Raw genomic sequence first — 136,357 nt, forward strand, 5'->3', positions numbered from 1 at the left:
GTCCTGTGCACCCGTGTCAGCTCCAAGGGACAGATGTGACCGCTTGCAACCTAGAAAGGCTTGGCGGTGCGGGGTGGAGAGAAGAAAATAGGGAGGTAGTTACCCTTTAAGAAGCAACTCTTATAATGGTTTGGGCAAGGACTTCTTGGGCATACTGAACCCCAGATAGCAGCCAAAAAGGGGCACCCCCCACCTTTGTTTATTGAGGCCCACTACAAACACATCAACTGTTAATTCTGTCCTTTGGGTCTGGGACCAGGATTACATACCCAGCTATGGAAGCTTGGGGTCTCAGGGATAATCACTCAGAGGGTGTCTCTCTGTTCCTGCATTCCCAGCAGGCTGTGTGGCCAAGACCCCAGACCCTAATCCCACCCCGCCAACCTGTGTCACTGAACTATGAACCTCCATTCGAGCCTCAGCAGAACTTGGTTTGAAGCTTGTATGACTATGGGTTGGGTCTGGCTGTCTTAAAACTGTAGACCTTGGCAAAAATCCTAAGTCTGAGTCACTTCTCTCAAGACTGGTGGTTGTTGATCAGTTTCAAGATCCTTTATCTACCTGCCTGCCTGCCTGCCTGCCTGCCTGCCTGCCTGCCTGCATGGAGTTTCCAGATCCTTCATCTACATACCTGCCTGCCTGCCCGCCCGCCCGCCCGCCCGCCCGCCCGCCCGCCTGCCTGCCTGCCTGCCTGCATGGAGTTTCCAAATCCTTCATCTACATACCTACCTGCATGGAGTTTCCAGATCCTTTATCTATCTATCTATCTATCTATCTATCTATCTATCTATCTATCTATCTATCTATCTATCTATCTATCTATCTATCTATCTATCTATCTATCTATCTATCTATCTATCTATCTATCTATCTACCTACCTACCTACCTACCTACCTACCTACCTACCTACCTACCTACCTACCTACCTACCTACCTACCTACCTACCTACCTACCTACACCTACACTACCTACCTCACCTGTACCTACTTACTCTCTACTATATACTTTACAGGGAGCAGCAGTGGTGGGAGGTTAAGAGCCTAGTGGTTATCTTAATCTGGAGGAACCGGGTTTGATTCCCAGCTCTGCCGCCTGAGCTGTGGAGGCTTCTCTGGGGAATTCAGATTAGCCTGTGCACTCCCACACACGCCAGCTGGGTGACCTTGGGCTAGTCACAGCTTCTCGGAGCTCTCTCAGCCCCACCCACCTCACAGGGTGTTTGTTGTGAGGGGGGAAGGGCAAGGAGATTGTCAGCCCCTTTGAGTCTCCTGCAGGAGAGAAAGGGGGGATATAAATCCAAACTCTTCTTCTTCTTCTTCTACCTACCTACCTACCTACCTACCTACCTACCTACCTACCTACCTACCTACCTACCTACCTACCTACCTACCTACCTACCTACCTACCTACCTACCTACCTACCTGCATGGAGTTTCCAGATCCTTTATCTACCTACCTACCGACCGACCGACCGACCTACCGACCGACCGACCTACCTACCTACCTACCTACCTGCATGGAGTTTCCAGATCCTTCATCTACATACCTACCTACATGCCATTGTCTTAACATAAATTTAGCATCTGCTGTCAGGTTAACTAACTTTGTATTTTGTATTTTTTTTTAATTTTTGGTGAGGATACAGTATAATCATAGAACTGTAGAGCTGGAAGAGACCCCAAGGGCCATCAAGTCCAACACCCTGCAATGCAGGAACGCACCATCAAAGCACTTCTGACAGAACCATACACTGTCATCCTGGTAACCCTTGGATGCAAATTTTGTAATTAGCCGATTAATGAATAATAAACTTCCCTATGTGGTATAGCTCAGGAAGAAAGCTGACGAAAACTCATTGGTCCTTAAGATGGCAGAAGACTCCTGTTTCTTTGGGTTGTTGTGGACTTTCCCAGCTGCTTTTGGGAATTATTATTATTAGATCACCAGGGAGCTGTTCATGGTGCTGGAATTGGGACACATTTTCTTGTTGCTTCTTGTCCCCGCTCCTCTGGGGGGTTGACACCTGTAAACCCAAACACACAAAGAGTGAGTGACCATTGTGGGCTATGATTCACCTGCTCTGGACTATGTCCCCCCGGCCTTACTGATGTCCTCATCCCCGTGACAATACTCCTGCCGGCCATAACTCCAACCCATCCTGCAGAAAACTTTGTGGATGCTCCAGATTGGCACACGCTTTCCTCCGGAAGGTAAATACATAATTGCACAAATTGTAAACATGCAGATTGATTTTTATTGATATTCAAATTTATATCCCGCCCTAGCCCCACAGGGCTCGGGGCGGGTCACAATTCATTAAAACATTTGAAATAGAACCATACAAAAATTGAAACAACAGTACTATAAAAGCCCAATAATAATTATACAATACTGAGTTACAAAAGTTGTTATGAGATGTTATCCGAGATGGTGGGGGTCTGACCCTTTTAGAGTTGGGGGGTTAGCAAGGGCAGACCCACAGGTTGGCAGGAAGGCAGAGTTGGAAAACGGGGCTCCCCCAACTCTCCGTGGGTCGGTCTGGTTACAGAGTGACCCAAGGCCGTGGGTTTATAAAGAACAAGCGGGGGTGGTCAACCTATGGGGCCCCAGAAGTTCATGGACTACAATTCCCATCAGCCCCTGCCAGCATTGCCAATTGGCCGTGCTGGCAGGGGCTGATGGAAATTGTAGTCCATGAATATCTGGAGGGCCATAGGTTGGCCACCCCTTGTTATCCCCAGGTTAGCTAACTTTGCATGTTTTAGTTTTGGTGAGGATACAGTGAGGTAACCATACACGGCCATCTTGGTCGCCCTTGTAAGGGAAGAAAAGCAGGATGCAAATTTTGTAACCGATTGATTGATTGATTGATTGATAATAAACTTCCTGATATGGTAAAGCTCAGGAAGAACTGAGGTAAAGTATAAGAAGGCGGGGCATAACTGAGGTAAAAGAAAAGAAGGCGGGGCATAACTGAGGTAAACTCAACAAAGGCGGAGGTTTAACTGAGGTATAAGAAAAGAAGGCGGGGCATAGCTGAGGTAAAATAAAAGAAGGTGGGGCATAACTGAGGTAAAGTATAAGAAGGCGGGGCATAACTGAGGTAAAGTATAAGAAGGCGGGGCATAACTGAGGTAAAGTATAAGAAGGCGGGGCATATCTGAAATAAAATATAAGAAGGTGGGGCATAACAGGTAAAATCAATGAAGGCAGAAGTTTGACTGAAGTAAAATATATGAAGGTGGGGCATAGCTGAGGTAAAATATAAGGAGGTGGGGCATAGCTGAGGTAAAGTCAACGAAGGCAGAGGTTCAACTGAGGTAAAATAAAGGCGGGGCGTAATTAAGGTAAAGTCAACACAGGTGGGGCATAAGTGAGGTAAAAGAAAATAGGTGAGGCCTAACAGGTAAAAGAAAAGCAGTTGGGGAGGATATAACTGAGGTAAAGTCAAGGAGGGCGGAGGTTCCACTGAGGTATAAGAAAAGAAGGCGGGCCATAGCTGAGGTAAAAGAAAAGGAGGCGGGGCGTAATTAAGGTAAAGTCAACACAGGTGGGGCCTAAGTGAGGTAAAAGAAAAGCAGTGAGTGTGTGTGTGTGTGGGGGGGGGAGGGGGGTAAAACTGAGGTCAAGTCAGCCAAGATCGCTCCACGAGTCTCCCAGCCGGGCCAACCTCGCAGGGCCGCTGTGAGGACAACGTTTCCCGGGGGGGGGGCGGGGAAAGAGGAGAGGGGCAGCCAATCCGCGCCTCGCGAGCCGAGCGGGGGAGGGGCGCCCCCCGCCGCCCCCCCCCCCCCGCAGCCGCCCGGCCCCGGCGGCACGTCCTTGGCGGAGGAGGAGGCGGCGGCGAAGGAGGAGCCGAGCCGGTCGGAGCGGAGAGCAGCGAGCCCGGCGCCGCCATCGCCCTCCTCCTCCTCCTCCTGGGAGCCAATGCGGCGCCTCCAATGGGGGCGGCCAGGTGAGCCCCCCGCCCCGGAAACCCCTCCCCGCTCGGGGGCAGGTGCGCGACCCCCCCCCAGCCCCCGCCCCCTCCCCCTCTCTCCCTCGCCCCCCGTTTGCAATTCGCCTCCCCCCCCCCCGCGTGGCCCCCTTTTGCAATCGCTTCCCCCCCCCCCCGCCCTTGCAGGCGGAGAGGCTGCATTGCAGAAGCGCTCCTCTCCATCCATCCATCCATCCCTTGCCTTGCCTTGCCTTGCTTGCTCCCCCCCCCATATCTCCCTTTCCAGCCCCCCCCTCCAATTCATTCATTCCTTCCTTCCTTCCTTCATTCATTCATCCCTACCTGGGCCAGGGGGGGGGGGCAATTCCTCAGCCTCGACTTTGCTAGGAGCCAGGTAAGGGCTGCTGCTGGACCTGGTGTGTTGTTGTTGTGTTGTTGCTGTGTTGTTGTTGTTCTTGTTGTGTGCATGGGGGAGTGGGGAGTTCAGGCCTCCCCGCGTTGCATGGGGGAAGGGACGCCAGCCCCCCACCCCGCCAAGCTGCTTGGCCTCCTCCTTCCTGGTTGCATGCCCACCTAGGTGATACTCAGTATATATGGGATGCACATACATCCATAGGGGGGCAATGCACATGCATGCATATGGGGGTGGGGGGATGCCCGTAAGCCTATCGGTCCCATCAGTCCCCTGTTCTTCCGCCCCCCTCCTCTCTGGAGTGAATAAGCATCCTTTGGGGTTGTGGGGGGCAGCCATAGCTCAGTGCAGCGAGCTTTTGCCATGCCCAACGTTGAACATGATGCGGCAGCTCGGGGAGAAAAGGGTTTTCTGCGTCCATTGGGTGTGTGTGTGTGTGGGGGGGGGGAATGCCGCTTGACAATGGCATGGATGTCACGGCTGTCTACGTTTCTATGGAGACCCCGGGAGGGTGACCCACCAGGGCCGGGCCACAGCATCCTGTAAGTGGGATGAGAACTAGATAAAGTGGACGGGTGGGGAAATGAGATCATGGTTGCTGGCTTTGGCATGTGGCAGGCAACGGAACAGGGTGTGTGTGTGTGTGTGTGTTTGTTTGTGTGGATGTCCGGTGACCCTTCAGGTTTGGGCCGCGCCGATGATGTCATCCTGTCACAAACTCACAGCCTTGGTCAGCCTGTCCTCTCTCCCCACCCCGGGGAAGAAAAGTAAATTGTGTTGCATGAACGGCAACACACCGACGACGACCGCTTGCGAAATGTGTGCAAAATAAAACACAGGGCGCAGATTAAAAAGGCTGTGCACATTGGAAAGGGTCAAGGTGGATGTGTTGTGTGTGTTTATTGTCTCGTGAGACGAAATGTCTCGTTTCAATCGAACCGTACCGGCATAATCCGCGGCCGACTAAAGTGAGCTGGGCCTATTCCTCTGAGGGTGGTTTTTTTTTTTTGCTGTCACGTCTAGAGACCTATTTACATTTTAATCAATTGCTGTTTTTGCTTTTAAAAAAAACACCCCTTCTAAATCTGGAACCGTCTATGTGATGCTTTAAGTCGTTTTTAAATATGTGCCGTCTCTAGAAAGCGTTCGACAAGCAGGGCTTCAAATTCTGCAGTTGTCATTTATTAAGGTAGGCACGGTGGACATACGCGCTCCATAACGGGCCCCTTTTACCGCTTATGGACATAGCAATGAGTGGATGTAATTGGGATAAATATTCTGACGAGGAACCCGGTGGGAAAAAAATAACCCTTGTCATCCAGAATCTATAAATGCAGCATCTCTGCTGGTTCTTTGCACCCATTTGTGTCATTCTCGGTGCAAGTGGATGAGACGGTTTCTTTATTTTTACTAACCAAAACGTGTCTTCCAGGTTTGTATAATTAGTCCGCAGTACGTTCGAACGTTGTGTTACCCGAATGAGATGTCTGTGCTGAATGGAACATCGTCGCGCGCTGCTGTTTACTGAGTTGAGACAGGAGCTGAGATGAGGGTGAATCTGGAGCACATAGTTTCTATTCAGCTTCATGCTCTAGTTAGCTGTAGGCCAGACTCTCATTAATGCGTCTTGTAATAGAAAGGATGGTTTCTCTCCCCCCCCCCCTTTGTTTTCTTTTAATCTGGTGGCGTGAAATAAACTTCTGGGCTACAAGGCCCAGAAGTTTATTTCACACCACCAGATTAAAAAGAAAACAAAGCGGGGGAAATACCCATCCTTTCACTGTGTTTTGAGATGTTTTGAGATGTTACTTCAGTGGTGGCGAACCTATGGCACGGGTGCCAGAGGTGGCACTCAGAGCCCTCTCTGTGGGCACGCGTGAACAGAGTGCCCCCCCATCTAGGCTGGCCTGGGCCGCTGGGCTCGATTATTAGCATTAAACCTAAGACCTAGTTTGGGGCATGGGCAAACAGAGTGCCCCCCCCCCACACATCTAGGTTGGCCTGGGCCGCTGAGCTCGATTATTAGCATTAAACCAAAGACCTATTAGCATTATCTACACCTAGCAGTGTAGGTAACTTGTTAAGCACTGTTAAACCCCACTGATTTTCATGCGAAGAACTAAAGCACGATCCTTTATCTGGAAGTATGCTTGGTTGCTGGCAATGGGGCTTGCTTCTGAGTAAGCCCTCCTAGGGTCGTGATCCATTGGAAGAGTTGCACAGTTGCTTCAAAGCAAAGCCACCGACTACCACCAAGCTTACTCCCAAGTAACGCACGCCTCGGAGCCAACCCTTTTTTTTAAAAACTAAAACCTCAGTATTCGGGTTCAATTGCCGTGTTGGCACTTGGCAATAAATAAGTGGGGTTTGGGTTGCAGTTTGGGCACTCGGTCTCGAAAAGGTTCGCCATCACTGTGTTACTTGTTGCCAGTTTTGCATGCTGGGGTGTGCTTTCTTTACTGAGTGGGGTGGGGAGTAGTGTCAGTCTTTGTTAGGGTTTGACATAACTCTGCAGTGATTATTTAAGGGTTTCCCAAAGAGGGTGTTGGAGACGGAGAGGGCGTTTTATCGGCAGGCCCCGTGGTGGCCTTCTGACCCCTCTGTGCAGCAACTGTTTTATTCCCTCACAACCCTAATTCGCTGGTGTTTGTTTTTCTCTCCCATGTAAACCTACCCGTTGCTTGTTTCCGGAGTCCACACTTTGCTTGCCCTACCATCTAAGGTAGACATATCAGTCCTGGCACCAAAAACTTTGGCATTCTCTCCTTAGGAAGATCCCTCTGTCTTCCTCTGTTGGTGTCTTCTGCCAGTGGGTGAAACCTTTCTTTGCTTATTTATTTCATTTGATTTCCTAAGCCAGACTCAGGGCCGCTAACATAAATGGTTAAGCAGCAGTGGCGTAGGAGGTTAAGAGCTCGTGTATCTAATCTGGAGGAACTGGGTTTGATTCCCAGCTCTGCTGCCTGAGCTGTGGAGGCTTATCTGGGGAATTCAGATTAGCCTGTGCACTCCCACACACGCCAGCTGGGTGACCTTGGGCTAGACACAGCTTCTCAGAGCTTTCTCAGCCCCACCTACCTCACAGGGTGTTTGTTGTGAGGGGGGAAGGGCAAGGAGATTGTAAGCCCCTTTGAGTCTCCTGCAGGAGAGAAAGGGGGGATATAAATCCAAACTCCTCCTCCTCCTCCTCCTCTTCTTCTTCTTCTTCTTCGAGCAGTCGTCATCAGACGTACCCCTAGTAATGGTCACTGGCCCTATTACTTGAGACTGGTGTTGTTTATCAAGTTGTTTTATAACTGTAGAAGTTTTTAATTGTTCAAATGTTTTAATTTTCATATGCGCTGCCTGGGGTAGCATAAAATGTTTAAAAATAAGCATTAAAAATGTGGTTCTGGTGGGTTTTCCGGGCTGCGTGGCCGTGGTCTGGTGGATCTTGTTCCTAACATTTCGCCTGCATCTGTGGCTGGCATCTTCAGAGGTGTATCACAGAGGGAAGTCTGGTACACACTGTGTCCAGAGGATGCCGGCCACAGATGCAGGCGAAACGTTAGGCACAAGATCCACCAGACCACGGCCACGCAGCCCGGAAAACCCACCAGGACCAGTTGAATCCGCGCCGTGAAAGCCTTCGACAATACATTAAAAATGTGAATCGTGAGAATCACACCTCTGTTGGGTGGTTCTGAGCAGAGTCACAGCCTTCAAAGTACACTGAAGTCGGTGGGCTTAGAGGGGGTGGTTGCCAACTCTGGTTTAGGAAATTCCAGGAGGTGGAGGGGAAGGGGAGCCTCAAAAGAGGATTCTGAAGAGGTTCATCCACCGGGCGTAAGGCCATAGAGACCCCCTTCAAAGCAGCCTTTTTCTCCAGAATTAAGTTCTGTTTGAAGATCAGTTGCAAGTCTGGGAGATCTCCAGACATTGGGAGGAGGAGGAGTTTGGATTTATATACACCCTTTAAGGAGACTCAAAGGGGCTTACAAGCTCCTTTCCCTTCCTGCCCCCATCACAAACACGCTGTGAGGTGGGTGGGGCTGAGAGAGCTCCGAAGAACTGTGACTAGGCCAAGGTCACCTAGCCGGCATGCGTTGGGAGTGCACAATCTAATCTAGTTCCCCAGATAAGCCTCCGCAGCTCAAGTGACAAAGCAGGGAATCAAACCCGGTTCTCCAGATTAGAGTGCCCCTGCTCTTAACCACTGCACCATGTTTGCATGCCAGGGTTAGCTACCCAGGTACCTCTCTTCCCATCTCCCCAGCAGCCTCTCAAAGGACATCTGCTTTTGTGGACTTGTGACATAGGAAACCAGAGGTCACCCTCCATTCCTTCCATAAATTCACTTGGGTACCACTGGTCCAAACATCTTAACATGAAGTTATGAAAATGCTCTCAGCAGGAGCTTGGTGTGTGCATGGTGGATGCCCCCCCACCCCCCCGGCATTTTATCTCTGCAACAACCCTGTTAGGTAGATAATGTTGACAGAAGTTGACTAGCCAGAGGTCACTCTGAGGCCCCTTCCGCACATGCAAAATAATGCGTTTTCAAACCACTTTCACAACTGTTTGCAAGTGGATTTTGCTATTCCGCACAGCTTCAAAGAGCACTGAAAGCAGCTTGAAAGTGCATTATTCTGCATGTGCGGAATGAGCCAGAGCTTCGTGGCAGGGTGGGTATTTGATTTGGACTTCCTTGTCCTAGTCCAGGGGTAGGGAACCTGCGGCTCTCCAGATGTTCAGGAACTGCAATTCCCATCAACCCCTGCCAGCATGGCCAATAGGGCCTGATGGGAATTGTAGTTCATGAACATCTGAAGTGCCATAGGTCTGCCACCACTGTCTTAGAGTGTAACTTAGCTTGTGATTTTGCTATAATAAATGCCACGTCCATCTCCATATGGTCATTCGCGGTGAAGGGAAACGATCGCACAGGCTATTGGAACGCTTTGAGAGGCTGACCCACCTCGTTTATGCGTGCGTAAAAAAGTAGCACAAAGTGCGCCTCTTTGTAGAGAGCATATTAATGACTAAGCCGGCAGCATCACAAAACACAAAGTCACAAAGTTGTTGACAGCTTAAGGCAGTGAGAATGGGTGGTACCGGGGCGCCAAAGTGCGGCGTTATTTTTGAAAATACATTGCTTTGTCTGAACGATGTCACCAAAATTTCCGACCGGGGCTCTGTATCAGAATGGCACCTGGTAAATTTAACTTCCTTAAAATGTTGTTGCTCCCTTTTAACGAGTCCTTTTGTTTTGTGTTCTTAACCTTAATGTTTGTGAATCGGTGCTTTTAAAATGGAAAACCCGTGCTTTGAAAATGGGTTCTTCAGAAGAGCTGTCAGCATAGATGCCAAGTTTGTTTTGTTCTCAAAAGATAATGGTCTTGTGTTGGGTTTCTCCTTTGCTTGCAGGAATCTTCAAATAGCAGAAGCAGCAAGCTGTAGTCCTGGATCACAAGTTTTCTCTGAGGATGACATTAAGAGTATAGTCGAAGGCATTCGTGGCTGGAACCAGCTGGCTGTTGTGAGATTTCCAAGCTGTGTGATCATGGCCTGGTACTTCCAGCTTCTAAAGTGTTGCCTGCATCTACGGCTGACATCTTATTTATTGATTGATTACATCACACTTTTAACCCGCCCTCCCCCGAAGGGCTCAGGGTGGCGTACAACAACAAGATAAAACAACACCGACATAACATCAATTCAATAAAAACAATTCCAACAACTTAGATAAAAATCAGATGGCAACAAGATCCACCCCCTTCCCTCCATACCCATGGACAGCCGAGGCAATAGTTGGCATACATAGGACCTCTCCAGCTAACCGGGTGGGAAGGCTCATTAAACAAGGCTGATGTCTATGTCTTACCATGATGTGCCTCTGAAGTTGCCAGCCATAGATGTGGGTGAAACGTTAAGAGCAAAAACTACCAGACAACGGCCACACACAGTCTGGAAAACTTACAACAGTTAGATTAGGGGTCTGAAACCTGCGGCTCTCCAGATGTTCGTGGACCACAAAGCCCATCTGCCCCTGCCAGCATGGCCATGCTGGCAGGGGCTGGGGATTTGTAGTCCACGAACATCTGGAGAGCCGCAGGTTGCAGACCCCTGGGTTTGATCGTGTAAGACGGTTGTCACTTGAAATTACCCTAAGCAAGTTGACTCAGAATGCTGCTTGGGTCTGTTGAATGGGGCTGACTCGGCCTCTTGAAAACTCATGCCTGTGAAATGTTTTTGGACCTGATTTAAGTTTGTTGTGTCTCTCTTTCATAATTTTTATTTCATTTATTTTAAATATTTTTATACCACCTTTCTACCACATCAGGGTCCCTGACGCAGTGAAAACGGTAACGTGGTTGAACAATCAAAATACCATTTAGAATTATAAAATGATTTTAAAAAACACATCAAGATACAACATAAGTATTTAGGAGGAAGAGAAATGATCGTTATTTGGGGTACGCCAAAACGAAGCAAAAAAGGTAGAGAGCAGATCTTGGCTTCCCCTCATTTTTACGGAATTGTCTTTGGGATGCAACTTTAGAACCGACTTTTTATTCGAAGGCATGATATATTTTAATATTCTGAAGTGAAAACAAAGGACAGCCAATTTATCAAATCATTCTGTCTAAAGACTTCTGGAAAAACAAATACAAAAGTCACTTAAACAAGAAAAAAACAAAAACATTCACAATCTTATTGAGCAAATCTTATTGAGCAAAGATATGAGAGCAGCAGTGGCGTAGGAGGTTAAGAGCTCGTGTGTCTAATCTGGAGGAACCGGGTTTGAGTCCCAGCTCTGCCGCCTGAGCTGTGGAGGCTTATCTGGGGAATTCAGATTAGCCTGTGCACTCCCACACACGCCACCTGGGTGACCTTGGGCTAGTCACAGCTCTACGGAGCTCTCTCAGCCCCACCTACCTCACAGGGTGTTTGTTGTGAGGGGGAAGGGCAAGGAGATTGTAAGCCCCTTTGAGTTTCCTGCAGGAGAGAAAGGGGGGATATACATCTATCCTTCTCTTCTTCTTCTTCTTCTTCTTCTTCTTCTTCTTCTTCTTCTTCTTCTTCTTCTTCTTCTTCTTCTTCTTCTTCTTCTTCTTCTTCTTCTTCTTGCTTTCAGTTTTGTTCGTTCAGACACAGGAATGCAGTTCCTAAATTTTAAACATTTGGGAAGACCCCAGGTATAAAAATTGTAACGTGGGAAGTATTAAGGGGGAAAAAACCAGGGCAGAGAAGGAGGTGGGTAGAAAGGGGGGACATAAACCTTGTAAATAAAATGAATGTGTTAGCAATAAGTTTGAGATGCTGTTTGCCTGCCGTGGAAACTATGAGAGATTGCAAAACAGTGTGGGGTCTTCAGGAGAGAGTTTTGTGTTTGTGGGGTTGATAACTCATATGCATCCTCTTATTGTTGCAGTCTTATAAGTAGTCTTTGGCCTGCGGACACAGCTTCCAGGGAAATGGGCAATTAAGCCTTAGTCAATTGGTGGTCCTTTTTCCTTTCTGGCAGTTGAGCCAGACTTGCATTTGTATGTCAAAATTCAAACTGTCCATACAGTTAAGAGATTCAGCTGATGTCCAAATGCAGTTTTCCCTGCCTTGTTTAGAAGGGTTTCTCCATTTGTTTGTGGAGCTGTGAAGCAATCTGTGTTCAGTAGTCTAAATGGTGAAGTCGTTGTGAATGATGTGTGTGTGTGTTTATTTGTACTAAAGCTTCCAAATCCCTTACAGTACTGGATATATCCCATGTATGCCCTCTCTGAAGGAAACTCCGTTAATACATGCCTGCAAGAAACTGTTAGAGGTTGGCGTGTGTGTATAAAAATATTTTTATTCATATACTATCCTACAAGCGCTGTATGGGTTACATCATGTTGTTCAAAGCCAAGGCAAAGTAATACAGACAAACTAGTCAATTACAATTCCCTGCTAAACTTGCTAAAGCCAAACTGGTCAATTACAATTCTCTGCTAAACTTGCTAAAGTTTATATTAAATTATTAAATTTAAATATTAAATTCAATAAAAGCAAGCAAGCAAGCAAGCAAGCCAACTGGTCAATTACAATTCCTTGCTAAAACTGCTGAAGCCAAACCAGTCAATTACAATTCTCTAAGAAACTTGCTAAAGCCAGGCCTTAAAAGATAATCCCCCACAAAAGGGGGTTTGTATGGCACACGCAGATGTTTCTGATGAAGGAGGATTCAAAACTTGGGAGTGGCTATCAAGAAATACCCGAACTATTTGAACTTGGGCCGTGAGAAACACTGTTAAAAAGCAGGCGCTGTGAATGAGTCATGGGATTGTGGTGTTTTGGAAGGAAAGGGGCAATGTTGGTTATCTGAGGAGAAGGAAATTCCCAAATCATGTGTTGAATGTGTGCATGCTGTCAAGTTGCAACCAACTTATGGAAACCCTGTAGGGTTTTCAAGGCAAGAGATATTCAGAGGTGGTTTGCCACTGCCTCCCTATGCCTGGACTGAGAGAGTTCTGAGGTGGCTTAAAAGGTGGCTTACAAGCTCCTTTCCCTTCCTCTCCCCACAACAGGCACCTTGTGAGGTAGGTGGGGCTGAGAGAGTTCTGAGAGAACTGTGACTAACCCAAGGTCACCCAGCAGGTATGTAGGAGTGTGGAAACACATCCGGTTCACCAGATAAGCCTGCGCCACTCAGGTGGAGGAGTGGGGAATCAAACCCGGTTCTCCAGGTTAGAACCCACCTGCTCTTAACCACCACACCACGCTGTAGAGCACCGTAGTAACCAACAGGTGCGTTTTTGAATGTGAATTAATTGAGAATTTGCTTCTGAATGCTCCTTCAGTGGTTCCGAATAGCTATTGGGATTTCAGTTTGGCCTCGCACCTTTTGTAACAAAGGCAGAAAAATCAGCACAAACTCGTTACAGGGAAGTAAAAGTCCAATTGTGTAAATCTCTGTGTCAGAATATAAGTGGTTTGTCGAGCAGTGGAAGCCCAGGGAGGGGGCAGGAGTAGAGATGACTCAGCGTGTCCTTTTGGCCATCGGAGATCCAGCTATTTCAGAGCCAGCCCCGAATACCTGCTGTTGTCGGAAAGTCCTGGCATTCATTTGTGTGCGACAGATGGCGTTTTGTCTCTACTTGTCTTGCAAAGGAGCCGCCCTTCTTAAGTTGTCACACATGTTTCTCTCTGGGCATACATCTATTTTGTGTATATGCGTAGTAGACTCGGGAGAGGAGGGAGGTTTCGTTGGCTGAGGTTGCAGCAGAAATCATCATTTCTTCCTTACATATGAATAGCAGCACGTAGAGAAGAAAAGCAAAGTTCTAGCAAACGATGGTTTGTGGAGACTTGCGGTCGAATGGGGAGCCCTTTGTTATTATTGGGGAGGTCTGGTGAAATAAGAGAAATTGTGACAAACAAAACTCTGGGCACAGTCGTCTCTAAAAGTAGACGCTGTTCCTCAGCCTTGATAAGGTAAAGTCGCGCACCATTTGTTCAGTTGTGTGCCTGTTTACAGGTGCCGCTTGGGAACTTCTTACTCAGTGTGTTGATGGAAGACGAACTCTGGAAAAAATCCTACCAGATCTTCTCTGTCCCAAGTTAATGTAAATAGTTGTGCGAGATTCCAAATGTTCTTGTGAGCAACTCATCCCTATACGCCCTGGATAAAAATGATTCCCAAACAGAAAGGTAGCATGAAAATCAGTTTCTTTCTTTCTTTCTTTCTTTCTTTCTTTCTTTCTTTCTTTCTTTCTTTCTTTCTTTCTTTCTTTCTTTCTTTCTTTCTTTCTTTCTTTCTTTCTTTCTTTCTTTCTTTCTTTCTTTCTTTCTCTCTCTCTCTCTCTCTCTCTCTCTCTCTCTCTCTCACACACACACACATACATATACATACACACATATACATATACACACATATACATATACACATACATATACATATATACACATACACACACACATATATATACACACACACATACACATATATACATATATACATATACACACATATATACATACATACATATATACACACACATACACACATATACACACACATATACACATATACACATACACACACATACACACATACACATACATATACACATACATACATACACATACACATACACATACACATACACATATATATATACATATATACATACATACATACATATATACATGTATTTATGTATGTATGCATGTATGCATGTATGTATGTATGTATGTATGTATGTACACAGATATATAATAAATAAATAAATGAGATACCTGTATATGAGATATATAAATGAGATACCTGTACCCAAATGGTAAAGCTGTCCATATCTACATATTGCTGTCTTGCTAGTTCTGAAAGGCAGTAGTTCAGTACTGGTGAAAAGAAAGTATATAACCCTGCCCAGACATGCAGTTTCTTGGCAAGACATCCTGCTCAGAAGGGGGGGGAAAAGGCTGCTAAAGCATTATGTAAGACTTCCAACACTGAGTTTTTTCCCCAAATGTATTTAAATATTAACAAATTGTTACTGAATCAGAGTTTGTTTTTCTTTCCAGCTTTGAAATTTTGCCACGTGTATTTAGTCAGAAGAGTTGGGGAGCTCGGTATGGCAGTGATAACAATTTTGTCAAAGGTTTAATAAAATCTGAAGAAGCTGCAAAGAGTTTAGGATTAGATTAAATATGGCCGTTGACATACAAAACCCTGCAGGCTGAGAAGTAAGTCCACCTTCTAAATTTTGAGTCAGTTGCCAAGGCCTGACTTTGCCTGTGTTTTTCTAGCTCAACTATCGGGCATTTGTGCTGTTGAATTCCTCATTTAATGCTGCCACCATTTTTGGCTTTGCAAATAATTCCCAGGCAGCTGTGACTCCAACAAAATCTTTTCCACCCAAAAGGCCCTGAGGAGGACAGTTTGCCAAACTGTTTTGTTTCACGCTTTTTGGTTGGGACATTGCAACTAAAGGATGAACTTTTTAGCTGGTTCTTTATGGTCTCTATTAATGGCTTGGTACTAGTTTCAAAACTAGTATTGGTATTTTGAGGGATGCGGCTCCATTTTACGCTGCTCAGCTCCCTCTGAGCAAGGCACCTAAAAGTTTTGGACTCTGAAGACCAAAGGAGTCAAAGTCGTGGCCCTCCAGATGTTATGGACTACACTTCCCATCATCCCCTGCCAGCATCATGCTGGCAGGGGATGATGGGAACTGTAGTCCATAACATCTGGAGGGGCGCAACTTTGACACCTATGCTCAAGACAGAGGCCAGTTGTTCGTGGAGTATTTTGGAGAGCAAGAATGCTTGATTGTACAATACATAACAAACAGGAAAGGCACATAGGACAGAACTTCAGTCGCTTGAACAACAGCTGCTCAGGGTGAGCTTATATGATTCTTTTTTAAAGAAAAAAACTTTCCAGAAATTGAGTCCGTCTGTCTTGGGTGTTGGGTGTTAAGACGTTTCCAGTTGGTGCCGTGAAGTAGGAATGCAGTCTCCAGTTTTAGCATCTTTCTTCCTTAGCTATGCACATTTAAATTAAGCATTGGTGCCAAACTCACGGCCCTCCAGATGTTATGGACTACAGTTCCCATCATGCTGGCAGGGGATAATGGGAACTGTGGTCCATAATGTCTGGAGGGCCGCGAGTTTGACACCTTAACACATATTATTTATTTATTTATTAAATTTATGGGCCGCCTCATCCCCAAAGGGCTCGAGGCGGCTCACAACACGGCTGTTTCAACAGCAGATTGATACAACATAAAAGCTAACCTATTAAAACTCAGCAGCAATTAATAACAATAAATAATTAAAACAACAAGATTGTGTAGAACACATGAACACATGTACACATATACACAGGCGCCCGATCTAAAGGCCAAAGAAGAAAGTAGAAGAAAAAAGAAAAAAGGGGAGGAGATAGGCAGGGCCCAAGATGGAATTAGGGTTGCTTGTTAACTAAGGAGCGCTCTATGGCCATGTAGAGGAGGAAGAAGTTTATGGCGATCCCGTGGGATTTTCAAGGCAAGAGATGGTGGTTTGCCGTTGCCTGCCTCCGCATAGCAACACTGAACTTGGTGCAAACTAACAGTGCTTTCCACCACATTATGTGAATTGACGTTAAGAAGAAGAAGAGAAGATGAGTTTGGGTTTACATCCCATCTTTCTCTCCTGTCAGGAGACCCAAGGTGGCTTACACACTCCTTCCCTTCCCCACAACAGACCGCTTGTGAGGCAGGTGGGGATGAGAGAGTTCGGAGAGAACTGTGACTAGCCCAAGATCACCCAGCAGGAATATAGGAGTGGGGGAAACAAATCCAGTTTACCAATTAAGAGTCTGCTGCTCATGTGGAGAAGCGGGGAATCGAACTCGGTTCTCCAGATCGGAGTCCACTGCTCTTAACTATTATTCAATACTGGTTTTAGGCTTTGCCACTCAAAAGAGCAGGCGATCACTAATTGTCGCAGCCCCAAGAATACAGAAAAATGTATCTTTGTTTAACCAGTGCCTAGGTTTTATCCTTCATACCAGTGTTTCCCAACCTTTTCGAGGTCAGGGTACCCTTGACCTCACTCTTCACATCTCACGGTACCCCTGCCGCCACCCTCCACCTTCCCCTCCCATTGCCCCTGCTTGCTACACCCCCCCCTCCCAGGGTGAAGGGAAGCACTGGGGGTGGTGGTGGCTGCTGACCTTGTGGCAGGCCCTGCCCCATGGGCCAGCTCCATGTCCTTGCTGGCGCCGGTGGGAGACACCACAAAAATGAGGGTGTGTGTGTGTGTGTGGTAGTGTTGCCCCGGTACCCCTGGGTACCACGGAACCCTGGTTGAGAATGGTTGCTTCATACCTTTTGAATGGAAGGCTCTTTTCTTCTGAGTGCCAGCGGGAACAGTTTATGTATTTATTTTAGAAAATTTATATGCTGCATTTCCAGAGACCTGGTCAGGGCGGGTCGCAACGCATATGTGACCCAACATATATGTCTCCAACATATAGCCGCTTAAAACGTAGACAATAGCCTCAAACTACCTGAGGGCCATAGAAATATTTTTAAAGGTTGATTTCGTGGTTATTAGTCTTGATTTAGCATGAGTAACTATTGTGTGCGTGTAAAGTGTAAGCACGGGCGCCTGTGGGTTTATCTCATTTAATGCTTACACCATCTCAGTGGGGTAGCAGTGAACTTGAGGGCTGGCCAGAGATTTACACCTCCCCCCCCCCCTCCCAACCTATTCTGCCTTCTATCATTTATACCCCAGTAACTTTCAGACTGATTTCCTTGGCCCAATAATTATTTTGCAAAATAAAACCATTGTGTATAATGGGGCTGGGTTGCTATAAATTTGGTGTGCCTACAGATATATCAGGTGCTTACAATTATTCATTGCCGGTTTTATAAATGACAAATTCTCTGGCAACCGGACAAATTTGCTTTTACCTGTGAACAATAGAGGACCATTGAAATAGGGGTTTTTAAAAATTGTTTGAAAAAAAATGCTGGGATTTTCAAAGGCATGCTGGCGAAAGAATTAATAAGTACATGGCAGAGATATTTCTGCATTAGCAGTTCGGGGAGATACTTTCAAGGTCTCTCTAATGCAGGGGTAGGGAACCTGCGGCTCGAGAGCCGCATGCGGCTCTTCTGCCCTTGCACTGCGGCTCCATGAGCCGAGCTGCCGGCTTCATCCTTGCCCGCCCTGCAGGCAGCAGGGCGGGCGCACCGGCTGGGTTGCGCGCTTCCCCTCTCGCCCGCCCCGTTGGAGCGGGGTGGGCGTTTTCCCCGCGGCCGGCGAGGCCGAGCCGCCAGCTTCATTCTTGCCCGCCCTGCAGGCAGCAGAGTGGGCGCACCAATTGCCCACGGTCGGCTGGGCAGCGTCGCGAGCTTCCCCTCTCGCCTGCCTTGTTCGAGTGGGGTGGGCGCTTTCCCAGCGGCCGGCAAGGCCGAGCCGCTGGCCCCATCCTGCAGGGCATCCATACGCTTCTCAGAATGAGTAGAGTAAAAGGTAAAAAAGCCCAATATATACAGTGTTATCTTTATTTTAAATGTCAAAAATTATTTGCGGCTCCAAGTGTTTTCTTTTCCCGTGGAAAACGGGTCCAAATGGCTCTTTGAGTGTTAAAGGTTCACTCATAGCGATGAATGGGTGTTTTATATTTTCGTCGTTTGTTGACTGGAAAGGGGTTTCATTGTGTTGGTACCTGGAACCACTCCATCTGAGAATCATAGATTCTTCTGCGGCCTGGAGAAACCCCCATGACCTCCCGAGGCTTGTGGAAATATTTCAGAAAGGGCATAAGTTATGCATGAACCGTACAGATAAGTGCTTTTGACATCTAATCATGATTCACCAGCTCTTAACCTCGTGTCTGTGTTGCTAATGCACAATAATTAGTGATTTTTTGTCATAACAGCGGTGGTGTCGTAGTGGGAGCGAAGTTATTCCTCCCTTCCCTCCTACAAAGAACACTCAGGTAAAAACCTGAATAGTTATTAATCATGAATATTGAAAGGGAGGGTATCATTTAAGCTTTGTAGCTAAATATTCAATATTTTTACTTTTCAGTCCTATAGAATACTTCACTTGAAAAAAAATATATCATGCAAAGTGAACCAGCACAATGAATTAAAATGCCTAATTGGCAATAAGGGTAGGCCTGAAGTAAATACCAAGTTTGGGAGGAGGTTTCATTCATATGGAAATGCTTGCTTTACTGAAGGATTGTGAGCCTTTAAGGATCCAAGCATGCTTTAAAGCACTAGGTATGGAGAAAATGTAGCTTCTCTGTTTTCCCTTTTTGTATTATTTTAAAACTGCTTTCAGAGCCAACATACAGGGTATAAATATTGTCAGTAATAAATCAACCCATTTCTTTCTGTTACTTCAAGGCTAGCAGTGGCGTAGGAGGTTAAGAGCTCGTGTATCTAATCTGGAGGAACCGGGTTTGATTCCCCGCTCTGCCGCCTGAGCTGTGGAGGCTTATCTGGGGAATTCAGATTAGCCTGTGCGCTCCCACACCTGCGCCCAGCTGGGTGACCTTGGGCCGTCACGGCTTCCTCGGAGCTCTCTCAGCCCCACCTACCTCACAGGGTGTTTGTTGTGAGGGGGGAAGGGCAAGGAGATTGTCAGCCCCTTTGAGTCTCCTGCAGGAGAGAAAGCGGGGATATAAATCCAAACTCTTCTTCTTGTTGTTGAATGCGGTCTAATTGTACTCTTGTGTTTCACTGTTCTGATAATCATCTCTTGCTGCCAGAATTGTTAGGGAATGTAGAGATTATGCTACCTGAAATGATGAAATAAATGACTGTGTTGAAGCAATTAGCAGAGATGATCGTTGGCTTATTGCTGCCAGGGGATTTTGTCCTGGTATCCCATGTAAGGTGAAAGTTACCCCAATTGTGTCATTTATTTTGTAACTTGGAAACTTCTAACCAAAAAAATAATCGTAGAGGTTTAGTTAAAAGGAAGTTAACACAACCCTGAAGACTCATGACCTTATAAAAGGCAAATGGGCTTGATTTGAAAGTTTCAAGTCTTACCCAAAATGAGTAAAACTAAAAGGAGCATAGTCTCTGACCATGTGAGTTTTAGATAGAAGGGAAGAACGGACCTTATTTTGCACTGTAGGGCATAACGATCTCCTTTCTTCCGTCCATAAATGCGTGGTGTCTGAATTTAAAGTTCTGTCATTAGGAGTATTTGCCCCAAATAGGTGAGAGAATTCCTATCAGGGACTGGATAAAACCAACTGGACAAATAGCAGGAGTATTTGGGTTAGCCATATCGAGAGGTGGGATCCAGCAGGTTCTCACAGGTTCCCGAGAGTAGGTTACTAATTATTAGTGTGTGCCGAGAGGGGGTTACTCATTGGTGATTTTGCCACGTGATTTTTGCCTTTCTTACGCTCCTCCTCTCAGCAGTAGCGCACAGAACTGTCTAGCAGGAGGTGCACCGGCGTGCGTGGCCGCCTGCGCCTGCGTGCATTCGTTTCCCGCCCAAGGACCGGCGCAGCGGCTGCATCCTTGCCACAGCCCCACCCAGGAATGCCCCGCCCCCGGAATGCCCAGCCACACCCCGATCGTGCCCTGCCCAGCCCCATTGGCGCTACGCCACAGTTTGAATCCCACCACCATGGGAACCTGTTACTAAAATTTTTGGATCCCACCACTGGCCTTTTTCTCTCTTCCATAAAAGGATATAAAAATAGAATTGTCCGTGCCTTCGGTTGCTGTGTTTGGAAATATAACTTCCCATAAAAAAAAAAACTGCATAAAAAGTAAGCACATATCCTCAACGTTGTCTTACAGGAATGGATTTTGACTTTTTCAGGTTCTGTGACCACCATGTGAAAGTCGGACTTTTCTAATGCCGATCCCAAATGGATAACTGTTGCATTTTGTGATCTTCCCACCGCAGGTTTTCCTGTACATGGTGAGTTTATTTATGAACGTTTTGCTTATTTTGTATAGTGATTGATGTGCTGTACATAGATGCGACATTGTGGATTAAGTTGCTGATTTGTGGATAAGGAATAGACGTATCTAAAGTCTTTTAATTGCTTTCCTGTCGTGTGTAAAACCATTTGAAGAAGAAGAGTTTGGATTTATATCCCCCCTTTCTCTCCTGTAAGGAGACTCAAAGGGGCTGACAATCTCCTTGCCCTTCCCCCCTCACAACAAACACCCTGTGAGGTGGGTGGAAGGACTGAAACTCAGCTGTGACTAGCCCAAAGTCACCCAGCTGGTGTGTGTGGGAGTGTACAGGCTAATCTGAATTCCTCAGATAAGCCTCCACAACTCAAGTGGCAGAGCTGGGAATCAAACCTGGTTCCTCCAGATCAGAGTGCACCTGCTCTTAGCCACTGCTCTTAGCCACTACGCCACTGCTGCGTAGTGCTTTGTCAACATACAACAGGTGAAATTTGGTCCTTAATTTTGCCTTAGGTAATATCAAAAGCCGAATTCTTTGGGGAGAAATGTATTGTGCCACCTAGGGGTATTTTTACACTAAGCCTTATATAATCCTTTCGGCCTGAACTCTGACTTCCTTCTTTGACTCTGCACATTCTCTCGTCAAAGAACGTAATGCTGTACATTTAGTTGCTGTCTCCAGTGGAGACTTTAGTCCAATGGTGGCGAACCTATGGCACTCCAGATGTTCATGGACTACAATTCCCATCAGCCCCTGCCAGCATGGCCAATTGGCTTTAGTCCAATGTCCTGTTTTACACAGCGGCCAACCAGATGCCCCGGAAAGTCTACGTTTTGGCCGGTTTCCGAAAGTTTTTGCTGTTTAACAGGGGAGGGCATCAGGTTTTGGGACTGTAGTCCATAAGGAGCTCTGGATTATTGATCCGTTTAGTTATTGATCCATTCATTTATCATGGCTAATAGCCACTGATGGGCTGATCCTCCACTCATTTGTTGGATGCTCTTTTAAATCCAGCTAAACTAGTGGTCATCACTACATCCTGTTGCATTGAATTGCACAAGGCGGCGGTTCTTTGAGTGGAATCATGCTGAAGTTTAAATAATAAACCATTTGTTGGCCTTTAAGATTCAGCGAGAGTTTCTGTTTGTTTTTTCATTGTCTTGGCTTCCTTAATTGTAAATTGAGAGTCAGATTGATTCAAGCGTTGGGAATTGTGTTGCAAACCCCAGCCAGTTAAAGATGAGAAGTGCGTGTGATGATGTTGTGATGCTTCAAATAAAAATGGTCAAAGGTCTGGAATCCATGCCCGATGAAGATAGACTTAGGGAGCTGGGGATGTTTAGTTTGGTGAAGAGAAGGTTCAGAGGTGACATGATAGCCATGTTTAGAAATCTGAAGGGATGTCATGTTGGTGAGGGAGCAAGCTTGCTTCCTGCTGCTCCAGAGACTAGGATGTGATGGGTTCAAGGTGAAGGAAAAGAGATTCCAGCTAAACATCAGGAATAACTTCCTGAAAGTAAGGGGTATTTGACAGTGGAATGCACTACCTCGGAGTGTGGTGGAGTCTCCTTCTTTGGGGGTTTTCAAATGGAGACTGGATGAACATATGTGTGTTCCTGCAGTGCAGGAGGTAGAACTTGATGGTCCTTGGGCTCTCTTCCAACTCTGTGATTCTATGATTCACTTGCATCGTTTCACCTGAACAACTCTGGCTGTGTATATTTTGGCTTTCGTCAGGTCTCTTGCAGAACGCCTTGATAACTAAACAGACACCGTCTCTAAACAAGCATAGTGAGGGTTGTATGCATTAAAGATACCATCGTTCTGCTGCGCATTTTGCAAAGATTCCCTTGAACTACATAGCAAACAAGGTCTCTGTCTGCCTCTTCCTCCCCCCCCATCCCAAGCTACATATTATATAACAGCCTGTCATACATCCCCAGTCAACTATCTAGGCCTCCGTAGGAAACTCACATCACACTTCCAGATGTGGAGAACCCAAGCACCAACATCTGGGAGATGCTGGATGAAGGTTCATTGCTTGTCCCTCGCTGTCTCCTCTGCCTTTAAGCCATGATCCTTGTGAAGAAGCCGTCTATTATAAAACCAAGAACAAACTGCTTCCTTGCGTGCTCTTGTTGCGTTCCCATGAATTGTAGACTCTGTATTGAACTTGATAATGTGGCAATTTAGAAGATAGTGTTTTATTAGCATTCCTCTTTCCCTCCTTGCCTCTTCCACCGTGGCTTGTACCTTTATCGAACTCCCAGGATATATGCCGTATAGTTGAACACCGTAATTATCTGGTGTGGGATAGATTCTAGCGAACGGCTCGTAAATGGTCCTTTGTATACATTGATTTTCTTTTGATGACTAAGCGAATGGCATATTCACTTCAGGTTGCTGTCTGTTGTTCCTCTAAGCCTGTGCTTTTTGATTGATCGTCCAAAGTTGCTTTTCTTCCTTATGTACTAAAGCAAATTATTATTGATGCAGTATTCCAGAAACTGTTATCCTCTTGGAGAGAAAGAGGGAGCAGTTCTATAGATGGTTCCAGAAGTTTATCTCCAGGGCTTCGAATTGTTCAGGGACTGTCTTCTTTTTTCTCTGCTTTACAAAAAAAAGTTTTGCTGGTTTCTGTTTCTAGGTAGAAACCTTTAAGTTTGCTCTTTCCTACCTGATGTCAGCTGTTGCACGTGAAAAGTGTTCCTTAGATAGGAGCGCAAAGCCGAGTTCAGGATGTGCAAAGAGTGGGTTTTAAGAGAGAAAATTAAAATGTAACATATTCAAATAAACGGCTTAATCCTAGCATAACCTCTGTCTGTGGGTTCTGTGGGGCAGAACTTGGAATGAAGAAGAAGAAGAAGAGTTTGGATTTATATCCCCCCTTTCTCTCCTGTAGGAGACTCAAAGGGGCTGACAATCTCCTTGCCCTTCCCCCCTCACAACAAACACCCTGTGGGGTAGGTGGGGCTGAGAGAGCTCCGAGAAGCTGTGACTAGCACAAGGTCACCCAGCTGGCGTGTGTGGGAGTGCACAGGCTAATCTGAATTCCCCAGATAAGCCTCCGCAGCTCAGGCGGCAGAGCGGAGAATCAAACCCGGTTCCTCCAGATTAGATACACAAGCTCTTAACCTCCTATGCCACTTCTGCTCCTATGAGTTTGCAACAACAAATTTAAAAAGCAAAATGGTTTACTTTCTTAACATATAACATCAAACATCAACATTTAACATCACACTTCAAGGCCCTGTTCAGGCTTCATTTCAAGTCCTTCTAGTTACAGTCTTCTGATATTGCCAAGTCCAATTCTTCTTTGCAAGTGGGTTGGCTCCTGAAGACTCCAAGGGCTTCATGAACAGGATCCAACATGATGAAGGTTTCCCGGAGAACTCTCACCCATTACAACCACAAAGAAACCCTGAAACAATAAACTCCAACGTTTACAACATAGCAAAAATAAACAACTACCTTCCCACTAGTTCCCAACAACATTGCAGTTATTTTAACAAGGTGTTCAGGGCTTATACAAACCAAGGTCTGAGTCTGGTAGCCTCGTCTCCTCCAAACTACATGAGCTCTGCAGCCTCCTGCTGCTTTGAGTCTCCACCCCTTTCTGGGTCAACCCATTCTGAGCATGGGGGTTACACTAGCACCCAGCAACCAACCAACACAGAAACACCTTGTAGTATTTTGTGTGCCGTAGGTTTCCATTGAAATTAAGAAGCCAAGAGACTATTTAGATAACACGTGTACTGCCTCTCCAGATTTTCCCCACGTTGCTCATAACAAAAACAATCAACCAAAACCAAGCACAGAAGACAATAAAAGCACATCTGTAAAAAACAAATCGTGCCAGTCCACCTCGAGTCTTGGCGAGAAAGGCGAGCTAGAATTGAAAGTAAATAAAAAACAAATCAGTAAAACAAGTCGATAAGATAAAGGTTAGCTTCCAGTTAGTTGTCCTGACCTGGTATGGCCCGGGGGAACCTGATCATATCTTGGAAACTAAGTTGGAGCTCTGGTTAGTCTTGAACGGGAGATCACTGAGTAAGTCCAGAGTTGTTATGCAGAGGTAGGGAATGGTGAACCATCTCTGAACATTGCTTGCCTTGGAAGCTGTATGGGATTGCCATATAATGACCCTTCATATAAGAACATCTGAAAGAGCCTGCTGGATCAGACCAGAGTCCATCTAGTCCAGCATTCTGCTACTCGCAGTGGCCCACCAGGTGCCTTTAGGAGATCACGTGCAGGATGTGAAAGCAATGGCCTGCTGCTGCTGCTGCTCCAGAGCACCTGGTCTGCTAAGGCCTTTGCAATCTCAGATCAAGGAGGATCAAGATTGGTAGCCACAGATCAACTTCTCCTCCATAAATCTGTCCAAGCCCCTTTTAAAGCTATCCAGGTTAGCGGCCATCACCACCTCCTGTGGTAGCATATTCCAAACACTGATCACACGTTGCGTGAAGAAGTGTTTCCTTTTATTAGTCCTAATTCTTCCCCCCAGCATTTTCAATGAATGCCCCCTGGTTCTAGTATTGTGAGAAAGAGAGAAAAATTTCTCTCTGTCAACATTTTCTACCCCATGCATAATTTTATAGACTTCAATCATATCCCCCCTCAGCCGTCTCCTCTCCAAACTAAAGAGTCCCAAACACTGCAGCCTCTTCTCATAAGGAAGGTGCTCCAATCCCTCAATCATCTTCGTAAACAGCTATTATGACAGCTACTAGTACATTTGTCTACACGTCCTTGAGCAGAAGACGCAATGCGTGCCACTAAGGACTTACAGCCTATACAGCACAGGTGTCAAACTCACGGCCATCCAGATATTATGGACTACAGTTCCCATCATCCCCCGCCAGCATGATTCTGGCAGGGGATGATGGGAACTGTAGTCCATAACATCTGGAGGGTCGTGAGTTTGACACCTATGCTATACAGGATGAACAAGGAAGGTAGAAATAACATGCTGACCATTAATAGTCACATGATGTCGGGGGAGATCAGGTGGGGGAAGAAGCAGGAAACAGGTGAGTGGACAGCAGTAAATAAATCTAGCCGCTCTTCATACTCCCGCCCATGAAAGTGTTGGAGATGAACACTAGAAGCGTTGGAGGCCAAGGATGGCTACTTCTTTTCCTTTAAGAAAAGAAGAAGTTAGTAATGTGTTCCTGGGGCTCTTAAGGAGAGCTCAGGTATAATGAGGTATTGAACAAAATGTCACTGTGAAGCTAAGTTATGTGGTCATATTTTCCAGCGGCTCCATTGACCCTCCTGGATCTTTGCAGTTCTGAGGCAATTTTCAGGTGGGATTTTTAAGCAGTAAACGATTCAGACGGTGGCCGTAATTCTGCTGTAGAGATAAACTAATGGCTACAAGCCATCCCCTGTCTCTTGGGTGCTTTCAGAATTCCCTCTGCACTATTCTACCCAGGAATGTCTAAATAGTAAACGCATCCGTGTGTGTGTGTGGGGGGGGTGGGGGTGGCGGTGGTAAGAATTATTATTATTTTAATTGTCACATTTTAATCAAGCCCGTATATATTTTCTTTGTGTCACAATACAAACAGTTGAGGAGATAAAGCGATCTTGTTTATTTCCCCATGTTTTAAAAGTTGAATCTGTGTTTTAATGAGGGTTTTTAATTGTTTAAGAAGAAGAAGAAGAGTTTGGATTTATATCCCCCCTTTCTCTCCTGCAGGAGACTCAAAGGGGCTGACAATCTCCTTGCCCTTCCCCCCTCACAACAAACACCCTGTGAGGTAGGTGGGGCTGAGAGAGCTCCGAGAAGCTGTGACCAGCCCAAGGTCACCCAGCTGGCGTGTGTGGGAGTGTACAGGCTAATCTGAATTCCCCAGATAAACCTCTACAGCTCAGGCAGCAGAGCTGGGAATCAAACCCGGTTCCTCCAGATTAGATACACAAGCTCTTAACCTCCTACGCCACTGCTGCTCCAAATACAGCCATATATATGTTATTTCAGTTGTATTTTGTTATGTCTTAAACTGTGCTCTACTATATATATCAATATGCTGTGCACCGCCGAGAGCCCTTCAGGGGAGGGCGGTATACAAAACTAATAATAATCTCCGGTCAGAACGTTTGCCTGGTTTTCTTAAACATGGTTACTTCAATTGTAAATGGCACGAAATCCTTCCCCCTGTTTTTTTTTAAGAGTGCGTATTTACAGCATACATTCCAAAAAAGAAATTGTATTTTCTACTTCAGTTTGCCTGTTACATTTAATTTCAATAGTAGGCACTATTTTATGGTAAGATTTAGTGCGTGCACCTTAAATCTTGAATGTAGATAGCTAAAAGGCCCAGTGCAGCTGTGTATAGGGGAAATAACTGCAAAGGTAAGCATAATGTCATGCATTGCTATATATCTTTTTCGTTTGCTCTGTTCTTTGTGCTGACTTAGTACGGACAAAAAAGCAGAAAAAGGGAAGAGAGCAGCTTCTTAGATATAGTTTGCTAAAGACTGAAATTCTATGCAAGCCCAGTGAGAAGCCCAGGGTGTAACTTGGGTGTGAAATTCCGCTTCCTATATATTTCATTTCCCTTTCTTCTTCTCCTGGAAATCTCTAACCCGTAAAGATGCTTGAAAATGTGTGGATGAGCCTCAGAAGTTAAAAGGTTTACTTAATAAGATTCCAGTCGGGTGGGACTGCTGTAGAGTCGACGCTGTTAGAAAGGATTTCGAAGTAGAAGGGGCCAAACAACCAATTCATTAGGTCAGTGAGCACCACGTCTATTCCTCTTTACGCTTACCTAAAAAGTGAAAAAGTTTAGCAAGGGGAAAAGAGGCTGATTCCAGTTGAAGCTCTCTTCCTTCCAGCTACCAGCCAGAGGGGGAAGAAGGGCCAGCCAGGTATCCTGTTAGCCTGAAATGGCACTTCATTGAGAGACAGCGTGGTGTAGTGGTTAAGAGCAGGCGGATTCTGATCTGGAGAACCGGGTTTGACTCCACACTCCTCCACCTGAGCGGCGGAGGCTTATCTGGTGAACCAGATGTGTTTCCCCACTCCTAAATTCCTGCTGGGCAACCACAGCAGGCATTAGAATTAGGTTTTGAGACCTACGGCTTTCGGGTTGCCCATCAAATGATTACTAAACAGGATTGTCTCTGAATTGTCGAAGGACTCTCTCTGTCTCTCTCTGTCTCTCTCAGCTGTCAACATGCCCTGCAGATCTTCATTGAGATGTAGGAAATGTCATCTTAACATCTGCAACTCAATTCTGTCATCCATCATCTCTCTTCCCAAGTGCAGTTAGACTGTTTGAGGCCAAAGCCTTAGCCCAATTGACCTATGGTGCTCCGTTGGCAATGATTTCAGATTTTGTGCCATTGGAGAGAGTCCTATCGATTTTTCTGAGATACTTGTTTAATACACTGAAATGTACAGCCAATGTGTTTTATTAAGGCAAGAAGCAGGGATGGCCAAAGTTGAGACCATCTTTTGGAAATTAACCATCAAATACTGGCTTAAAGTGCTTTCCTGTCCCCAGGGATTAATGCCTTCATTATTGGCAGCAACACCCTACCCTGGATGGCTAGAAAAGATCATATCAAAACTTAGACAGTGTGGTCTTGATCCCATGCAACTTTTGGAGATTGGAAGTAGCAGAGCAATGGGTATGGTCCACCAACGTCTTACTGACATTGAGATGCAAACAGATTTCCCCTGGCTACTCTGTTCTATAGTAAACCACTAAAATCATGGAGGTAGGTATTTCAGCTGCACCTTATCTATCCGTAGCATTAACATCAGCAAGTACCGATGGAAAACTTTTTTCTAGGGCTCGCTTCGATGCCTTCCCGTCAGCTACTAATCTGATGGGACGATTCCAAAATATTTTCCTGAAGGCACAGGAGAACCTGTATTAATGGCTTGGCTCAGGGGAAGTAGACTCAATGTCACATATCTTACTGCATTGTAAGTTACATGAAGGTGAAAGGAAGCTGTTGATCCAACCATTGTTTACACGTCATGTATATCCATTCATAGATAACTCAGATACGAATTCTGTAAGAATATTATTAGAAGATCGTGTTTCTGCCATCTCACAGAAGGTAGCTAAATTTTGTATACTGGTGCACAACAAGCGTAGTTCCTTATTAAAACAAAGAGCCGCACTGTGTGATGAGGACTGTAATAATGCCTGAAGCTAATGTTATTTATTAATAGATTTTATAATGGATTTTAATTTATATTATATTTTTGTATAAGTGGAGTGCTATGTATTCACATGTACTCTGATTTTAAACTATTGGCTGGCCAAAAGGCCGTAATAATAAATATCTATCTATCTATCTATCTATCATCTCTCTCCAGCACATAGGTTGACGATGTAGGTTTGTGGTGACAAAAAGAGTTCTGGATTTTTTTTGTTCTGCCTTCTTGCTGTCCTTGTCTCTCTTTTCATTCCTGATACGATTTCTTGTTTTTTTGTTTTTTTTTTAAAACTGGACTGTGAGTTGAATCCTGATGAGCAATAAATTATTTTGCCCAGGTTTCCTGAGGACAAGGTGTTACGATCTCGGCAGCGTCTTGAGCGAGGCGACCAATCTTAAGTACTGATGAAATAGTCTGGCTTCCCTCCTCTGGAGTCGTGCTAGGGAGTGACCTACAAATAACAGTACACACAACAGAGAACAAATGGATTGAGGGTACAAACTCGTAGCCAGAATGCCACGTTCTTTCGGTGACAGCGAAAGGTGTTTCTCCCCTCTCCCCAGCCCCCACCCCAGATCACTACTCTCCGCCATTCATCATCTCTGACTGGCTCCAGGCATCACAGAGATTCAAAACCACAAGCAATTTCAGGTCCTGAACCCAATATCCTCTGCTTTACTAGTGCCCAAATAAATAAAATAACCACATTAGGAAACAGAAATGTCAACCTTCTGTGTATTAGGAACCGCAGCATTTTCTTCCTCGATGCGGTCTTTTGTTTCAGGTGTGTGTGTGGGGTTTTCTCTCCCCTTCAGTGGTCTTAAAGCACTGAACTCTTGCACCAAGGAAGAGGTTTATTTTCCAGTTGCAGACTGATTTATCGCAAACCCAGCCAGCCCAGCTAAAATTAATACCAGGGTAACATGTCCATTTCCCATGGCAACACACAGAACTTACGAACAATGTGGGGATGCGGATGCTTGACAAATGAATCATTATTCGATAGAATTCGAGAAGCGGCTGCTTAAAATAAAGTTAGAACGATCTCCCTCTCGGCTGCCACGTTTAATTGCTCCGGCAGTTCTGACGCTGGGTGGCCGTGTGTCTTGGCGCCGCCACCTTGATGCTTCCACGGCCTTTGGCCGGTTCACTTCGTGACATTTGACAACTCTCCCCGGGGGGGCAGAAAGGGCAACAGAAGAATGGATTCTCCATAGTGACAGAACTGGAGTAGTCTCCTAATTACGGTACTGTTCAGCCCCTAGTACTAGCTGTCTGAGCCTCTTTCCAACATGTTCAGACAGCATCCCTTGGTGTGTGTTTTCTTCCTTCCTTTCTCAGTCTGTAGCTTCTTGTTTACTGTAGGGGTCAGATTTTCTTTGCCTGGAATGGACATTCTTTGTACCTCTCAATTCTGCCCTGGTTAGACCTCACCTGGAATATTGTGTACAGTTCTGGGCACCGCAGTTCAGGAGGGATATTGACAAGCTGGAACTGGTCCAGAGGAGGGCAACCAAAATGATAAAGGGTCTGGAGTCCATGCCCTACGAAGAGAGACTTAGGGAGCTGGGGATGTTTAGTCTGGAGAAGAGTAGGTTGGGGGGGGGGGGGACATGATAGCCATGTTTAAATATTTGCCAGCAACCGAGCTAACTCCCAGGTAAGGATTGTTCTTTAGTTCTTTGCATGAAAATCAGTGGGGTTTAACAGTGCTTAACAGGGTTACCTGCACTGCTTCCCCAAAACTAGGTCTTAGGTTTAATGGTAATAATAATGCCCAGTGGCCCAGGCCAGCCTAGATTGGGGGGGGGCACTCTGTTCGTGCGTGCCCACAGAGAGGGCTCTGAGTGCCACCTCTGGCACCCGTGCCATAGGTTCACCACCACTGCCCTACGAGGAGAGACTTAGGGAGCTGGGGATGTTTAGTCTAGAGAAGCGTAGGTTAAGGGGGGACATGATAGCCATGTTTAAATATTTGTAGGGATGTCATGTCGAAGAAGGAGCAAGCTTGTTTTCTGCTGCCTCAGAGACTAGGACACGGAGTAATGGATTCAAGGTGCAGGAAAAGAGATTCCACCTAAACATCAGGAAGAACTTCCTGACCGTCAGGGCTGTTCGACAGTGGAATTCACTGCCTCGGAGAGTGGTGGAGTCTCCTTCTTTGGAGGTTTTTAAACAGAGGCTGGATGAACATATGTCGGGAGTGCTTTGATTGTGTGTTCCTGCATGGCAGGGGGTTGGACTTGATGGCCCCTGGGGGTCTCTTCCAACTCTGTGATTCTAATACAACCTGTACCAGGTTTCTAGTGGTTTAAAAAAAAAACGGACATGATCTCCAATAGAACTCCATGTCCTCAAAAGCTTTTCTGGACTGTGGTTCCTTCAACTTGTTTATAGGTTGCTTTGCTTTCAGACATCTTTGAAATCCTTGTGGGAATAAATGAGTGGGTATGCGCCATTAACACGTTGCATTTGGGGAGGGCAGATTCATGGAACAGGCACTAGGGGTGCCAACTCCAGGTAGGGAATTTCCTGGAGATTTGTGAGTGGAGCCCAGGATGGGGAGGTTTTGGAGAAGGGAGAAACCTCAAAGTCCGCCCTTAATTTCTTATTTTCTGTCTGTCTTGACATCTGTCACAGAATTCCAATCCTCAATATGAAAACGCTCACTTACTGATTCTTTTGTTTTAGTTTAATGTTTTGCTAACAGTATTACCATGTTGTGGAAAAAAAGAGGCATTATAAAATACAGAACAAAGTATTTCCTCTCCAAGAAGAGTGTATGGTACCCATCCTTCTTCAGGAGGAAAACAGATTATTAAATATGGTTAAATAAAGTTCTTTCCTACCAGCTGTCTTTCTTTTGGGTAGAGTGTCTATCAAGCAAACCCAGAAGGGGAATCACTTGATGTTAAGTTAACCTTTTACATTATTAGAACTATACATGTTTATTTCTTTTGGCAGAAGAAGGGTCTTTGTGAACCTCCTTATTTTTACTATTTTGAAATTATAGCGATAGGAGTTCTTTGATCTCTGATTGCAAATGATTCTCCTTGATCTGAGATTGCAAATGCCTTAGCAGACCAGGTGCTCAGGAGCAGCAGCAGAAGGCCATTGCTTTCACATCCTGCACATGAGCTCCCAAAGGCACCTGGTTGGCCACTGTGAGTAGCAGAGTGTTGGACTAGATGGACTCTGGTCTGATCCAGCAGGCTAGTTCTTATGTTCTTATGTTCTTTGTGATGAAAGTTATTATGCAGGTCAGACCAGATAAATGGCAAGATGGCGGAAGATAAAGTGTGAGATTTAATGAACACTTCTTAAGAATCTAGATCAGAAGTTTTAATCTGAATTTCCCCCTTAATGCTGTGAACTTCAGCTCTGCTGTTTCCTGCCTCTCCGTCGCTCTGACGATATGATAGTTATCTTCTTCTGAGACTGGAGATACCGGAAGAGGCGTTTGGCTTATTTGAGAGCTGTTTGTCACTCCTAGCAATTTGCTAGATCCCTGTGCAGCAACAATTCCTTTTTAGTATATTTCTACACTTTAATGTTTTATAGCGGAACAAATTTTAATGTTTTTATCAGGGAAGAGAGCAATGGTGGGATTCAAATAATGTAACAACCGGTTCCGGGGGTAGGAATTCAAATAATTTAACAACTGATTGTTTACAAGCACCATTTTAGCAACCGGTTCTGCCGAAGTGGTGCGAACCGGCTGAATCCCACCACTGGGTGAGACGGGGATAATAATAATATTATTATTAATGAAATTATGTAAATTGTGTATTTATGGTTCCTTATTTTAGTGGGGATTGACTTTTTTAATGGATTTTAAATGTTTGTACCGTGTTTCCCCGAAAATAAGACAGTGTCTTATATTAATTTTTGCTCCCAAAGACGCGCTATGTCTTATTTTCAGGGGACTTCTTATTTTTCTGTGTTCTGTTCGTCGGGCATGCTTCCAAACAAAGACTTCACTACGTCTTACTTTCGGGGGATGCCTTATATTTTGCACATCAGCAAAACCTCTACTACGTCTTATTTTCAGGGGATGTCTTATATTTGGGGAAACAGGGTATATGATTGTTGGACACCGCCCTGAGCCCTCAGGGGGAGAGCGGCATACAAATTCAATTGATTGATTGATTGAATGAATGAATGAATGAATGAATGAATGAATGAATGAATGAATGAATGAATGAATGAATGAATGAATGAATGAATGATACTGGCTAAGTCTCTGAACCATCTACTTGACATTTACAGATGTAGTCTGGGAATGGAATCAGGAAACATTAAACCAATGTGATTGTTCCACTGTTTTCAATGAGAAGTTACTGCGTACAATGCTTAGCAGTACCTTTTAGAAGAGCATTTTCAAACCCAGAGAGTTACCCGTTTCACTCTGCAATATGTAGGGTTGTGTGTTTGTAGACGAACGTGCCGTTTCCAGGTTCTATTAATCAGGTTTCTGAGCCGGATGAAGAGGCTGTGTGCGTCTTGTCAAGCTAGCATTTTAAAATTTTGACACTTAAATTACATACTCTGGAAACTCTGTAAAATGTACTGATAAGGAAGTCAGTTGTGTGCCAATTTCCGTCTATTGAATTCTGAACTGGAGAGAGGAATTCCAGTGAAGGAAGCGTTCACCGTTAAGTCTGTAAACCCGTGGTGGCGAACTTTTGGCACTCCAGATGTTATGGACTACAATTCCCATCAGCCCCTGCCGGCACGGTCAATTGGCAGGGGATGATGGGAATTGTAGTCCATAACATCTGGAGTGCCAAAGGTTCGCCACCACTGCTATAAACTGAAAATGGTGTTGGTTTCTGTTGCAAATCTAGCCATTCTTCTAGAAAATTTGCATGACTGTTTTTTATATGTTATCTTCGGAATAGTTGCGGTTGGGGACGAATTGAACACAGGCTTGCTTGTTTCTTTCATACTAATCTCAACTGCAGTGTTCTTCTGTTTAATTCATCCTAGTCAGAATGACTTGCATAAGTTGCTATGCTTCTAATGTTTCCAGACTGAAATTTGACTGACAGGTTGTGGAGTGTGGCCTCATCAAAGGCTGAGCAGAGATTTTTAAAAACCTTTTATAGCAGCCGGGATGACTGCAAAATGCACATAACCCGACTTAATTTAGGCTAGCCTCTCCCTTCTATGCCTGTCATAATTGGTTTCATTTGCATGAAATCTTTGACAACCTAAATTCCCCGCTGAGTGAGTTCTTTATTAAGCGTGCTTTTTTGACACGAGGGATAAGAGTTTGCTCTGTACGGTGGCTGAGAGGCTTTCCGCCGGCTTTCCGAGGTCTGCTTGTTTTAGGAAGCACTCGGAAGTTGCATGTCTTAAATCGGTTAGCGTCTCTTCATCTCCAAGTCTCCCGGTTCGGTTTGTTCATCGTGTGGAATTAGGTTTCGGTGTTCTGGAAATGTCAGATAATGACAGTTGCCAACAGGGCAAGATGCTCTTCTGTGCAGAGGCGTAGCTCCAAGGGGACCAGGGTGTGCGACGCACTAAGCGCGTGCCCATGTGGCGGCGTGGTGGGGGTGTGGCGTGGTGTTCCAGGGCGGGAGGGGCCCAAGGACGCACAAGCGCTCTAGTTGCTTTCCCCCCTTGCTATGCCTCTGCTTCTGTGTTCCCTTTATATGTTTACATGAGAAGTATATGTTAAAAGTGTATGTAATGTGTGTAACGAAAACAAGACTGCAGTCACATGCACACTTGTTTGGAAGTGTTGTTGGACTCAGGGAGATATATGCAGAATTGTGCTACCTGTCAGTAAGATGCATTAAACTGAAGTTCAACTTGTGTGTAGATTTAAGCATAGTCACTGAAAGGCATTCCAGATTTTTTATCAAGTGCTCGAACGTGCACAGGATTCGATAAGGCCTCACCACGAGAGCCAGCGAGGTGTAGTGGTTAACAGCAGGTGGATTCCAATCTGGAGAACGCGGTTTGATTCCCCACTCCACCTGAGTGGCAGAGGCTTATCTGGTGAACCAGATGTGTTTCTGCACTCCTACGTTCCTGCTGGGTGACCTTGGGCTAGTCACAGTTCTCTCAGAACTCACTCAGCCCCACCTACCTCACAAGGTGTCTGTTGCGGGGAGAGGAAGGGAAAGGAGTCTCCTTACAGGAGAGAAGGGGGGTATAAATCCAAACAACAACTCTTCTTCTTCTTCTCCTTCTTCTTCTTCTTCCTCCTCCTCCTCCTCCTCCTCCTCCTCCTCCTCCTCCTCCTCCTTCTTCTTCTTCTTCTTCTTCTTCTTCTTCTTCTTCTTCTTCTTCTTCTTCTTCTTCTTCTAGCCTCTGAGGATGCTTTTTTAAAAACCTTCCTTTGCAATTCGAATGCCCCATGTGTGCAGAAACTTTTTCTGGTGGTGGCAAAGCATCACTGCTAAGCTTCACTCTTTGCAGAGATAACCAGAAGCCAAAAATCTTGTAGCTGATCTTAAAATAGATGTGTCACCTGCAGCTCCTGACGGTGCTCTGTTTAGGTGGCAAATGAGTAGGAGTTACCAGAGATGTTGCAAAGCGCAGTGCGTGACCATTCGAGTTTGTGGTGTGTGCAGTCACAATTCCCATCCCACACACGCAAGGTGTTGGGGGGAAGTCAGCTGATAAGAGTGTACGAAGGCTTTGTTCCATCTTGGGAGTTGGTCAGTGGCTGCTCAAGTGAGTTGTCCACTGAGGTGTGGTTTGTCTCTGGGCTGCTGCAGAACCTTCCTGTTGGTCCATTGTGTGCTAAAGATAGAGAAAATCTCACAGCAGCTGGTCTGAGTGCAGGCTACTGCTGCTAACTGTGATTCTGAACAGGTTTGGCACAACATCTGATTTGAATGCAGTGGGCTGTATCTGTTCCTCGTGAAACCAATAGCACAGGTGTCTGCAACCTGCGGCTCTCCAGATGTTCATGGACTACAATTCCCATCAGTCCCTGCCAGCATGGCCCGTCAGCCCCTGCCAGCATGGTCATGCGATTGGGTCTGCAACCTGCGGCTCTCCAGATGTTCATGGACTACAATTCCCATCAGCCCTTGCCAGCATGGCCCGTCAGCTCCTGCCAGCATGGTCACGCGATTGGGTCTGCAACCTGCGGCTCTCCAGATGTTCATGGACTACAATTCCCATCAGTCCCTGCCAGCACGGCCCGTCAGCCCCTGCCAGCATGGTCATGCGATTGGGTCTGCAACCTGCGGCTCTCCAGATGTTCATGGACTACAATTCCCATCAGCCCTTGCCAGCATGGCCCGTCAGCCCCTGCCAGCATGGTCATGCGATTGGGTCTGCAACCTGCGGCTCTCCAGATGTTCATGGACTACAATTCCCATCAGCCCCTGCCAGCATGGCCCCTGCCAGTTGGCCATACTGGCAGGGGCTGATGGGAATAATAGTCCATGAACATCTGGAGAGCCGCAGGTTGCAGGCTCAATAGCGTGACTGTGCGTTACACTGAGGGGCTCCAACTACACATTGGCTTCAGGGAGGAGTTGCTCAACATAGTGCCCATCAACTGCTTTTAGAATTGGGTGGGGCCAAACAGGACCCTTGCACAGTAAGGCTTTTGATCGGCCATTGACAATATGATTGGCTGTACAGCTAAAAATAACCATAGTGCTGGTTTTATTCCCTCACTGTTTCCCAGTGTATTTTTTTACAAATTAGTCCTCTTCTCTCCTGCACCTTCTATGTTTGTGTGTGTGGTTGGCTCCGTCTCCCATGGTGGCCATGTTGTGGTTGGCTCCGCCTCCCGTGGTGACCATGTTGTGGTTGGCTCCGCCTCCCGTGGTGGCCATTTTGTGGCTCCACCCCCCCCGTGTCAAAATTCCAGTGGTGGTTCACACATCAAGGAGAGGCAGAAGAGAAGAAAAAAGAACAAATGAAGTGGTTTGTGTGATATTGAAATACTCGGAGTTCAGTTCCACTTGGGCTAAAAGACAGTGGGGATGCTAGACAAGGAATGAGAGCCAGGAACACAAAGGACAGACCAAACGCTGTCAGGCTAAGGAACCGGAGGATTCAGTCCATTCCTGTCAACAGCAGAGCAGCTAATCGAGTCTGATGCTCAACTGAACCCTTATATCCCTGAACTGAGCTTAGATTGCCAAGCCCCCATCACCTCCAGTGAAGAGGCAAGAGATTTACAAAGAAACACAGTGAAGAGGCAAGAGATTTACAAAGAAACAGTGAAGAGGCAAGAGATTTACAAAGAAACACAGTGAAGAGGCAAGAGACTTACAAAGAAACCCATTAGTTCAGTTCCACGGAATGATTTTGAATTATGCCTCTTCCTTTTTCAGCACTTAGCTTGAAGAGAACGCACGACCTCTGGTGACTGGTGCTACCCCTCTCGACTCCTGGCTAGCCCCTGTTCCCCGCTTTGAGTTGGCAAGCCTCTCTGATACCTATACGGGTACCAGACTGACATGTGGAGAAAGGGGAAGGACGAACAGAATCAGAGGAAAAAAAACACACCATTCCTTGAGAAAGCTAGTTAGATTTTCCAGGGCCAGAATTAGACTGGATGCAAGCAAATGGACATGGGTTTCCACAGTGTCAAATGGAAACAAAAGTTAATGCAGATCTCAGGTCTGACGAGTTCGCCATTTGGGTGGATGGCGTTCTAAGACGGATGTGTGTTTAATCATCTCGGTTAAAATCATTGGGGAAGGTACTTTATCAGAACACCCACCCACGTTTACTGCGGGCAAAAGATAATGCAGCATTTGAATAATTCCACTGAAGTAACTGTGTTAAGACTGTTACAGCAAAAAAATAACACAGGAGTTGTGGCGCTTTTTCATGTTCATATGAGTACATCCTCACCAGTGGTGGGATCCAAAAATTTTAGTCACAGGTTCCCATGGTGGTGGGATTCAAACAGTGGCGTAGCGCCAATGGGGCTGGGCGGGGCACGACGGGGGCGTGGCCGGGAATTCCGAGGGCAGGGCATTAATAATTTCTCTGTTACTGTAAAAAACTCTTACTGTAAAAAAAGGTGCTAATTTCCAGCTGGTATCTTTCTGTCCATAATTTAAACTCATTCTAGCAAGTCCTATCGTCTACTGCCAACAGAAACAACTACTACACCTCTAATTGACTGCCTGACAAATACTTAATACTTTCAAATACTTAATTTTGTTTCTAGAAATCAAAAGTAGGATGCTTTCCTTAAACAAGGAACTTTACCATATTTCTAAAACATGATTTTAAAACAGCCCAACAAGGAGAATTATCCCGTTTTCTACCTTAGCTAACCAGCCACATAGGAAACAACAGGATTTTTGGACCTAATGGAATTTCTAACGGAAAAGCAGACCCAATTAGTAACCCCCTCTCGGCACACACAAATAATTAGTAACCCACTCTCAGGAACGGGTGAGAACCTGCTGGATCCCACCTCTGATCCTCACATATAAGATGGCTGCACTGTAAAGAAAGCTCACAGCTTCTGGGAAGCTCTGGTGATTGGATTACAAATATTGCTGCTGCTTTAAACATGTTTTGACATATAGTGTACTTAATATTTTGAGATGTTTTCATTATTTTTTTGGAAGTCACCTTTACTGAGAAAGTAACAGGCCAAGGGTACCAAATAAGCTTCATGTGTGGATAGGTTTTTGTACCATGTCTCCACCCAAGCTTCGTCCACTAGTATGCTGTGTGCCATTGCACCTGCGTGCCCCTTTCCTGGCACCTGCCAAATGTTTTTAGAAAGTGGGCGGGCCTTTTGCAGAGTAGGGCTTTTGATTGGCGGTGCATCACGTCAAACAGAGCATCTGCCTGAAATGACAAAGAGTTACTATCAGAATTATGTATAACTGTGCTCCCCATTTGCGATTGGCTCCATCAACCGCGGCAGCCGTTTTGTGGTTGATTCCACTTCTTGAAGCGGCCATTTTGTGGTTGCCCCGTCTTCCTATGTCAGAATTCCAAACATACCCACAAGTTCAAAAAGGTTGGGGGCGACCGCTCTAGGCCACAACAACTTATGCTGAAATAACCTTTTGTGACATCTATAAAATGCCACAACTCCCGTTTATTTTTTGCTAAAAAGGTTGGCGAGTTATGCTTCTATCTACCAATACATCAACGGGTTGAATATTTACAGAGAATACGTCATCTACAGCAAAACAGAGAGTCGAACAGAATGGGGTTTTGCTCTGAATCAGTCTGGAAACAGCGTTTGCAAACACGGCTAGAAGCAAATCAGAATTGTAGTGGGAGCAAAGCACAGCTTATATTGATACTGGTACGGACAGGTCTGTGTGAAACACCCGTACATACTAATGGGGAATTAGTATGGTAGGAATTACCTCGATCATGATCATCGCTGACTCGTCGAACAAACAAACATTGTACAATAAAACCTTGTTTACCCCTGGGCTAGTTGTCAGCAACGGATGAGGCATGAACAGTTGATCTTGAATAAGGTCCAGTGTTATCCTCAACAAAGTTACCTGCTTCTAAGTAATTTGAAGTCTATGGACTTAGACATGTGCAACTCTGAGCCCTTCGGGGATAGGGCGGTATACTAAATTTAATAAATAATTAATAATAATAATAATAATAATAATAATAATAATAATAATAATAATAATAATAATAATAATAATAATAATAATAATAATAATAATACCAAGAATGGCATGTTGGTTGCTTGTGTAGTAACAAGGATTCTTGTTCCCACATAACGAGAGTTCTTTAATACAGTTTTCGCAGCACAAAACAGCCATACTTGGAAGATATGAAGAAGAAGAGTTTGGATTCATATCCCCCCTTTCTCTCCTGCAGGAGACTCAAAGGGGCTTACAATCTCCTTGCCCTTCCCCCCCCCCCCCAACAAAAACCCTGTGAGGTGGGTGGGGCTGAGAGAGCTCTGAGAAGCTGTGACTAGCCCAAGGTCACCCAGCTGGCGTGTGTGGGAGTGCACAGGCTAATCTGAATTCCCCAGAGAAGCCTCCACAGCTCAGGTGGCAGAGCTGGGAATCAAACCCGGTTCCTCTTAACCTCCTACGCCACTGCTGCTCCTTTTTGTTCCTTTTTGCATTATGGGTAGTTAAACACCGTTCACTCCCGTCATCCGCCAAGTTCATGTTGTGACGTTCCTGTTCTTCAAACATTGCTAGTGTTGCTTTAACTGAGGAAAAAGTCAAATGCTATCATCTGCAACCTTTCTAGTTCATTAATTCCACCACCAAGCTGATTATGTACTAACCATAGCCGTGTGATCACCGATCGTTTTAACAGGGGATTGTACTGTCTGTCGAACACTTTACTGAGCTCGGGAGGTGCCTTTTTGTCCGCAGCCTCTATTCAGTCTGAAGAACTTTCAGGTTTTTCACCACTGTTTCCCTAATGTGGTAAAATACAGAAAATATGGTCACATCTGGCCAGTAGTTTTGGAATAGCTGTCGCAGTGAATGCCGTTTCTAAATCTTAGTGGCTGAGGAGCAGCTGAAATTCGCAGTCAAGTTCGACACCCTGTCATTTAAAAAAAAAACACAGATTTTTTAACTGGTTCTGGTGGGTTTTCCGGGCTGTGTGGCCGTGGTCTGGTGGATCTTGTTCCTAACGTTTCGCCTGCATCTGTGGCAGGCATCTTCAGAGGTGCATCACTGAGAGAAGTGAGATGAGTCTTTGAAAAAGAAGAGACTTTGAAAATTAGCAAAGCTTGGCTTCCAGTACTTAAAAACACCAGAAGCAAACCCCAAGGACATGCTGAGTTCATGAACAATGGACTCCACCCAAACACAGGATCTGCATTCACCAATACTGCTTCTGCTGCAGGGCATGAAAAGGTGAATCACTCACTGGACTGATAAGCCCCACCCGCAATACAATACTACCAACCACATCTTTGCATAACAAGTTCCACCCAAACACCTACTGATTGGTTCCCCACCCTGGGACATGGACAATATATACCCCAAACATTTCCTTCTCTCTCACAGGTTGCGAGGGTGGAGGGGCAAGGAGATTGTAAGCCCCTTTGAGTCTCCTACAGGTGAGAAAGGGGGGATATGAATCCAAACTCCTCCTCCTCCTCTTCTTCTTCTTCTTCCTCTTCTTCTTCTTCCTCTTCTTCTTCCTCTTCTTCTTCCTCTTCTTCCTCTTCTTCCTCTTCCTCTTCTTCTTCTTCTTCCTCTTCCTCTTCTTCCTCCTCTTCTTCTTCCTCTTCTTCCTCTTCCTCTTTCTCTTCCTCTTCTTCCTCTTCTTCCTCTTCCTCCTCTTCTTCCTCCTCTTCTTCTTCTTCCTCCTCTTCCTCTTCCTCTTTCTCTTCCTCTTCCTCTTCTTCTTCTTCTAACTCCAAACTCTTCTTCTTCTTTTATTCCCATCAGAAGGTGGATGGAAAGCGTCCCCATATTCACTCTGGCAACACAATAAACAGACCCAACACCTCCAGACGCAACATCTCAGGTTTACTCGCTGGTTCATCTTCGAGTACTGTATATGGCATCAAACATCAACAATGCCTTTCCATGCTCTAAGTCAGACCGCTCAATCCCTACGCAGAAGAATAAATGGACAAACATTCAACATTTTAGCCCTTGTTATAGACCACCCGAAGGCTGAACAAGGACACGGGTTTTTTTTAATCTCACTACAGATGCTAATTTTCCGCCTCTTCGCGTTTCCAGTCTGCTCAATCAAGCTGATTACAACATGCAATTGTACCTTTGCATCCTTGATAAGCATTCTTTGCTTCCCTCCCATGGGGGAAGAATTCGGACTAATAAAAGGAAACACTTCTTCACACGACGTGTGATTGGTGTTTGGAATATGCTGCCACAGGAGGGGGTGATGACCACTAACCTGGATAGCTTTAAAAAGGGCTTGGACAGATTGATGGAGGAGAAGTCGATCTATGGCTACCAATCTTGATCCTCCTTGATCTGAGGTTGCAAATGCCTTAGCAGACCAGGTGCTCGGGAGCAGCAGAAGGCCCTTGCTTTCACCTCCTGCAGGTGAGCTCCCAAAGGCACCTGGTGGGCCACTGCGAGTAGCAGAGTGCTGGACTAGATGGACTCTGGTCTGATCCAGCAGGCTAGTTCTTATGTTCATGTTCTTACTGGATTAAAGGGAGAGATCTCCATTTCCACTCTACTCCAGACTATGGGAATGTTACCTTTCGAAAATTTATACCCTGAAACTTGTGTTGGTCTCTAAGTTGCTACAGGATGCTAGTCTAATGGCCAGGGCCTGTGAAATCCTCAGTGTGTCTTATTGTAACTTGTTTGTTACAAGGGCGTTGTGGGTTTTCTGACTTGTATGGCCGTGCTCCAGTAGTATTTTCTCCTGACGTTTCGCCTGCATCCGTGGCTGGCATCTTCAGAGGATCTGATGGTAGTAAAGCAAGTGGAGTATATATATATACCTTATAGATTCAGATGTGTTACTTTACTACCACCAGATCCTCTGAAGATGCCAGCCACAGATGCAGGCGAAATGTCAGGGAAAAATGCTACTGGAACACGGCCATACAACCCGGAAAACCCACAACACCCTAGTGATTCCCGGCCGTGAAAGCCTTCGACAATGCATTTGTTACAGTTACAGCCTGTTTTCCCTAATTCTTATGTATGTATGCATTGTGCCTATTTTTCTTATTAAATACGTTGTTTTTCTACGTTTGCGTGCCATTTTTTCCATCACAAAAATGCTCTCAGAGGACCTTACAGCTGCCATAAACTCCTGCCTTTTCTTCCCTGTGGATATTGATCTTTGCGTGTGTGTGTGTGTGTGAATGCACACGCGCATGTTCTTCCTCCCCTCTTATCCCCAGGCTGTTTTTCAATCAATAGCAATTTCATTCTATTTCTGGCTATCATATGTCCCCATTTCACTACAGTATTTTAAGCGCCGTGTTACTGGCCGGCTTCTTTGATACCGAAAGAATTAGGCGATGGAATGGAATTTCTTTCTTTGGAGAGCTGGCTGGGGCTAACAAAAATCCATCTCCATCTCTTGACTAGAAAGCCTATAGTGCAACACTTTGCCTCTTGCGTTTTTTTTTTTTTGGTCTTTGTTTAGAATTTCAAGTTGTTGTTTGTCTTCACAGCCACAATGAGTTGACAGCAGGCTGCGGTTGCTCCCATTTTTCCGAAGCTTGGAAAGGCTGCAGGGTAGCTGAGAGACCACAAAATTCGAGAACATAAGAACATAAGAACAAGCCAGACCAGAGTCCATCTAGTCCAGCTCTCTGCTACTCGCAGTGGCCCACCAGGTGCCATTGGGAGCTCACATGCAGGAGGTGAAAGCAAGGGCCTTCTGCTGCTGCTACACCTGGTCTGCTCAGGCCTTTGCAATCTCAGATCAAAGAGGATCAAGATTGGTAGCCATAGATCGACTTCTCCTCCATAAATCTGTCCAAGCCCCTTTTAAAGCTATCCAGGTGAGTGGCCATCACCACCTCCTGTGGCAGCATATTCCAAACACCAAACACACGTTGCGTGAGGAAGTGTTTCCTTTTATTAGTCCTAATTCTTCCCCCCAGCATTTTCAATGGATGCCCCCTGGTTCTAGTATTGTGAGAAAGAGAGAAAAAATTCTCTCTGTCAATGAGGGGTCTGGATTGCTTTGGGAGACCTGGCCAAGTGATTGCTGGGAGGCCGTAGCCACGAACCTGCTCCGAGCAAATAACTTCTGACTACGAAGGAGCGCCCAGAGGAGTTTTTTGACTGGGAACCCATGACGACTCTTCAGAGACTTGAAAGAGTGTGGCTTCTCCCATCAGTAGCAAAGCAGGCATTTGAAAGCAGTTTTCGCTTATATGCCAAATTTCACCGGTTTGGCCGTGACCTTACAATATTGTAGTCTATTGTGTTGCCTTTGGAAATAATGTCTTTTACAGGGGCAAAAATAGCCTTTTGGGGAAGGCATTGTTAGGATTGTGGTATGGAACCACTAACATCGTAGCAGTTATTCCACAAGTGGCTCTTACCACACATCCTTCTTGGAACATAAGAACATAAAGAAGAGCCTGCTGGATCAGACCAGAGTCCATCTAGTCCAGCACTCTGCTGTTCACAGTGGCCCACCAGGTGCCTTTGGGAGCTCACGTGCAGGATGTGAAAGCAATGGCCTTAAGAACATAAGAACTAGCCTGCTGGATCAGACCAGAGTCCATCTCGTCCAGCACTCTGCTACTCGCAGTGGCCCACCAGGTGCCTTTGGGAGCTCACCTGCAGGATGTGAAAGCAAGGGCCTTCTGCTGCTGCTGCTCCCAAGCACCTGGTCTGCTAAGGCATTTGCAACCTCAGATCAAGGAGGATCAAGATTGGTAGCCATAAATCGACTTCTCCTCCATTAATCTGTCCAAGCCCCTTTGAAAGCTATCCAGGTTAGTGGCCATCACCACCTCCTGTGGCAGCATATTCCAGACACCAATCACACGTTGCGTGAAGAAGTGTTTCCTTTGATTAGCCCTAATTCTTCCCCCCAGCATTTTCAGTGGATGCCCCCTGGTTCTAATATTGTGAGAAAGAGAGAAAATTTTCTCTCTGTTAACATTCTTACCAGCTGGCCTGCCTTTCATCCTTGCCCCAGTCTATTGATAACATTTACAGTATCCTACTTTAAGTGTTCTTCATTGTTTCATCTTCCCTGGGTAAAAAATTTTTTAAAAGTTTTTAAACAAATCAAACTTGTCCCATATTTTTCACACGTTAAAGACACACGGCCGTTAGACGATAACGAGGAACGTGAAAACGGAGCTGTGTTCCTTCGACGTTCTATCCTTTTTTTTTTTAATTATCCCCATTTAATTTTCACTGCATATTCCATTCTTTTTATGCGGTCATAAATAGCAGCTCTCAGATCTGGTTATTTCTAGCAGTGGAGGCTATTCGCGGCAGCGGCAATTTTGCAATAAGTTGTCATGAGAATTCCACGGAGTAACTAAATGTGAAAAGATGGTGATGACTAAGGGAAATCTCGGTATGCCTACAGTATGCCGGCTTCTCCCCCTCTGCATAGCAGAGCCCTCAATTCTGACATGTTACTGCAGTTCATAGAGGGGTGGGGGTGCAGGAGAGCAGGGAAGCTGTGCTTGATCAAATGGTCTTAAAAATGGGGGGGGGGTGAGGGAGGAATGAGCTTTCTGCCCCCCCCCGCCATACACTGAGTAGGAATCCAGAAAGTTGCTTTGCAGCGCAGCCTCAGCAAGGCAGACAAGAGCTACATATTTCCTGTCTTGTACTGTTTGCACTCAGAGGTGTAGCTTCAAGGGGATGGGGTGGGGCGCGATGCACCAGATACACACCCCTATGGGGGAATGGCGAGGGCATGGTGGGGGCATTCCAGGGGCAGGGGCAGATGGGGGTGTGGCGGGGCAGGGGACGCACCAGCGTATCGGGTGCTTTCCCCCTTGCCACGCCTCTGTTTGCACCAGAGGTGGGATCCAGCAGGTTCTCACAGGTTCCCGAGAGTAGGTTACTAACTATTTGTGTGTGTCGAGAGGGGGTTGCTAATTGGTGATTTTGTCACATGATTTTTGCCTTAGTTACGCCCCTCCTCTTAGCAGTAGCGCGCAGAACTTGAAGCAGTCTAGCAGGAGGTGCACCGGCGTGCATGGCAGCCTGCGCCTGCGTGCATTCGTTTCCCGCCCAAGGACCGGCGCAGCAGCTGCATCCTTGCCACAGCCCCGCCCAGGAATGCCCTGCAAGATGATTTAAGCTGCTTTGAAACTCCTTAAAAGTAGAGAACAGTGGCATATAATAACCAACTTCTTTTTAATTCTCAGCCATCTTTTCCTACTGATCTTACCAGTGATGTAGTGCCAATGGGGCGGGGAGGGGAGTGACGCCCTGGGCGGAGTCACGGTGGAGGCGTGGCCAGGGCGCGGAGGGAGTGTGGCAGGCAGCGCTGCGGCGGGGTGCAGGGTGAGCCCCTGCCCCAGGCGGAGTTTCCCCTCTTATTGATCTTATGATCTTATTGATCTTTTGACTCAAAGATTCTGAATGGATCAGGACCCAACCCTCTTGCAGGCAGTCACCACATCTAAATATTTAGCAACTACTGAGGTTGTTTTCCGGACTTCGTCTACAAGGGAAAACCGGATGATTTTTTGAGATGGCGAATTCACATGACTTATTAAGAAGGAGAAAAAAAAATACCTTTCTTTCAAATCTGACCAGACTTTCAGAGTCCAGTAAAATATGTTCTCTGTCCAAATATTCTGTGCCTGTGAACTGGCCTTCCAGTATGGCTGAGGGAGCCATCTGACCGATAAAACCGGAGCCAGCAAAGCTGGAACAGATGATCTCCTTGATCTCAGATTGCAAATGCCTTAACAGACCAGGTGCTCAGGAGCAGCAGCAGCAGAAGGCCATTGCTTTCACCTCCTGCATGTGAGCTCCTAAAGGCACCTGGTGGGCTACTGCGAGTAGCAGAGTGCTGGACTAGATGGACTCTGGTCTGATCCAGCTGGCTTGTTCTTATGTTCTTATGTTCTTAATTGGGGCCTTTCATCTCTTCGATTTTTCGCACTTCTTCTTCACCGCCTCTTCTGGGCAGTGTTCTTTTCTCCGTAATTGTCTGTGAGTTACATCCCAGCTACAACCCAAGAAGCTGGCTTGCATGTATTGCCAGTTTGGGCATCCAGAGGAGCAAAGGTATAGAAAATACACAGGATTGATGACTCGTGTGTACTGTTGTGCCTTCGGTGCCATTTCTCATTAATGCAGTTTAGCAATTGGTTGCAAGGTAGCCAAGGTAGGGTGGGAATAGTCCCGATACTTGACATGTCTTGACGAATTAACAGCCGCTCTGTTTCCTTACAGATTTCTCAGGGGACACAACTTCATTCACACGCTCTACTGTGACAAAAATGAGCCGTCGTCATCTTCTGCGTAAACCAGAGGCATAAGGTCCGCTCGGCACATGCCGCAAGGAACCGTTACTTAAAGTCTACGGAAAGTAAGTCAAATGCACCGATTAAAGGCAGCACTGAGAATTCTTAGCCTTAACAATGAATGTGGGCAAGTTAAGACAGCTGCTGTAGGTTCTTAAATGAAAACGTTGTATAAAATTGATTATTCAACCAGGGATGAAGATGGGTCTCTCACTATAATCATATCCCCAAACGGTCTGGGGAAAAAATACGCACGGGCAATATCCAACCCAATCCAAAAACCTTTATTAGGCATAAACCAGAAGTACCATACATTCCAAGTACAATAACAGGATCATTGTTATATATCAGTGATGGCGAACCTTTTCGAGACTGAGTGCCCAAACTGCAACTCAAAACCCGCTTATTTATCGCAAAGTGCCAACACGGCAATTTAACTTGAATACTGAGGTTTTAGTTTAGAAAAAACGGTTGGCTCTGAGGCGTGCATTACTCGGGAGTAAGCTTGGTGGTAGTCGGTGACTTTGCGTTGAAGCAACCTTGCAACTCTTCCAGTGGGTGAATCATGACACTAGGAAAGTTTACTCAGAAGCAAGCCCCATTGCCAGCAACTGAGCTTACTTCCTGGTAAAGGATCACGCTTTAGTTCTTTGCATGAAAACCAGCGCTTAACAGGGTTACCTACACTGCTTCCCCAAAACTAGGTCCTTAGGTTTAATGCTAATAATCAAGCCCAGCAGCCCAGGCCAACCTAGATGTGTGGGGGTGGGGTGAGGGGGGAATCTGTTTGTGTGTGCCCACAGAGAGGGCTCTGAGTGCCACTTCTGGCACCCGTGCCATAGGTTCGCCACCACTGTTGTATATCATGTAGAACACGAATTAAAAATGTAGCAACTGCTTCAGAAATTTCTGCATTAGGGCTGTTCAATAGCTTAGACATTTTTAGTTTGTCTGAGAGAAACATAAATTCTAGAGGTAGTAAAGCTCCCAGATCGGTTCTAATATCATTATACCTCGAATAGTAAAGCAGGATATGAGGGATTGAGTCCATAGCGTTGGGACAGTACCGACAACAACGCTCACTTTGTGGGATGTTAAGGAAACGACCTTGAAGATAGACAGAGGGGAATGAGTTGCACCTTGCTCTTGTCATGACCCATCTGCACTTATAATTAACAAGCTGTTCTAAATATACAGCAGGGCTAGATTTCGGGGGTGTGATCCCAAAGTATAGAGGGGAACAGGAGCTTTGTGCACGGGCAATATGAAAATCGTCGTATAAGTCGGAAGAGTTAAGAGTTGTGTCCTTAAAGACCAAGAAGACTTCCGGGGTATAAGTTTCTGAGAATCACAGCTCCATTCCGCAGAACTTTTGTACAAGTTGTGTTTCGGAGACAGCAGTCAGGATTCCTCCTGCAATATGTTTGTGTGGGGCATCCCTGCAACTAACTTGCTCCTTGAAGGGCTCACCCAGCCAACTAAAACTCCCCTCCTGTTTCATTTAATTGTTCTATACCCAAGAAAAAGGAATTTGACCCCCTGTATCTTTCCCAGCCCATCCTGTTGTTATGAGGATATTTTTATGAGGAGAGGCTGTAGCGTTTGGGACTCTTTAGTTTGGAGAGGAGATGTCTGAGGGGGGATATGATTGAAGTCTATAAAATTATGCATGGGGTGGTAGAAAATGTCGACAGAGGGAAATTTTTCTCTCATTCTCACAATACTAAAACCAGTGTGCATCCATTGAAAAACATTTCTTCAACGCGTGATTTGTGTTTGGAATATGCTGCCACAGGAGGGGGTGATGGCCACTCACCTGGATGGCTTTAAAAGGGGGAATGCTGGGGGGAAGAATTAGGACTAATAAAAAGAAACACTTCTTCACGCAACGTGTGATTGGTGTTTGGAATATGCTGCCACAGGAGGTGGTGATGGCCACTCACCTGGGTAGCTTTAAAAAGGGCTTGGACAGATTGATGGAGGAGAAGTCGATCTATGGCTCCCAATCTTGATCCTCCTTGATCTGAGATTGCAAAGGCCTTAGCAGACCAGGTGCTCAGGAGCAGCAGCAGCAGCAGCAGCAGCAGCAGCAGCAGAAGGCCATTGCTTTGACCTCCTGCCTGTGAGCTCCCAAAGGCACCTGGTGGGCCACTGCGAGTAGCAGAGTGCTGGACTAGATGGACTCTGGTCTGATCCAGCAGGCTCATGTTCTTAAGGCCCTTGCTTTCACATCCTGCCTGTGAGCTCCCAAAGGCACCTGGTGGGCCACTGCGAGTAGCAGAATGCTGGACTAGATGGACTCTGGTCTGATCCAGCAGGCTTGTTCTTATGTTCTTAAGGCCATTGCTTTGACCTCCTGCCTGTGAGCTCCCAAAGGCACCTGGTGGGCCACTGCGAGTAGCAGAGTGCTGGACTAGATGGACTCTGGTCTGATCCAGCAGGCTCGTTCTTATGTTCTTAAGGCCCTTGCTTTCACATCCTGCCTGTGAGCTCCCAAAGGCACCTGGTGGGCCACTGCGAGTAGCAGAATGCTGGACTAGATGGACTCTGGTCTGATCCAGCAGGCTTGTTCTTATGTTCTTAAGGCCATTGCTTTGACATCCTGCCTGTGAGCTCCCAAAGGCACCTGGTGGGCCACTGCGAGTAGCAGAGAGCTGGACTAGATGGACTCTGGTCTGATCCAGCAGGCTCGTTCTTATGTTCTTAAGGCCCTTGCTTTCACATCCTGCCTGTGAGCTCCCAAAGGCACCTGGTGGGCCACTGCGAGTAGCAGAATGCTGGACTAGATGGACTCTGGTCTGATCCAGCAGGCTCGTTCTTATGTTCTTAAGGCCATTGCTTTCACCTCCTGCCTGTGAGCTCCCAAAGGCACCTGGTGGGCCACTGCGAGTAGCAGAGTGCTGGACTAGATGGACTCTGGTCTGATCCAGCAGGCTCGTTCTTATGTTCTTAAGGCCCTTGCTTTCACATCCTGCCTGTGAGCTCCCTCAAAGGCTAAAGGCACTCCAGGCCTCAGTAGCAGAGGCCAATCAGGCACTCGGTCTGATCCAGGCTCTGTTCTTATGTTCTTAAGGCCATTGCTTTCACCTCCTGCCTGTGAGCTCCCAAAGGCACCTGGTGGGCCCCTGCGAGTAGCAGAGTGCTGGACTATATGGACTCTGGTCTGATCCAGCAGGCTCGTTCTTATGTTCTTAAGGCCCTTGCTTTCACATCCTGCCTGTGAGCTCCCAAAGGCACCTGGTGGGCCACTGCGAGTAGCAGAATGCTGGACTAGATGGACTCTGGTCTGATCCAGCAGGCTTGTTCTTATGTCCTTATGTCAGCTGAAATGTAAAGGGTTGAAAAAGTAGAAGACGTTTTGTCTTCATCTAGGAGCTTTCAACCTGTTTTCAGCTGTGTACCTATGATTAAGCGGTCACCTAAAAATTCTTGCGTGATGTACAGGTTTGAAAGAATGGGGATTAGATGCAGCTGTGAGCTGAAGACCCACTTAGAGGCAAGCCGGGATGTGTTTGCTGTGTTATGTTTAAACGGCTTTAATTATATCAAGAGATTAACACCAGCCTTAGAAGTTGACAGATTTGATCAATAAAACAATTTAAAACGCTCACACGCGATTTTTAATTTAACCGCGCACTCGAAGATCTGTCCCTTGGGAAGAATTACATAATTTTTTTTTTTTGGTGTGAAAAGTAACAATAATCAGACACTGTCTTGCACATCATAAATTGCTTCTGCAAACAATTTTTCCAGTTTAATTGTGTGTTTTTTCGGTACCAAGTGCGATAACGTTCTGTTTCTCCTGCTTCCTGCCTATTGTGATCTGTCTCTCTAGAAATCTCTCTTAGCGTGTGGAGCTGCGCACAGCTGGAAATCTTTTTATGGTTTGTGGCTACAAATCACAGAAACACATAAATTCAGACAAAGAGAGGCTGTTTCCCTGGGAGAAGCGGAATAGTTTCTGTTTAGACCCCCATCCTCTCAGGCCCGGGAAGAGCACTCAGCAGCATTAATCAGGCTTCGAGAGCTTCAAAATATTTTGAATAGTAGATTTTCGTCTTGCGACGCAGCAAACACACCAGTGTGCCGATTGCCTTTTTTCGAGTCTTTCTCAACCTGGTCCTGTTTATATTTCTGGCTGCAAAAAAAGAAGAAGGATGCAAGAAAAGCTACTAGCAATGGATTACCAACAATTGCAGAGTCTGGGGTGCTGTGTGGTTTCCGGGCTGTGTGGCCGCGTTCTAGCAGCATTCTCTCCTGACGTTTCGCCTGCATCTGTGGCTGGCATCTTCAGAGGATCTGATAGTTGGAAAGGAAAGCAAGTGGAGTATATATACCTGTGAGTGAAGGTCAATAGGTGAGGGCATCTGAATAGGAGTGGCCTATTTGCAGAGTATTTTTTATTTATTTTATTTATGGCTACCAATCTTGATCCTCTTTGATCTGAAATTGCAAATGCCTTAACAGACCAGGTGCTCGGGAGCAACAGCTGCAGAAGGCCATTGCTTTCACATCCTGCATGTGAGCTCCCAAAGGCACCTGGTGGGCCACTGCGAGTAGCAGAGAGCTGGACTAGATGGACTCTGGTCTGATCCAGCTGGCTTGTTCTTATGTTCTTATGTTCTTATATTATTTGGATTTCTATACTGTCCTATCCCCAAGGAGCTCTGGGCGGTGTACAACATAGAATCCCAGTACAATCGAACAAGGGAACACAGATTTACTACATATGAATAAATTACAGATTGCACTGGCTCCATCAATTTTAAACACGATTACTAAAAACCTTTTTTAAACAGCGATTCAAGCAATAGGAGGCATCCAACAAAACCCATTTTTAAAATCCTACCTAGGAGGGAGGGGCGGCGGGGACCCCGTAAACAGAGGGGACTCAGATGTAAAAGGAGCAAAAAGGCCAATAATGGGAGTATGGCCAATAATTGCAGAGTATGGCCAATAATTGCAGAGTATGGCCAATAATTGCAGAGTATTGCAGAGTATGGCCAATAAATCCTGTTCGCCAACGAGCGTGGCAATGCCATTTCTACAGGGAAACCCAGCCTACTATATTGCAGCACTTACCAACCCCAAATATAGGAGAGCCTACATGCTGGCTAGATTTAACATTATGCCATCCCCGCTCCATAGAGGAAGACTGAAGCGTCTACCAAGTGATAAGAGACTTTGGCTCATTCCGCACATGCAGAATAATGCACTTTCAAACTGCTTTCAGTGCTCTTTGAAGCTGTGCGCAATGGCAAAATCCACTTGCAAACAGTTGTGAAAGTGATTTGAAAACGCATTATTTTGCGTGTGCGGAAGGGGCCTTTGACCCTGCAGTCCAGGGCAGCTGGACTCCATTCTGCACATTCTCCTCCACTGCCCATTTTATCAGAAACTAAGATCCAACTGGTTCTGGTGGGTTTTCCGGGCTGTGTGGCCGTGGTCTGGTGGATTTTATTCCTAATGTTTCGCCTGCATCTGTGGCTGGCATCTTCAGAGGCGTATCACAGGGGAAAGTCTGTTTCACACTAAGATCCAGCTTGTCACAGGTTATTGACCCTATGAAAACCCATGCAGAGCTAGATAAAGTAACTATAAGCTTTTGAACTGCAATGATTTTAACTGTTGTCTCACAGCGGCAAAGTTCCTGGCTGAAGTCTGTAAACTGAACTCATGATTCAATGTGAAGTTGTGTCTTATAATTTTAACTGTATCTTTATACTGTTTTTGTTTCATATGCCAATAAAGGCTTATTGAATTGACTGAAAAGCTATTCTGGATTCCTTTCTCGGCTGCTGTGTAACATATATGGCTACCAATCTCGATCCTCTTTGATCTGAGATTGCAAATGCCTTAACAGACCAGGTGCTCGGGAGCAACAGCCGCAGAAGGCCATTGCTTTCACATCCTGCAGGTGAGCTCCCAAAGGCACCTGGTGGGCCACTGTGAGTAGCAGAGAGCTGGACTAGATGGACTCTGGTCTGATCCAGCTGGCTTGTTCTTATGTTCTTATTTACTGTATTCTCAATTCCTTTCTGTATTTTGTAGTCCTTTGCAGCAGCCCGTTTTTATCAAACAATTGCAATATATGTGTTTCTTGCACACTGGTACATGGGGAGCGAACGGCAGAACTTAATTCTTTTGTCTTTGTTGCTAAACTGAGTCTTTTTTTGGACTGTCTAGTTTATTTATTTATTTATTATTGGGTTTTGTATACCGCCCTACCCCCGAAGGGCTCTGGCCAGTTGGGGTGACCTGTTGTGGGGTTTTCAAAGCAAGAGACATAAGAGAGGTGGTTTACCATTTTTTGCCTTTGTGTAATGACCCTAGTACAGTGGTGGCGAACCTTTGGCACTCCATATGTTATGGACTACAATTCCCATCAGCCCCTACCAGCATGGCCAATTGGCCATGCTGGCAGAGGCTGATGGGAATTGTAGTCTATAACATCTGGAGTGCCAAAGGTTCGCCACCACGGCCCTAGTATTACTTCGCGGTGTCCTATCCAAAAACTCAGCATGGGTATCTTCCAAGGTTTGATGAGATAGGGCTAGTCTGGGCCATGCTGGCAGGGGCTGATGGGAATTGTAGTCCATGAACGTCTGGAGCGCCATAGGTTCTCCACCACTGCGTCTAATGCATAGGGGCACCTGTCTTAAAAAGGGATCTGTGACTCACGACAGCCCACTGAAACGTCTTTAAGCTCATACCCCAAAACATGGTTGGTCTCTTGGTGCCATTGGACTTGAATCTAGCTGCCAAATTTCAGACCAACACGTCTACCCGCTGAAACAAACAACAACAACAACCAGTAACTCCTGTAGGCCTTTGGTGAGACTTGCTGGAAGGTAAGCTGATTTATGTTAACCCCAAAGGATTTTCAAGGCAAGAGAAACTCAGAGGTGGTTTTCCAGTGTCTACCTCCATGTCACGACCTGGTGTTCCTTGGAGGTCTCCCCTCCCAATAATGACCAGGGCAGATGTTGCTTAGCTTCCAAGGTCTGATAATGTGTTATGTTCTTATGTTCTTCTTCTTCTCCTCCTCCTCCTCCTCCTCCTCCTCCTTCGCTGTCGCTGTAGCCGCCTTCCACTCGTCAGGTGGTGGGAGTGCACAGAGAATGACTTCTAGCAATGACCTCAGTATCAGAAATTGTTCTCTCTTTCTCACAATACTAGAACCAGGGGGCATACATTGACAATGCTGGGGGGAAGAATTAGGACTAATAAAAGGAAACCCTTCTTCGCGCAACGTGTGATTGGTGTTTGGAATATGCTGCCACAGGAGGTGGTGATGGCCACTCACCTGGATGGCTTTAAAAAGGGCTTGGACAGATTTATGGAGGAGAAGTCGATTTTTGGCTACCAATCTTGATCCTCTTTGATCTGAGATTGCAAATGCCTTAGCAGACCAGGTGCTCGGGAGCAACAGCCGCAGAAGGCCATTGCTTTCACATCCTGCAGCTGAGCTCCCAATGGCACCTGGTGGGTCACTGCGAGTAGCAGAGAGCTGTACTAGATGGACTCTGGTCTGATCCAGCTGGCTTGTTCTTATGTTCTTATGTTCTTATAATATTAGGCTGTCCTGTGCCATCCAAGACAGGACAGACAAGCAGAGGTGGAAAGCTGCAATACTGCAGTCAAAGCCTGAGTTAGATCCTGACGGAAGATGGATGAATGGGGAAGGCAGTGGCGTAGCGGCCAGGGGACAGGGGGGCATATTGCACTAGGTGCGCCAGTGTGAGGGCATGGTGGGACGGGCGGGGGCGTGGCAGGGGTACAGGGCACACACGTGGCCCTGGCGCAGTTCCCCCTCGCTACAGCTCTGGGGAAGGCTGTGGCAAACCACCCCATAAACAAAATCTGCTTAGCAAATGTCATGAAATAATGTCACCCCATGGGTCAACAATGACCAGGTACTTGCACAGGGCACTACCTTTGCTTTTTTACAGAAGTTTAACCATAAATATCATGACCAGTGCATTGTTTCCATAATGCCAGCACAATAGCAGTTATGCCCTATCTTTACTTTACTTTGGTCTGTTTAAAAAACAACAACTCAGAATTGATTTATGGAACTTTAAAGTTCAGCTCGGTGCGTTGGGGGAGGTTTCTTGTCATTCAATGTGCTTCATTTCAGCCACAAAGGGAAAAAAATAAATAAATCCAGTTTGTGTTTGAATTGTAGCCGATAACCTGATGATTGATGTACTCCTTTTTCATTTTTTCCCCCCCTGGTTTTCAACCTGGTATTTCTGTAAGCATTTTAAGCACATAACTGATCAACCAAATTGACCCTGGGCTTTTGAAGCAGTGGAGAGTTCTTGGGTATGAAAGAGGAAATGTGGAAAATGTCACGGGAGGGTGGGGGAGAGTTCTCAAGTCTTGCCATGTGGTTTCTCGTCCACTTATTGTATGTTAAGGGGTTTATTGTACATTCAGGAGAAGAATTCTGCCTGGAGTGTAAGAGTTAGAATTACCTCTGGTGGCCAAGTGGCACGCATTGGGTGAGTGGGAGGTGCCGCTGCGTTCACGCAGTCAGAACAAATGGTCTGAGTTTCTGATTTCAGAGTGACTCACGGCTGCCTTCTCTTTTCTTTCCACATTTGGATCTCTTTTCCCCCCTCACATTTTCTGCTAAATGAATCACTTGCAGTCTATACCCATACCCCTGCAGTGTGGTCGCACAGCGCATAGCCCCAGTGAAACCACACCAATCCTATCTGATTGTAATAGGTATTGAATTTTGTGTAGCCTAGCGGTTAGAGCAGGAGTCTTCAAACTATGGCCCTCCAGATGTTCAGGAACTACAATTCCCATCAACCCTGCTACTTGGCCATGCTGGCAGAGGCTGATGGGAATTGTAGTTCCTGAACATCTGGAGGGCCATAGTTTGAAGACCTCTGGGTTAGAGTGTTGGACTAGGATCTGGAGCTCACAGTCTGAATCCCCCCTTGTGCCATGCAAACTTGCCGGGCAGCCACCTACCTGGCAGGGCTGTTGTGCAAACAAAACAGAGGAAAAGAATACAATGAGCCAGCGTGGTGCAGTGATTAAGAGCAGGTGAATTCCAATCTGGAGAACCAGGTTTGATTCCCCACTCCTCCACCTGAGTGGCAGAGGCTTATCTGGTGAACCAGATGTGTTTCCGCACTCCTACATTCCTGCTGGGTGACCTTGGGCTTGTCACAGTTCTCTCTGAACTCTCTCAGCCCCACCTGACAAGATGTCTGTTGTGAGGAGAGGAAGGGAAAGGAGCTTGTAAGCCACCTTGATCTCCTTACAGGAGAGAAAGCGCGTATAAATCCAAACTCTTCTTCTGTATATACATGTGTGTTTTTGTGTGCCTGAACCAGAGAGGAAAGGCAGATCTATGTGTGTGGGGACAGGTGGTTGCTACCTTCCAGCTTCTACAAAACATATTCCGTTATCTTCGTGGAAACAATAATGTATTTGCATTTCCTCAGCTGTGACAGTTTGTTCCACCAGCTACCTACACACCAGTCTCTATGCCAGTGAGTCACACACTGGTGTGATCGCTCCATTTCTCAGCAACTGGATGGCACCGACAGCTGGCATCAAGTTTCTGAACTCACATTGCATCACTTAAATTCAGAACAACCGGCTTATTGTGTACCAGGAAACAGGACTTCCTACCTCTTCAGAAGGAGCTCTACGCATTGGAACGTGTTATGGGATTAACTGGTCACTTTCCATACTGTATTGTGTTTGTGATCAGTATGTTCTGTGCATTTTAGCGAAGGTAGGGGTTTTTATGCTTAAGGTTTTCTATATTAATTTCATTTAAAGGCTTCTTTGTGCAAATTTGTAACGGTGGTGTAAGGAAGAAGAAGAGTTTGGGTTTATACCCAACCTTTCCCCTCTGTAGGGAGACTCAAGGTGGCTTACGAGCTCCTTTCCCCTTCTCTCCCCACAACAGACACCCTGTGAGGGAGATGGGGCTGAGAGAGTTCAGAGAGAACTGTGACTGGCCCAAGGTCACTCAGCAGGAATGTAGGAGTGCAGAAACACAACTGGTTCATCAGATAAGCCTCCGCCACTGAGGTGGAGGAGTGGGGAATCGAACCTGGTTCTCCAGATTAGAATTCACCTGCGCTTAACCACGACACCACGCTGGCTCATTGTATTCTTTTCCTCTGTTTTGTTTGACCAACAGCCCTGCCAGGTAGGTGGCAGTGGTTAAGAGCAGGTAGGTGTAGTGGTTAAGAGCCAGGTAGGTGTAGTGGTTAAGAGCAGGTGGATTCTAATCTGGAGATTAGAATCCACCTGCTCTTAACCACTACACCATGCTATTTCTAAGGGGAAATACTTGTGCAGCAGATTTTTGTTTTCCTGCTTCAGAGACAATCTTTAGATCGTCAGAAGTTGGCGTTTTGTTGGTCTTTGCAGAAAACCAACGGGTTTCCTCTGTTCTCACAATCTGTTGGATATGTTAGCATGGGAAAAACGCTATTTTTTCCCCTCCCTCTATGCTCTCATATTAATAGGTGGGGGGGGGGGCTACCAGATGGCTTAGGGCAGTGATGGCGAACCTTTTCGAGACCCGAGTGCCCAAATTGCAACCCAAAACCCACTTATTTATCCCAAAGTGCCAACACGGCAATTTAACCTGAATACTGAGGTTTTTGTTTAGAAAAAAGGTTGGCTCCAAGGCATGCGTTACTCAGGAGTAAGCTTGGTGGTAGTTGGTGGCTTTGCTTTGAAGCAACTGTGCAACTCTTCCAACGGGTGAATCACGACCCTAGGAGGGTTTACTCAGAAGCAAGCCCCATTGCCAGCAACCAAGCTCACTCCCAGGTAAAGGATTGCGCTTTAGTTTAACAGTTCTTAACAGGGTTACCTACACTGCTTCCTCAAAACTAGGTCTTAGGTTTAATAATAATCGAGCCCAGCGGCCCAGGCCAGCCTAGATGTGTGGAGGGGGCACTCTTTATGCGCGTGCCCACAGAGAGGGCTCTGAGTGCCACCTCTGGCACCCGTGCCATAGGTTCGCCACCACTGGCTTAGGGCCTCTGTGTTAAGAGCCTCCACCCATCTCTCAGTTGTTACGGAAAGACGTGATAGTCTGGATCCCCGTGGAGAGGAATCTTGCAAGCTTTAGCGTGATCTCATGAGATCTTGGAAGCTGAGCAGTGTCTGCCCTGGTCACTATTGGGAGGAAAGATCCTCAGGGAATATCAGGGTCTTCCCGAAACAGAGACAGACACTGACAAACCACTATGGATCCGCTGCAACTTAATGATGCTTTCTACCCCCACCAGTAGTCTAAGGAGGTTACAAAAAATTTTTTGTCAGTCTCAGAGGGTAGACATGTTGATTTGCAATAGAATGGATAGACTCAATTTCATTAGAAGCCAACAAGGTTTTGGGGACTTGAGCTTTTGATAGCGAACACTAACAAAGGGAACTTTGGCTCTCAAAATATAATGACCTGAAAGTCCTGTAGGAGCAGCAGTGGCATAGGAGGTTAAGAGCTTGTGTATCTAATCTGGAGGAACCGGGTTTGATTCCCAGCTCTGCTGCCTGAGCTGTGGAGGCTTACCTGGGGAATTCAGATTAGCCTGTACACTCCCACACACGCCAGCTGGGTGACCTTGGGCTAGTCACAGCTTCTCGGAGCTCTCTCAGCCCCACCTACCTCACAGGGTGTTTGTTGTGAGTGGGGAAGGGCAAGGAGATTGTCAGCCCCTTTGAGTCTCCTGCAGGAGAGAAAGGGGGGAGATAAATCCAAACTCTTCTTCTTCTTCTTTAAGGTGCTACTGGGATCGAAATTGGCTGATTTAAAAAAAAAAATATTAATGCCTAATTTTATTGTGAACATTGCGAATCTCTCTGACGAGGCAGTCTGGAAGTCACTCTGAATGATAGATTGGTGGATAAATTCTGCACGCACGCACGCACGCTACTCTACTCTTTTTTAAAAATAGGGTGCTAGAATTTTGTACAGCTACAACGCAGTTACCCAGGCTTAATGATTAGGAGTGAAAGGATGCTAAGGTTTTGAGCATGTGATACTGACCACCTGATTTCTTGCCGCCAATGTCACAATACTAGAACCAGGGGGCATTACTTGAAAATGCTGGGGGGAAGAATTAGGACTAATAAAAGGAAACACTTCTTCACACAATGTGTGATTGGTGTTTGGAATATGCTGCCACAGGAGGTGGTGATGGCCACTCACCTGGGTAGATTTAAAAAGGGCTTGGACAGATTGATGGAGGAGAAGTCGATCTATGGCTACCCATCTTGATTTTCCTTGATCTGAGATTGCAAAGGCCTTGGCAGACCAGGTGCTCGGGAGCAGCAGCAGCAGCAGGCCATTGCTTTCACATCCTGCACGTGAGCTCCCAAAGGCACCTGGTGGGCCACTGCAAGTAGCAGAGTGCTGGACTAGATGGACTCTGGTCTGATTCAGCAGGGTAGTTCTAAAAAAAAAATGTCGGGAGTGATATAGTCCATCCCCTCTCAACAAGGTTTTGAGGAATCAATGCTGTAAACCATAGGTGTCAAACTCACGGCCCTCCAGATGTTATGGACTACAGTTCCCACCATCCCCTGCCAGCATCATGCTGGCAGGGGATGATGGGAGCTGTAGTCCATAACATCTAGAGGGCCATGAGTTTGACACTTGTGCTGTAGACCATCTGGCGGTGATTTTCAGGAAAGCGATCTTGAAAGCTTATCGGTTTCATTCTTGTTCTTCATCGCTGGATGCTGACATTGTCATCTGCTGACATTCCGTGTTGTGTCACGCTGCTCCTGAACTCGATTATGACACCAGTCAGGGAACGTAGGAGTGGTGTAAGGCCGCTGTATACTGGATTGGGCCCTCGAGACAGGCATTTCAAACAGGAAGCAATTGGTGCAGGCAGCCTGCTTGCTTCTTGAATATGAACAGCAGCCGCCTCGGGATTCTGTTGGGAATCGTGTTTGGGGCTCTCCTTGTAGCAGCTGCCATTGCTATATTCATTCGGCTCCAGCTGTACAAAAAGTTGTCCTCTCTGACAAGGCAGAGGGCACCGATTCTGTCTCAGGATGCTCACAGAAAGCCAGAGGGTCGCAAGGACCGATGTCGTGGGGATAGTTTTACTTCAGCGCAGAACAGATTTGGAAGTCATCGTACCTTACAGAAGACGGAGGAAAAACTGAAATCATGTCCAAGTGACTGTTGTCGTATTCCAGACAATGAGGACGAAAACCATTCAAGTGGTGGCGATGATGTTCCAGAGGAGGAGGAAAACCAAAACTTGGAGTCTGACTCAGACAGTGGTAGTCGTATTCTGGAGGAAGAGAATTCGGAATCAGGTTTAAGTGACTGTTGCTGTATTCTAGAGAAGGTGGAAAAGAACCTGGAATCTAATTCAAGCGGCGGTTGTCATAATCCAGAGGACGGTGACGACTTGGAATCAGATTCACGTGATCCAGCCAGGCATGGAAGAGCCAAATAAAATAATAATAATACTACATTTAGAATACAATAGCCTAATAATACAGCAGACAAGTGAAATAATCATAATACATTCATGTAGTGGGGTGCTGTGTGGTTTCTGGGCTGTATGGCCGTGTTCTAGCAGCATTCCCTCCTGACGTTTCGCCTGCATCTGTGGCTGGCATCTTCAGAGGATCTGATAGTAGGAAAGGAAAGCAAGTGGAGAAATTCACAAGCACATGGACAATTTCAACAGAAAGGAAGAAACCATGACAATGAACAGAATTTGGCTGCCAGTTTTGAAAAACACTAGAGTCAAGACAGTGATTAATCAGCTCCACACAAACACAGGACGACTATAGACAATAAACAATCAAAGGGAACGAAGGCCAGACTACTTCTGTTCAGATGCCCTCACCTATTGACCTTGCTATCTCCATTGTTACTCACATACTACACTTCATTGTTACTCACTTGCCAGGCCACTCCTATTCAGATGCCCTCACCTATTGACCTTTACTCACAGGTATATATACTCCACTTACAGATCCTCTGAAGATGCCAGCCACAGATGCAGGCGAAACGTCAGGAGAGAATGCTGCTAGAACACGGCCATACAGCCTGGAAACCACACGGCGCCCCAGTGATTCCGGCCGTGAAAGCCTTCGACAATACATTTATGTAGTGCTTTACATTTATGTAGTGCTTAATAGTTTGAAACTATTCACATAAACGATTTCTGTAATTCTTACGCTAATCCTGGTTAGTGCTTTCAAGTTGTTGCATGCCAAAGTAATCCAGAGAGAATCCTTTTCAAAACCAGTTAGTGATTTTGTGATCAAGGTGAGATTTGGAGAGCTCCCTCTGGTCATGTTCTTTGTCTGTGTCCCAGTAATTGTACAAGATGTACAAGTTTTTTTTAAAAAAAAATTACATATGGTAATATTAGCTCACTGTTGTGTATCGGTGGACCCTTTTAAAGGGAGCTGTGTAATCGCTAAAATGGCAGCTTTGCTGTGTAAAGTCAGGTTTGCATACCAACCAGCGATGCTGGAAACCTGATAGTGTCTTTTCTCATCTCCGCACATCTCTTCTCTTCTCCCTTTCCTTTCGTCAACCACAACAAAATCAAGTCTCTAGGCTTTGTGGTTGTGGAAAAATGAATGCTTAAAGTCACAGAAAAGGGAGTTGGATTCGGGGCAGAACTTTGAGAGTTAAGAAGAAGAAGAGTTGGATTTATATCCGCCTTTTCTCTCCTGCAAGGAGACTCAAAGGGGCTTACAAACTCCTTGCCCTTCCCCCCCTCACAACAAACACCCTGTGAGGTGGGTGAAGCTCAGAGAGCTCCAAAGAACTGTGACTAGCCCAAGGTCACCCAGCTGGCATGTGTTGGAGTGCACAAGCTAATCTGGTTCCCCAGATAAGCCTCCACAGCCCAAGTGGCAGAGCAGGGAATCAAACCCGGTTCTCCAGATTAGAATGCACCTGCTCTTAACCACTACACCACTGCTGCTAGGGATGAGGGTTTCAATTTGCCTCGTCCCCCTCTGATCATCACTGCGCACCTTGTACGCATGCAAAAAAAGTGCTCCAGTTTTTAAAAGGCACAGTATCTTGGGAAAAGAACAAGAAATATGCACATTCTACATGCCATTCCTTAATAGTGTGCTTGCAGCTCTTGGACTTTCTTTCACAGAGAGCATGCAAAGCTATGAATAAGGTACTGATTGCTGCCGTTGTTTGCTTTTAACCGTATAATCAGTCTTGCTCCTGTCTTGAACTCTCTTGTTACAAATCAGGGGGCCTACTCCTTTGCATGCCGACTGATTATGGGAATTTGTTGGTGCTGTTCCTTCCCCCCCCCCCCGCAGGATTATGTAGAAAGGACTGATAAGTAGGTTGAAAGGGTGCAGCACGCTGGTTTGGTTTTGGTGAAACGGGGACTCTCCAACGAGCAACAGACCAGCAGTAGTAACTGTCCAAGGATGCAGGCGAAACGTCAGGATAGAATGCTGTTAGAACACGGCCATACAGCCCGGAAACCACACAGCACCCCAGTGATTCCGGCCGTGAAAGCCTTCGACAATACATTGTCCAAGGATAGTTTTCCAATGTACAATCATGACCTTCAGTGTTATTTTTCCGCATTCCATCTTTCAGTGGTTTCCTACAGAGTTATTTTTTTCCCTCTCTTTTAACAGATGGATGTCTTGTAGCCTACTGTCGAATTTTGCCACGGCTGCGCCTCCGGCAGCACTTCTAGATGATCGCATGACTCTTGATATGGACGCGGTCCTGTCAGACTTTGTTCGGTCCACAGGGGCAGAACCGGGTCTGGCAAGAGACTTGCTGGAAGGTAAGCCCGGGACCTTGGAAATGTTGTCCTCCTAGCTTAAGAAAATGTCCTCTGCTATATCTTGAGCCTGCAGTATAGGATTCTTTTCCATCATGTTTTGGACACATTTATAAAGGATAGGACAATGTTGCGCTTACTTGTAATTGTTGCTCTATTATTATTATTATTATTATTATTATTATTATTATTATTATTATTATTATTATTATTATTATTATTATTATTATTATACACATTACAGCACAGCACAAGTGTCTGGAATTCATCTCTGAATATCGAGTCCTTCCCAAGGACCTAGGATATTAGAGGTATTTGCGTAGAATATGTGCAGTTCCTAGAAGTGCTGCATCTTCTGCAGCATGTGGACTGATGTAAATCTTGTCTCCAAGTTTAGGCTTTCCAGATAAGTTTTTTTCAAGATTTCTTTGGGATTCCTCCTAGAGCAACTCGACTCACTTCAGTGGGATTACTGTTGTTCTTCTTGCCACAGTCGCTCGACTTCAATTTGTAGAGTCCTTGTATTTTGTGATCTTTTCCAGCTCTTTGTGTCCTCTACCCTGCTGCTAGTCAACTGGGCACAGCAACATCTATGATCCAAAACATGTTTTTTCTCTACCACTGTTGGTATGTCTCGCAGGGGTGTTGTGTGCCAGGTGTCTGTCTGTCTGTATTCCTAAAGTCCCAGAGTATTTTTGCTTCCTTCATTTTCTGTGATCTTCTCTGGCTTGTGCTTTCATTACTCCAGGTCTCTGCTACAGGGCAGGCTGTACTTTTTTTGCAAAGGTTCCAGTGCAACCATTGCTGCTAGGGGCCTTATTGTGACGTTCGAGATAGTCATCAGTTTGGGCTATCTTCTTACACCAGCAGATGATGTGCTCCACGGTTTCATCACCCTCTTGCAGAGACGGCACTTTTGGGTCATTGTAGGACTTTTTCACCTCGTGTCTTTATTGCCAGAATTTGTCCTTAATGCTTGCTCCTGGAAGGCAGCAAAAAAATCAGGCCTCTCAGTTTCCTTCTTTAGAGTTCCCTTCTGAGCCACTTCCCATGTTTTCTTGCTGTCCAACCTTCCCTTCCAATGTTCTTTAAAAGTACTGCCCATGGAGTGGCTTCGTTTTAGCCACCGCTCCTTTCGTGGTTTTAAACTGTTGGATCCTCTATACTCTTTGTGATTATTATTATTATTACATATTACATTACATATATTACATATATATATTATATATATATATACATACATATTATTATTATTATTATACATTATTATTATTATTATATTGATACAAAACAGTTATACAATAAGCAAACAAGATCAATATGCTGGATTTTGTATTGTCACACGTCGGACACTTCCCAAGCATCTAGGACTGTGTGATGTATCGACGAATAATGCGGGCAGAGCCGAGTAGGGTGGCCTTTTGCAGCTGACATAGGGTGATTTTGTCAGCTACCGCATTGTTTTTAAGTGCCGGCCTGTTATTCCTAGGCACTGCACTCCAGTGTCGATCGCCACTGGGAATCACCTCGCTGGTTTGTGCCAGAGTCTTCGCGGTAAGTTTTTTCCAGTTGCTTGTAATATTTACAGTCATCAGGAATAGATGTAACATACTATTCATCATTATCTTTATTCAATCGTCGAGGTCAGGAGTATTTGTGTCTCCAAAACTTGTTTGTCAAATCTCTTTTGTCAAACACTCAGTTATTATTATTATTATTGTAGATTTCACAGCTGCCAGATCTTTAGCTGGTTGTTGGCCTTCATTACAATTCGAGCCTCACCCAGAGGCCTAGGAAGTTGTAATGTATCAGCGTAGTATTCATGCAGCAGGCAGCCCTGCTGGGATCTGCACAAATACTACGCCGATACATTACAACTTCCTAGACTTCTGGGTGAGGCTCAAATTGTAATGAAGGCCAACAACCAGCTAAAGAGCTGGCAGCTGTGAAATCTACAGTAGTAATAATAATAATAACTGACTGTTTTGACAAAGTTTTGGAACACAATACTCCTGACCTCACGATTGTGGAAAAAAAGAAAGTGTGGATAGTCGATGTTGCAATTCCTGGTGACAGCAGAATTGATGAGAAGCAACTGGAAAAACTTACACGAAGACTCTGGCACAAACCAGCAAAGGTGGTCCCAGTGGCGATCGACACTGGGTGCAGTGCCTAAAGACCTTGGACGGCACTTAAAAACAATCGGCGCTGACAAAATCACCCTATGTCAGCTGCAAAAGGCCACCCTACTCGGCTCTGCCCGCATTATTCGTCGATACATCACACAGTCCTAGATGCTTGGGAAGTGTCCGACGTGTGACAATACAAAATCCAGCATATTGATCTTGTTTGCTGTGTATAACTGTTTTTGTATCAATATAATAATAATAATAATAATAATAATAATAATAATAATAATAATAATCACAAGAGTATAGAGTCCAACAGTTTAAAACACGAAAGGAGCAGTGGCTAAACAAGCCACTCCATGGGCAGTACTTTAAGAACATTGAAGGGAAGGTTGACAGCAAGAAAACATGGGAGTGGCTCAGAAGGGGAACTCTAAAGAAGGAAACTGAAGGCCTGATTTTTGCTGCCCAGGAGCAAGCATTAAGGACAAATGCAATAAAGACACGAATTGAAAAGTCCTACAATGACCCAAAGTGCCGTCTCTGCAAAGAGGGTGATGAAACCGTGGAGCACATCATCTGCTGGTGTAAGAAAATAGCCCAAACTGACTATCTCGAACGTCACAATAGGCTAGCAGCAATGGTGCACTGGAACCTTTGCAAAAAGTACGGCCTGCCCTGTAGCAAGACCTGGTACGAGCACAAGCCAGAGAAGATCACAGAAAATGAAGAAGCAAAAATACTCTGGGACTTTAGAATACAGACAGACAGACACCTGGCACACAACACCCCAGACATAACAGTGGTAGAGAAAAAACATGTTTGGATCATAGATGTTGCTGTGCCAGTTGACAGCAGGGTAGAGGACAAAGAGCTGGAAAAGATCACAAAATACAAGGACCTACAAATTGAAGTCGAACGACTGTGGCAAAAAAGAACAACAGTAATCCCACTAGTAGTCGGTGCTCTAGGAGGAATCCCAAGAAATCTTGAAAAACATCTGGAAAGCCTAAACTTAGACAGAACATCAGTCCACATGCTGCAGAAAGCAGCACTTCTAGGAACTGCACATATTCTACGCAAATACCTCTAATATCCTAGGTCCTTGGGAAGGACTCGATATTCAGAGATGAATTCCAGACACTTGTGCTGTGCTGTAATGTGTATAATAATAATAATAATAATAATCCCTCTCACAACAAACACCCTGTGAGGTGGGTAGGGCTGAGAGATCTCCACAAGAACTGTGACTAGCCCAAGGTCACTCCAGCTGGCGCAGGTGAGAGTGCACAGGCTAATCTGAATTTCTCAGATAAGCTCTCCATAGGCTCAGGTGGCAGAGCGGGAATCAAACCCAAGCCCTCTGCAGATTAGGATACACGAGCTCTTAACTCCTACTGCTGCTGCCTCTTGGGATTATGTTTAACTTCTTAGTCAAAGTCTGGTAATGTGGATCTTGCTGTCTATTACCAAGGCATTGTTCTTTAGTAGGAGTGACCTGTAATTAGATGTTATGGATTCATACATCAGTTCTCCAGCATGGCCAATTGGGTTAGGGTTAGGGTTGGCCATGCTGGAAAGGGCTGATGGGAATTGTAGTCCATAACATCTGGAGTGCCAAAGGTTCGCCACCACGGACATAGGTTATCTCCTGCTTCTAATTGCTGGATACTGATGTATCGAGGTATGCGCTCATGATCCCAGATATATCACATCATACACATCTAGACTGGTTTCTCCCAGTTTGCTGCATGAAAACTTCTGCCCCTTTCCTCCTGCCCACTTGTTTTACATCAGGGTGACCTATATCATTGGGACTCCGTCAGTCCTCCCCTTTTTTTCTGTTCTGAGGAGGGCTTGATATTAGATTTATTGGCTCTCTACTTTACTATATTACCGCTTGCTCTTTTAAATGGGATTTTATCACTATTTTAGTCATTTAAATTGTTGAGCCTATGTAAATTGTCTCTTTATTGTTTTGCTCCTCGCTATCACTGTGTTTCCAAAATAAGACAGTGTCTTTATAGTATTAATTTTGCTCCCAAAGATGCGCTTGGTGTCTTATTTTCGGGATGTCTTATTTTTCTCGGTGATCTGTTCATCGGCATGCTTCCAAACAAAAATCCTTTGCCATGTCTTTGATTTCTTTTGGGGACGCTTTGAGGATTTTCTGACTTCTAGCAAACCTCTTCTCACTGCATCTTATTTTCAGGGGATGTCTTATATTCAGGGAAACAGGGTAGTGTATTAGATTTTACGTTGCAAACCGCCCAGAGCCCCTTGGGGACAGGGTGGTATAATGAATGAATGAATGAATGAATGAATGAATGAATGAATGAATGAATGAATGAATGAATGAATGAATGAATGAATGAATGAATGAGTTGAAGGAACTTGGTTTTTGGAACAAAACTTGGTTGCAGTGGCACATTTATAAAATAAACGGTGTGCGTAGAGGCACCTTAAAAGACTCACACAGCTGTTGTGATGTGCATACACAACCACAAGTTAAAACAGAGGTAATTGTTATAGAAGGGAAGCCATAAAACCTCAGTGGGCCAAGTTTTGCTTATGTTGCATTATATCGCAGAGCATGATTTGATCGAAAGAGCCGACAGTCCAATCGAAGTGGGAGTGGGGAACTCCTAACTGCTGATAAAGTGGCAAAATAAGATGAATAAAGAACAATAATTAATGTCCGTAACGGAATAGCCTTTGCAGTGCCAAAAAACCTCCTAACCTTCTAACGTGTTCAGATAAACCCCACATAGCAGGTCCCAGTGAAGGACATGGCGAGATGGCGAGTGGTTAAGCCAGGCGCGACTCCTGGAGAAATCACTGGCTTGATTCCCGCTCTTCCACTTGAGCTGCGGAGGCTATCTGGGGAACCAGGATTAGTTTGTGCACTCCAACACATGCCAGCCAAGACCTTTGGGCTAGTCACAGTTCCTTCTCGAGCAACTTCAGCTCCACTCACCTCACAGGGTGTTTATGGGGGGAGGGGGAGGGAAAGTAGATTGCAAGCCCCTTTGGGTCTCCTTACAGGAGAAAAAGGGGGGATATAAATCCAAATTCTTCTCTTCCTCTTCTCTGGACTCTCCAGAACTGGTTCCCAGCTAAATGTTTCCTACGAAAAACAGAGCTTTAGTCATCCTCTTTAGTTTTTTAACCAAACCGATGTTGGATGACCAACCAAGAGACATGCAGCACCCGTAGGACGTATTCACAACTGCCAGGGCTGGTTTTTTGCCTTCATGGCTACTAGCTATTTTCAGACCATCGTGTTTAGTCATCTCTAGGGCAAGTATGTGTAACCATACGTACCACATTTTGATATTTTCTTTGCTAAAGTTCATGTCTGCTGTGTGCTCCAAATTAACCCTGATTAATTCCTGCAGCGTTCTTTGTTAAGATTAGAAATTAAGAAATGCTTTTAAAAAAAACAACAGCTGTGGGAAACTCTTTTCACCTAACATTTTGGACTGACCCGGATAATTGGAAAATATTATATATATATATGATTAATTTGGAACAGAAGTTCAGAAGTTGGGAAATTTTGAATTCAACGCAAATGGCACGGGCCTGTGATCCGTGTTATTACTGTCGGGGTAGTTCTGGATTTTACGGAGAGTGTTAAGAGTCGGTTTAGTGATATCTGAAATCACTAATCCCTATTCTGGGCAGGTTTGCCCTTGGAAGTATTGATGGTAATGATAGGCACAGGGCAAGGCCCTGTCCACAGAGCAGCAGCTCTGACCGGTTACAAAAATAACCATCCAAAGCTCTTCAGTGTTAGAGATTTATTGTTTTCATTCAATTCTTGCACAGAAGAGGGAACTCTCCTCTGTTAGGCAAATACGCAGGAGGTTCATGGGCTGCTGCTTGCGAAACATAATTTATACTCTTACAAACATCCCTCCTTGTCTTCTGACTCATCATTGGCTAGATTTGGAATACTTATTACATTGCCATTTCGAATCTCTTCACTGCCTCAAAAGCCCACCTTGCTCTACAATTGGGCTGTATTTATGTGTCATCTTGCCCTCAAGCTCAGAGATCTTGCTGCTATATCAACCCAGTTTTATTCTCATTTCCTTATCTGTATTTGTGGAGCTTCTGCTAATTCCTGCATTCCTGGAAACTTGCCTTTTCCCAAAATCAAAGCTCAGTGTCAGGGTTGCTCCATGAGTTTCGTTTCTTCCAACGAAAGTAAGTTTTTGAAGTGCTTGGTACCCAGTGAATTACTCTTGTATGATTAAATACAATGGCTTAAAACATCATAAACTATATGTCCATATCAGTAAGGATTTGCTGCATTGCATGTGTTATCAACAAATGAGTTGTTGTTGTTGTTGTTTATTCAATTTAATAACCCGTCCACACCCTAAGGGCTCTGGGCGGTGTACAACAAAACAGTGCATAGCTACAATACATAATAAATAAACAAAATATACACGTGATATTAAAACCTTAAAAAACACAGCAGCATTGATGCAACCACCATTGGTTGACCACAATTTATTGATGGTGCTCGATCCCAATACAAGATCTTACATTGGCAGTGCCAGAGAGGGCACAACAGAGGGCACGGGGGCATCAGAGAGTCTGGTATCCATGCCGCCTCCCCAACGCCCGGCTGAACAATTTGGTTTACAGCCGACAAGGCCTTGTCTTCTTTTGTGTGAGCATAGAAGAAGAGCAGAAGAAGAGTTTGGATTTATATCCCCCCTTTCTCTCCTGTAGGAGACTCAAAGGGGCTTACAATCTCCTTGCCCCGTCCCCCCTCACAACAAACACCCTGTGAGGTGAGTGGGGCTGAGAGAGCTCCGAGAAGCTGTGACTAGCCCAAGGTCACCCAGCTGGCGTGTGTGGGAGTGCCCAGGCTAATCTGAATTCCCCAGATAAGCCTCCACAGCTCAGGCGGCAGAGCGGGGAATCAAACCCGGTTCCTCCAGATTAGATACACGAGCTCTTAACCTCCTACGCCACTGCTGCTCATAGGTAGGATACCTTCATGGTAGATGAAACAAGCTCCAGCATTCAACAGTCTTGGCAAATGTTTCTAGTATTCACATCAGACTAAGCAGTTTGTCCTTCAAGGTCCTTGGGGTCTCTTTCAACTCTGATTCTGTGATTCTTGCTGTGTTGAAAGCCAAGTGGTAGCGCTGTAGAACTTCTCATTGGATAGTGTATCCCATTCCACTTTGCTGTCCCCCTGTCCTCTTGGAATCATGGAATTGGAAGAGACCACAAAGGCCATCCAGTCCAACCCCCCTGCCATGCAGGAACACACAATCAAAGCACTCCCAAAATATGATCAGCCTCTGTTTAAAAGCCTCCAAAGAAGGAGACTCCACCACTCCCCAGAGGCAGTGAATTCCACTGTCGAACAGCCCTGACCGTCAGAAAGTTCTCGCTAGTGTTTTGGTGGAATCTCTTTTCCTGCACCTTGAATCCATGACTCTGTGTCCACCTTACAATGCCTCTTCTTTTTTGTACCACCGAGGACCCAGAGTGGACAACAGTAGGGAAGCGCTGTTACAAAGTAAGCATTGTTTCTTCTGTTTCACTCATATCCATTTTTTAAAAGTTTACAATGGAAGAAAATACAGGTGTGAGAGAATGTGAGATGAGGCGCATAATCTTGGTATTCAGTCATAAATTTTGCCAACGTTTCAGAGGTTGGAGATAAGAAGAAGAAGAGTTTGGATTTATATCCCCTCCTGGTGGAGGACTCCAAAGGGGCTGGACAATCTCCTTTCCTTCCCCACAACAAACACCCTGTGAGGTAGGTGGGGCTGAGAGAGCTCCGAGAAGCTGTGACTAGCCCAAGGTCACCCAGCTGGCGTGTGTGGGAGTGCACAGGCTAATCTGAATTCCCCAGAGAAGCCTCCACAGCTCAGGCGGCAGAGCGGGGAATCAAACCCGGTTCCTCCAGATTAGATACACGAGCTCTTAACCTCCTACGCCACTGCTGCTCCTTGTCTCTAAATCTTATCTCTAAATCTTCAGTTTTTTAAAAAAATGATGTGCTTTTAATATGGAGATATTTATGTCTCCAGTGTTCTGGCATTTGTAATCTCAGCAGAGATCTCACAGAAGAATATCTAGTGTAGTATGGTTTTGTAAATAATTTTTTGTGTGGGAGACGGCCACCAACCGAGAGCGCTTGCGAGTTCTGACGGCGATCAAATTAGCACGGAAGTATTTTGAGAGTTTGCCATCCATACCGTAGTGGGATTCCAGTTGAGTAGGATGATGCGTTTGGGAAAATTTAAAAAAGTGCAAGAAATCAAACAGATTAAGATTAAAAGATGGAGGGTGGGGAGAACCAGTTGTAGCTACAGAAAGACTGTTCCAGAATGAACTGAAAGTCACATTGAAATAACGCTTGAAGAGGCTATTTAACCGCTTGACGTTAGCCAGGTTTTTAAGAAAATACCACTTGAAAGAAATGTCAGCAAGTCAAGTAGGGTCTTGTGGATTGCCTCGCTGGCAGGCTGTTTGCGAAGATCGCGTTGTCAAGAGCCTGTGTTGTCGAGGGAACCTGGCAATTTCTGACTGTCCTTTGAAAGACCGTCGAGGGCCTCCATCCTTCTGGCGTAAGCGACGCCCTGGTTCGCTAGGAGAAAATTGGGAGCCGTCTGCCTTGATGGAAACTGCTCACCATCGTCTGGTTTGGGGGAGCCAAGAATTACTCATATGTCATTTCTCTGGAGGCTTCTTCTGGCAGAGTTAGCTTCTCCCATGTAACTCCCAGAATCAATATTACCAGTCCGTGATGTTAACAGTCCTACTTGAATTCTTTTGCTTGGAAGCATCAATAAGACGCTCTACAGCCAATGCAATTCTGGGCTGTATCAATAGGAGTATGGTGTCTAAGCATAAGTATTTTATTGTCATTGTGCACGCACAACGAAATTTACAGCAGCATTCCTGGAAGAAGCAATAAGACGCTCTACAGCCAATGCAATTCTGGCCTGTATCAATAGGAGTATGGTGTCTAAGCATAAGTATTTTATTGTAATTGTGCACGCACAACGAAATTTACAGCAGCATTCCTGGATGCACACAATTTCAGACTCATACCCCATCCTCACTTTCCCCTTCCTCCACCCATCCCTACACAGCCCCAAACACATCAACACGGTTTATGGAGTTTAGCATAGCCACAGCTCTAGAGTAGAAGTTGCCCTAAGCCTCTTTGTCAGCTGTGGCCTTTGGATGACTCCCGTGATCGGGCTCTGGCCGGATGGGTCGCTGAAATTCAAAAAAGAGAGTGTGCTGATGAGACGGTCTCAGAACATTTTGGGCTTCTTTAGGCTCGAGTTGCAGAGTTCCTTTCCTGGCGAGAGGGCAGCCGATAATCCTCTGTGTGAGTAGTGATCAATTCTTTGAGCCGCCTTCCTATCTGCCACTGTGCAACTGGGAGGTTCATACACAGATGCAGGTGAAGACACTCTCTCTATAAGCAATACGTAAAAGGACACCAGGATTTTTTCCATTCAGTTGTTGTTTTAAAAGTCCTTGTGATAGTACAGTCTTTGCTGGGCCTTCTTAACCACCGCTGCAGTCTGTACCAAGTCAGGTCCTCTTTTAATCATAACTCTGTGAAATTTAAAACTAGCCAAATTACTTCTACTTGATCTCCATTTAAAAGACAAGGGCTGAATTTCTGAGCTATTCCTTCTATAGTCTAGACTAGAACTTTGCGCCTAGGCACCAGAACGCAATTCCTATCAGTTTCGTCAGCATGGCCAATTGGCCATGCTGGTACATGGGAATTCAGAAGTTCCTGAACATCTGAGAGCCGCGAGGTCTCTTTACCTCTCTTGACGAACTAGTGGTGGCGAATCTCCACTCCAGATGTTATGGGATTATACTCCGCCAGCATGGCCAATTGGCCATGCTGGAAGGTGCTGATGGGAACTTTCGTAGTCCATAACATCTGGAGGCTGAAAGGTTCTAAATTTCACTGGTCTAGAATGAGGGATGTAATTGTACTTCTTATTCTGCATACTGGTTAGACTCTCACCTGGAATATTGTGTACAGTCTCGAGAGAATCTTGTGGTGGAGAATGGATATCCAGTTACAAAACTGCATTTGTAGTACATGGATGGCAGGATATGGTGTTAACTAATAATCAGGGAGTTTGGTATTGTGGTTCTTTGGAGGAAAAAAAATATCCTTCAAGGTAGTGAAGGCCTCTGTTCTTCTTCCCAATCAGACTTCTGGTGTATAGATTGTCCCATCTTGTTTTAGAAACGTCTCTCCAACTTAATTAGGAAAATGCCGCCGGATCTATTGAGCTTGTGTCCTGTGTGCCGCAGGATAGTAAATTTTGTTTTGCTAATTAAAGCGCGGAGAGCCTTTTAGTTATATTCTGTTCTCATGACCATGTGGGCAGTATATCTTCAAAATAGATTTGGTCGAAATATTTTGGGGAACAGAGATCCAACTGGGCACCTCAGAACAATTCCATAGAGTGCGAGGATCGTTACGCATTTAACGTTTTACTGTTGCTTTTTTTTTTGTGAGCGGTACCTTTGAAGAACAAAATGAGACAGGACGGATGTGTCTGTATGATGGGCCTATTTTCACATGAGAACTAAAGAGTTTAAAGGTAGCGACTCAGTGTGAGAGGGACATACCGTATATACTCACATATAAGTCGAATTTTTCAGCACATTTTTTGTGCTGAAAAAAGCCTCGACTTATATGTGAGGAGGTGTATTTTACAAAATATTTTAGGGTTTTTTCCTTTGTTCCATTACCAATAGGGGCACATTTTTTAGGCTAGCTGCACCAAAATTTCAGGAATCTTTCCAAGATAATTCTCCTGATGATACCATGAACGGGTGCTAGCAGTTTGGTCTAGGGTCCAAAGTTATGAACCTGGTGCTCCTCGAATCCCCATTGTTTCCAATTTTGGGAGCCACTAGTAGATGGAGCTTACATTTTGAGGGTCCATAACTCTTTGGACCCTATGAACCAAACTTCACTACAATCTCAGTAATTACTCAGGGATCATCTCTTGCTGACACGTTTTCAATAGGTGTTGTGGACCCTAAAGCTATGGATCCCTGTGCTGGTCACTCCCATCCCCCCTTACTTGTTTCCTAAATGGAAGCTTCTAACAGTAGATGGGGCAATAGCCCTTTGAGGGTCCATAACTCTTGGACCCCCCTGAACCAAACTTCACCAAACCTGGCTGGTATCATCAGGAGTAGTCTCCCAAAAGATACTCTGAAATGTTGGTACCCATTAACATAAACATTCTCCCCTGACCAAAAACCAGTTTTGAACACTTTTTAACTCTTGTGTTTTAACTTCTGGTTGGGCTGATTGAGCTTGCTAGTTTTGTAATTTTTTTAAGTGCTATTAAGTTGAGACCATATTGTTCTTGTTGACCCTCTTTTTCCACTTACAGAGCCAGTTTTACCATGTTTTCTTTGAAATAACATTCAAAAACAGTTAACCCACTTCCATCCCTCAATTCAATGTAATTTCCATAGGTATCTATTTTTTATTTTTTTGAAATTTACCAGTAGCTGCTGCATTTCCCACCCCCGACTTCTATACGGAAGTCAATAAGTTTTCCCAGTTTTTTAATGTGGTGAAATTAGGTGGACTTCGACTTATATGGTCGACTGCTATACACGAAAGTATATACGTTAATTTCCCGCTTAAAGTTGGTGCATGAAATTATTGCTAAATGCACAATATATTTAAATTGTATCTTGTGTTCTGTTTTGCTTGTGTATGTGTTGAAGGATGTGTATTTCTTAAAACTTTCTGCTTAATTAGGGTTGGGACACCAGTCAACTGGGCTTTCGCAAATTGGTTGATCACGTTTCAGTGTTTTGCTAAGGCAGTAAACTGCCGTATGTTTCCCTTGTCTGGATGGTAGCCCGATATTCTTTCCCTCTGTATCATAATGAAGTATGTCATCTAATAACAAAGGCAGGAATGGTCATTATTTTGTTTCTTTTGAGTAGTCCAGCATTCTGCCCCACTCTACATTTCTAATAGCTGTGGGTACAAATCAAGTGTGATGCTGTTTTGAACAGCAGTGAAGGAACGAAAGGTAGAATATTCACCGAGCCTCAGAAACCAAGTGCGGTTTAGTGTGCATACGCAATGCGCTATCCTTTTGTTCATTCATTCATTCATTCATTCATTCATTCATTCATTCATTCATTCATTCATTCATTCATTCATTCATTCATTCCACTTTTATACGCCCTCCCACTTGAGGGCTCGTGGCAGGTTTACAACATAAATACAGACAAGTGGATAAACAAAATAAAATGCTAAAATTTGGTACCAATTAAAATGCAGCGCTCAAAGTTCATAACCATTTAAAAGCAGATGGCGTTCGACCATTAAACTCCTCTAACTCCTCTAAGAGGGGAACAGCGGGTCTCAGTTGTTAACGGGCCCCAATGTAATTAATTCAGGCCCCAGTGTAATTAATTCAGAATAGTTGAGGGGGGGACGGACGGACCGTGGCTCAGTTATAGAACCTACTTTGCACGCAGAAGGTCCATGTTCAGTCCCCAGCATTTCCACTTTAAAAGGATCTGGCAGTAGGTGACATAAAAGACTCACGGCCCTTCCACACATACAGAATAATGCACTTTCAATACACTTCCACAACTGTTTGAAAGTGGACTTTGCTATTCCGCACAGCAAAATCCAGCTGCAAAGTGCATTGGAAGTGGATTGAAAGTGCATTATTTTTTTTGCATCGCGGCGGAAGGGCCCCAGTCTGGAGACCTTAGCGGATTGTTGTGCTGCCACCCCTGAAGCGGACAATGCAGACTTTGATGGGCCGATTCAGTGAGAGGCGTTTTCATGGCTTCACGTCCCCTGTTCCTTCCATACTCACTGCTCTTGTTGGGTCTCTTTCCTGAGGCAAGTAAACTGCACAGGATTTGTCCGGCTGCCTTGAATGTTCCACTATGCGAAACAGCTTTAGACAGGTGCACACAGCGAACCTCCCCCAGGTGTTCAACGAAGGCAAGTACCCCAAGACGCAGCAGCAGGAAAGAGAGCCTCCGCAGCAGGTGAACAAGAGCGAGCGGCCGTCTCTTCAAAGGCAGGATGATATTGCTCAAGGTAAAATGCTTCGGAACGGCAGAGCTTTGATGGCAAAGTTGCTGATGTCGGCCATTTTCTGAGCAGCAGGAACTGGAGCAGGATTTGTGAGAGACGGAGCGCGGCCACGTGCCTTCCACCTGGTCCACCGTGGCCCTTTGCAGAACGGTGTCACCTCCGTCCAGGTGGACTTATGTCCTCCTCAGTGATATGTGTCGGCGCTTCTTTTCATGTAGGATCGTTATTTGCTTAAAAGATTTTGCTTGTTCATCATGCTTATCCACTCTGTTTGACCTTGAAAGCAGCTTATACGATCTGTAAAAAAACAACACTCCAAAGTAGTGAGAACAAGCGTGGTGTCGTGGTTAAGAGCAGGTGGATTCTAATCTGGGGAACCGGGTTTGATTCCCCAGTCCTCCACCTGAGTGGCAGAGGCTTATCTGGTGAACCAGATGTGTTTCCGCACTCCTACATTCCTTCTGGGTGACCTTGGGCTAGTCACAGTCCTCTGTGAACTCTCTCAGCCCCACCTATCTGACAAGATGTCTTTTGTGAGGAAAGGAAGGGAAAGGAGCTTGTAGGCCACCTTAAGTTTCCTTACAGGAGAGAAAGGTGGGTGTATAAATCCAAACTCCTCCTCCTCCTCCTCCTCCTCCTCCTCCTCCTCCTCCTCCTCCTCCTCCTCCTCCTCCTCCTCCCCTCCACCCTCCTCCCTCCTCCTCTATTCTTCTTCTTCTTCTTCTTCTTCTTCTTCTTCTTCTTCTTCTTCTTCTTCTTCTTCTTCTTCTTCTTCTTCTTCTTCTTCTTCTTCTTCTTCTTCTTCTTCTTCAAAGCAAAAACAAAACATCCACTAATTATCATGTGTTTGGGGGATTTTTGTACAATTTGGTAGCACTCCTAGCTCCGACAGTCTTTTATTTTCTCTCCCCCACCTCATGATACGTTTTGGAGCTAAATTATGGCAGTCGCCACCCGTTTTGCGTAGCGTCTTTTAAAGTCCGCTGTCTTTGTGAAAGGGTCAGTTGGATGCTAAGTATGTTCTTGACCTCCAGTCATTCAGCATCTTATCTGCCTTTACTTTCCTAATTTGGCCGGAGTAAGTTAATATGATCGGTTCCTGAAGCTCATGGCTTCCGAGGTTTCCCAGCGTTCTTTGTTCCTAAGTCGTGGAATATATAATTGGGTTTTTAGCAAATGTGCGCAAACTTGCAATCAGAACGGCAGTTTCCCATTTCTTACGCTGGGAGCAACAGACATAAGGAGAGATAATTGTCTCCATTAAGGTACAGTTTGCTGAAAGTGCACCCTGAGTCTCATTTTGCCCGTCTTCTCTTTTCCCAAAACAGAGAAGAGGCTTTCTAGAGGGATTTCTCACGCCAGCTCCGCCATAGTCTCCCTGGCTCGGTCCCATGTGGGCTGTGCTTAAGAATGCGACTACTTCCCCTTTGGAGATGCCCATCTACATTCCAGCTCCCAGAATCTTAAGCTGCTATAGCCAGAGGACTTCCGAGCTTTCATCGAGGAACAGCGATTTGGATTGAATAGCCGACCATCGCTGTTGCTCTGGAACAAGCAGGTGAGTGAACGTTCGAGCGTCCGGCTCATGGGACCTCCTGTGGAAATATGGGTGTTTTGAGTATCCCTAATGAAGCATCATGACGACAGCTACCCTGTTTCTCCGGAAATAAGACATTCCCCTGATAATAAGACGTAGTAGAGGTTTTGCTGAAGTGCTAAATTTAAAACATCCCCGAAAGTAAGATGTAGCAAAGTTTTTGTTTGGAAGCATGCCCGGCAAACAGAGCATGCAGCTGTGGAGCGGAAAAATAAGACATCCCCTGAAAATAAGACATAGCGCATCTTTGGGAGCAAACATTAATATCAGACACTGTCTTATTTTCGGAGAAGCACGGCAGCATAGATCGGGCCCAAATTAGCATTGACAATGAGGACATCCAGACTTCGTCTTTCTGGGCTCAAAAATGGACTGGAGAAGTAACTCCTGAGGTAAAGCAGAGAATAGCATTAGGACGTAGCGCAATGCTGAGCATGGGTAAAATTTGGAAAAGCAGAGACGTCAGCCTCAAAACCAAGCACAGGCTAGTCCAAGCCATCATCTTCTCCATAACCATGTATGGGTTTGAAAGCTGGACTACAAAGAAAGCCGACAGAAGAAGAATAGACGCGTTCGAATTGTGGTGTTGGCGAAAGCTACTGCGCATACCATGGACAGCTAGGGTGACAAACGCAGAAGTCTTGAGCCACATAAAACCGGACACATCACTAGAAGGAAGGTAACCAGGCTCAGACTTGCATACTTCGGTCATGTGATGCGATAAAATTCGCTAGAAAAATCTATGGTGCTCGGACTTGTCAGTGGCAAGAGAAGACCTGGACGCCAAAGAATACGATGGCTAGATACCATAAAAGCTGATACAGGCATGAACACCAACCAACTGAAGGAAGCAGTACTTAATCGAAAAATGTGGAAAGAGCTTGCCTATCGGTTCGCCAAGGGTCGAGAACGACTGAATGGATAACGTCATCATCATCAATGAAGCTTTGTCACTCTTCGTGCTCAAAGGCAACATACTTCTACTAACCGGGGAGGGAGGGGAAAGGCAGACTGGTATGGTAATTGCTTTTCTGCTTTGCTTCTCAGCTTTGAAGGCACCAGGCTAGAAACGGAAGCTGCGTTTGAGGGACTGAATTGGACTGAACCAGCTGAACTTGGACTGAGCCAGCAATACAATCCTTCCTTTCCTGCAGTTATGTGAAACAGAATTCTAGAGCGTAGGTGTCAAACTCACGGCCCTCCAGATGTTATGGACTACAGTTCCCATCATCCCCTGCCAGCATGATGCTGGCAGGGGATGATGGGAACTGTAGTCCACAACATCTGGAGGGCCACGAGTTTGACACCTGTGCTCTAGAGGATAGTTTCAGAGATGTGCCGCGTTGGTCTGCAAAGAGAGAAATACTAGTCCAGTAGCACCTTACAGATCAACAAGATATTTGCTGACTCCCTTCTTTGCAATACCCCTCTCAGCTTCTTGACTGAGATATAAGACCTCAGGGATCTCCATTCATACTTTTATCGGGTTAAGGAAGCGTTGGTTTTCAGAAACTTGTACCCGAGAAGTCTTGTTGGTCTCCAAGGTGCCCTGGGACTCAAGTCTAGAATTTTACAGGAATATCTAAATTATTTAACTAGGCAGAGTAAGAGATTGAAAGGCTTTTTATCTAATGCTCTGTTTCTGAAATTTGCAGCTGTATTATCTGTCAACCCGCATGTAGGCCTGTCCTTGGTGATTAGACACAGAGAAGGACAGATTTGATAAATCAGCGGTAATAATCTCTTTGAAGGTCACCGCTGCTTGGTTCCCATACAACACCTAAGTCACAGGTGTCAAACTCGCGGCCCTCCAGATGTTATGGGCTACAGTTCCCATCATCCCCTGCCAGCATCATTCTGGCAGGGGATGATGGGAACTGTAGTCCATAACATCTGGATCCTCAGGTTTGTGCATTCCATCCAACTTATCTTTCCAAATTTTCAGTCTCTTTCCTTACCCAAAAGATTATGGTATTCTGTTATATGTTACATGCAACCCCTCTTCCCAAATCATTAGTGGAGTCCAGTTTTCGTTCGGAGGGCATTCCTTTATTTATTGCAAGTTTGGATGTCGTGGCAAAAGGATACCTGTCTCTGGAATTGTCATGGAATGATGCTATCGCCTCCAAGATTTCCAGTTTGAAATTTCTCATATCAAAGGCTCTGAGAATGTAGTGCCTGAAGCTCTGAGCCGCTGTAACTCATAAAGAGTGCATGAGTACTGTAGTTCATTGCTCAAGGGTATTGCATTGCTTATTAGTCTGAAAGTATTTCTATGTTAACCTGATTTTCTTCATTATGTATCGTTATACTGTCATGAGGACTATGTTATGCATGAAATGAATTGTAGTTAGCAGGTCTCTGTATTAGTTAGAGATGACTGATGTATCTTTTCTATGTGAACACATGTAATCTTTTCTACATGAATAGATGAAATATGTAGCCATCAGACTACAGATTTCCTCTCCAAAAGGGGGTGTGGTGATGGAATAGTACTGTAAATCTAGCAGAATCACATGGTAAAAAAGGGTCTTTGATCAAATGATCTTTGGATCCTCCGAATGGGGAAACCAAAAGGCACTTCAAAGGTTTTGGGTAGCCGCATGGCAAGCAGGGAAGTTCTCTTGGAGAGTAAGAGAACAAAGGCAAGGTGACTCTATCATGGGCTAGGCTAAGGGAAGCACCTCTTAGCTGGACGTCCTGAAGAGATCCGTAAGACTGTATTCAGCTGAACCATTTCTCTAATTGCATTTATGTTTTTATTTCTTTGTTTTGAACTTTTACAATAAATCTTTGAGAAATCAGCTGATCTGGAGTTTAATAGGAGGGAAAAGAACCCGAGATTGAGGTGAGATAAGCATCAGTTGTCATAGGAATAAATGCTGTTAATTTATAATGATGATAATATTGCTGTTCCTTTTTCACAATGCTTTCAGAAATTGTCTCCCAAGCAGACAGATATCTATGTAGTAAATAAGAAAAAAAGAATAGTTGGTGTGGCAGATATTCTAGTTACACAAACTGTTGTTATTCAACAAAATTATACAAAGAGGTGTTTGGTTCTTTCAAATAAACAGAGGCGCTACATCTAAGGCCTGTTTATCTGGCTGTTAACCATCTTTACTATGCAACTCCTTTAAAAATGTATAGCTATTGTGTGGGTTTTACTGGGTTTGTTGAAGCTGCACCCTTGATTTGTCTTATCAGCCGTTCTACATTATTGCCAAAACGTTCTGCATGGAGCAGGTGACAAGTTGTTATTTCACAGAGACCTCAAGAAAGGAGTTGCTAAAAAAACGAGAACATGTTATTTCCAATTTTGTCTTCCCCAAAGGCTGTCCGACACATTTCAAGTTATTCTTCCCAAGTGCACTCTTAATTTAGATTTAATAAAACTGGTTAGGGATATTAAGGGGATACCAGCTGCTGCTTATTGAACACCTCTGAAGATGACCAAGTGTTTTTTATAACCTAGACCAGGAGTTCCCAACATGGTGCCCATGAAGTCCAGCAAGTGTTTTTAGAAAGTAGGTGGGGCTTTTGCCCAGCCAAGCTTGCTACTGACGGCTGAAGAGTTGATTGTGCAAATTTAATTATATTTGCAGTTGATGCATTTTGTAGTATATCCCTTCAATGCTGTTGTATTCTGTAATGAAACTAGCTCTGGATTAAACCCTTGAGGTTATCAGGAGGGACAAGAGCAGAGGTGGGATCCAACAGGTTCTCACAGGTTCCCGAGAGTAGGTTACTAATTATTTGTGTGTGCCGAGAGGGGGTTACTAATTGGTGATTTTGCCATGTGATTTTTGCCTTAGTTACGCCCCTCCTCTCAGCAGTAGCACGCAGAACTGAAAGCAGTCTAGCAGGAGGTGCACCGGCGTGCGTGGCAGCCTGCGCCTGCGTGCATTCATTTCCCGCCCAAGGACTGGTGCAGTGGCTGCATCCTTGCCACAGCCCCGCCTAGGAATGCCCCGCCCCCGGAATGCCCAGCCACGCCCCTGTCGTGCCCCGCCCAGCCCCATTGGCGCTACGCCACAGTTTGAATCCCACTACCATGGGTACCTGTTACTAAAATTTTTGAATCCCACCACTGGACAAGAGACGTGAAGAGTCAAATTAACTTGCAACCATAGTTTGGTTTCAAGCAGGGTCTTGGCAAATCCCAGGCGCCAGGTCACCCTGGTGTCTAAAAATTGCATTGCGGTGCCTATATATTAAGCTTTGTGGCAGCAACAGTTAGAAAATGTGGTCATGAATGTAGGCAATCCAGAAGGCTTAGAAACTGGTGTGGCTCCTAAAATTCTGAATTTTTTGCCTTTTTCTCCCCAGGTCGTCTCAACTGGTGGTCAACGGTGTGTACCAGTTGCAAACGGCTTCTTCCACTGGCAACCACGGGGGACGGAAATTGCCTGTTACACGCTGCTTCTCTAGGTAGGCCCTAGTTCTGACAGAGCTGACAGGTTCTATGCTTCTATTTCCTTCTTGTTGGCTTTCTTTTAATACTTATTTCTCACCTTTCCTTTTCAAAATAATTATTTTTCCAAAGATCTCTACTTACTCTTATAGCCCCTTCCGCGCACGCAGAATAATGCACTTTCAATCCACTTTCACAATTGTTTGCAGGTGGATTTTGCTCTTCCGCACAGTAAAATCCAGCTGCATTGAAAGTGGATTGAAAGTGCATTATTCGGCATGTGCGGAAGGGACCTTATGGACAGTGGTGGGATCCAAAAATTTTAGTAACAGGTTCCCATGGTGGTGGGATTCAAACTGTGGCGTAGCGCCAATGGGGCTGGGCGGGGCACGATGGGGGCATGGTCGGGCATTCCGGAGGCGGGGCATTCCGGGGGCGGGGCTGTGGCAAGGACGCAGCCGCTGCGCCGGTCCTTGGGCAGGAAACGAATGCACACAGGCGCAGGCTGCCACGCACGCACACCTCCTGCTAGACTGCTTCCAGTTCTGCGCGCTACTGCTGAGAGGTGGGGCGTTACAAAGGCAAAAATCACGGGGCAAAATCACCAATTAGTAATCCCCTCTCGGCACACACAAATAATTAGTAACCTACTCTCGGGAACCTGTGAGAACCTGCTGGATCCCACCTCTGTTTATGGAGAAGACAAGACTAAATAGGCTGCTAAGAGAGTTCTTATTCATGATAGTTTCTTGTACTAAAGCATACAGACACCAGCAATGTTGGTACTAGGAGCTCTGGTCCCCGGCTCTCCCTATTTCTCAGCCTCCATTCCTGATCTATACATTGCGCATCACAGCAATCCATCTCACAGACTTATTGTGAGATAATGAAATATTGCCTTTTCTGAAGATTCACAATCTGTACATTTTGACAGATGGCAGAAGCTTCGCTAGCCGACTGGCTGAGGTAAAGGTGCGAGAACAAATTAAACTTTTAACCTGCAGGACCGTCACGTGGTGTCCCTAAAATGCCCAGGTTCGATGCAGGCAAAGATTGCATTTTAATCTGAAAAGCATTTTATCTTCAACAATATCGCAGGCTCAGGTTTGAGTTTTGAGGAGCGTTTACTGCCTCTCGGGATTTTACGTGCATTCTTGGATCTCCTGTGTCCGTTTTTCTTGTTTTCTTATTAGTGTAATCAGGACTGCTCTGTAGCCATTAAACCCAGTGAACAAACTCTGAGGTCTGTCTGATAGGAATCAGGAACTTCAGGGCAGGAATGGGGAAACCTTTTGAGTTGTTCTTTCCTCTGCCAAACCTGAATACTATTTCTGTGAAACTTGCTAACCAAGATGAAGAAGAAGAAGAGTTTGGATTTATATCCCCCCCTTTCTCTCCTGCAGGAGACTCAAAGGGGCTTACAATCTCCTTGCCCTTCCCCCCTCACAACAAGCACCCTGTGAGGTAGGTGGGGCTGAGAGAGCTCCGAGAAGCTGTGACTAGCCCAAGGTCACCCAGCTGGCGTGTGTGGGAGTGCACAGGCTAATCTGAATTCCCCAGCTAAGCCTCCACAGCTCAGGTGGCAGAGCTGGGAATCAAACCCGGTTCCTCCAGATTAGATACACGAGCTCTTAACCTCCTACGCCACTGCTTGCACTTTATGTGCAAGATGTTGGATTCCATTCCATTTTTTAATAAGCATGTGACTCTTCTGAGACGTTTGCTGGCCCTACTTGATGGCCCTTAGCAATGTGAAATGGCTTGGAATCAATTTCGTTTCAACTGGGTTTCAACTGCGGCCTCATCATCTTGCATCTTGAAGTTCGATGTGGATGTTCAGAGGCTGAGTTGCATAAGTGTGTAAACGTTTTTCTGGAGGTACTCTCATTGTAAAAAATCAACTGCTCCTCCAGGTAATCTTCACAGAATAACATGTGAGTTAAACCCCATCAACTCATTTCCAACCCTATGACCTGCAAAACCCTCTGCTGATAATAGCCTTGCTTGGGTCTTGCAAATTAAGGGCCGTGGCTTCCTCGATTGGGTCAGTCTATCTCACGTTGGTTTTTCCTGCAGAGAGCAAAATTTGGACTCGCTTCTTGAGCAGCGAAGATAAGGAGTGTATGGAGCAGTCAGTTGGAGGACTGGTGCTTGTAGTAATTATAACTCACAGGTGTCGAACTCACGGCCCTCCAGATGTTATGGACTACAGTTCCCATCACCCCCTGCCAGCATGTTATATCTCATACCTTTTTTATTCTATCATTTGAATATTCCATTTTATATTAATACTTTTCTTCATTCGTTTTCAAACAATACATTTTCCCCTTTTTCCCCTTCCCCCTGTATTTTTTCATAGTTTTATCAAACAAACAGCAGTAAGTTCATTCTTTGTAATCCCTTCTCCCATATCTCCTCATTGACTCCAGCTTCTTTCATCCAGTCCGCATATATTGTCCATATCTTCAAAATTTCACTCTGTTTATCTTGCCATTATACCTGATCATGTTCATTCTGCCACAAACCCCATTGTTTACTTCCTTACAAGCCTTCTTAGGGTTACAGCCTTAGATAGTTTTTTTAACAGGATCAGAATTATTCTCTTACCTTACAAGTGCAGCTGTTTTATATTTTGTTAGGATTTGAGTCAGGTGGATCTACACTTGTGGGTTTTAATTATTATTATTTTTTACAAAGATTATCTGTTGTGGGAGTTTTTAGCCCTTGGAACCTTCAGAGACTCAGGAGAGCCCCTAGTGATTACAGATGAGCCTGACCGTTAAAAGTAGGCATTTCCAAGGCTAAAATCAGGAGTAGTTCCTTCTTGCACAGCCAGGGTCCAAGAGAAAGTACAGGCTAAGACAGCGATGGCGAACCTTTTCGAGACCGAGTGCCCAAATTGCAACCCAAAACCCACTTATTTATCGCAAAGTGCCAACACAGCAATTTAACCTGAATACTGAGGTTTTAGTTTAGAAAAAACGGTTGGCTCCGAGGCATGCGTTACTAAGGAGTAAGCTTGGTGGTAGTCAGTGGCTTTACTTTGAAGCAACCATGCAACTCTTCCAACAGGTGAATCACAACTCTAGGAGGGTTTAATCAGAAGCAAGCCCCATTGTCAGCAACGGAGCTTACTCCCAGATAAAGGATCATGCTTTAGTTCAGTGCATGAAAATCAGCACTTAATAGGGTTACCTACACTGCTTCCCCAAAACTAGGTTTTAGGTTTAATGCTAATAATCGAGCCCAGCGGCCCAGGCCAGCCTAGATGTGTGGGGAGGGGCACTCTGCGCATGCCCACAGAGAGGGTTCTGAGTGCCACCTCTGGCACCTGTGCCATAGGTTCGCCACCACTGGGCTAAGACAACTAAAAGCTTTTTCCCCCTTCTAAAGAGGCCTCTTCAATGTCTGTTTTGAATCCATTATTGCTCCTATTAACCTATTTAACAGTCGACAGCAATTATTTGAGAAAAGCTTTAAAATAATGAAAGGGCGTTAAGCGATGGTTAGGAGAACAATGATGGATTCCCACCCAGTTCTAAGTCGTCTCCCTCGGCATGTTTTGTACCATTGCAGTGTTGCTGCTGCTTTGCTCACGTGTTTGTGTGTGTTTTCTCCTGTGTTTAGGAATGTGGGGGTTTCACGACAGGGACCTCGTGCTGCGGAAAGCCCTTTATACCATGATGAGGAGCGGCGCTGAAAGGGAGGCCCTCAAGAGGAGGTGGAGGTGGCAGCAGACCCAGCAGAATAAGGAGGTCGGTTTGGGGTGACGAGGCGGATACTTGCCTTCAGACCTGTGGTCCCCGACACTTTCCGAGGGTAGTCGTGTTGGTCCGCAGCAGAACAGTTAGATTTGAATCCAGCAGCACCTTATAGGCCAGGGGTCTGCAACCTGCGGCTCTCCAGATGTTTATGAACTACAATTCCCATCAGCCCCTGAACTGAACTACAATTCCCATCAGTTTATGAACTACAATTCCCATCAGCCCCTGAACTAGTTTATGAACTACAATTCCCATTGGCCATGCTGGCAGAGGCTGATGGGATTTGTAGTCCATGAACATCTGGAGAGCTGCAGGTTGCAGACCTCTGTTATAGGCCAACAAGATTGCTTTCAAAAGTCAAAAGCACCCTTCGTCTGATTAGAAACCTGATGGGATTTGCCAAGTGCCAGTAACACAGTCCAGTAACGAAGGAGTTAATTGTTGCATGCTAATTAGTTAGTGAGGTCAGAAGTCAGTGACCAGGTAATTGATACCTATTGGTTGGGTGGGCTACATGGAGGTCTGCACATAGGCTTTAGATATATCTTCTTTGTGTTGCACTCTGCACGTGTTCAGTTCAGTTCAGTTCACTCTATCCATAGCTTAGTAGCCATGTAATAGTCTAAGCAGCAAGCTGGCTGTTGGTGCTAGCTAGTAAGAAAGATGTTTATTGTTTTTCTTCCAAGTTTCCCTTCCCTGTAGTAAGTAAACTTTATTTCAGTAAAGCAACTGGTCTCTGCCTCATTATTGCATTAACTCGGCTAATTAAGTATTTGTCCACACGACAAAACCCCTCGTATCTTCGAAGCCACATCTTCCTGTATTGCCCGTGGCAGACATTTTGATTCTCCAACAGCAACCTCCACGTGGTCCCTGGCCCCAAGGGCATTTGGTCGGCCTTGACCAGAGCCAGGGCCTTTTCAGCTGTGGCTCCAGCCTGTGGAACTCTCCATCAGCTGACACCGGGGCCCTTTGGGGGTCCTCAATCAGTTCAACAGGGTCTGCAAGACAGAGAAGAAGAAGAATTTGGATTTATACCCCACATTCTCTCCTGTAAGGAGACTCGAGATGGCTTACAAGCTCCTTTCCCTTCCCTCTCCCCACAACAGACACCTCGTGAGATCGGTGGGGCTGAAAGAGTCCTGAGAGAACTGTGACTAGCCCAAGGTCACCCAGCAGGAACGTGGGAGTGCGGAAACACATCTGGTTCACCAGATAAGCCTCTGCCACTTGGGTGGAGGAGTGGGGAATCGAGCCCAGTACTCCGGATTAGAATCCACCTGCTCTTAACTACTAAACTAGGCTGGCTTCATCGGGCTTTGGACTGAGGCTACCCACAAGTCCGTTTAATCCAACTGCTAAGTTGGTCTCCCTTACCTTGTGCATTTCTAACTTGCTTTCCCCCTCCCCGTTTCCCATCCAAATAGAAAATGGGTAAGCAAGCCTTTATTGGCATAGACAACAGTACAACAATAATAAAAACAGATTAAAAAGCATATACAATACAGGAAATAAATATTAGGTCGAAGAAAATCTACTGGCGTTTAGTAATTTCCAGGAGAAAGTCTGCCACTATCATACTGAGAGAAGGGTCAGGATTGTCCAACAAGTAGTGCAATCTAATTAAATCGGGGAGATTGGGTAAATGTAAAGGAGTGAGATTCACATACTTGGATCTGATTTCCTTGAATCTGAGACAGTGTAGTAATTGGTGGGCCAGAGATTCAACTGAGCCATCGTTACATGGGCACAATCTTTTAGCCTTTTCTTGCTTATTAAATCTGCCATGTAACAAGGCAGAAGGCATAACATTAAACCTGGCGAGCATCATGGCTCTCCTTTGAGCAGGGTTCAAATAGAAAATGGCTGATGTCAGGATAGGGGGCGGAAAATTTTTTAGGTTGGATTTTTATTAAAGAGCGTGCCATCATACATGTGAAGTTTTAGTGTTAAATTGTTTTATATTACCGATATTGTGTTTTAATTTACCGTAAGCCATCCTGAACCCAGTCTTGGCCAGAAATGGGCAAGGTACACATCTAAATAAATAATACCAGCGCTTTGACTCCTGAAAACCTACATCCTGAAAATATTTTTGGTCCCTATGGTACTGCTGGACCCGCCTGAATTTCATAACTGGTGCCTGGTGTCCCTGATTTTATGTTAGTGGCGTAGTGGCTAAGAGCAGGTGCACTCTGATCTGGAGGAACCAGGTTTGATTCCCAGCTCTGCCGCTTAAGTTGTGGAGGCTTATCTGGGGAATTCAGATTAGCCTGTACACTCCCACACATGCCAGCTGGGTGATCTTGGGCTAGTCACAGCTTTCCGGAGCTCTCTCAGTCCCACCTACCTCACAGGGTGTTTGTTGTGAGGGGGGAAGGGCAAAGAGTCTCCTTCCAGGAGAGAAAGGTGGGGTATAAATCCAGCTCTTTCTTCTTCTTCTTCTTCTTCTTCTTCTTCTTCTTCTTCTTCTTCTTCTTCTTCTTCTTCTTCTTCTTCTTCTTCTTCTTCTTCTTCTTCTTCTTCTTCTTCTTCTTCTTCTTCTTCTTCTTCTTCTTCTCCTTCTCCTTCTCCTTCTCCTTCTTCTTCTTCTTCTCCTTCTTCTTCCTCTTCTTCCTCTTCTTCCTCTTCCTCCTCCTCTTCTTCCTCTTCTTCCTCCTCCTCCTCCTCTTCTTCCTCTTCCTCTTCCTCTTCCTCGTCTTCCTCCTCCTCTTCCTCGTCTTCCTCCTCCTCTTCTTCTTCTTCTTCCTCTTCCTCTTCCTCTTCCTCTTCCTTCTCCTCCTCTTCTTCTTCTTCTTCTTCTTCTTCTTCTTCTTCTTCTTCTTCTTCTTCTTCTTCTTCTTCTTCTTCTTCTTCTTCTTCTTCTTCTAGTGAAGAATACTTCTTCTTCAGTACCCGTTTCTCATATTGGTACATTCCCCCCTCCCTGCTCCAAGAATCCAGGAGTTAAAAAAATGTGACTTTGCAGACCAGCTTGTGACACTTTTCAAGGGCCGACATGGGGTACGCAGGAGAAACTGAATAGGCTACGTAAAGAAACTTTTAAAAATGCATTCTCTTGTCTCCCCCAGTCGGGCCTCGTTTACACAGAAGAAGAATGGGAACGGGAGTGGCACGAACTCCTGAAGCTGGCTTCGAGTGAACCCCGCACTCACTTCAGCAAAAACGGAGGCACCGGAGGGGGGTAAGCTTGAATAAGCCATGCAGATGATGCCTGGTTTGCCTCTACTTCAGGTTGCAACTCCGTATGGGCAGTTTGCCTCCAGGGCTGTAAAGACATCCACGCGAACAGCCTTCCCGATCCCTTAATGTGCTTCAATAGGTACTTTTCCATTGCATCGTTCTGACTCAGCTTATTTTTGGAAGGGATTCATCAACTGCAAACTGCCCAGCTGTTTCTACTTATATACTTATCTACCTTTTCTTTTTGCATTAGAATCGTCTGCATCTCAAATGTGCCCAGGGCAGGTAACACCTTTGTAGGTGCTACCTGCCCTGGGCATGCTTAGGACGCAACAGATGCTGAGATCTGTCTGTCTGTCTGTCTGTCTGTCTGTCTGTCTGTCTGTCTGTCTGTCTGTCTGTCTGTCTGTCTGTCTGTCTGTCGTCTATCGTCTGTCCGTCCGTCCGTTCGTCTGTCTGTCTGTCTCTGTCTATTGTCTATCTATCGTCTGTCTCTGTCTGTCTCCGTCTATCAACGAGGATGATGGAGGGACTGGAGCGCCTTCCTTATGAGGAGAGGCTGCAGCGTTTGGGACTCTTTAGTTTGGAGAGGAGACGTCTGAGGGGGGATATGATTGAAGTCTATAAAATTATGCACGGGGTAGAAAGTGTCGACAGAGAGAAATTTTTCTCTCTTTCTCACAATACTAGAACCAGGGGGCATTCATTGAAAATGCTGGGGGGAAGAATTAGGACTAATAAAAGGAAACACTTCTTCACACAACGTGTGATTGGTGTTTGGAATATGCTGCCACAGGAGGTGGTGATGGCCACTCACCTGGATGGCTTTAAAAGGGGCTTGGATAGATTTATGGAAGAGAAGTCGATCTATGGCTACCAGTCTTGATCTGCCTTGATCTCAGATTGCAAATGCCTGAGCAGACCAGGTGCTCAAGAGCAGCAGCAGCAGGCGGCCATTGCTTTCACCTCCTGCATGTGAGCTCCCAAAGGCACCTGGTGGGCCACTGCGAGTAGCAGAGAGCTGGACTGGATGGACTGTGGTCTGATCCAGCAGGCCAGTTCTTATGTTCTTATCTATCGTCAGTCTGTTTGTCTGTCTGTCGTCTGTCTGTCTCTGTCTGTCTGTCTGTCTGTCTCTGTCTGTCTGTCTGTCTATCGTCTATCTATCGTCGCTCTGTCTGTCTGTCTATCGTCTATCTATCGTCTGTCTGTCTGTCGGTCGGTCGGTCGGTTGGTCGCTCTGTCTGTCTGTCGGTCTGTCTACCTACCTACCTACCTACCTACCTACCTACCTACCTACCTACCTACCTACCTACCTACCTACCTACCTACCTACCTACCTACCTACCTACCTACCTACCTACATACATACATACATACATACATACATACATACATACATACCGGGGGTGGGGGGGGGGGGGGGTGGGGGGGGGGGGGGGTGGGGGGGGGGGGGGGTGGGGGGGGGGGGGGGTGGGGGGGGGGGGGGGTGGGGGGGGGGGGGGGTGGGGGGGGGGGGGGGTGGGGGGGGGGGGGGGTGGGGGGGGGGGGGGGTGGGGGGGGGGGGGGGTGGGGGGGGGGGGGGGTGGGGGGGGGGGGGGGTGGGGGGGGGGGGGGGTGGGGGGGGGGGGGGGTGGGGGGGGGGGGGGGTGGGGGGGGGGGGGGGTGGGGGGGGGGGGGGGTGGGGGGGGGGGGGGGTGGGGGGGGGGGGGGGTGGGGGGGGGGGGGGGTGGGGGGGGGGGGGGGTGGGGGGGGGGGGGGGTGGGGGGGGGGGGGGGTGGGGGGGGGGGGGGGTGGGGGGGGGGGGGGGTGGGGGGGGGGGGGGGTGGGGGGGGGGGGGGGTGGGGGGGGGGGGGGGTGGGGGGGGGGGGGGGTGGGGGGGGGGGGGGGTGGGGGGGGGGGGGGGTGGGGGGGGGGGGGGGTGGGGGGGGGGGGGGGTGGGGGGGGGGGGGGGTGGGGGGGGGGGGGGGTGGGGGGGGGGGGGGGTGGGGGGGGGGGGGGGTGGGGGGGGGGGGGGGTGGGGGGGGGGGGGGGTGGGGGGGGGGGGGGGTGGGGGGGGGGGGGGGTGGGGGGGGGGGGGGGTGGGGGGGGGGGGGGGTGGGGGGGGGGGGGGGTGGGGGGGGGGGGGGGTGGGGGGGGGGGGGGGTGGGGGGGGGGGGGGGTGGGGGGGGGGGGGGGTGGGGGGGGGGGGGGGTGGGGGGGGGGGGGGGTGGGGGGGGGGGGGGGTGGGGGGGGGGGGGGGTGGGGGGGGGGGGGGGTGGGGGGGGGGGGGGGTGGGGGGGGGGGGGGGTGGGGGGGGGGGGGGGTGGGGGGGGGGGGGGGTGGGGGGGGGGGGGGGTGGGGGGGGGGGGGGGTGGGGGGGGGGGGGGGTGGGGGGGGGGGGGGGTGGGGGGGGGGGGGGGTGGGGGGGGGGGGGGGTGGGGGGGGGGGGGGGTGGGGGGGGGGGGGGGTGGGGGGGGGGGGGGGTGGGGGGGGGGGGGGGTGGGGGGGGGGGGGGGTGGGGGGGGGGGGGGGTGGGGGGGGGGGGGGGTGGGGGGGGGGGGGGGTGGGGGGGGGGGGGGGTGGGGGGGGGGGGGGGTGGGGGGGGGGGGGGGTGGGGGGGGGGGGGGGTGGGGGGGGGGGGGGGTGGGGGGGGGGGGGGGTGGGGGGGGGGGGGGGTGGGGGGGGGGGGGGGTGGGGGGGGGGGGGGGTGGGGGGGGGGGGGGGTGGGGGGGGGGGGGGGTGGGGGGGGGGGGGGGTGGGGGGGGGGGGGGGTGGGGGGGGGGGGGGGTGGGGGGGGGGGGGGGTGGGGGGGGGGGGGGGTGGGGGGGGGGGGGGGTGGGGGGGGGGGGGGGTGGGGGGGGGGGGGGGTGGGGGGGGGGGGGGGTGGGGGGGGGGGGGGGTGGGGGGGGGGGGGGGTGGGGGGGGGGGGGGGTGGGGGGGGGGGGGGGTGGGGGGGGGGGGGGGTGGGGGGGGGGGGGGGTGGGGGGGGGGGGGGGTGGGGGGGGGGGGGGGTGGGGGGGGGGGGGGGTGGGGGGGGGGGGGGGTGGGGGGGGGGGGGGGTGGGGGGGGGGGGGGGTGGGGGGGGGGGGGGGTGGGGGGGGGGGGGGGTGGGGGGGGGGGGGGGTGGGGGGGGGGGGGGGTGGGGGGGGGGGGGGGTGGGGGGGGGGGGGGGTGGGGGGGGGGGGGGGTGGGGGGGGGGGGGGGTGGGGGGGGGGGGGGGTGGGGGGGGGGGGGGGTGGGGGGGGGGGGGGGTGGGGGGGGGGGGGGGTGGGGGGGGGGGGGGGTGGGGGGGGGGGGGGGTGGGGGGGGGGGGGGGTGGGGGGGGGGGGGGGTGGGGGGGGGGGGGGGTGGGGGGGGGGGGGGGTGGGGGGGGGGGGGGGTGGGGGGGGGGGGGGGTGGGGGGGGGGGGGGGTGGGGGGGGGGGGGGGTGGGGGGGGGGGGGGGTGGGGGGGGGGGGGGGTGGGGGGGGGGGGGGGTGGGGGGGGGGGGGGGTGGGGGGGGGGGGGGGTGGGGGGGGGGGGGGGTGGGGGGGGGGGGGGGTGGGGGGGGGGGGGGGTGGGGGGGGGGGGGGGTGGGGGGGGGGGGGGGTGGGGGGGGGGGGGGGTGGGGGGGGGGGGGGGTGGGGGGGGGGGGGGGTGGGGGGGGGGGGGGGTGGGGGGGGGGGGGGGTGGGGGGGGGGGGGGGTGGGGGGGGGGGGGGGTGGGGGGGGGGGGGGGTGGGGGGGGGGGGGGGTGGGGGGGGGGGGGGGTGGGGGGGGGGGGGGGTGGGGGGGGGGGGGGGTGGGGGGGGGGGGGGGTGGGGGGGGGGGGGGGTGGGGGGGGGGGGGGGTGGGGGGGGGGGGGGGTGGGGGGGGGGGGGGGTGGGGGGGGGGGGGGGTGGGGGGGGGGGGGGGTGGGGGGGGGGGGGGGTGGGGGGGGGGGGGGGTGGGGGGGGGGGGGGGTGGGGGGGGGGGGGGGTGGGGGGGGGGGGGGGTGGGGGGGGGGGGGGGTGGGGGGGGGGGGGGGTGGGGGGGGGGGGGGGTGGGGGGGGGGGGGGGTGGGGGGGGGGGGGGGTGGGGGGGGGGGGGGGTGGGGGGGGGGGGGGGTGGGGGGGGGGGGGGGTGGGGGGGGGGGGGGGTGGGGGGGGGGGGGGGTGGGGGGGGGGGGGGGTGGGGGGGGGGGGGGGTGGGGGGGGGGGGGGGTGGGGGGGGGGGGGGGTGGGGGGGGGGGGGGGTGGGGGGGGGGGGGGGTGGGGGGGGGGGGGGGTGGGGGGGGGGGGGGGTGGGGGGGGGGGGGGGTGGGGGGGGGGGGGGGTGGGGGGGGGGGGGGGTGGGGGGGGGGGGGGGTGGGGGGGGGGGGGGGTGGGGGGGGGGGGGGGTGGGGGGGGGGGGGGGTGGGGGGGGGGGGGGGTGGGGGGGGGGGGGGGTGGGGGGGGGGGGGGGTGGGGGGGGGGGGGGGTGGGGGGGGGGGGGGGTGGGGGGGGGGGGGGGTGGGGGGGGGGGGGGGTGGGGGGGGGGGGGGGTGGGGGGGGGGGGGGGTGGGGGGGGGGGGGGGTGGGGGGGGGGGGGGGTGGGGGGGGGGGGGGGTGGGGGGGGGGGGGGGTGGGGGGGGGGGGGGGTGGGGGGGGGGGGGGGTGGGGGGGGGGGGGGGTGGGGGGGGGGGGGGGTGGGGGGGGGGGGGGGTGGGGGGGGGGGGGGGTGGGGGGGGGGGGGGGTGGGGGGGGGGGGGGGTGGGGGGGGGGGGGGGTGGGGGGGGGGGGGGGTGGGGGGGGGGGGGGGTGGGGGGGGGGGGGGGTGGGGGGGGGGGGGGGTGGGGGGGGGGGGGGGTGGGGGGGGGGGGGGGTGGGGGGGGGGGGGGGTGGGGGGGGGGGGGGGTGGGGGGGGGGGGGGGTGGGGGGGGGGGGGGGTGGGGGGGGGGGGGGGTGGGGGGGGGGGGGGGTGGGGGGGGGGGGGGGTGGGGGGGGGGGGGGGTGGGGGGGGGGGGGGGTGGGGGGGGGGGGGGGTGGGGGGGGGGGGGGGTGGGGGGGGGGGGGGGTGGGGGGGGGGGGGGGTGGGGGGGGGGGGGGGTGGGGGGGGGGGGGGGTGGGGGGGGGGGGGGGTGGGGGGGGGGGGGGGTGGGGGGGGGGGGGGGTGGGGGGGGGGGGGGGTGGGGGGGGGGGGGGGTGGGGGGGGGGGGGGGTGGGGGGGGGGGGGGGTGGGGGGGGGGGGGGGTGGGGGGGGGGGGGGGTGGGGGGGGGGGGGGGTGGGGGGGGGGGGGGGTGGGGGGGGGGGGGGGTGGGGGGGGGGGGGGGTGGGGGGGGGGGGGGGTGGGGGGGGGGGGGGGTGGGGGGGGGGGGGGGTGGGGGGGGGGGGGGGTGGGGGGGGGGGGGGGTGGGGGGGGGGGGGGGTGGGGGGGGGGGGGGGTGGGGGGGGGGGGGGGTGGGGGGGGGGGGGGGTGGGGGGGGGGGGGGGTGGGGGGGGGGGGGGGTGGGGGGGGGGGGGGGTGGGGGGGGGGGGGGGTGGGGGGGGGGGGGGGTGGGGGGGGGGGGGGGTGGGGGGGGGGGGGGGTGGGGGGGGGGGGGGGTGGGGGGGGGGGGGGGTGGGGGGGGGGGGGGGTGGGGGGGGGGGGGGGTGGGGGGGGGGGGGGGTGGGGGGGGGGGGGGGTGGGGGGGGGGGGGGGTGGGGGGGGGGGGGGGTGGGGGGGGGGGGGGGTGGGGGGGGGGGGGGGTGGGGGGGGGGGGGGGTGGGGGGGGGGGGGGGTGGGGGGGGGGGGGGGTGGGGGGGGGGGGGGGTGGGGGGGGGGGGGGGTGGGGGGGGGGGGGGGTGGGGGGGGGGGGGGGTGGGGGGGGGGGGGGGTGGGGGGGGGGGGGGGTGGGGGGGGGGGGGGGTGGGGGGGGGGGGGGGTGGGGGGGGGGGGGGGTGGGGGGGGGGGGGGGTGGGGGGGGGGGGGGGTGGGGGGGGGGGGGGGTGGGGGGGGGGGGGGGTGGGGGGGGGGGGGGGTGGGGGGGGGGGGGGGTGGGGGGGGGGGGGGGTGGGGGGGGGGGGGGGTGGGGGGGGGGGGGGGTGGGGGGGGGGGGGGGTGGGGGGGGGGGGGGGTGGGGGGGGGGGGGGGTGGGGGGGGGGGGGGGTGGGGGGGGGGGGGGGTGGGGGGGGGGGGGGGTGGGGGGGGGGGGGGGTGGGGGGGGGGGGGGGTGGGGGGGGGGGGGGGTGGGGGGGGGGGGGGGTGGGGGGGGGGGGGGGTGGGGGGGGGGGGGGGTGGGGGGGGGGGGGGGTGGGGGGGGGGGGGGGTGGGGGGGGGGGGGGGTGGGGGGGGGGGGGGGTGGGGGGGGGGGGGGGTGGGGGGGGGGGGGGGTGGGGGGGGGGGGGGGTGGGGGGGGGGGGGGGTGGGGGGGGGGGGGGGTGGGGGGGGGGGGGGGTGGGGGGGGGGGGGGGTGGGGGGGGGGGGGGGTGGGGGGGGGGGGGGGTGGGGGGGGGGGGGGGTGGGGGGGGGGGGGGGTGGGGGGGGGGGGGGGTGGGGGGGGGGGGGGGTGGGGGGGGGGGGGGGTGGGGGGGGGGGGGGGTGGGGGGGGGGGGGGGTGGGGGGGGGGGGGGGTGGGGGGGGGGGGGGGTGGGGGGGGGGGGGGGTGGGGGGGGGGGGGGGTGGGGGGGGGGGGGGGTGGGGGGGGGGGGGGGTGGGGGGGGGGGGGGGTGGGGGGGGGGGGGGGTGGGGGGGGGGGGGGGTGGGGGGGGGGGGGGGTGGGGGGGGGGGGGGGTGGGGGGGGGGGGGGGTGGGGGGGGGGGGGGGTGGGGGGGGGGGGGGGTGGGGGGGGGGGGGGGTGGGGGGGGGGGGGGGTGGGGGGGGGGGGGGGTGGGGGGGGGGGGGGGTGGGGGGGGGGGGGGGTGGGGGGGGGGGGGGGTGGGGGGGGGGGGGGGTGGGGGGGGGGGGGGGTGGGGGGGGGGGGGGGTGGGGGGGGGGGGGGGTGGGGGGGGGGGGGGGTGGGGGGGGGGGGGGGTGGGGGGGGGGGGGGGTGGGGGGGGGGGGGGGTGGGGGGGGGGGGGGGTGGGGGGGGGGGGGGGTGGGGGGGGGGGGGGGTGGGGGGGGGGGGGGGTGGGGGGGGGGGGGGGTGGGGGGGGGGGGGGGTGGGGGGGGGGGGGGGTGGGGGGGGGGGGGGGTGGGGGGGGGGGGGGGTGGGGGGGGGGGGGGGTGGGGGGGGGGGGGGGTGGGGGGGGGGGGGGGTGGGGGGGGGGGGGGGTGGGGGGGGGGGGGGGTGGGGGGGGGGGGGGGTGGGGGGGGGGGGGGGTGGGGGGGGGGGGGGGTGGGGGGGGGGGGGGGTGGGGGGGGGGGGGGGTGGGGGGGGGGGGGGGTGGGGGGGGGGGGGGGTGGGGGGGGGGGGGGGTGGGGGGGGGGGGGGGTGGGGGGGGGGGGGGGTGGGGGGGGGGGGGGGTGGGGGGGGGGGGGGGTGGGGGGGGGGGGGGGTGGGGGGGGGGGGGGGTGGGGGGGGGGGGGGGTGGGGGGGGGGGGGGGTGGGGGGGGGGGGGGGTGGGGGGGGGGGGGGGTGGGGGGGGGGGGGGGTGGGGGGGGGGGGGGGTGGGGGGGGGGGGGGGTGGGGGGGGGGGGGGGTGGGGGGGGGGGGGGGTGGGGGGGGGGGGGGGTGGGGGGGGGGGGGGGTGGGGGGGGGGGGGGGTGGGGGGGGGGGGGGGTGGGGGGGGGGGGGGGTGGGGGGGGGGGGGGGTGGGGGGGGGGGGGGGTGGGGGGGGGGGGGGGTGGGGGGGGGGGGGGGTGGGGGGGGGGGGGGGTGGGGGGGGGGGGGGGTGGGGGGGGGGGGGGGTGGGGGGGGGGGGGGGTGGGGGGGGGGGGGGGTGGGGGGGGGGGGGGGTGGGGGGGGGGGGGGGTGGGGGGGGGGGGGGGTGGGGGGGGGGGGGGGTGGGGGGGGGGGGGGGTGGGGGGGGGGGGGGGTGGGGGGGGGGGGGGGTGGGGGGGGGGGGGGGTGGGGGGGGGGGGGGGTGGGGGGGGGGGGGGGTGGGGGGGGGGGGGGGTGGGGGGGGGGGGGGGTGGGGGGGGGGGGGGGTGGGGGGGGGGGGGGGTGGGGGGGGGGGGGGGTGGGGGGGGGGGGGGGTGGGGGGGGGGGGGGGTGGGGGGGGGGGGGGGTGGGGGGGGGGGGGGGTGGGGGGGGGGGGGGGTGGGGGGGGGGGGGGGTGGGGGGGGGGGGGGGTGGGGGGGGGGGGGGGTGGGGGGGGGGGGGGGTGGGGGGGGGGGGGGGTGGGGGGGGGGGGGGGTGGGGGGGGGGGGGGGTGGGGGGGGGGGGGGGTGGGGGGGGGGGGGGGTGGGGGGGGGGGGGGGTGGGGGGGGGGGGGGGTGGGGGGGGGGGGGGGTGGGGGGGGGGGGGGGTGGGGGGGGGGGGGGGTGGGGGGGGGGGGGGGTGGGGGGGGGGGGGGGTGGGGGGGGGGGGGGGTGGGGGGGGGGGGGGGTGGGGGGGGGGGGGGGTGGGGGGGGGGGGGGGTGGGGGGGGGGGGGGGTGGGGGGGGGGGGGGGTGGGGGGGGGGGGGGGTGGGGGGGGGGGGGGGTGGGGGGGGGGGGGGGTGGGGGGGGGGGGGGGTGGGGGGGGGGGGGGGTGGGGGGGGGGGGGGGTGGGGGGGGGGGGGGGTGGGGGGGGGGGGGGGTGGGGGGGGGGGGGGGTGGGGGGGGGGGGGGGTGGGGGGGGGGGGGGGTGGGGGGGGGGGGGGGTGGGGGGGGGGGGGGGTGGGGGGGGGGGGGGGTGGGGGGGGGGGGGGGTGGGGGGGGGGGGGGGTGGGGGGGGGGGGGGGTGGGGGGGGGGGGGGGTGGGGGGGGGGGGGGGTGGGGGGGGGGGGGGGTGGGGGGGGGGGGGGGTGGGGGGGGGGGGGGGTGGGGGGGGGGGGGGGTGGGGGGGGGGGGGGGTGGGGGGGGGGGGGGGTGGGGGGGGGGGGGGGTGGGGGGGGGGGGGGGTGGGGGGGGGGGGGGGTGGGGGGGGGGGGGGGTGGGGGGGGGGGGGGGTGGGGGGGGGGGGGGGTGGGGGGGGGGGGGGGTGGGGGGGGGGGGGGGTGGGGGGGGGGGGGGGTGGGGGGGGGGGGGGGTGGGGGGGGGGGGGGGTGGGGGGGGGGGGGGGTGGGGGGGGGGGGGGGTGGGGGGGGGGGGGGGTGGGGGGGGGGGGGGGTGGGGGGGGGGGGGGGTGGGGGGGGGGGGGGGTGGGGGGGGGGGGGGGTGGGGGGGGGGGGGGGTGGGGGGGGGGGGGGGTGGGGGGGGGGGGGGGTGGGGGGGGGGGGGGGTGGGGGGGGGGGGGGGTGGGGGGGGGGGGGGGTGGGGGGGGGGGGGGGTGGGGGGGGGGGGGGGTGGGGGGGGGGGGGGGTGGGGGGGGGGGGGGGTGGGGGGGGGGGGGGGTGGGGGGGGGGGGGGGTGGGGGGGGGGGGGGGTGGGGGGGGGGGGGGGTGGGGGGGGGGGGGGGTGGGGGGGGGGGGGGGTGGGGGGGGGGGGGGGTGGGGGGGGGGGGGGGTGGGGGGGGGGGGGGGTGGGGGGGGGGGGGGGTGGGGGGGGGGGGGGGTGGGGGGGGGGGGGGGTGGGGGGGGGGGGGGGTGGGGGGGGGGGGGGGTGGGGGGGGGGGGGGGTGGGGGGGGGGGGGGGTGGGGGGGGGGGGGGGTGGGGGGGGGGGGGGGTGGGGGGGGGGGGGGGTGGGGGGGGGGGGGGGTGGGGGGGGGGGGGGGTGGGGGGGGGGGGGGGTGGGGGGGGGGGGGGGTGGGGGGGGGGGGGGGTGGGGGGGGGGGGGGGTGGGGGGGGGGGGGGGTGGGGGGGGGGGGGGGTGGGGGGGGGGGGGGGTGGGGGGGGGGGGGGGTGGGGGGGGGGGGGGGTGGGGGGGGGGGGGGGTGGGGGGGGGGGGGGGTGGGGGGGGGGGGGGGTGGGGGGGGGGGGGGGTGGGGGGGGGGGGGGGTGGGGGGGGGGGGGGGTGGGGGGGGGGGGGGGTGGGGGGGGGGGGGGGTGGGGGGGGGGGGGGGTGGGGGGGGGGGGGGGTGGGGGGGGGGGGGGGTGGGGGGGGGGGGGGGTGGGGGGGGGGGGGGGTGGGGGGGGGGGGGGGTGGGGGGGGGGGGGGGTGGGGGGGGGGGGGGGTGGGGGGGGGGGGGGGTGGGGGGGGGGGGGGGTGGGGGGGGGGGGGGGTGGGGGGGGGGGGGGGTGGGGGGGGGGGGGGGTGGGGGGGGGGGGGGGTGGGGGGGGGGGGGGGTGGGGGGGGGGGGGGGTGGGGGGGGGGGGGGGTGGGGGGGGGGGGGGGTGGGGGGGGGGGGGGGTGGGGGGGGGGGGGGGTGGGGGGGGGGGGGGGTGGGGGGGGGGGGGGGTGGGGGGGGGGGGGGGTGGGGGGGGGGGGGGGTGGGGGGGGGGGGGGGTGGGGGGGGGGGGGGGTGGGGGGGGGGGGGGGTGGGGGGGGGGGGGGGTGGGGGGGGGGGGGGGTGGGGGGGGGGGGGGGTGGGGGGGGGGGGGGGTGGGGGGGGGGGGGGGTGGGGGGGGGGGGGGGTGGGGGGGGGGGGGGGTGGGGGGGGGGGGGGGTGGGGGGGGGGGGGGGTGGGGGGGGGGGGGGGTGGGGGGGGGGGGGGGTGGGGGGGGGGGGGGGTGGGGGGGGGGGGGGGTGGGGGGGGGGGGGGGTGGGGGGGGGGGGGGGTGGGGGGGGGGGGGGGTGGGGGGGGGGGGGGGTGGGGGGGGGGGGGGGTGGGGGGGGGGGGGGGTGGGGGGGGGGGGGGGTGGGGGGGGGGGGGGGTGGGGGGGGGGGGGGGTGGGGGGGGGGGGGGGTGGGGGGGGGGGGGGGTGGGGGGGGGGGGGGGTGGGGGGGGGGGGGGGTGGGGGGGGGGGGGGGTGGGGGGGGGGGGGGGTGGGGGGGGGGGGGGGTGGGGGGGGGGGGGGGTGGGGGGGGGGGGGGGTGGGGGGGGGGGGGGGTGGGGGGGGGGGGGGGTGGGGGGGGGGGGGGGTGGGGGGGGGGGGGGGTGGGGGGGGGGGGGGGTGGGGGGGGGGGGGGGTGGGGGGGGGGGGGGGTGGGGGGGGGGGGGGGTGGGGGGGGGGGGGGGTGGGGGGGGGGGGGGGTGGGGGGGGGGGGGGGTGGGGGGGGGGGGGGGTGGGGGGGGGGGGGGGTGGGGGGGGGGGGGGGTGGGGGGGGGGGGGGGTGGGGGGGGGGGGGGGTGGGGGGGGGGGGGGGTGGGGGGGGGGGGGGGTGGGGGGGGGGGGGGGTGGGGGGGGGGGGGGGTGGGGGGGGGGGGGGGTGGGGGGGGGGGGGGGTGGGGGGGGGGGGGGGTGGGGGGGGGGGGGGGTGGGGGGGGGGGGGGGTGGGGGGGGGGGGGGGTGGGGGGGGGGGGGGGTGGGGGGGGGGGGGGGTGGGGGGGGGGGGGGGTGGGGGGGGGGGGGGGTGGGGGGGGGGGGGGGTGGGGGGGGGGGGGGGTGGGGGGGGGGGGGGGTGGGGGGGGGGGGGGGTGGGGGGGGGGGGGGGTGGGGGGGGGGGGGGGTGGGGGGGGGGGGGGGTGGGGGGGGGGGGGGGTGGGGGGGGGGGGGGGTGGGGGGGGGGGGGGGTGGGGGGGGGGGGGGGTGGGGGGGGGGGGGGGTGGGGGGGGGGGGGGGTGGGGGGGGGGGGGGGTGGGGGGGGGGGGGGGTGGGGGGGGGGGGGGGTGGGGGGGGGGGGGGGTGGGGGGGGGGGGGGGTGGGGGGGGGGGGGGGTGGGGGGGGGGGGGGGTGGGGGGGGGGGGGGGTGGGGGGGGGGGGGGGTGGGGGGGGGGGGGGGTGGGGGGGGGGGGGGGTGGGGGGGGGGGGGGGTGGGGGGGGGGGGGGGTGGGGGGGGGGGGGGGTGGGGGGGGGGGGGGGTGGGGGGGGGGGGGGGTGGGGGGGGGGGGGGGTGGGGGGGGGGGGGGGTGGGGGGGGGGGGGGGTGGGGGGGGGGGGGGGTGGGGGGGGGGGGGGGTGGGGGGGGGGGGGGGTGGGGGGGGGGGGGGGTGGGGGGGGGGGGGGGTGGGGGGGGGGGGGGGTGGGGGGGGGGGGGGGTGGGGGGGGGGGGGGGTGGGGGGGGGGGGGGGTGGGGGGGGGGGGGGGTGGGGGGGGGGGGGGGTGGGGGGGGGGGGGGGTGGGGGGGGGGGGGGGTGGGGGGGGGGGGGGGTGGGGGGGGGGGGGGGTGGGGGGGGGGGGGGGTGGGGGGGGGGGGGGGTGGGGGGGGGGGGGGGTGGGGGGGGGGGGGGGTGGGGGGGGGGGGGGGTGGGGGGGGGGGGGGGTGGGGGGGGGGGGGGGTGGGGGGGGGGGGGGGTGGGGGGGGGGGGGGGTGGGGGGGGGGGGGGGTGGGGGGGGGGGGGGGTGGGGGGGGGGGGGGGTGGGGGGGGGGGGGGGTGGGGGGGGGGGGGGGTGGGGGGGGGGGGGGGTGGGGGGGGGGGGGGGTGGGGGGGGGGGGGGGTGGGGGGGGGGGGGGGTGGGGGGGGGGGGGGGTGGGGGGGGGGGGGGGTGGGGGGGGGGGGGGGTGGGGGGGGGGGGGGGTGGGGGGGGGGGGGGGTGGGGGGGGGGGGGGGTGGGGGGGGGGGGGGGTGGGGGGGGGGGGGGGTGGGGGGGGGGGGGGGTGGGGGGGGGGGGGGGTGGGGGGGGGGGGGGGTGGGGGGGGGGGGGGGTGGGGGGGGGGGGGGGTGGGGGGGGGGGGGGGTGGGGGGGGGGGGGGGTGGGGGGGGGGGGGGGTGGGGGGGGGGGGGGGTGGGGGGGGGGGGGGGTGGGGGGGGGGGGGGGTGGGGGGGGGGGGGGGTGGGGGGGGGGGGGGGTGGGGGGGGGGGGGGGTGGGGGGGGGGGGGGGTGGGGGGGGGGGGGGGTGGGGGGGGGGGGGGGTGGGGGGGGGGGGGGGTGGGGGGGGGGGGGGGTGGGGGGGGGGGGGGGTGGGGGGGGGGGGGGGTGGGGGGGGGGGGGGGTGGGGGGGGGGGGGGGTGGGGGGGGGGGGGGGTGGGGGGGGGGGGGGGTGGGGGGGGGGGGGGGTGGGGGGGGGGGGGGGTGGGGGGGGGGGGGGGTGGGGGGGGGGGGGGGTGGGGGGGGGGGGGGGTGGGGGGGGGGGGGGGTGGGGGGGGGGGGGGGTGGGGGGGGGGGGGGGTGGGGGGGGGGGGGGGTGGGGGGGGGGGGGGGTGGGGGGGGGGGGGGGTGGGGGGGGGGGGGGGTGGGGGGGGGGGGGGGTGGGGGGGGGGGGGGGTGGGGGGGGGGGGGGGTGGGGGGGGGGGGGGGTGGGGGGGGGGGGGGGTGGGGGGGGGGGGGGGTGGGGGGGGGGGGGGGTGGGGGGGGGGGGGGGTGGGGGGGGGGGGGGGTGGGGGGGGGGGGGGGTGGGGGGGGGGGGGGGTGGGGGGGGGGGGGGGTGGGGGGGGGGGGGGGTGGGGGGGGGGGGGGGTGGGGGGGGGGGGGGGTGGGGGGGGGGGGGGGTGGGGGGGGGGGGGGGTGGGGGGGGGGGGGGGTGGGGGGGGGGGGGGGTGGGGGGGGGGGGGGGTGGGGGGGGGGGGGGGTGGGGGGGGGGGGGGGTGGGGGGGGGGGGGGGTGGGGGGGGGGGGGGGTGGGGGGGGGGGGGGGTGGGGGGGGGGGGGGGTGGGGGGGGGGGGGGGTGGGGGGGGGGGGGGGTGGGGGGGGGGGGGGGTGGGGGGGGGGGGGGGTGGGGGGGGGGGGGGGTGGGGGGGGGGGGGGGTGGGGGGGGGGGGGGGTGGGGGGGGGGGGGGGTGGGGGGGGGGGGGGGTGGGGGGGGGGGGGGGTGGGGGGGGGGGGGGGTGGGGGGGGGGGGGGGTGGGGGGGGGGGGGGGTGGGGGGGGGGGGGGGTGGGGGGGGGGGGGGGTGGGGGGGGGGGGGGGTGGGGGGGGGGGGGGGTGGGGGGGGGGGGGGGTGGGGGGGGGGGGGGGTGGGGGGGGGGGGGGGTGGGGGGGGGGGGGGGTGGGGGGGGGGGGGGGTGGGGGGGGGGGGGGGTGGGGGGGGGGGGGGGTGGGGGGGGGGGGGGGTGGGGGGGGGGGGGGGTGGGGGGGGGGGGGGGTGGGGGGGGGGGGGGGTGGGGGGGGGGGGGGGTGGGGGGGGGGGGGGGTGGGGGGGGGGGGGGGTGGGGGGGGGGGGGGGTGGGGGGGGGGGGGGGTGGGGGGGGGGGGGGGTGGGGGGGGGGGGGGGTGGGGGGGGGGGGGGGTGGGGGGGGGGGGGGGTGGGGGGGGGGGGGGGTGGGGGGGGGGGGGGGTGGGGGGGGGGGGGGGTGGGGGGGGGGGGGGGTGGGGGGGGGGGGGGGTGGGGGGGGGGGGGGGTGGGGGGGGGGGGGGGTGGGGGGGGGGGGGGGTGGGGGGGGGGGGGGGTGGGGGGGGGGGGGGGTGGGGGGGGGGGGGGGTGGGGGGGGGGGGGGGTGGGGGGGGGGGGGGGTGGGGGGGGGGGGGGGTGGGGGGGGGGGGGGGTGGGGGGGGGGGGGGGTGGGGGGGGGGGGGGGTGGGGGGGGGGGGGGGTGGGGGGGGGGGGGGGTGGGGGGGGGGGGGGGTGGGGGGGGGGGGGGGTGGGGGGGGGGGGGGGTGGGGGGGGGGGGGGGTGGGGGGGGGGGGGGGTGGGGGGGGGGGGGGGTGGGGGGGGGGGGGGGTGGGGGGGGGGGGGGGTGGGGGGGGGGGGGGGTGGGGGGGGGGGGGGGTGGGGGGGGGGGGGGGTGGGGGGGGGGGGGGGTGGGGGGGGGGGGGGGTGGGGGGGGGGGGGGGTGGGGGGGGGGGGGGGTGGGGGGGGGGGGGGGTGGGGGGGGGGGGGGGTGGGGGGGGGGGGGGGTGGGGGGGGGGGGGGGTGGGGGGGGGGGGGGGTGGGGGGGGGGGGGGGTGGGGGGGGGGGGGGGTGGGGGGGGGGGGGGGTGGGGGGGGGGGGGGGTGGGGGGGGGGGGGGGTGGGGGGGGGGGGGGGTGGGGGGGGGGGGGGGTGGGGGGGGGGGGGGGTGGGGGGGGGGGGGGGTGGGGGGGGGGGGGGGTGGGGGGGGGGGGGGGTGGGGGGGGGGGGGGGTGGGGGGGGGGGGGGGTGGGGGGGGGGGGGGGTGGGGGGGGGGGGGGGTGGGGGGGGGGGGGGGTGGGGGGGGGGGGGGGTGGGGGGGGGGGGGGGTGGGGGGGGGGGGGGGTGGGGGGGGGGGGGGGTGGGGGGGGGGGGGGGTGGGGGGGGGGGGGGGTGGGGGGGGGGGGGGGTGGGGGGGGGGGGGGGTGGGGGGGGGGGGGGGTGGGGGGGGGGGGGGGTGGGGGGGGGGGGGGGTGGGGGGGGGGGGGGGTGGGGGGGGGGGGGGGTGGGGGGGGGGGGGGGTGGGGGGGGGGGGGGGTGGGGGGGGGGGGGGGTGGGGGGGGGGGGGGGTGGGGGGGGGGGGGGGTGGGGGGGGGGGGGGGTGGGGGGGGGGGGGGGTGGGGGGGGGGGGGGGTGGGGGGGGGGGGGGGTGGGGGGGGGGGGGGGTGGGGGGGGGGGGGGGTGGGGGGGGGGGGGGGTGGGGGGGGGGGGGGGTGGGGGGGGGGGGGGGTGGGGGGGGGGGGGGGTGGGGGGGGGGGGGGGTGGGGGGGGGGGGGGGTGGGGGGGGGGGGGGGTGGGGGGGGGGGGGGGTGGGGGGGGGGGGGGGTGGGGGGGGGGGGGGGTGGGGGGGGGGGGGGGTGGGGGGGGGGGGGGGTGGGGGGGGGGGGGGGTGGGGGGGGGGGGGGGTGGGGGGGGGGGGGGGTGGGGGGGGGGGGGGGTGGGGGGGGGGGGGGGTGGGGGGGGGGGGGGGTGGGGGGGGGGGGGGGTGGGGGGGGGGGGGGGTGGGGGGGGGGGGGGGTGGGGGGGGGGGGGGGTGGGGGGGGGGGGGGGTGGGGGGGGGGGGGGGTGGGGGGGGGGGGGGGTGGGGGGGGGGGGGGGTGGGGGGGGGGGGGGGTGGGGGGGGGGGGGGGTGGGGGGGGGGGGGGGTGGGGGGGGGGGGGGGTGGGGGGGGGGGGGGGTGGGGGGGGGGGGGGGTGGGGGGGGGGGGGGGTGGGGGGGGGGGGGGGTGGGGGGGGGGGGGGGTGGGGGGGGGGGGGGGTGGGGGGGGGGGGGGGTGGGGGGGGGGGGGGGTGGGGGGGGGGGGGGGTGGGGGGGGGGGGGGGTGGGGGGGGGGGGGGGTGGGGGGGGGGGGGGGTGGGGGGGGGGGGGGGTGGGGGGGGGGGGGGGTGGGGGGGGGGGGGGGTGGGGGGGGGGGGGGGTGGGGGGGGGGGGGGGTGGGGGGGGGGGGGGGTGGGGGGGGGGGGGGGTGGGGGGGGGGGGGGGTGGGGGGGGGGGGGGGTGGGGGGGGGGGGGGGTGGGGGGGGGGGGGGGTGGGGGGGGGGGGGGGTGGGGGGGGGGGGGGGTGGGGGGGGGGGGGGGTGGGGGGGGGGGGGGGTGGGGGGGGGGGGGGGTGGGGGGGGGGGGGGGTGGGGGGGGGGGGGGGTGGGGGGGGGGGGGGGTGGGGGGGGGGGGGGGTGGGGGGGGGGGGGGGTGGGGGGGGGGGGGGGTGGGGGGGGGGGGGGGTGGGGGGGGGGGGGGGTGGGGGGGGGGGGGGGTGGGGGGGGGGGGGGGTGGGGGGGGGGGGGGGTGGGGGGGGGGGGGGGTGGGGGGGGGGGGGGGTGGGGGGGGGGGGGGGTGGGGGGGGGGGGGGGTGGGGGGGGGGGGGGGTGGGGGGGGGGGGGGGTGGGGGGGGGGGGGGGTGGGGGGGGGGGGGGGTGGGGGGGGGGGGGGGTGGGGGGGGGGGGGGGTGGGGGGGGGGGGGGGTGGGGGGGGGGGGGGGTGGGGGGGGGGGGGGGTGGGGGGGGGGGGGGGTGGGGGGGGGGGGGGGTGGGGGGGGGGGGGGGTGGGGGGGGGGGGGGGTGGGGGGGGGGGGGGGTGGGGGGGGGGGGGGGTGGGGGGGGGGGGGGGTGGGGGGGGGGGGGGGTGGGGGGGGGGGGGGGTGGGGGGGGGGGGGGGTGGGGGGGGGGGGGGGTGGGGGGGGGGGGGGGTGGGGGGGGGGGGGGGTGGGGGGGGGGGGGGGTGGGGGGGGGGGGGGGTGGGGGGGGGGGGGGGTGGGGGGGGGGGGGGGTGGGGGGGGGGGGGGGTGGGGGGGGGGGGGGGTGGGGGGGGGGGGGGGTGGGGGGGGGGGGGGGTGGGGGGGGGGGGGGGTGGGGGGGGGGGGGGGTGGGGGGGGGGGGGGGTGGGGGGGGGGGGGGGTGGGGGGGGGGGGGGGTGGGGGGGGGGGGGGGTGGGGGGGGGGGGGGGTGGGGGGGGGGGGGGGTGGGGGGGGGGGGGGGTGGGGGGGGGGGGGGGTGGGGGGGGGGGGGGGTGGGGGGGGGGGGGGGTGGGGGGGGGGGGGGGTGGGGGGGGGGGGGGGTGGGGGGGGGGGGGGGTGGGGGGGGGGGGGGGTGGGGGGGGGGGGGGGTGGGGGGGGGGGGGGGTGGGGGGGGGGGGGGGTGGGGGGGGGGGGGGGTGGGGGGGGGGGGGGGTGGGGGGGGGGGGGGGTGGGGGGGGGGGGGGGTGGGGGGGGGGGGGGGTGGGGGGGGGGGGGGGTGGGGGGGGGGGGGGGTGGGGGGGGGGGGGGGTGGGGGGGGGGGGGGGTGGGGGGGGGGGGGGGTGGGGGGGGGGGGGGGTGGGGGGGGGGGGGGGTGGGGGGGGGGGGGGGTGGGGGGGGGGGGGGGTGGGGGGGGGGGGGGGTGGGGGGGGGGGGGGGTGGGGGGGGGGGGGGGTGGGGGGGGGGGGGGGTGGGGGGGGGGGGGGGTGGGGGGGGGGGGGGGTGGGGGGGGGGGGGGGTGGGGGGGGGGGGGGGTGGGGGGGGGGGGGGGTGGGGGGGGGGGGGGGTGGGGGGGGGGGGGGGTGGGGGGGGGGGGGGGTGGGGGGGGGGGGGGGTGGGGGGGGGGGGGGGTGGGGGGGGGGGGGGGTGGGGGGGGGGGGGGGTGGGGGGGGGGGGGGGTGGGGGGGGGGGGGGGTGGGGGGGGGGGGGGGTGGGGGGGGGGGGGGGTGGGGGGGGGGGGGGGTGGGGGGGGGGGGGGGTGGGGGGGGGGGGGGGTGGGGGGGGGGGGGGGTGGGGGGGGGGGGGGGTGGGGGGGGGGGGGGGTGGGGGGGGGGGGGGGTGGGGGGGGGGGGGGGTGGGGGGGGGGGGGGGTGGGGGGGGGGGGGGGTGGGGGGGGGGGGGGGTGGGGGGGGGGGGGGGTGGGGGGGGGGGGGGGTGGGGGGGGGGGGGGGTGGGGGGGGGGGGGGGTGGGGGGGGGGGGGGGTGGGGGGGGGGGGGGGTGGGGGGGGGGGGGGGTGGGGGGGGGGGGGGGTGGGGGGGGGGGGGGGTGGGGGGGGGGGGGGGTGGGGGGGGGGGGGGGTGGGGGGGGGGGGGGGTGGGGGGGGGGGGGGGTGGGGGGGGGGGGGGGTGGGGGGGGGGGGGGGTGGGGGGGGGGGGGGGTGGGGGGGGGGGGGGGTGGGGGGGGGGGGGGGTGGGGGGGGGGGGGGGTGGGGGGGGGGGGGGGTGGGGGGGGGGGGGGGTGGGGGGGGGGGGGGGTGGGGGGGGGGGGGGGTGGGGGGGGGGGGGGGTGGGGGGGGGGGGGGGTGGGGGGGGGGGGGGGTGGGGGGGGGGGGGGGTGGGGGGGGGGGGGGGTGGGGGGGGGGGGGGGTGGGGGGGGGGGGGGGTGGGGGGGGGGGGGGGTGGGGGGGGGGGGGGGTGGGGGGGGGGGGGGGTGGGGGGGGGGGGGGGTGGGGGGGGGGGGGGGTGGGGGGGGGGGGGGGTGGGGGGGGGGGGGGGTGGGGGGGGGGGGGGGTGGGGGGGGGGGGGGGTGGGGGGGGGGGGGGGTGGGGGGGGGGGGGGGTGGGGGGGGGGGGGGGTGGGGGGGGGGGGGGGTGGGGGGGGGGGGGGGTGGGGGGGGGGGGGGGTGGGGGGGGGGGGGGGTGGGGGGGGGGGGGGGTGGGGGGGGGGGGGGGTGGGGGGGGGGGGGGGTGGGGGGGGGGGGGGGTGGGGGGGGGGGGGGGTGGGGGGGGGGGGGGGTGGGGGGGGGGGGGGGTGGGGGGGGGGGGGGGTGGGGGGGGGGGGGGGTGGGGGGGGGGGGGGGTGGGGGGGGGGGGGGGTGGGGGGGGGGGGGGGTGGGGGGGGGGGGGGGTGGGGGGGGGGGGGGGTGGGGGGGGGGGGGGGTGGGGGGGGGGGGGGGTGGGGGGGGGGGGGGGTGGGGGGGGGGGGGGGTGGGGGGGGGGGGGGGTGGGGGGGGGGGGGGGTGGGGGGGGGGGGGGGTGGGGGGGGGGGGGGGTGGGGGGGGGGGGGGGTGGGGGGGGGGGGGGGTGGGGGGGGGGGGGGGTGGGGGGGGGGGGGGGTGGGGGGGGGGGGGGGTGGGGGGGGGGGGGGGTGGGGGGGGGGGGGGGTGGGGGGGGGGGGGGGTGGGGGGGGGGGGGGGTGGGGGGGGGGGGGGGTGGGGGGGGGGGGGGGTGGGGGGGGGGGGGGGTGGGGGGGGGGGGGGGTGGGGGGGGGGGGGGGTGGGGGGGGGGGGGGGTGGGGGGGGGGGGGGGTGGGGGGGGGGGGGGGTGGGGGGGGGGGGGGGTGGGGGGGGGGGGGGGTGGGGGGGGGGGGGGGTGGGGGGGGGGGGGGGTGGGGGGGGGGGGGGGTGGGGGGGGGGGGGGGTGGGGGGGGGGGGGGGTGGGGGGGGGGGGGGGTGGGGGGGGGGGGGGGTGGGGGGGGGGGGGGGTGGGGGGGGGGGGGGGTGGGGGGGGGGGGGGGTGGGGGGGGGGGGGGGTGGGGGGGGGGGGGGGTGGGGGGGGGGGGGGGTGGGGGGGGGGGGGGGTGGGGGGGGGGGGGGGTGGGGGGGGGGGGGGGTGGGGGGGGGGGGGGGTGGGGGGGGGGGGGGGTGGGGGGGGGGGGGGGTGGGGGGGGGGGGGGGTGGGGGGGGGGGGGGGTGGGGGGGGGGGGGGGTGGGGGGGGGGGGGGGTGGGGGGGGGGGGGGGTGGGGGGGGGGGGGGGTGGGGGGGGGGGGGGGTGGGGGGGGGGGGGGGTGGGGGGGGGGGGGGGTGGGGGGGGGGGGGGGTGGGGGGGGGGGGGGGTGGGGGGGGGGGGGGGTGGGGGGGGGGGGGGGTGGGGGGGGGGGGGGGTGGGGGGGGGGGGGGGTGGGGGGGGGGGGGGGTGGGGGGGGGGGGGGGTGGGGGGGGGGGGGGGTGGGGGGGGGGGGGGGTGGGGGGGGGGGGGGGTGGGGGGGGGGGGGGGTGGGGGGGGGGGGGGGTGGGGGGGGGGGGGGGTGGGGGGGGGGGGGGGTGGGGGGGGGGGGGGGTGGGGGGGGGGGGGGGTGGGGGGGGGGGGGGGTGGGGGGGGGGGGGGGTGGGGGGGGGGGGGGGTGGGGGGGGGGGGGGGTGGGGGGGGGGGGGGGTGGGGGGGGGGGGGGGTGGGGGGGGGGGGGGGTGGGGGGGGGGGGGGGTGGGGGGGGGGGGGGGTGGGGGGGGGGGGGGGTGGGGGGGGGGGGGGGTGGGGGGGGGGGGGGGTGGGGGGGGGGGGGGGTGGGGGGGGGGGGGGGTGGGGGGGGGGGGGGGTGGGGGGGGGGGGGGGTGGGGGGGGGGGGGGGTGGGGGGGGGGGGGGGTGGGGGGGGGGGGGGGTGGGGGGGGGGGGGGGTGGGGGGGGGGGGGGGTGGGGGGGGGGGGGGGTGGGGGGGGGGGGGGGTGGGGGGGGGGGGGGGTGGGGGGGGGGGGGGGTGGGGGGGGGGGGGGGTGGGGGGGGGGGGGGGTGGGGGGGGGGGGGGGTGGGGGGGGGGGGGGGTGGGGGGGGGGGGGGGTGGGGGGGGGGGGGGGTGGGGGGGGGGGGGGGTGGGGGGGGGGGGGGGTGGGGGGGGGGGGGGGTGGGGGGGGGGGGGGGTGGGGGGGGGGGGGGGTGGGGGGGGGGGGGGGTGGGGGGGGGGGGGGGTGGGGGGGGGGGGGGGTGGGGGGGGGGGGGGGTGGGGGGGGGGGGGGGTGGGGGGGGGGGGGGGTGGGGGGGGGGGGGGGTGGGGGGGGGGGGGGGTGGGGGGGGGGGGGGGTGGGGGGGGGGGGGGGTGGGGGGGGGGGGGGGTGGGGGGGGGGGGGGGTGGGGGGGGGGGGGGGTGGGGGGGGGGGGGGGTGGGGGGGGGGGGGGGTGGGGGGGGGGGGGGGTGGGGGGGGGGGGGGGTGGGGGGGGGGGGGGGTGGGGGGGGGGGGGGGTGGGGGGGGGGGGGGGTGGGGGGGGGGGGGGGTGGGGGGGGGGGGGGGTGGGGGGGGGGGGGGGTGGGGGGGGGGGGGGGTGGGGGGGGGGGGGGGTGGGGGGGGGGGGGGGTGGGGGGGGGGGGGGGTGGGGGGGGGGGGGGGTGGGGGGGGGGGGGGGTGGGGGGGGGGGGGGGTGGGGGGGGGGGGGGGTGGGGGGGGGGGGGGGTGGGGGGGGGGGGGGGTGGGGGGGGGGGGGGGTGGGGGGGGGGGGGGGTGGGGGGGGGGGGGGGTGGGGGGGGGGGGGGGTGGGGGGGGGGGGGGGTGGGGGGGGGGGGGGGTGGGGGGGGGGGGGGGTGGGGGGGGGGGGGGGTGGGGGGGGGGGGGGGTGGGGGGGGGGGGGGGTGGGGGGGGGCTCCAGATGTTCACAGACGACAATTCCCATCAGCCCCTGCCTGCATGGCCAAGTGGCAGGGCTGATGGGAATTGTCGTCCGTGGACATCTGGAGAGCCGCAGGTTGCAGACCCCTGCACGGACGCCATATTTTGTTGCGACCCGAGATCCAAGAGCGACATGTGACCCCACAACCCCGTGACGGATCACCTCAGCCCTCGTTGATGCTCTCTTGACTAACAAGAGCGAATTTGGGTCCGTACAGGGCTTCATACAGAGCCAGCTCCAGGGTGTCCCAAGAAAAGTCCCGCCTGTTTTTTTGCGGAGATGTTTTCATGTGGAGAGCCAGCAGCGTGAGCTCCTGCAGTCTGAACGTGCCCTTGCTAAAGAGCTGTGTGTCGCTGTTCCTCTTGATTGTGTGCAAGCATCTCGTGCCTGTACCGTTTTCAGTAACTTTGTGGTGTGTGGTCTTTCTTTTCTCTTTCTCTCTCTCTCTCTCCCCCTCCCCTTTCCCAGTTTGATTCTGTCTCTGGAAGCAAAGCTTAACCTTCTGCACAGTTACATGAATGTAACCTGGATTCGCATACCTTCGGAAACACGGGTAACCTCTCCTTTTTTTCGGCTTTAGCTGCTTGAGGGGAATGGGGGCCTGCTGTGCGAGTCTGTGCACATAGAGAAAGGTCACTGAACGAGTCTCCCAACACAAGAGCATGTATTGCACACGTGTCAAACTTGCGGCCCTCCAGATGTTCATGAACTACAATTCCCATCAGAAGAAGAACAGTTTGGATTTATATCCCCCCTTTCTCTCCTGCAGGAGACTCAAAGGGGCTGACAATCGCCTTGCCCTTCCCCCGTCCTCACAACAAACACCCTGTGAGGTAGGTGGGGCTGAGAGAGCTCCAAGAAGCTGTGACTAGCCCAAGGTCACCCAGCTGGCGTGTGTGGGAGTGCACAGGCTAATCTGAATTCCCCAGATAAGCACCTCCCCACAGCTCAGGGGCTGACAGAGCCAGGGGAATCAAACCCTCGTTCCTCCAGATTAGATACATCGAAGCTCTGCCAACCTCCTACTCTTCACATGCATGTCTGCTCCTTACCAAGGCACAGCCAATGCTCATGTTGGGAGGAACTGATGGGAATTGTAGTTCATGAACATCTGGAGGGCCGCTAGTTTGATTCCCCTGGTTATTGTGTCCTCTCTGCTGTGTTAGCGCTTTGGCACAATGCATCGTGCTACACAGGGGGCTTCGGGGAGATGGGATGGAGGCAGGAGAATTAAATGAATCAGCCTGGTCTTGGTTCATCAGGGCATTAGCCTTGTGTGTGGAGCCAGGCTTTGAAAGATGATTTAATTTATCGCATGCAGACATCACATTATTTATTTATTATTGATTGATTTATTTGTTCCACTTTTATACCGCCCTCCCCCAAAGGGCTCAGGGCGGTTTACATCACAATATAAACAAGCGGATAACAAAATAGAATACTAAAAATTCATGTCAGTTAAAAGCAGCGCTCTTAATTTATAATCAGTTAAAAAAACAGATGGCGTTCAGCCACTAGCTCCCCAACTCCCCTGAGAGGGGAACAGCGGATCTCAGTTGTTAATGGGCACCTATCAGCAGCCAGCCTCCCCCAAAGAAGCCCGGGGCGGAATAACTCCAGTCTTACAGAGCCCTGGCGTGAGACTCTTTGCCAAGGTCCCGCTTGAGGCCCGAGACAGCTGGAGGGAAGGAAGCATTCCACCAGGGCAGGGGAGCCAGGGCAATAAAAGCCCTGGCCACACCCTGGTGGAGGCCAGCCGCATCATAGAGGGGAGGGCGGGATCTCCAGTAGATTGGCCTCTGCCGAACGCACTTGAGACCGACCATTGGGGACATAATATGGGGCCAGACGGTCCCTGAGGTACGAGGGTCCCAGACCGCGTAAGGCCTTAAAGGTTAACACCAATACCTTGAAGACGATTCGGAATTCAACTGGGAGCCAGTGCAGGCGGTGCAACACGGGCGTGATGTGATCTCTAAAGGCACCACCCGTGAGCAGTCGAGCATTAGGACATAATGTGGAGCGCCTTCCTTATGAGGAGAGGCTGCAGCGTTTGGGACTCTTTAGTTTGGAGAGGAGGCGTCTGAGGGGGGATAGGATTGAAGTCTACAAAATTATGCACGGGGTAGAAAATGTCGACAGAGAGAAATGTTTCTCTCTTTCTCACCATACTAGAACCAGGGGGCATTCATTGAAAATGCTGGGGGGAAGAATTAGGACTAATAAAAGGAAACACTTCTTCACGCAACGTGTGATTGGTGTTTGGAATATGCTGCCACAGGAGGTGGTGATGGCCACTAACCTGGATAGCTTGGACAGATTTATGGAGGAGAAGTTGATCTATGGCTACCAATCTTGATCCTCTTTGATCTGAGATGGCAAATGCCTTAGCAGACCAGGTGCTCGGGAGCAGCAGCTGCAGCAGAAGGACCACGTGCTTTCACATCCTGCCACCAGTGAGTCTCCCAAAGGGCATCTGTGGGTGGGGCTTCACCGCGAGTAGCAGAGTGCTGGACTAGATGGACTCTGGTCTGATCCAGCAGGCTCGTTCTTATGTTCTAAGGCCCTTGCTTTCACATCCTGCCTGTGAGCTCCCAAAGGCATCTGGTGGGCCACTGCGAGTAGCAGAGTGCTGGACTAGATGGACTCTGGTCTGATCCAGCAGGCTCGTTCTTATGTTCTTAACATAGAGGCGGGATTCTTATCACAGCTAGCCTTTGCGTTAGGAATCCTCGTTGTTTCTAATTGTTGACTCGCTTCTCTTGATAGGCTCCTTTAGCTCAACCGGAGTCACCCACCGCCTCAGCCGGAGAAGACGTGCAGTCTTTGGCTGACTCCATGGATTCCGACCGGGATTCGATCTGTAGTAATTCTAACGGCAATAACGGCAAAAGCGGGAAGGAGAAAGAGAAACAGAGGAAGGACAAGGACAAAAACCGGGCCGACTCGGTCGCGAACAAACTCGGGAGCCTTAGCAAAACCCTCGGCATCAAGCTGAAGAAGAACATGGGGGGGTTGGGGGGGCTGGTGCACGGCAAAATGAGCAGGGCGAATTCGGGGAACGGGAAGAACGGGGAGATCGTCGAAAAAGTGAAAGAGAAGAAGTCCAAGTCGCGGAAAGGAAGCAAAGAGGAATCCGGCCAGTCAGCGAGCACGTCCCCCTCCGAGAAGACCACGCCCTCGCCCACCGAGAAGGCGAGCATCTCACCTGTGGAAAAAACGAACTCCAGATCTCCTTCCGATAAGCAGCCGGACGCCTGGAAGTACAGTACCGACGTGAAGCTGAGCCTCAACATTTTGAGGGCGGCCATGCAAGGGGAGCGCAAGTTCATTTTTGCAGGTCTCCTCCTGACCAGCCATCGACATCAGTTCCACGAGGAGATGATCGGCTTTTACTTGACGAGCGCTCAAGAGCGCTTCAGTGCCGAGCAGGAGCAGAAGAGGAAAGAGGCCGAGAAGAAGGCTGCTCTCAACGGGACGTCTTGTCGGAAGCTGGAGCAAGAGGGCTACTCGAGAGAGAAGCTGGACTCGTCTCCTCAGGGAAGGGCATCGCCTGTCCTGCCTCAAAGCCATACGACGCAACTGGTCTTAAAGTTTAAAGACCGCACTAGTCCCACGCCGGTGTCATTTTCTTCACCTAGCAACAGCGCAAAGAAAAGCGGACCCATCCCAGTATCTGCCCACTACAGCCATACGCCCCCCGTTCAACGGCAAAGTGTCATCCATTTGCACGAAATGAACTCCAAACCATCGAGCTTCCAAGACGACACCTACAAGCCGCTGGTTGGCACCTTGAAAACATGCGCCACGTACCCGCAACAGAACCGGTCGCTGTCTTCTCAGAGTTACAGCCCAGCCCGGATAGCTGGCATCCGTACCGTCAACACCGTAGAATCTCTGGCCTACGCTATGCCCACGGACCACAAGTCGCAGACGTACACCAACGGGTTTAACACCAACGACATTAGAGACTGCTTGGAATATGCTGACGAGGAGGCCCCTCAGACCTGGTTGAACAATGACAAAAATCGAGGCAGGAGCACAGTTTGCCCGATTTATTCGCTCCACCAGAACCGCTGCAAGAAGGAGAATTGCTCCTTCTACGGTCGCCCGGAGACTGAGAACTATTGTTCCTACTGCTATAAGGAGGAGTTGAAGCGCAGGGAACGCGAAAGCAAGGGCCATCGGCATTGAAGCCGGTGGAGCGCTTCCCACGAATATTTATTTCCTCCCATTTTCTTACTTACCCAAGTGCATGGCAATGGATTATAGGAGGAAGGAAAACAGTATCTATGGGGAGAAAGGTCTAGCTTGCCCCACCCCCCCACCCTTCCACAGGGGTGTTTGGGGGGGGGAGGATTAATTTATCATAAAGAGTTTATTATTTTCCATTTTGTTAGTGTCTTTTTTTTAAAAAAGAACATATACTGGTGAGCTGAAAGGTTGTTTACTCCTTTGTCAGTGCTGCGTATATGTGTGGTCAAATTTTTACTAATGGTGCCTGTATTGACACTGACAGCACTCAGGTAGTAGAAAGATAGGGAAAAAGTCATAACTGGAGAATACGGTATTGTAATAAGTGTCTGCCTCATTCTAGAGAGCCATCTCCGTTGTCGTCTTTTGATGTAATTTTTTTTCCCATTGCTCTTTTCCCTGTTTTTGAGGAAAAGGGGGCATCGTCCTTTTGCATACAGTCCGTTCTAACACTCACAAACCCTTACCTTGCTATAAGCGTTCGTATTACTACAGTGCTACGGTTCCTCCACAGACGTACAAACGAAGGTCTGGATTCATGAGCAGAGCTTTTATTTAAGTCGGGCAGATTCTTGGGGAATCGGGATGCAATCAAAATTCCAGTTTTGTACTTCGCAGAATCTCCAAGAACTTAAAAGGGCTTTCCCCCCTAACACGTCCCCCAAATTATATTTTCTCTTGTATTCTTTTGAGCGCTTTTCTGGCCCTTGTGTCTAAAATGAGCAATGTAAAAGGGTGAGGCATCCTTTCACGATGGAACGATTACAGTCACGCAAGTTCCGTTCAGACCCATTTGGTGCAAATGATATACCTGAGATGGTCTCTGGTTAACCTTAACCTGCAATTGGCAGGTTTGAGCAATACTGGTTATTGGATCCACAGTTCCTGAACTGTGTCTGTTCCTGAATGTTGGTGCATGTTAAGATTTCATTTTTTAAAAAATTGCAGATACGGCCTCATGAAGAGTCACTGCGGGGGATCATTAGGAAAGGAATTGATAATAACACTGCTAGGATTGGTCATCGCCCTTTATATATATAGAAGCCATTAGATGCGAACATCGCACTTGGAGTACTGTGTCCAGTTCTGGTCGCCACATCTCAAAAAGGATATTGAGGAGATAGAAAAAGTGCAGAGAAGGGCAATGAGGATGATTGAGGGACTGGAACACCTTCCCTATGAGGAGAGGCTGCAGCGTTTGGGACTCTTTAGTTTGGAGAGGAGACGGCTGAGGGGGAATATGATTGAAGTCTATAAAATTATGCATGGGGTAGAAAATGTCGACAAGGAGAAATTTTTCTCTCTTTCTCACAATACTAGAACCAGGGGGCATGCATTGAAAATGCTGGGGGGAAGAATTAGGACTAATAAAAGGAAACACTTCTTCACGCAACGTGTGATTGGTGTTTGGAATATGCTGCCACAGGAGGTGGTGATGGCCACTAATCTGGATAGCTTTAAAAAGGGCTTGGACAGATTTATGGAGGAGAAGTCGATCTATGGCTCCCAATCTTGATCCTCCTTGATCTCAGATTGCAAAAGCCTTAGCAGATCAGGTGCTTGGGAGCAGCAGCAGCAGGCCATTGCTTTCACATCCTGCATGTGAGCTCCCAAAGGCACCTGGTGGGCCACTGCAAGTAGCAGAGAGCTGGACTAGATGGACTCTGGTCTGATCCAGCTGGCTTGTTCTTATGTTCTTATGTTCTTATGCTACTTAGTAGAGACTCTAGCCATGTTTACATGCATCTCTGTTCAGTTTTTATTTTAAGGAAGGCTACCCTCAGGTTTTAGCCTACTCAAATACATTCTACAGAGGACAAAATCTAAGTTCTGTTTAAGCAATTGCAATACTCAAAGCCCAGATCGCTGTTGTTTGGAAACCACCAGTCAGATTGTTTTGATAATCTCTAGTACTCCGTGAACCTGTCTTAGGTCCAAGTGTTCTGTAAATGCAGCTGGAGGCCAGGTTTCATTTGTCATTAATGGAGCCTGCTGTCTTCCCTTCCCTAGAATCTTTTCCTGGCAGGCTACTTGCTGAGGCCGTAAATAGCATGAATCCTACTCTGAGAAAACTGGTAGGGGGAGTCCAGAAGCCAACAGCCTGCTGTCGTGGGCTTCGGGGAAATGGGCATGTGTTGTTCGTAGTAGTTTCTGGCAGGAAGCAACCGGAGAAAAATGGTGAAGAACCAAAGGAACTTGCGTGCCGGATCTTTGCCAGCTGGCAGGAAGGCGCTGTGAAGTTAACCTGGCTTGGTCTCTCTCAGTAACCGTGCCTTTAGTCGTTTAAGTTTTCATCATGAAGCACATAGCCCTTGGCAACTTCTTATGACACAGTTTCACGCATTGATATCAGTTTGCACAATGTTTTGGTTGTTTGCGGCTGAGGAGAACCTGGTTTGTGTATGGAGTCACGAGGGCCACGTTCAACCAGAAGTTCGAGACAGCTTTCAGGAAAAAAAAATATTCTGCATCATGATGAATCATAACAACAAAACAGAAACAAAACAAAATATTGCTAGCGGCAATGCAGGCGTGATTCACATCTGCTGGAAACCTCTGGGGTTTTTTGTGACATTTGGAATTGTCCGTTTTTCTTCCCTTAGCCATCTCTCCGCACATGTGATTCATGAACTGAGCAGGTCTGGTTCAATTGATCTGTCCGAAACGCAAACAAATAACAAAACAGATGTGGTTTCTCCTCTCCACGTGAATAGCAAACCATTTTAGATGGGAGAGGAGAGAAAAAACAGATTAAAACATGGGCAAAATCATACGCATTAGCTGCAGCAACTTTTGGGTACAAAACAAAATTAGCGTGTCTTCAGAAGAATTTCTGGCAGGCGGGCGGGGATGACGGCCATATAAACGTTGCTTACCCAACAGCTGTTCATGAATCCAGCCGTGTAGTTTGTATGTCTGTGGGATTTTGCAGAACTTTGGAGTGTTTCTGAATTTGTAGTGTGTTCCTTCTTCCAGGGGAAGTTGCGTTACCACACCTAAGGGTGCACTCACATGGTGAGATTTTTACAACAGGTGTGCAGAGAGGTTCTGCTGCCACGCGGGTCTCCCTCCCGTGGTGGGAAGCCCCCACAAAGGAGAGGATCCGCGGGGAATCATCCCTGCCCGACTTGGCTGTCTTCATGACCTGCGTTGCCAATAATTTCGGAGCAGGGAAAGGGTTCCTTCTTTAAGGGACCCTTTCCTTGTCCTTTCTGTACTTCCTGTTGAGATCCGAGGTGCAAAATGAATGTGGGTGGGTTGGTTCCTGCGTGGGCTCGCACTCCCTTAACGTTTTGGTGTGGTTCATTCATAACAATGTTGGATTGTTCTCCATTTTGTTCAATGCTGTACTGCAGTGTGGGGTTGGGAGAGGTGTGGTCGTTTGCTCGTTTGTTTCTTTGGCCAAAGAAATCTGTGGTATCAGATGGAGTTACCTGTGATTGTATTTGTTAGAGAGAGAGAGAGAGAGAGAGAGAGAGAGAACACCCAGGAACTTTTTTTTTTAGTTTTTAAGAAAGCAAATCTTAGTAATCACTAACGCATTACTGTTAACACTAGCCCTTGTTATTCCTAGGATTGCTTCTGTTGAGAAATTAGGCATGATAGAATTGCCATTAACAACTTCTGCTTTCCCCTGCGATTCGGGTATATTATACCTGGATAGAAAACTTTTTTGTAAAAAAAAATTCTGTGCTACTTTTAAAAAGTATTGCAATGTAGTATACAGTGGAACCTCGGTTTTAATTGGTAATCCGTCCGAAAAGAATCGATGAAAACCGAAACCGATGAAAACCGAGGCAAACTTTCAATGTAAATCCAATTAATCCGTTCTAGGCACTCCAAAAAACATACCAAAAACACATTTTTTGGTGACTAAACATTGTGTTTAATGCTGAAAACAGTAACAAACAATAACACTAGGACCAGCTTCAGAGCCAGTGGACCAATGTCGCACCAGAAAGCTGTCCAAAGAGGTCTGTTTCTGTCGCCTCTTTAAGATTTGTCTGAAATAGGGCAAGACGTTGTCATTAAACAAGTTGCAGACACGGCCTGCAACAGCTTTGTCCGGGTGATTTTTCTCCACAAACCCCTGCCCCTTACTGCAAATTGATGAAAACCGAGACAAATTTTTCACTGAAAAAAATGATGAAAACCGAAGGCAATGAAAACTGAGGTTCCACTGTGCTTAAAAAAATATTAAGCAATCTGTATCAGGTGATTTAATGAGCAGAATCATTTCTTGGGCCAACATGGGACTAGATAATTTTGAAAAAGCAAAAAAGAATCCAGAGAATTTAAATCCCACCTTGTGGATGTCTAACGGACTTCCCTCTGCAATACACCTCTGAAGATGCCGGCCACAGATGCAGGCGAAACGTTAGGAACGAGATCCGCCAGACCACGGCCACGCAGCCCCGAAAACCCACAGGTCCCATTCCCAAAATGAGTTTGGCCCGTTTTATTCTCCTCAATCCAGGTTTTTTTAAAAAAATCACTAAAACAGTGGTCCTTTTGCATCATCCTGTGTTGGAGTTGCTTCCACAAGAACACAACAGTCAGGAGATGCTTTATTTCCCTCTCTTCCACCCATTAACTTTTAAGTTCTTTGTCGTCCACTGTCAGAGAGAATCCAACCCTACGCCATTCTGTGCAGGTTGTGTGTGGACATCTGAGCAAATTGGCCTGGGATCAAACTTCCAAGTTGGGAATCCTGCCGCATGCGCGGAAGCAGGTATAGCCATAAGCGTTACCTGGTGGCCGTTTGATTGCTACTTGTCAAGACACCCAAATGTGGCCAGAATTGCCACAGCTGTCATTTATGGGAGATCTCAGTCTTTAACAGTCTTTAACAGACCTGAACAATAGTTGCTTATTGGCAGTGGTGGGATCCAAAAATTTTAGTAACAGGTTCCCATGGTGGTGGGATTCAAACTGTGGCGTAGCGCCAATGGGGCTGGGCAGGGCACGACAGGGGCGTGGCCGGGCATTCTGGGGGTGGGGCATTCCTGGGCGGGGCTGTGGCAAGGACGCAGCCCCTGCGCCGGTCCTTGGCCAGGAAACGAATGCACGCAGGCGCAGGCTGCCACACACGCCGGTGCACCTCCTGCTAGACTGCTTCAAGTTCTGCGTGCTACTGCTGAGAGGAGGGGCGTAACTAAGGCAAAAATCACCTGGCAAAATCACCCATTAGTAACCCCCTCTCGGCACACACAAACAATTAGTAACCTACTCTCGGGAACCTGTGAGAACCTGCTGGATCCCACCTCTGCTTATTGGTTAACGGAAGCTGCAACAAAACCTACCCCATTGTCTACTTCTTTCTCAACAGAAATTAAATGTTCATACAAATGCTGGTTCCTGGGGGCTTTTTAGCGGGTGCGTTGATGTCACAAGACAAAATAAGTTTGGCCTGAACTCTCTCTCTCCCTCTCGCTCTCGACGTGTATCACTTTATATAAAACAAGTCCGCTGTCTCGTTCAGTTCAGCATTTTTCATGCCTTTGCCAGCGATTGGTGGGTTTGGGTACTTGGTGGGGTGGTTATATAGGTACTGAAGACCATTCAATATGTAAAGGGCTACGGGGTACGGGAGGGCTCTTGTTCCAAGTCAGGAAGGGAGGGCTGGACAAAGACGGAATTCCTTGGCGTATGTGGGGGATTTTGGTCTTGCGTTCAAGCTCTTGTTTTTTTAGTAAAGCAGAGTCACAATTTATTGAGCAGTTCCCCTAAATAAGCTCTGTTGAAATGAAGGGAAGCCAGGTGCGAGCTTTGCTAGCTCCTGTCCTTTTCAAACAGGGTTGTGCAAGTGGAATTTCAACGGATCGTGTCCTTTGTTCATTGTATCAGAAGTACGGAACATGGAACAGTGGTTGAATGTATTAAGTGTTGCTAACTGTTCTCGGTTGTTGTTGTTTTTTAAAAGTGATGTTTTACAAATGAAGAAAATGCTTTATGGTTACAAGCAAGTATCTGTAGAGAATATGAATTGCTAATAGACAGAAAGTGTATTGGGGGGCGGGGTGGGTCCGAAGACGGCTTGTGTAAATGGTTCGAGCCACTAATCCAAAAGTTGCTAAAAAGACAAGAAAAATATGCAAATCGTTTGACCTTTCTGTCTTCTGTGGAATCAAGGGTCCGAGGGTTAATGAGAAAATGGCATATAAACATTGTAATAACAGTGCATTTAAAAGAAGTCTAAAAAGGGCTAACGAATGAATAAAACGTGATACGCTCGTGTTTTCAGATAAGGTGTGTTGTGTGTTAAAGGTGGTTTTTAAGCATGTCGGCAGAAAGTTCTGCAAGTGACCGGCAACCCCTGAAAACTAACTCTTGGACCGTCGCTCTGCCATCCCTAGTCCAATTATTAGTTAATCCATAGCTGTTCTTGCAAAGCAAGGCCGGGGAAGGTCCCTATCCAGAAATCCAAAGACTTCCTTTCTCCAAATTCAACGTGTGTTTAAAATTGGTAGCAAAATACCCTACTTAACTTAAATCAGGTCCTCGGGAAAGGGCTGTTTGTAACACGATATGGATAATATTGTCTTATTCCCTATACTTCCAGCCTTCGCACCCGGGCTCTTACTTTGACAGTATCTTCCCTCGCTCTCCCTACATTTAGAACAGGGGTCTGCAACCTGCGGCTCTCCAGATGTTCATGGAGTACAAATCCCATCAGCCTAAGGTGACCAGATGGTCACCTTTGTGAACTGGGACGGGGGGGATAAGCGGCCGCGTGCGTGTGCACGCGCGCAGTCGCAGGAGCGCACTGCCTTCTGGGGCTTGCCGTTTCCTGCCCTGTCACAGCAAGAAGGCCGTGCTCCTGCGGCCGCGTGCGCATGCACAAATGGCAACACCCCCCCCCCCAATTGACAGAGGCGCCTTCAGCTCCCGGGCCGCTCCCCCCGCGGACAATTTGTCCCGCGTCCCGTGGGTTATTTCAATTGTCCCAATTTTTGGGAGGCTGCCGCACTGCCTTTGCCCCAGAAGGCAGTGCGGCAGCCTCCCAAAAATCGGGACAATTGAAATAACCCACGGGACGCGGGACAAATTGTTTGAAGGCGGGACTGTCCCGCCAAAAGCGGGATGTCTGGTCAGCCTGCATCAGCTCCTGCCAGCATGGCCAATTGGCCGTGGGAATTGTCGTCCATGAACATCGAGAGAGCCGCAGGTGGCAGACCCCTGATTTAGAGGAAGGTGAATCCATTCCATGAAAATGTTAGGTGGAAAAACCAAACAGCAGCTACGTAGGACTCAGTAGGGTCCCGTCACCCCTGGCCGCCTTTTAAAGTTGCAACAGTTTTAAAATCAATGTCTCCCGGAAAACAGGTGCTGGACATCAGTAGAAATGTAGATCATCGAGAGGGTGAAAAGCTTTCATAGCCCGATACAAGAGGCACAGCGCTTCCCCAAAGAGCTCACGGCTGTGGCTGTATGTTCTACAGTTCTCTGGATGTGCAAGGAAAAAAATGCAGAAAGTGGTTTTGAGCATAGAGTTTTATCTTCCTGAGAATCTCAGCTTTCATTGCAGGGGGGCGGGGAGTTTCTCTCCTGTAGGTTGGCCAAGACACGCTCAAATGTGCGTGGGCAGCCCCTCCTGAAATACAGCAGGTCAGAAGGCGTAGCTCTGTTTTCATCACCTTGATGACTAGTAACCTCAACATAACCTTATGCAAAAATGGGGGGGGGGAGCAGAATAAATTATGCAAAACAAGAGCTGTTAGGCAAATTTGCTTGATTCGTCTGCTCTGTACAAGTGGGATAATTCAGTTGGTGCTGATTGCAGAATATCAGTACTTTTTTGGCATACACACAGCCCTGTTTGTGGAGGTGACTTACAGAAGCATAAGGAAGTGTGTGTGTGTGTATCTTTCTGGTTAATATCTTCGCGGCACCATACCCCAGATGGCTTCTGTCTCTTGCTTTGATCGGTCATCTTAACTGTTTTCTATTGGACAGCCACAGGGTAGCCGGCAAAGCAGTTTGAAGTTAAATTATTCCCACTGTCATTAGATAGATTGAAGTAATGAAATTACGCCACTCGTCTAGCTGAGCTTCGCTCCGTAAAAGGAGACCACTTTTGTGCTCAGGTGGAGTTAAGACCCCTCCTGTTTGACCGTAGAGATGCTGACACATCCAGTTTCGTGAAGTTACATAAGAGCCGAGCCTTTGTCAGTACGTGTTGACTTCGGCTCATTCCACACATGCAGAATAATGCACTTTCAAACTGCTTTCGGTGCTCTTTGAAGCTGTGCGGAATAGCAAAACCCACTTGCAAACAGTTGTGAAAGTGGTTTGAAAACGCATTATTTTGCATGTGCGGAAGAGGCCTTCCTCCTTCCCCCAAAACAGAATGTGGTCCAAGGCAGGTAGATTTTAAACATGCAGTATACTCTGTCTCACCCAAAGAAAAAACAAACAAAATTGTAGCTTCATTCACCACGTGCTGGACCACGTTTTGGAACGCTCCATTTGGGGCCTCTAGGATTCTAAAACAGAGATGGTCCAGCACATGACGAATGAAGTTACAATTTGCGTAGTGGTTAAGAGCAGGTGTACTCTAACCTGGAGGGACCGGGTTTGATTCCCTGCTCTGCCGCCTGAGCTGTGGAGGCTTATCTGGGGAATTCAGATTAGCCTGTGCACTCCCACACACGCCAGCTGGGTGACCTTGGGCTAGTCACAGTTCTTCTGAGCTCTCTCAGCTCCACCTACTTCACAGGGTGTTTGCTGTGAGGGAGGAAGGGACAGGCGCCTTTGAGTCTCCTTACAAGAGAGAAAGGAGGGATATAAATCCAATTCTTCTTCCTCTTCGTCGTCGTCATCGTTGTCGGCTTCTTCTTCTTCTTCTTCTTCTTCTTCTTCTTCTTCTTCTTCTTCTTCTTCTTCTTCTTCTTCTTCTTCTTCTTCTTCTTCTTCTTCTTCTTCTTCTTCTTCTTCTTCTTCTTCTTCTTCTTCTTCTTCTTCTTCTTCTTCTTCTTCTTCTTCTTCTGGTGAGACAGTTTTTCTAATAGAGGGAAGCTCTCTCAGCCCCACCTACCTCACAGGGTGTTTGTTGTGAGGGAGGAAGGGACAGGCGCCTTTGAGTCTCCTTACAGGAGAGAAAGGAGGGATATAAATCCAATTCTTCTTCCTCTTTTTCCTCTTCCTCCTCCTCTTCCTCTTCTCCTTCTCCTTCTCCTTCTTCTGGTGAGACAGTTTTTCTAATAGAGGGAAGTGACCGTAGTTACTGGATTCTTACTATGGCAGAATTAGAGAGCAGAAGATCCAATTCTATGATCTTGACTGTCAGTCACTTTCCATCACGATTCCCGTTCTATTCTTTTGCATCGTCCAACTTCACTCTCCTTGGTCGGACGAATGGCAAATGCGGTGAAGTTATTGCCAGATGATAGAACGCGGAGGAGAACTGAAATGAATTGTTTCCTTGCTGTTGTTCGTTCTTGGGTACATGACCTTTCTTTTTTAAAGGAAAGGAACCTATGACGAAAGGTGTTTTGTGTGTTCTGTTTGTAGACTTTAAAAGGCCGTATCATTTTGCGATTTTCCGAGCCGAGTTTAAATGTTGAGATGAGAAATTATTTTTATATTAATTTCAAAATAGGCTTCCAAAGCAATACATTTGCGCCTTTGTTATAGAGAGGTGTTATCATTTCAGTAGACCGTTGTGGGAAACGTGGTAGTGCTAACCTTGAGATGTTCTGATACTTTCTGAACGCTCTTTATGTACATCAGTGTCTGTGGTTGAAGGCTGAAATACAGAATGGGGTTTTTTTACTGAAAAGCTTTATATGCTGGTTTATATATTTTGGTAAAATAAATAACTGCCCTTCAACTTTTTATTTCTCTATGGAACCCTCTTTTGTAAGGAGTTCAAATGCCATGCAGCTTTAGACTTTTAACATAACTCAATCCCTTCCCCGCCCCAAAAGACATTGAACAACAACTCCTCTGCCCACACCAAGAGCGTGGTCTTCCACCCGACTTGAAACTTCCCAGTGCTAGTTTCATAATATGTCGTGATTTTTTCATAATAAAGACCAGAGATGGTCAATCCTTCAAGAAATTGCTAGTAAGGAAGGCAGTTACTGCACACTGTTATTATCTCTGAAAGCTTAATCAACTTATGCAGCTTGTAACCTGGAAACAGGTAACGTGGCAGGTGAGTTCCCAGTGGCTCGTGTGCATTTACCTGTGCGCCACTTCTCTTCCTGCTCACAATACAACTGTGGCTGTTTGGGGACTGTTTGCTTTCATGCACGTTTCTGTAGCCCGCTCGCCGTCCTTCTAAATTACATATTACCAGTTTGGGCCCCTTAATTGTGGTGCTTAAAAATAATTTGTTTTGAATGCTGCAGATCTTTGAAGGCTGCCGGAGTGGCTGGAATCCTCAATGGACAAGAAGGGGGAGTTTGAAAGGGACTGGTGATAATTAGGTAGATGATTTAGTAGCTATGGCAACAGGGAGCTTTAAGCAGAGGTGGAATTCTTAATTTCAAAGGCTGTCGTCTCCCCAGAGAAGAGGAGCCCCCTGGTCCAGACTCCTAATGTGTCATTCTGACTATTGCGCTATTAAGTTGTGGGGCTCCATGCTTCGTTGCCAAAAGTTATTTCGGAAGGAGACGGGGGCCGTGAGTCTTTGGTTTTCATAAAACCTTGCTGGAGCCAACTTGGTTTCTCGTGTCGTGTTGTCTGTAGAGATCTCGCGTGACCCGACTTGTGTTTTCATGCGGTCGAGTCATTTCTCCACGATTCATTCGGGAAAGTCTCCGAAGTGTTTGGCTGAGTTGGAGAGAGAGATCCCCGTACTTTGTTGACAGTTGAGTTTGTTTAATTCTCCAGAAGCCGTTGATCTTGGTGGTTGCAATTCCTTCCTATAAAGATATGGTGCCTTAGATGATGCAGTTTAATATAGTCGAAGTTTTATCATGGACCGTGGGATCCAGGTTCTGAGGTCCACAAAACCCTCTGTAAGCAACCACCTGCCCCGACTCGGAGTGGCCATGCCGCTCTTGGACATCAAACCAGCTAATCCAAAGGTCACCAGAGGTTCCATAAAGATAATACGGGCCCACTGTGATGAAAGTAGGCCAGCCAGAGGTAGAGATGGCCACCGGGAACAAAGTTTGGCAAAAGCTTGAGGGATTTCGAGAGGAGAAGCCGGTTTCTCAGGAACATTTTGCTCATCCCTAGCCAAACACAGATGGTACGAAGTCAGAGACCCCAGAGACGCTGGAAGAGAGCTTTCAGGGGAGTTAGTGTCATCATTTATGTACGTTTCTGTTGCGCTGTGTTCCTCGTTTCAAGCACAGGCATTTCACCTCCCAACTATTGTGGCAGGAGGCCCTACCTCCCAAGTGAGTGAAATAAATCACATAGGAGCAGCAGTGGCGTAGGAGGTTAAGAGCTCGTGTATCTAATCTGGAGGAACCTGGTTTGATTCCCTGCTCTGCCGCCTGAGCTGTGGAGGCTTATCTGGGGAATTCAGATTAGCCTGTGCCCTCCCACACACGCCAGCTGGGTGACCTTGGGCTAGTCACAGCTTCTCGGAGCTCTCTCAGCCCCACCTACCTCACAGGGTGTTTGTTGTGAGGGGGGAAGGGCAAGGAGATTGTCAGCCCCTTTGAGTCTCCTGCAGGAGAGAAAGGAGGGATATAAATCCAAACTCTTCTTCTTCTAGGTTGGTTACTGTCGGAAGGGACCTGGGATTTAGCAGCAACAGTTAACGAGGGGTGTTTTCACGGGTTGCACGGGACGCAGGACTTGTTTTGTGGCTGAATGTGCTCATGTCCAAAGTTCCACGCCTCAATTGTGTCGTCTGTGGTGGCAGAAATGTGCCAATTCCTATGCCTTACGTGTCTGGCCAGTGCTGAGACGGATGCACGCGCTGTAGCTCACAGTGCAAATCTTTAGGTACAGATGCAGCTCCCAAGAGCCCCTGGAGGAGGTTTTGCTTGCGTAGAAACTGAACGGCAGGCCAGTCTTCAGTGGAGGGTAAATTCTGTCGAAAGGGAGGTCTTCACCCACAGTGTATGTTTACGTGGAGAAGAAGTTTGGATTCAGTGCCTCAAGTCCCCCAGAAACGGTCCTAGGCCAAACCAGGGGGCAGGAGGTGCAGCCCAAAGGGATTTCAAAGGAGCAGCCGTGGCGTAGGAGGTTAAGAGCTCGTGTATCTAATCAGGAGGAACCGGGTTTGATTCCCAGCTCTGCCGCCTGAGCTGTGGAGGCTTTATCTGGGGAATTCAGATTAGCCTGTGCACTCCCACACACGCCAGCTGGGTGACCTTGGGCGAGTCACAGCTTCTCGGAGCTCTCTCAGCCCCACCCACCTCACAGGGTGTTTGTTGTGAGGGGGGAAGGGCAAGGAGATTGTAAGCCCCTTTGAGTCTCCTGCAGGAGAGAAAGGGGGGATATAAATCCAAACTCTTCTTCTTCTTCTTCTTCAGCTTCCCTGGGTCTGTTGGAAACCACAGAAAGCAATAAGACATCCAATCTGGATTAGCATGGTACCTTTTTGAGATTTCCCATTTCCACTAAGGCACAAATATGGGGCTTTGACAAGGCTCTTGCTGGCGAACCTTTAGTTGAGATTAGGGAACTGTTGTTACGTGCCCAAACGTTTACCTGGCCCTTCCTTAGGAGCGCAAACGTCTTCGATATCTTGTTTACCAAACAAGGTATGCTATTCGCTCCTAGAATTCTCGCCGTTGGATCAAGTTTGGCTCTGCTTTGTACGTCCCTGCCTTCCAGTCTAGTGATTCTTCACGACCAGTACCAGTTGCAATCAACTTCTAGTTCTCTGTTCACTTAGCACCAAAGCCATATTAAAAAAAAGAGTAAGTGGAGGATTGGGCGACTGTTCGCAGTAACTTGGCGAACTTAGGGGTGTTCAAAGGTCTGTGTAAGACGCCAGTGGGTTTGTAAAGAAACGAGTAGTTGTAAAGAGACGAACTGCTTTTTGCAAATGTTTAATTAAGTTGACGTGCAAAAAATATATATTCAACTTTATCTGCGGAATATTATTTTGGCAGATAGTTTTGGCCTTCTATGGAGCTTAACACCTTCAGCAGTGGATTGTAACTTGCACGGGTGTCAAAACTTGCAGCCCTCCAGATGTTATGGACTACAGTCCCCATCATCCCCTGCCAGCATGATGCTGGCAGGGGATGATGGGACCTGTAGTCTATAACATCTGGAGGGCTGCAAGTTTGACACTTATAAGGGCAAAAAAGTAAAGAGTGAAACTCGCAACTTCTAAGGTTCTCTGCAGCATTGCACTTCATTATGTCTATGTGGATGTTAACCCTTGCAAAGAGGTCTGATTGATTCTCCTTAATTTCTTGCCCCCCTGTCCCTAAACGTTTGCACCTGGAATGTTTGCGCAAATGTCTCAGTAGTGCTTTAGGATGGTCTATGACCCGTCAGTTGGTTGCCCTTCAAAAAGACTCAGGTCCAAAGAACTGCTTCGGCAAGCAAGCCGAATTTTTCGATTTTCCCCTGCAAATTGCGGGAACGCCCCCTGCCCTCGGCTGTATCCCAGACTCCTTTTGAAGAGGTGGGCTGTACCGCATTGGGCGCTAATGAATGGGCAGTGAAAAGTTTTAAAGACTCCTCTTGGATGTCTGGAACTCCGCCTGTTCAGTTCTTTGGGTCCGAGCCAAAGTGCGTTAGTCTTTTTATGTTACCCTCATATCATTCTGAATTAATTCTTCAAAGAAGCAAGGACGCTAAATAATAAAAACAGATAACGAATGTGGCTTTTCTCGTGGGATGTGTGTCTCCTTGGACATTTTTTCTACGTGCGCTCTTCCTTCCGATGACGATTAAATGTTATTTTTTAAATATGCTCCATTTCTTTGACAAAAGAAGACGCGTGTGAGCCGTTTTTAAGCAGTTGGGATTGTCGTTTTGTAAAATACGAGAGCACTAAAAATACCCAATCTTTTTGCAATAGTCATAATGAAATCTGGCTTTTGTTTCAGAAAAAAAAGAAGAGGATATTTCCAGTTATGACTGTCGCTGTTTTTTATAGAACTGTTAATTCATTTCTTTCTTTTATGAAAGATTGCTACAAGTTACTGATAGCTCTGTAATCTGTGTGATTGGCTTCTCCATTGTTTGAAATAGAGAGAAGCTCCGATACCTATTCAATAAAATTAACTTATTTGTAAAAAACGTTGGCTTGAGTGAGTTCTTGAGCAGTTTTTTTCCCCCAGCGCAGAATAATTTACAAGTTGTCTCTCTGTGCCCAGCTGATGAAGAAGAGTCGGTTTTCATACCCTCCTTTTCTCAGCCTTTAAGAAGTCTCAAAAGTGGCTTATAATTGCCTTCCCTTCCTCTCCCCATAAGACACACCTTGGGGCTTTCCGCACTACAGAAGGGAGCTAAGGTCGACTCGGTTCCCTTCAGTGGGGGGCGATTGGTGCCTGTTTCGCTCCTCAATCATGATTGGAGCTTGTGTTACCACGGGAAACGGGAGCGTTCTTTTTTTTTTACAGTTACATGGCCGCCATGACTCTCCCGTTTTGCATATGCCACAAAAGCGGCTCCTGATTGGTTGAACGGATGAGGTGTCATTTCGATGCGTCCGCGCTTCGAAGCAGTATCAACCTTGTTCCAGCAGAAAGGTGCAGTTCATAACTGCGACAGGGATGTCTCAGTTCTGAGGGGGGGAACTGAGACAAAACAACGTTGAGCTCGGTTGCGGTGTGGATACACTGAGGTGAACCTAGATAGAAACCAGTACAACTCTGTCAGTGCGGAAAGCCCCCTTGTGAGGTAGGTGGGGCAGAGAGAGTTTTGAGAGAACCGTGACTAGTCCGAGATCACCCAGTGTAAGGATCCGGTACTCCAGTCAGTAATAAGACTCAAGGTAGGTTCAAGAGCTTTATTCAGAACTGTGTCAGCCCATCGGCCAGATAGCCGAAACTGGGGTTTTGGCTCTCTGACCCCAGCATATTCCTGAAGATTACAGTTTGGTTCAACCCATAAGCCCCCCATCCTCGCATTCCCTCAATATCAGCATGTGAAAGGACAGCGAGAAAGAGACATTGTTTTTGGGACAGGTAGAAGAAGAAGAAGAAGAGTTTGGATTTATATCCCCCCCTTTCTCTCCTGTAGGAGACTCAAAGGGGCTTACAAACTCCTTGCCCTTCCCCCCTCACAACAAACACCCTGTGAGGTGGGTGGGGCTGAGAGAGCTCCGAGAAGCTGTGACTAGCCCAAGGTCCCCCAGCTGGCATGTGTGGGAGTGCACAAGCTAATCTGGTTCCCCAGATAAGCCTCCACAGCTCAGGCGGCAGAGCAGAGAATCAAACCTGGTTCCTCCAGATCAAAGTGCACCTTCTCTTAGCCACTACGCCACTGCTGCTCCTCCCTGGTTACTCCCTTGAAAGACAGATAAGGAGAAAACCGTCAAGCACTCTTGAACTAGTTACATGCAAACAAAGGAAAGTGGCCTCGTGGAAATGACTGGACCATCAGTAGCTGAGCTGCGTACGTGCGATTTCCCAGGCCAAGGATGGCGCAGGCCTGACACGCAGCAGGCTTCATGCAGAGGAGTGGGGAATCAAACCCGTTTCTCCAGCTTAGAGTCCACTGCTCTTAACCACAACACCGAGCAGCCTGTCAGCTGATTAAGTTGTTTGTGGTTGATTAACCAATTAATTAAAAACATGTATGTATTATTTAGAAAAAACCCGGAGGAAGTGCGAAAGAATTTGGAGTTAACTGTAGGCCTTCAGTTACCATTTGGGCTGGTACAAGTTCTCCTTGTCCTGATGTGGAGGTGTGGGATATACACGTGCCACAGGATCTTTTGCCTCTGGGACCAAAACACCTTGTCCTGAGGTGCTGTGTGGTTTCCGGGCTGTACGGCCGTGTTCTAGCAGCATTCTCTCCCGAAGTTTTGCCTGCATCTGTGGCTGGCCTCGTCAGAGGATCCTCTGAAGATGCCAGCCACAGATGCAGGCGAAACGTCAGGAGAGAATGCTGCTAGAACACGGCCGTACAGCCCGGAAACCACACAGCACCCAAGTGATTCTGGCCGTGAAAGCCTTCGACAATACACCTTGTCTGCTTAGTAATACATCCTGGAGGAGCCTAGGTCTGTGTCCATTGACCGCCACTGTGTCACCCCCAAATCTGCAGTAGTGCTATTTGAGAGCTGCGTCACCTTTTTGCAGAGGCGTAGCAAGGGGGGGAAAGCTCACGGTGCACAGGTGCGCCCTTCGCCCCCGGAAAGCCCCCGCCACACCCTTGGAACGCCCTGGCCACACACCCACAGGGGCGCCCGCCCGGTGCGTGGCGCACCCCCCATCCCCTTGGAGCTACGCCTCTGCCTTTTTGTAATAATAATAATAATAAGCCTTTATTTGGCATAACAATAATCATAACACAATAAAAAAACCTGAGGTAAAAGGTACACAAATACAAAGGTTTAAGATAGAATATAAATTATTGATTGTGCATCACCTCCAGTAAAAACCGTGCTACCAATTCACGAGTTTCATTGTCAGAATTGTCCAGAAGGAAAGGGAGTCTACCTGATTCTCCCGTTTCACTAGGTATCCTAGAAAGAATATTGGAATATTTTGATCTGATATTAGCAAATTTAGGGCAGCAAAGCAGTCGAGGTGCCAACGTTTCAACTTGTTGTTCACCACAAGAGCAGACCCTTTTGCTCATTTCCAAGTTGTTAAATCTACCATGCAATAAAGCGGAGGGGAAAACATTGAAGCGAGCAAGTGTGAGGGCTCTTCTCTGCTTAGGATTAGTCAAAAAATACAAATAGGGAGCCATCCTGTTTTGATATAGGGGTATTGAAAGATGTAAGGGTGAACAAGTTTTCATAGCAGCCCTAAATAAATTAATCCATTCGCTTTCCAAAATTTTTTGTTTTGCCTTTTTGTAATGCTCAGAGGGTAGCCGTCGGGGTTTAGCTTCGTCAGACAATCCCCGAAGCTCCCGGGATAACGAAGCAACTGCAGATCAACACTGGCTTCTTCAACAATGGCTCAGAAAGCAACGTTGAGCGAGGGGTTGCACAAGGAGAGAGGTGGAAGTTTGTCAGGTCGCCTGGGGAATCAGAAGTAGCCCTCATAAATACCAGATTTGTCAAGACTCTGAAGTCGGGGGGGGGGGGGTGTCAGGCGCAGAGCAGACCCATGAGATTCAAAGGCTGTTTCTGTTCGTTTGGCAAGCGACTGTGAATGTCTTACCAGCAACTGTAACTCTAGGAGGAAATTTTTGCTTGGGTGGAGTTTCCACCAGTGAAGGGCTGGGAAATGGTTCTGGGCCTGAGTTAAGAGTCTCTTTGTGACTCAAGAAATGTGGACTTTGTGTGTTAACCCCCCCCCCCCATCCCCTTTCTGCTGTGGTGGAACACAAGAAGAAGAGGAGTTGGTTTCATACCCCACTTTTCTCTACCTTTAAGCATAGATGTCAAACTTGCAGCCCTCCAGATGTTATGGACTACAGATCCCATCATCCCCTGCCAGCATGATGCTGGCAGGGGATGATGGGAACTGTAGTCCATAACATCTGGAGGGCTGCGAGTTTGACACCTGAGATTTAAGGAGTCTCAAAGTGGCTTACAAGTCTTCCCTTCCTCTCCCCATAAACCTTGTGAGGTAGGTGGGGCTGAGAGAGTTTTGAGAGAACTGTGACTGGCCCAAGATCACCCAGCAGGCTTCATGTGTAGGAGCAGGGGAACCACCTGGTTCTCCAGATTAGAATCCACCTCTTTTAACCACGAAGCTATGCTGGCAAAATTCAGGGAGCTGGCAGACCTGTGTGAATCCAAATGTTTCACGGCTACGTATTCGCTCATTCGTTATCAAACATTGTACCAGACAGCTTCGTCTATCTATACTGTCTTTTTGTTTGTGTGATACATACATGATCTTTGATCCTCTTTGATCTGAGATTGCAAATGCCTTAACAGACCAGGTGATCGGGAGCAACAGCCGCAAAAGGCCATTGCTTTCACATCCTGCCGGTGAGCTCCCAAAGGCACCTGGTGGGCCACTGCGAGTAGCAGAGAGCTGGACTAGATGGACTCTGGTCTGATCCAGCTGGTTTGTTCTTATGTTCTTATATGTCATATATGCACATTGGAAACGTTTGCCTCTTTCCTTTTGCCAAAACTAGGTCCCAGCTTTGAGAGAAAACCGTCCTTTGGAATACACTGCCACTGGAGGTGGTGATGGCCACTCACCTGGATAGCTTGGACAGATTTATGGAGGAGAAGTCGATCTATGGCTGCCAATCTGGATCCTACTTGATCTGAGATTGCAAAGGCCTGAGCAGACAAGGTGTAGCAGCAGCAGAAGGCCATTGCTTTCACATCCTGCATCGTGGAGCTCCCAAAAGGCACCTGGTGGAGGTCACTGCGGTACAGCAGAGTGCTGAACTGAATGGACTCACCAGTGCCGATCCTGCGAGCTCTTTCTTGTGTTGTGAGCCCGTGCTTTCACCTCCTGCCTATAGGGCTCCAAGAGCGCCTGGGCCGCTGTGAATAGCAGAGTGCTGGTGGACTGAATGGACTCTGATTACCGATCCAGCAGGCTCTTTCTTATGTAGGCCATTGCTTTCATATCTGCCTGGGAGCTCTGAAAGGCGCCTGGTGAATACCAATTAGCCAGAGATTAGCTGGACTAAGATGGGCTCTGGTCTGATCCAGCAGGCTCGTTCTTATGTTTTTATGTTCTTACGACTGTGTGAGTTTCATTCTGTTTCTGGCTGACTGAAGGAGATCCCATTGAGAATTAAAAGACGTGGCTGAGCTCTGTGTCCAAAATGGACATATTGCTCTTAGTGCAGTTGTGTATGTGTTTGTGTGTTTGCTGTCCTATAAGGAAATAATACCGAGTTCACCTCTCCAGGGAAACCTACTTCAAACTTCTGTATTAGAATTCTTTTTGTGATGCCTTTCCCAGTGCTAAAGCTGTCTGGAGCAGCTGACAATTAAAATAGCCGGGTATATCTCATTCCCTCCTGTTAGTTTCCCTACACATGCTGTCTCCACATTCTCTGCTGCCTTTCTTTCCTTCCTTTCATCCCTCCCACTCGACTTTCTTCTTTCCCTCCTACTCCGCTGTCATTTCCTCTCTAGTCATTCATTCCTACCTCCCTGCGTTTCCTCCAAAAATAAAACCCAACTAAACACGGGGGAGCAGAAAAAAGAGAGTCTTTACTCAGCATCTAGGTGCCATCAGCAAAGATGTTTGGCAAAACCTTTTTGGGGGAAGAATGTACCTAAAAAAATCCCCCGTTTGGTAATCAATCCCTCTTGTCTCCTTGAGGCCGCCAAAGATGCTTGTGAAACTCCCAAAGGTCTTTCTGCTACAGGTGACTTCTCTTTCTGATCACCTACCTGCACAGGAAGAGACTCAGCCATAAAGATCTTGGAGACTCAGGCTGGGGCCCTGTTGGTAGAATCATAGAATCATGGAGTTGGAAGAGACCCCCAAGGGCCATCCAGTCCAACCCCCGGCCATGCAGGATCACACCATCAAAGCACTCCCGACAGGTGGCCATCCAGCCTCTCTTTAAAAATCTCCAAAGAAGGAGACTCCACCACACTCCGAGGTGGTGCATCCCACTGTTGAACAGCCCTGACTGTCAGGAAGTTCTTCCTGATGTTTAGGTGTAACCTCTTTTCCTTCACCTTGAATCTATTACTCCTGGTCCTAGTCTCTGAGGCAGCAGAAAACAAGCTTGCTCCCTCTTCGATATGACACCCCTTCAAATATTTAAACATGGCTATCATCCCCTATAACCTATTCACTTTTCCAAACTAAACATCCCCAACTCCCTAAGTCTCTCCTCGTAGGGCAGTGGTGGCGAACCTATGGCACGGGTGCCAGAGGTTGGCACCTTCAGAAACCCTCCTGTGGGCACACACAAACAGAGTGCCCCCCCCCTAATCTAGGGCTGGCCTGGGCCGCATCGGGCTTCGATTATTAGCATTAAACCCTAAAGACCTAGTTTTGGGGGGAGCAGGCGTGGGTAACCCTGTTAGCGGCTGTTAAGCCCCACTGGATTTTCATCTCTTGCTAAGAACTAAAAGCCAATCCTTACCAGGGAGTAATGCTTCGGTTGCCCGACAATGGGGCTTGCTTCTGAGTAAAACCCTCCCACGGTCGCATTGGATTCACCCATTGGAAGGATGTTAACTTTCGGTTGCTTCAAAGCCAAGCCAACGCATTACCACCACTCAAGCTTACTACCCGAGTAACACATGCCTCCGGAACCAACAGTTTTTTTGAAAACTAAAACTTAGTATTCAGATTAGAATTGCTTTGTGTTGGCACTTTCGCGATAAATAAGCGGGTTTGGGGTTGCAATTTGGGCACTTCGGTCTCAAAAGAGTTCGCTACCGTGTTTCCCGAATATAAGACAGTGTTCTTATATTAATTTTGCTTTAAAAGAGTAACGCTGCCAGTCTTATTTTCGAGGGATGTCTTATTTTTTCTGTGGGCATATGCTTCCAAAACAAAACATTACTACGTCTTACTTTTGGCGGGGATGCCTTATATATTTAGCACTTCAGCAAAACCTCTACTAATAATGTCTTATTTTTTTAGGGGATTAATCTTATATTAGGGAAAAGCAGGATGTATCACTGTCGTAGAAGTGCACGCAGATTCCAGAACCTTTCACTCATTTGAGGTGGCCCTCCTCTGAATCCGCTGGGTCCCTAGCTTGTCAAATAATATCCTTCTTGAACTGTGGTGCCCAGAAGTGTACATCATATTCCAGGTGAGGTCTACCCAATTTACTCTTTCACAGCGCAGAGAAGAGGGGTGGGAGGGAGAGCGCGTTCGTCGCACGAAAGGGTTAAGTGGCGGTAACGATTTACAAGGGAGGGTTCGCTTTGGCGCATGGAATATTCCCCGGAGGACTTCTGCGCTAGGCTGTTATTAAAGTGAAAGTTGCCAAGAAAGAGCGTGCCTAATTAAGCACTCGCCGCAGATAAAAGCACCAGGAATTAGCATCCAGCCTGTGATCAGATGACCCTCTCGGATTGCTGACTGCAGTGAAAACCGCTTAGCCGTTCCCAAAGTGTTGGCTTTCCTCTTGTTCGGCTTCTATTTTGCTTGTTGTTTTTTTTTTATTTAATTTTGAAGAGATTATATATTTCCACGGGGAGGAAGCTTAAAAGTAAAAAGGTGAAGCCGACGTTTCTCTTGAGCTGTTCTGGGTTTTGTCTGATGTGGAGCAGGCACGCACACCGTCTGTGTATTTTTCAGGTGCTATAAATGGGTGGGAAGAAGAAGAAGAAGAAGAAGAAGAAGAAGAAGAAGAAGAAGAAGAAGAAGCAGAAGAAGAAGAGGAGGAGGAGGAGGAGGAGGAGGAGGAGGAGCTAGATTTACATCCCCCCTTTCTTTCCTGCAGGAGATACACAGGACTTAGGGCTAATCAGGTCTGGTCTTCAAATATGGCCCACTCGGATGTTCATGGACTACAATTCCCATCAGCCCCTGCCAGCATGGCCAAGTGGTAGGGCGCTCATGGGAATTGTAGTCTATGAACATCTGGAGGGCCATAGTTTGAAGACCCCTGATTTACAATCTCCTTGCCCTTCCCCCCTCACAACAAACACCCTGTGAGGTAGGTGGGGCTGAGAGTGCTCTGAGAAGCTGTGACTAGCCCAAGGTCACCCAGCTGGCGTGTGTGGGAGTGTACAGGCTAACCTGAATTCCCCAGATAACCCTCCGCGCAGCGCTCAAGGCAGCAAATGAGCGCGAGAATCAGACCGGTTCCTCTAGATTAGATATACGAACTGTTAACCTCCCTCATGCCACGGAGAAATACCGCGGAGCTGCTGCGTTCTATTCCTGTCCCGT

General features: G+C 53.0%; 1 protein-coding gene across 1 annotated transcript; it reads left to right on the plus strand.

Moving 5' to 3' along the window:
- The first annotated feature begins 4,284 nt into the window (after positions 1-4,284).
- On the plus strand, positions 4,285-115,512 carry OTUD7A (OTU deubiquitinase 7A). The gene is given in 14 exon segments (XM_048519711.1): positions 4,285-4,333; positions 20,663-20,764; positions 46,745-46,880; positions 62,467-62,621; positions 75,672-75,869; positions 77,195-77,282; positions 77,284-77,344; positions 77,347-77,376; positions 77,379-77,424; positions 81,793-81,894; positions 85,505-85,632; positions 88,713-88,825; positions 110,724-110,808; positions 113,025-115,512. Coding segments are annotated over 11 exon segments (2,427 nt in total). The 5' UTR covers positions 4,285-4,333; positions 20,663-20,764; positions 46,745-46,880; positions 62,467-62,470; the 3' UTR covers positions 114,450-115,512.
- Positions 115,513-136,357: the final 20,845 nt, after the last annotated feature.

Source organism: Sphaerodactylus townsendi, linkage group LG17, assembly GCF_021028975.2.
Source record: "Sphaerodactylus townsendi isolate TG3544 linkage group LG17, MPM_Stown_v2.3, whole genome shotgun sequence".
Lineage (NCBI taxonomy): Eukaryota > Metazoa > Chordata > Lepidosauria > Squamata > Sphaerodactylidae > Sphaerodactylus > Sphaerodactylus townsendi.